General features: G+C 44.0%; 2 protein-coding genes across 2 annotated transcripts; one reads left to right on the top strand and one right to left on the bottom strand.

Moving 5' to 3' along the window:
• Nucleotides 1-1,572: 1,572 nt before the first annotated feature.
• TMEM269 (transmembrane protein 269) lies at nucleotides 1,573-7,871 on the top strand (the record flags this gene model as incomplete). The annotated part of the gene is made up of 4 exons (XM_075840934.1): nucleotides 1,573-1,670; nucleotides 3,184-3,327; nucleotides 4,824-5,024; nucleotides 7,349-7,871. Coding segments are annotated over 4 exons (553 nt in total), but the record flags the coding sequence as incomplete, so codon positions are not given.
• LOC142662356 (tyrosine-protein kinase STYK1-like) lies at nucleotides 7,858-68,189 on the bottom strand. The gene is made up of 10 exons (XM_075840581.1): nucleotides 68,105-68,189; nucleotides 43,450-43,532; nucleotides 42,893-43,030; nucleotides 41,461-41,673; nucleotides 41,158-41,339; nucleotides 15,452-15,535; nucleotides 11,385-11,602; nucleotides 11,068-11,108; nucleotides 9,224-9,320; nucleotides 7,858-8,173 (listed from the first exon to the last, which is right to left on the bottom strand). The coding sequence occupies exons 2-10, from the start codon at nucleotides 43,469-43,471 to the stop codon at nucleotides 7,999-8,001; spliced, it is 1,170 nt and encodes a 389-aa protein (XP_075696696.1). The 5' UTR covers nucleotides 43,472-43,532; nucleotides 68,105-68,189; the 3' UTR covers nucleotides 7,858-7,998.
• Between the last annotated feature and the right edge of the window lie 49,979 nt (nucleotides 68,190-118,168).

Here is a 118,168-nt window from a genome sequence, read left to right as displayed (position 1 = left end):
CTCTGTAGTATTATATTATCCTCCTCCTCCTCTGTAGTATTATATTCTTCTCCTCTTCTGTAGTATTATATTCTCCTCTGTAGTATTATATCCTCCTCCTCCTCTGTAGTATTATATTCTCCTCCTCCTCTGCAGTATTATATTCTCCTCCTCTGTAGTATTATATTCTCCTCCTCCTCCTCTGTAGTATTATATTCTCCTCCTCCTCTGTAGTATTATATTCTCCTCCTCCTCTGTAGTATTATATTCTCCTCCTCCTCTGTAGTATTATATTCTCCTTCTCCTCTGTAGTATTATATCCTCCTCCTCCTCTGTAGTATTATATTCTCCTCTGTAGTATTATATCCTCCTCCTCCTCTGTAGTATTATATTCTCCTCCTCCTCTGCAGTATTATATTCTCCTCCTCTATAGTATTATATTCTCCTCCTCCTCCTCTGTAGTATTATATTCTCCTCCTCCTCTGTAGTATTATATTCTCCTCCTCCTCTGTAGTATTATATTCTCCTTCTCCTCTGTAGTATTATATCCTCCTCCTCCTCTGTAGTATTATATTCTCCTCTGTAGTATTATATCCTCCTCCTCCTCTGTAGTATTATATTCTCCTCCTCCTCTGCAGTATTATATTCTCCTCCTCTATAGTATTATATTCTCCTCCTCCTCCTCTGTAGTATTATATTCTCCTCCTCCTCCTCTGTAGTATTATATCCTCCTACTCCTCTGTAGTATTATATTCTCCTCCTCCTCTGTAGTATTATATTCTCCTCCTCCTCTGTAGTATTATATTCTCCTCCTCCTCTGTAGTATTATATTCTCCTCCTCCTCTGTAGTATTATATTCTCCTTCTCCTCTGTAGTATTATATCCTCCTCCTCCTCTGTAGTATTATATTCTCCTCCTCCTCCTCCTCTGTAGTATTATATTCTCCTCCTCCTCTGTAGTATTATATTCTCCTCCTCCTCTGTAGTATTATATTCTCCTCCTCCTCCTCCTCTACATATACTGTGTCAGACAGCAGTCATGTGTTTTGTCTTCGAATCAGCAGTAAAACCCTCGATTACGGCGCCACCTGGAAATAAAACCCAATAAAAGTGACAAATTATAGAAACCATCAGCATGGGAAGCCGCATTACAGTGTTACATCTGACCGCTGCGTGCAAGAATACGCTTTCGTGTTGACGTTTCTGCTTGTGGTGGAAGGTTCGGTTCCGATCTTGTGGACCCATCTCGGGTTATCTTCTGATGTAATTCTGATGTTCCCCTTTAAATCTCACACCTGGGCTAATCGACAGCTCTGCATGAAAGCTAAATTCTAGATTCTGGATGACTGTAAGGGAATGTGCACACGACCTCTTTTCATAGACTCAAATTACGTCCGTAAAAGACGTCGCGAAAAACGCGAGTACTTGTAAAAACGTCTGAAATTCAGGAGCTGTTTTCTCCTGATTTCAGACGTATTTGGCGTTGTCGTGTGCACAGACCCTAATAAGTCATATGACACTGACTGTGCTGAGGTTTTGATTGTTTATACTTTGTCATGTCCTCGCACGTAGCTCCCATGTTTGTCTCCCGCAGGTCACGGCAGTGGTCCTGCTGGCTGCTTCTGATTGGCTTTATGCTGGATCTGGCTGACGGAGCTGTGGCCCGACAACTCAACACGTGCTCCGCTCTAGGTGAGTCCTGTCCATCTCCATATTTATGAGCTTGTCACATGGGGCAACCGGATAATCCTTAACAAAGTGCGTCGGTGCCTGAGGATAATTCCACTTTACTTCTATGAGAAAAATATCTGCTCAGGTTCTAGCTCGGGGTCAGTGATCTGTAACCAGCAAATTGTCCTCTGGTATAATCCTCATCATACAGCGCGTGTCCTCCGGTATAATCCTCATCCTGCATCGCGTGTCTTCCGTATAATCCTCATCATACAGCGCGTGTCCTCCGGTATAATCCTCATCATGCATCGCGTGTCTTCCGTATAATCCTCATCATACAGCGTGTGTCCTCCGTATAATCCTCCTCATACAGCGCGTGTCCTCTGGTATAATCCTCATCATACAGCGCGTGTCCTCCGTATAATCCTCCTCATACAGCGCGTGTCCTCTGGTATAATCCTCATCATACAGCGCGTGTCCTCCGGTATAATCCTCCTCATACAGCGCGTGTCCTCCGGTATAATCCTCCTCATACAGCGCGTGTCCTCCGGTATAATCCTCCTCCTACAGCGCATGTCCTCCGGTATAATCCTCCTCATACAGCGCGTGTCCTCCGGTATAATCCTCCTCATACAGCGCGTGTCCTCCGGTATAATCCTCCTCATACAGCGCGTCCTATGGTATAATTCTCATCATGCATCGCGTGTCCTTCGTATAATCCTCATCATACAGTGCGTGTCCTCCGGTATAATCCTCATCATACATCGCGTGTCTGCCGTATAATCCTCATCATGCGGCGCGTGGATATGCAGTGAGGGACGCTGTGGCAACCTATCCACAAGGTGCCACGTACAGTCATATTGTAATAGTGGAGGATGTACACAGACACTGGCGGCGGTTGGCATTACACTCATACTAGTCTATACGAGTTTGCTCCAGGAACCCTCCCCAACAGGCTCCTCCAAAGATCACATGCCCCTCTCCCAGGACCTTACCTCCCATAGATAAGACGCAGCATTGTTACGGGTGATAATCACAGGGATTATATTACATCATGGACTCATTTTAGCATATATATTCCGTGTTTTTCCCACAATCCTTTGCTCTGCACCTGGACAGGACTAGCGTTGGTTGAAACTGTGAAAATTTGCTTCTCTGGCGTTTCGCCATTAGCTAAATTTACGAAGATGGAGCCGAACTTTAACATTTATTGTCTAATAAGGAAATCCACCTCCGTCGGAATAAAATGCCAGAACTTTAGTGATAACTGACAGGAAGGGCAGCAAGACAAGAGTTAGGGATGATAACAATGACATATATTCGGAGGGTGTGAAATCTTGGTGACTACCCCTTTTGGTCAGTGTAATAGCGGCCATTGTGGTTGTCACCCAGCATTTGTCACTCTTATAGGAGAAACCTCGGACTTCACATAGAGACCAGACCATTACTGATTAGCTTCGTCATATATCGCTGCCCCAGTCTACACATTACGGTTTCTGCTCCGTTTTTTATAATTTATTTTCATGATTTCCAGGGGCCAAGCTGGACGACTTTGCAGACTTCACCTCGTTTGGTCTGGCGACGGCATTGCTGCTCCACACGAACGGCCTGCTGGATGCCCTGCTGGTCATGGTCTACGTCCTGGCTGTCTTCACTCGTCTTTGTTTTTACTCCAGCGGTAAGAACCCTCCAGAATGTCTCACCTGCCCTTGTGACCTCCAGAATGTCTCACCTGCCCGTTGTGACCTCCAGAATATCTCACCCGCCCGTTGTGTCCTCCAGAATGTCTCACCTGCCCGTTGTGTCCTCCAGAATATCTTACCCGCCCTTTGTGTCCTCCAGAATGTCCCACCTGCCCGTTGTGTCCTCCAGAATGTCCCACCTGCCCGTTGGGTCCTCCAGAATGTCTCACCTGTCCTTGTGTCGCCAGAATGTCCCACCTGCCCGTTGGGTCCTCCAGAATGTCCCACCTGCCCGTTGGGTCCTCCAGAATGTCTCACCTGTCCTTGTGTCGCCAGAATGTCCCACCTGCCCGTTGTGTCCTCCAGAATGTCTCATCTGCCCGTTCTGTCCATCAGAATGTCCCACCTGCCCGTTCTGTCCATCAGAATGTCCCACCTGCCCGTTGTGTCCTCCAGAATGTCCCACCTGCCCGTTGTGTCCTCCAGAATGTCCCACCTGCCCGTTGTGTCCTCCAGAATGTCCCACCTGCCCGTTGTGTCCTCCAGAATGTCCCACCTGCCCGTTGTGTCCTCCAGAATGTCCCACCTGCCCGTTGTGTCCTCCAGAATGTCCCACCTGCCCCTTTTGTCCTGCAGAATGTCCCACCTGCCCGTTGTGTCCTCCAGAATGTCCCACCTGCCCGTTGTGTCCTCCAGAATGTCCCACCTGCCCGTTGTGTCCTCCAGAATGTCCCACCTGCCCGTTGTGTCCTCCAGAATGTCCCACCTGCCCGTTGTGTCCTGCAGAATGTCCCACCTGCCCGTTGTGTCCTCCAGAATGTCCCACCTGCCCCTTTTGTCCTCCAGAATGTCCCACCTGCCCGTTGTGTCCTGCAGAATGTCCCACCTGCCCGTTGTGTCCTGCAGAATGTCCCACCTGCCCCTTTTGTCCTCCAGAATGTCCCACCTGCCCCTTTTGTCCTCCAGAATGTCCCACCTGCCCCTTTTGTCCTCCAGAATGTCCCACCTGCCCCTTTTGTCCTCCAGAATGTCCCACCTGCCCGTTGTGTCCTCCAGAATGTCCCACCTGCCTGTTGTGTTGCCAGAATACCTCACCGGCCCCTTTTGTCCTCCAGAATATCTCACCTGCCCGTTGTGTCCTCCAGAATGTCCCACCTGCCCGTTGTGTCCTCCAGAATGTCCCACCTGCCCGTTGTGTCCTCCAGAATGTCCCACCTGCCCGTTGTGTCCTCCAGAATGTCACACCTGCCCGTTGTGTCCTCCAGAATGTTCCACCTGCCCCTTCTGTCCTCCAGAATGTCCCACCTGCCCCTTCTGTCCTCCAGAATGTCTCACCTGCCCCTTGTTTCCTCCAGAATGTCTCACCTGCCCCTTGTTTCCTCCAGAATGTCCCACCTGCCCGTTGTGTCCTCCAGAATGTCTCACCTGCCCCTTATGTCCTCCAGAATGTCTCAATTGCAATAATGGGGTAACATTTCTTCTTCCAATGTAGGAGTTCCCTTCATGTATCGAGGACTCCCCTGTCCTTATGCAACTGCCATCTTGGCCTGTGCCTCATTATTGACAGGAAGCCACATAGTTGTCCTGCGAGCTATAGCCGTCATAATGATCCTCTTCATGATTGACCAAGGATTCTACCCACATGACAAGGTCCTAGAGTCCCAGCTGTGGAAGAAGGTGGTCTTCGCAGGGGGTGAGTTGTTCTTTACATGAAGCAGAGATGTCCGGAGGATCTGTAGGTTCATGTATTATACAAAATGGCTTATTAGGGGTGGATTGTCCCCTGGGCCCGCATGTTACCTCATTAGTAAGGCTCAGCCAGGAAATAGCAGGTCTGCCGGCTTCAGCTGAGCTCCACGTCATCTAGGTGGGACCCTCGGGCATTACCTCATTGCCTAATAGATGGGTCATTAACATCAGGGTTGATCTGTTATGGGGACTACGTTAAGGGTATTGGGGTTAGTAGCCGCCTCAGGAATGTTTGAAGCTGGGAATCTATCAGTTCTTTATAGTATTTAAGGAGGGTCCTTTGCTGCCCGGGTCATCAATTCTACACGGCTCACGAGGTCTGCGAGTCACAGGTTCTTATATTACTTGCTGTTTTCAAGACCAGAGGTTGTTTTCATTCTAGAGGGGTCATGCAGTATATGGGGGTACAGTGAGGTTCAGAATGATTTGGGCAGTGACACGATCTTCATGATTCGGGTTTTGCTGCCTCCACATTGGATTTGACATGAAACATCTGAGATACAATTGAAGTTTAGATTTTCAGGTTTAATTCTTGGGGTTGAAGAGAAATCTCCTGTGAAACGTTTAGGACTTGCCGCCATTTGTCTACACCGGCCGCCTCATCCCAGGGGCTCAAAAGTAATTGGAGAAATGAACATTCCCAGAAATAAAATGTGTTTAACACTTTGTGGAGAATCCTGTGCAGCAATGACGGCCGGAAGTCTGGACCCCGGGACATCACCACACGCCGGTTTCCTCCTTTGCTCGGCTGTTACTGCGGCGTCTTCACTTGGCGCCTGTTTGTGGCTCTTTCTGCCTTCAGTTTTTTCTTCAGCAGCTGAAATGCTGGATCGGGGTGAGATGCTGGATCGGGGTGAAATGCTGGACCGGGGTGAGATCTGGTGACTCGGCCATTGTAGAATATTCCACTTCTTTCCTTATAAATTCCTGGGTCACTTTCGCAGGATGTTTTGGGTCATTGTCATCTGTCCTGTGAAGCGACGACCAATCACCTGCTGCATGTGGTGGAATCTGAGCAGAAAGTAAATCCCTGAACACTTCACAATTCATCCGGTGCTTCTGTCTCCAGTCACATTATCAATAAACACTAGTGACCCAGTGCCAGGCAGCCATGCATGCCTGCGCCGCCCTCACCGTGCCATCACACTGCCTCCACCATGTTTTATAGAGGATGCGGTGGCTTCGGGTCATGAGCCTTCTCCGCACTTTCTCCTCCCATCATTCTGGTCCGGGTTGATCTTAGTTTCGCTTCTTTACATGTTGTTTGGTAAAGTCTGATCCGGTCTTTCTCTTTTTGCGGCTGATTATTGGTTGGCACCTTGTGGGGAACCCTCTGTATTTCTCTCATGAAGTCTTCTCTTTATGGGAGACTTAGATACTGATCCACCTACTTCCAGGAGAGTCTTCACTTGGGTAGATGTTGTGAAGGGTTTCTTCTTCACCATGGACAGGATTTTGCGATCATCCACCACTGTTGTCTTCCGTGGACGTCCAGGCCTTTTGGAGGTCACGTGATCACCAGTGCGCTCTTATTGTTACCAGAATATACCAGACTATTGATTTGGCCGCTCCTGATATTTGTGCTTCTCTCTCTGATGGATTTCTTCATGTTTTTCAGCCTAACAATGGTCGGTGTCACTTGCATTGGAAGCTCCTCTGACCTCATGTTGTGGGTTCACAGCAACAGCTTCCAAATGCTGCACCTCCAAATCAACTCCAGACCTTTTACTGCTTAATTGATGATGGATTAACGAGGGAACAGCCCGTGCAGCCCATTAATAGCTTGGGAGATAATTCTCCAATTTCCTTTTGGTCCCTTGAAAAAGAGGCAGCTCCATATTAAAGAGCTGTAATATTTTAGGGGTGGTACAGTATACAGGGGTATGTGATAGCTTGGGGTGGTAGATTATATAGGGGTATGATATCGTTAGGGTGGTGCAGTAAACAGGGTATCTGACTTGAGGGTGGCACAGTACATGGGAGGTATGTAATGTCTTATGGGGTGGCGCAATATACAGCAGTAAGTTGTGGCGCAGTACATGGAGTATGTGATATCTTGGGGAGGTGCAGTATACAGGAGTATGTAGTGGCACTGTATATGGGGTATGTTATGTCTTATGGGGGTCACGCTATATTATGCAGGTACGTTTCTCTTTGGGATGGCGCAGTATACAGGGGTATGTCATATCTTTGGGTGACGCAGTAGATGTGGGCCAGGGTTTTCGTGTGTTTTGGTTGTAAGCGTCTGATCATAGCTTTGTGTTGCAGGTGTTATGATGATGGTGTGCTCTTCCTCCCCCCTGGCATGTTTATACCACTTGGTATGGTCCATGTCGTACATTCTCTTCCCGGACGTGCTGTGGAGCTTTAAGGTGTGACCTCGGGGGCGTCCGCAGACTTGGCGTGTGGTGGTGTGATGTATATAATGGAGGACGACGAGTGGTCGATATTGTGTGATTTCAGGTCACTGCTCTCCGTCATTGTCAGTGGCCGGGGCTTGGATCAAAATACACCCCCCAGAACATGGAATGGCCCATACTGTGGTCGCCATCTGTCCGATAACGGCCGTCTGTGAGATGAGGCCTTCCTGAGTGTATAACGTATCCGGCGTGTGTGGCGGCACCAACGCTGCGCAGTGTGGGGGGGGGGGGTGACTGCTGTATAGAGATTGTACAGAACCTCAGGTTATTTCGATCCAATAAATAGCGCTTGGCCTGAATCACGCGGCGCGGCCGCTCGTCTCCACCTTCTTTGTGTCGCTGCATTCTGAAAACCTCCACATTGCAGCATCTTTATTCCACGTCATAAATAGATTTATTACAAGTAAGGGTTAATCCCGCACATTCTATATATACAGTCCACAGGAGAGCGGTCAGCGGGCACAGGTAAGAGGTGCCCACGTCCTCCCCGGGCACATGTCATGAAGGGATCCCGGCCACGCGCATGTACTCCCCCCAGCTGAGCGCGTCCGCCCCTGTCACAGGGCGCTGTCCATCGGCCTGGTCACTGGCGTTCTGCAGCTGCTTCACCACATCTGTAAAGCACGGTCTCAGTGGCGCCTCCCACTGCCAGCAGTTGGTCATTACCTCATACCTGCAAGATCACAAGACGCTGTCAGTAGTGGCCGGGCCATGGCGATAAATCCGCAGCGACGAGTCACGAGGGCAATGATGGAGGAACATCCTGCAGGTCCCCCCTGACCGAGGCCGAGAGACGCCAAACATCTGATATTTACCCACACAGTGCGCCAAAGTGTAAAATACAACAATCATGCTCTAAGTAACGGAGACTGGACAAGTCCTCTCAGCAGCCCACAGGCGGACAGGCCTTCCAGCAGCACTGACCGTCACTGACAGCCTCCCGCCCGCAGCAACCAATCAGATCTGCTCACCTTCACAAATAAAGCTGAGATCTGATTGGTTGCTGCAGGTTCTGGGATGCGCCGATGATCTCTAGCGGTGATTGGTCGGGGAGGAAGCTGCGGTAGATCCCACCGCTATACAGATGTTGAGGGTGCGGTCGACCTGATTACCGGCTGCTCAAGGGTAACAACAACTCCCATCATGTCATTGGCTGTCGCCACCTGTACACAAAGACCCTCTTATACTGATGAGGGGACCCCGTAAATCACTGTCCACATGACAGCCCACTGGGCAGATGTGCCTGTCTTATGGGGGAGGGGTAAAAGTGAGAAATATTTTGCCTTTCTATAGGACACACAGCAGCGGGCTCCTCAACCAGGGGCCACATCTGCTGGAGGTTCTCCCCCCCCCCATGTCAGACTGGTGGGATGATTGACCCTTACTTTATGGGCCCCAATGGAGCACAGACTCATGTGATTTAACTCTACAGTGGGGTGGAAACATATTAAGAAATCCTCTGCTGTCTGTCTACTACAACTCCCACCATGTTATGCTACCGCCACCGGATGGGGACTCCTGTATGTGACCTGCAGGATCCGATCCCCGCACTTCCAGGCTGAAATTCACAGGGAACCCGGAAAATCTGCTCCAGAGGCAGGCGGATGGACGGCAGCAAGAGAGGGAAATGTTACCCAGCGGTCATGACAGGTGGGAGGTAAGCGCAAACCCCCCCCACCCGCTGTCATGACAGGTGGGAGGTAAGTGCACCCCCAGCACTTACAGTCGGTGTCCGCACAGCGCAGGCCGCTCCATTCTGTATTTCCTCTTCAGTTTTGAGGGCACCTGGGAGGGCTCCAGATCTGGATAAGGCGGAGACCCTGTGGATGAAGGATGGCCGGTCAGAGGGGCTGCACACAGCGGGATCACCTGCAGAGCTGCTGCTACAACATAGGGGGATCCGTATAATCTACAGAGGGCTGATTACAGCTGGGGTGTACACGGGCGGCTGACACCCACATATTCAGTACTCAGCCGCACTGCGGAGAATGTCACACTACAACTCCCAGCATGCCCTGAGAGCTGCAGTAACAGACAAGGAAACAGGGGTAGAGGCTGCACCCCTTTAAAGAAATGTTGGGGTACACAGACCTGTGCAGGAGTTCGGAGACATCGATTATACTAAGAAGACCTTGTCCCCATCAGGGTAATCCACAGGACACGTCAGGGGTCACTCCACCCAGCGATTATAAGAGCGGGAGATATGGGGCAAAGTAGTGATCATGGGGGGGGGAGGGGAGGGTTCTGGTATTTCACCTAACGCACTGAACTCTACAGTTACACACACCCCCCCCCCCCAGCCTGACATGTCTGATAACAGAGAACAATAGATTGTATTCACCTGTCCTACAGTCATCCTCCCCCAGCCTGACATGTCTGATAACAGAGAACAATAGATTGTATTCACCTGTCCTACAGTCATCCTCCCCCCAGCCTAACATGTCTGATAACAGAGAACAATAGATTGTATTCACCTGTCCTACAGTCACCCTCCCCCAGCCTAACATGTCTGATAAGAGAGAACAATAGATTGTATTCACCTGTCCTACAGTCATCCTCTCCCAGCCTGACATGTCTGATAACAGAGAACAATAGATTATATTCACCTGTCCTACAGTCATCGTCTCCCAGCCTGACATGCCTGATAACAGAGAACAATAGATTGTAATCACCTGTCCTACAGTCATCCTCTCCCAGCCTGACATGTCTGATAACAGAGAACAATAGATTGTATTCACCTGTCCTACAGTCATCCTCCCCCCAGCCTGGCATGTCTCATAACAGAGAACAATAGATTGTATTCACCTGTCCTACAGTCATCCTCCCCCAGCCTGACATGTCTGATAACAGAGAACAATAGATTGTATTCACCTGTCCTACAGTCATCCTCCTCTAGCCTGACATGTCTGATAACAGAGAACAATAGATTGTATTCACCTGTCCTACAGTCATCCTCCTCTAGCCTGACATGTCTGATAACAGAGAACAATAGATTGTATTCACCTGTCCTACAGTCATCCTCCTCTAGCCTGACATGTCTGATAACAGAGAACAATAGATTGTATTCACCTGTCCTACAGTCATCCTCCCCTAGCCTGACATGTCTGATAACAGAGGACAATAGATTGTATTCACCTGTCCTACAGTCATCCTCCTCTAGCCTGACATGTCTGATAACAGAGAACAATAGATTGTATTCACCTGTCCTACAGTCATCCTCCCCTAGCCTGACATGTCTGATAACAGAGGACAATAGATTGTATTCACCTGTCCTACAGTCACCCTCCCCCAGCCTGACATGTCTGATTACAGAGAACAATAGATTGTATTCACCTGTCCTACAGTCATCCTCTCCCAGCCTGTTATGTCTGATAACAGAGAACAATAGATTGTATTCACCTGTCCTACAGTCATCCTCCCCCCAGCCTGACATGTCTGATAACAGAGGACAATAGATTGTAGTCACCTGTAGAGCAGGAGACCGGCTGTAGTGTTCCTTTAATAGCCGCTCCTCTGAGGTCTGCACATAGCAATAAAGGGGTCACAGACAGTTGTTCGGCCACTTACCCAGCGTCACCATCTCGTAAAGCAAGATCCCAAATGACCATCTGGATAAGAGACAAGACCATGAGATTGTGACATCATCGCAGCTGACCCCGCCCATTAATGGCCACACATGGGCAAGACTGACATCATCCCCGCTAACCCCGCCCATTAATTGTTTCACACGCAAGACTGGCATCATCCCGCTGACCCCGCCCATTATTAACGGTCACTCAGACACGAGACTGTGACATCATCGCCGTTAACCCCGCCCATTAATTGTTTCACACGAAAGACTGGCATAATCCCGCTGACCCCGCCCATTATCGACGGTCACTCACACGTCACTTTTCTCGGTGATGTCCGCTCCCTTTAGTCGTTCTGGTGACTGCCATTTCAGGGGGACCTGGGCAGCTTTTCGTGCAGGGAAGGATCCGGTCCTGTATTGTACGGCGGCCAGACCCAGACCGCACAGCTGAACGCTGAGATCATCATGGAGGAGGACGTTACACGCAGCCACGTAACCATGGAGAAGATCGTGAGTCCCCGACAAATATTCCTGGGGTGAAGATGCAGAAGAGATCTCTACTACCTGTATTATATGATGTACCCCGAGACCGCTACCCCCCGACCATATAAACATGGGGGGCAACATATAGCAGAAGAAAATAACCCCATCTCTTTCATCCAGACACCTCCGTCCTCCTCCTCCCTCCAGACACCTCCATCCAGACACATCCGTCCACCTCCCTCCAGACACATCCGTCCACCTCCCTCCAGACACATCCGTCCACCTCCCTCCAGACACCTCCGTCCTCCTCCATCCAGACACCTGCGTCCTCCTCCCACCTGCGTCCTCCTCCTCCCTCCAGACACCTCCGTCCTCCGTCCTCCCTCCAGACACCTCCGTCCTCCTCCCTCCAGACATCACCATCCTCCTCCTCCCTCCAGACACCTCCGTCCTCCTCCCTCCAGACACCTCCGTCCCCCTCCTCCTCCCTCCAGACACCTCCATCCAGACACCTCCATCCAGACACCTCCGCCCTCCTCCCTCCAGACACATCCGTCCTCCTCCTCCTCCTCCCACCAGACACCTCCGTCCTCCTCCCTCCAGACACATCCGTCCAGACACCTCCATCCTCCTCCCTCCAGACACCTCCATCCTCCTCCCTCCAGACACATCCGTCCAGACACCTCCATCCTCCTCCCTCCAGACACCACCGCCCTCCTCCATCCAGACACCTCCATCCAGACACCTTCATCCTCATCCTCCTCCAGACACCTCCGTCCTCCTCCCTCCAGACACCTCCGTCCTCCTCCCTCCAGACACCTCCACCCTCCTCCCTCCAGACAACTCCATCTCGACACCTCCGTCGTCGTCGTCCTCCACCTCCCTCCTCACACCTCCGTCCTCCTCCTCCCTCCAGACACCTCCATCGTCCTCCCTCCAGACACCACCATCCTCCTCCAGACACCTCCGTCGTCCTCCCTCCAGACACCACCATCCTTCTCCTCCCTCCAGACACCTACGTCCTCCAGACATCTCCGTCCTCCTCCTCCTCCCTCCAGACACCTCCTCCATCCAGACACCTCCTCCCTCCAGACACCCCCGTCCTCCTCCCTCCAGACACCCCCGTCCTCCTCCCTCCAGACACCCCCGTCCTCCTCCCTCCAGACACCTTCATCCTCCCACCTCCGTCCTCCTCCCTCCAGACACCTCCATCCTCCGTCTCCTCCATCCAGACACCTCCGCCGTCGTCGTCCTCCTCCTCCCACCTCCCTCCAGACACCTCCGTCGTCCTCCTCCCTCCAGACACCTCCGTCGTCCTCCTCCCTCCAGACACCTCCGTCGTCCTCCTCCCTCCAGACACCTCCGTCCTCCAGACACCTCCGTCCTCCAGACACCTCCGTCCTCGTCCTCCTCCCTCCATCCTCCAGACACCTCCGTCCTCCTCCTCCCTCCAGACACCTCCGTCATCCTCCTCCTCCCTCCAGACACCTCCACTCTCCTCCCTCCAGACTCCTCCGTCGTCCTCCTCCCTCCAGACACCTCCGTCATCATCCTCCTCCTCCCTCCAGACACCTCCGTCATCCTCCTCCTCCCTCCAGACACCTCTGTCCTCACACCTCCGTCCTCCTCCCTCCAGACACATCCGTCCAGACACCTCCGTCCTCCTCCTCCCTCCAGACACCTCCACCTCCTCCATCCAGACACCCCCGTCCTCCTCCCTCCAGACACCACCGCCCTCCTCCATCCAGACACCTCCATCCTCCTCCCTTCAGACACCTTCATCCTCATCCTCCTCCTCCCACCTCCGTCCTTCTCCCTCCAGACACCTCCATCCTCCGTCTCCTCCATCCAGACACCTCCGTCGTCGTCCTCCTCCCTCCAGACACCTCCGTCGTCCTCCCTCCAGACACCTCCGTCGTCCTCCTCCCTCCAGACACCTCCGTCGTCCTCCTCCTTCCAGACACCTCCGTCGTCCTCCTCCCTCCAGACACCTCCGTCGTCCTCCTCCCTCCAGACACCTCCGTCGTCCTCCTCCCTCCAGACACCTCCGTCGTCCTCCTCCCTCCAGACACCTCCGTCGTCCTCCTCCCTCCAGACACCTCCGTCGTCCTCCTCCCTCCAGACACCTCCGTCGTCCTCCTCCCTCCAGACACCTCCGTCGTCCTCCCTCCAGACACCACCATCCTCCTCCTCCTCCCTCCTGACACCTCCGTCCTCCAGACATCTCCGTCCTCGTCCTCACTCCATCCTCCAGACGCCTCCGTCCTCCTCCAGACACCTCCGTCCTCCTCCTCCTCCCTCCAGACACCTCCGTCCTCCTCCTCCTCCCTCCAGACACCTTCACCCTCTTCCCTCCAGACACCTCCATCCTCCTCCTCCTCCCTCCAGACACCTCCATCCTCCTCCTCCTCCATCCAGAAACCTCCGTCGTCCTCCTCCTCCTCCTCCCACCTCCCTCCAGACACCTCCGTCCTCCTCCTCCCTCCAGACACCTCCGTCGTCCTCCTCCCTCCAGACACCTCCGTCGTCCTCCTCCCTCCAGACACCTCCGTCGTCCTCCTCCTCCCTCCAGACACCTCCGTCGTCCTCCTCCTCCCTCCAGACACCTCCGTCCTCCTCCTCCCTCCAGACACCTCCGTCCTCCTCCTCCCTCCAGACACCTCCGTCGTCCTCCTCCCTCCAGACACCACCGTCGTCCTCCTCCCTCCAGACACCACCGTCGTCCTCCTCCCTCCAGACACCACCGTCGTCCTCCTCCCTCCAGACACCACCGTCGTCCTTCTCCCTCCAGACACCCCCGCCCTCCTCCATCCAGACACCTCCATCCTCCTCCCTTCAGACACCTTCATCCTCCCACCCTCCAGACACCTCCACCCTCCAGACACCTCCATCCTCCGTCTCCTCCATCCAGACACCTCCGTCGTCATCGTCCTCCTCCTCCCACCTCCCTGCAGACACCTCCGTCGTCCTCCTCCCTCCAGACACCTCCGTCATCCTCCTCCCTCCAGACACCTCCGTCGTCCTCCTCCCTCCAGACACCTCCGTCGTCCTCCCTCCAGACACCACCATCCTCCTCCTCCCTCCTGACACCTCCGTCCTCCAGACATCTCCGTCCTCGTCCTCCCTCCATCCTCCAGACACCTCCGTCCTCCTCCTCCCTTCAGACACCTCCATCCTCCGTCTCCTCCATCCAGACACCTCCGTCGTCGTCTTCCTCCTCCCACCTCCCTCCAGACACCTCCGTCCTCCTCCTCCCTCCAGACACCTCCGTGGTCCTCCTCCCTCCAGACACCTCCGTCGTCCAGACATCTCCGTCCTCGTCCTCCCTCCATCCTCCAGACACCTCCGTCCTCCTCCTCCTCCTCCTCCTCCAGACACCTCCGTCCTCCTCCTCCTCCAGACACCTCCGTCCTCCTCCTCCCTTCAGACACCTCCATCCTCCGTCTCCTCCATCCAGACACCTCCGTCGTCCTCCTCCCTCCAGACACCTCCGTCGTCCTCCTCCCTCCAGACACCTCCGTCGTCCTCCTCCCTCCAGACACCTCCGTCGTCCTCCTCCCTCCAGACACCTCCGTCGTCCTCCTCCCTCCAGACACCTCCGTCGTCCTCCTCCCTCCAGACACCTCCGTCGTCCTCCTCCCTCCAGACACCTCCGTCGTCCTCCTCCCTCCAGACACCTCCGTCGTCCTCCTCCCTCCAGACACCTCCGTCGTCCTCCCTCCAGACACCTCCGTCGTCCTCCTCCCTCCAGACACCTCCGTCGTCCTCCTCCCTCCAGACACCCCCGTCCTCCTCCCTCCAGACACCTCCGTCCTCCACCTCCTCCCTCTCCCACCTCCCTCCGTCCCCCTCCACCTCCGTCCCCTCCTGGGATGTCCGGTGTAATGTATCACCTACCAGACCACCAGCCACTTGTAAAGCCATTGAGTAGACATCCTTCTCCGTGATCCTGGGGACGGCCCCCTCCAAGGCTTGCACGCCCTAAATATAAGATCATAAACATTACTGGGGGGAGGATGACAAGTGAATATAATCTATTGTTCTCGGTTCTCTGTTCTCCGCCATTTCAAACGGATGTAAGCTATGAGTGCAGTGTTCTTCAATGGGATAAGCGACAGGAAGTGGAGAAACCTCCCCTCCCCCTGATCACTACTTTATATCACACATCTCCAAAGACATTACATCATATGTGTGACTGATATCAGCCGCTCCTCTTATATCACTCCAGTACTATTATATCCTCCAGAGACATTACATCATATGTGTGACTGATATCAGCCGCTCCTCTTATATCACTCCAGTACTATTATATCCTCCAGAGACATTACATCATATATGTGACTGATATCAGCCGCTCCTCTTATATCACTCCAGCACTATTATATCCTCCAGAGACATTACATCATATATGTGACTGATATCAGCCGCTCCTCTTATATTACTCCAGTACTATTATATCCTCCAGAGACATTACATCATATGTGTGACTGATATCAGCCGCTCCTCTTATATCACTCCAGTACTATTATATCCTCCAGAGACATTACATCATATATGTGACTGATATCAGCCGCTCCTCTTATATTACTCCAGCACTATTATATCCTCCAGAGACATTACATCATATATGTGACTGATATCAGCCGCTCCTCTTATATTACTCCAGTACTATTATATCCTCCAGAGACATTACATCATATGTGTGACTGATATCAGCCGCTCCTCTTATATCACTCCAGTACTATTATATCCTCCAGAGACATTACATCATATATGTGACTGATATCAGCCGCTCCTCTTATATTACTCCAGCACTATTATATCCTCCAGAGACATTACATCATATGTGACTGATATCAGCCGCTCCTCTTATATCACTCCAGTACTATTATATCCTCCAGAGACATTACATCATATGTGACTGATATCAGCCGCTCCTCTTATATCACTCCAGTACTATTATATCCTCCAGAGACATTACATCATATGTGTGACTGATATCAGCCGCTCCTCTTATATCACTCCAGTACTATTATATCCTCCAGAGACATTACATCATATGTGTGACTGATATCAGCCGCTCCTCTTATATCACTCCAGTACTATTATATCCTCCAGAGACATTACATCATATGTGACTGATATCAGCCGCTCCTCTTATATCACTCCAGCACTATTATATCCTCCAGAGACATTACATCATATGTGTGACTGATATCAGCCGCTCCTCTTATATCACTCCAGTACTATTATATCCCCCAGAGACATTACATCATATGTGACTGATATCAGCAGCTCCTCTTATATCACTCCAGTACTATTATATCCTCCAGAGACATTACATCATATATGTGACTGATATCAGCCGCTCCTCTTATATCACTCCAGTACTATTATATCCTCCAGACATTACATCATATGTGTGACTGATATCAGCCGCTCCTCTTATATCACTCCAGCACTATTATATCCTCCAGAGACATTACATCATATATGTGACTGATATCAGCCGCTGCTCTTATATCACTCCAGCACTATTATATCCTCCAGAGACATTACATCATATGTGTGACTGATATCAGCCGCTCCTCTTATATCACTCCAGTACTATTATATCCTCCAGAGACATTACATCATATGTGTGACTGATATCAGCCGCTCCTCTTATATCACTCCAGCACTATTATATCCTCCAGAGACATTACATCATATGTGTGACTGATATCAGCCGCTCCTCTTATATCACTCCAGTACTATTATATCCTCCAGAGACAAAACATCATATGTGTGACTGATATCAGCCGCTCCTCTTATATCACTCCAGCACTATTATATCCTCCAGAGACATTACATCATATATGTGACTGATATCAGCCGCTCCTCTTATATCACTCCAGTACTATTATATCCTCCAGAGACATTACATCATATGTGTGACTGATATCAGCCGCTCCTCTTATATCACTCCAGTACTATTATATCCTCCAGAGACATTACATCATATGTGACTGATATCAGCCGCTCCTCTTATATCACTCCAGCACTATTATATCCTCCAGACATTACATCATATATGTGACTGATATCAGCCGCTCCTCTTATATCACTCCAGTACTATTATATCCTCCAGAGACATTACATCATATGTGACTGATATCAGCCGCTCCTCTTATATCACTCCAGCACTATTATATCCTCCAGAGACATTACATCATATGTGACTGATATCAGCCGCTCCTCTTATATCACTCCAGTAGTATTATATCCTCCAGAGACATTACATCATATGTGTGACTGATATCAGCAGCTCCTCCTATAACACTCCAGTACTATTATATCCTCCAGAGACATTACATCATATGTGTGACTGATATCAGCCGCTCCTCTTATATCACTCCAGTACTATTATATCCTCCAGAGACATTACATCATATATGTGACTGATATCAGCCGCTCCTCTTATAACACTCCAGTACTATTATATCCCCCAGAGACATTACATCTATATATGTGACTGATATCAGCCGCTCCTCTTATATCACTCCAGTACTATTATATCCTCCAGAGACATTACATCATATGTGTGACTGATATCAGCCGCTCCTCTTATATCACTCCAGCACTATTATATCCTCCAGAGACATTACATTATATGTGTGACTGATATCAGCAGCTCCTCTTATATCACTCCAGCACTATTATATCCTCCAGAGACATTACATCATATATGTGACTGATATCAGCCGCTCCTCTTATATCACTCCAGTACTATTATATCCTCCAGAGACATTACATCATATATGTGACTGATATCAGCCGCTCCTCTTATATCACTCCAGCACTATTATATCCTCCAGAGACATTACATCATATGTGACTGATATCAGCCGCTCCTCTTATAACACTCCAGTACTATTATATCCTCCAGAGACATTACATCATATGTGACTGATATCAGCCGCTCCTCTTATATCACTCCAGCACTATTATATCCTCCAGAGACATTACATCATATGTGACTGATATCAGCCGCTCCTCTTATAACACTCCAGTACTATTATATCCTCCAGAGACATTACATCATATGTGTGACTGATATCAGCCGCTCCTCTTATATCACTTCAGCACTATTATATCCTCCAGAGACATTACATCATATGTGTGACTGATATCAGCCGCTCCTCTTATATCACTCCAGTACTATTATATCCTCCAGAGACATTACATCATATGTGACTGATATCAGCCGCTCCTCCTATATCACTCCAGCACTATTATATCCTCCAGAGACATTACATCATATGTGACTGATATCAGCCGCTCCTCTTATAACACTCCAGTACTATTATATCCTCCAGAGACATTACATATGTGACTGATATCAGCCGCTCCTCTTATAACACTCCAGTACTATTATATCCTCCAGAGACATTACATCATATGTGTGACTGATATCAGCCGCTCCTCTTATATCACTCCAGTACTATTATATCCTCCAGAGACATTACATCATATGTGACTGATATCAGCCGCTCCTCTTATATCACTCCAGTACTATTATATCCTCCAGAGACATTACATCATATGTGTGACTGATATCAGCCGCTCCTCTTATAACACTCCAGCACTATTATATCCTCCAGAGACATTACATCATATGTGTGACTGATATCAGCCGCTCCTCTTATATCACTCCAGTACTATTATATCCTCCAGAGACATTACATCATATATGTGACTGATATCAGCCGCTCTTCTTATATCACTCCAGCACTATTATATCCTCCAGAGACATTACATCATATGTGACTGATATCAGCCGCTCCTCTTATATCACTCCAGTACTATTATATCCTCCAGACATTACATCATATGTGTGACTGATATCAGCCGCTCCTCTTATATCACTCCAGCACTATTATATCCTCCAGAGACATTACATCATATGTGACTGATATCAGCCGCTCCTCTTATATCACTCCAGCACTATTATATCCTCCAGAGACACTACATCATATGTGTGACTGATATCAGCTGCTCCTCTTATATCACTCCAGTACTATTATATCCTCCAGAGACATTACATCATATGTGTGACTGATATCAGCCGCTCCTCTTATATCACTCCAGCACTATTATATCCTCCAGAGACATTACATCATATGTGTGACTGATATCAGCCGCTCCTCTTATATCACTCCAGTACTATTATATCCTCCAGAGACATTACATCATATGTGACTGATATCAGCCGCTCCTCTTATATCACTCCAGTACTATTATATCCTCCAGAGACATTACATCATATGTGACTGATATCAGCCGCTCCTCTTATATCACTCCAGTACTATTATATCCTCCAGAGACATTACATCATATGTGTGACTGATATCAGCCGCTCCTCTTATATCACTCCAGCACTATTATATCCTCCAGAGACATTACATCATATGTGACTGATATCAGCCGCTCCTCTTATATCACTCCAGTACTATTATATCCTCCAGAGACATTACATCATATGTGACTGATATCAGCCGCTCCTCTTATATCACTCCAGTACTATTATATCCTCCAGAGACATTACATCATATGTGTGACTGATATCAGCCGCTCCTCTTATATCACTCCAGCACTATTATATCCTCCAGAGACATTACATTATATGTGTGACTGATATCAGCCGCTCCTCTTATATCACTCCAGTACTATTATATACTGCAGAGACATTACATCATATGTGTGACTGATATCAGCCGCTCCTCTTATAACACTCCAGTACTATTATATCCTCCAGAGACATTACATCATATGTGTGACTGATATCAGCCGCTCCCCTGATATCACTCCAGTACTATTATATCCTCCAGAGACATTACATCATATATGTGACTGATATCAGCCGCTCCTCTTATATCACTCCAGTACTATTATATCCTCCAGAGACATTACATCATATGTGACTGATATCAGCCGCTCCTCTTATATCACTCCAGTACTATTATATCCCCCAGAGACATTACATCATATGTGTGACTGATATCAGCCGCTCCTCTTATAACACTCCAGCACTATTATATCCTCCAGATACATTACATCATATGTGTGACTGATATCAGCCGCTCCTCTTATAACACTCCAGCACTATTATATCCTCCAGACATTACATCATATATGTGACTGATATCAGCCGCTCCTCTTATATCACTCCAGTACTATTATATCCTCCAGAGACATTACATCATATGTAACTGATATCAGCTGCTCCTCTTATATCACTCCAGTACTATTATATCCTCCAGAGACATTACATCATATGTGTGACTGATATCAGCCGCTCCTCTTATATCACTCCAGTACTATTATATCCTCCAGAGACATTACATCATATATGTGACTGATATCAGCCGCTCCCCTGATATCACTCCAGTACTATTATATCCTCCAGAGACATTACATCATATGTGACTGATATCAGCCGCTCCTCTTATATCACTCCAGCACTATTATATCCTCCAGAGACATTACATCATATATGTGACTGATATCAGCCGCTCCTCTTATAACACTCCAGCACTATTATATCCTCCAGAGACATTACATCATATGTGACTGATATCAGCCGCTCCTCTTATATCACTCCAGTACTATTATATCCTCCAGACATTACATCATATATGTGACTGATATCAGCCGCTCCTCTTATAACACTCCAGTACTATTATATCCTCCAGAGACATTACATCATATGTGACTGATATCAGCCGCTCCTCTTATATCACTCCAGCACTATTATATCCTCCAGACATTACATCATATATGTGACTGATATCAGCCGCTCCTCTTATAACACTCCTGTACTATTATATCCTCCAGAGACATTACATCATATGTGTGACTGATATCAGCCGCTCCCCTGATATCACTCCAGTACTATTATATCCTCCAGACATTACATCATATATGTGACTGATATCAGTCGCTCCTCTTATATCACTCCAGCACTATTATATCCTCCAGACATTACATCATATGTGTGACTGATATCAGCCGCTCCTCTTATATCACTCCAGTACTATTATATCCTCCAGAGACATTACATCATATATGTGACTGATATCAGCCGCTCCTCTTATATCACTCCAGCACTATTATATCCTCCAGACATTACATCATATATGTGACTGATATCAGCCGCTCCTCTTATATCACTCCAGTACTATTATATCCTCCAGAGACATTACATCATATATGTGACTGATATCAGCTGCTCCTCTTATATCACTCCAGCACTATTATATCCTCCAGAGACATTACATCATATATGTGACTGATATCAGCCGCTCCTCTTATATCACTCCAGTACTATTATATCCTCCAGAGACATTACATCATATATGTGACTGATATCAGCCGCTCCTCTTATATCACTCCAGCACTATTATATCCTCCAGAGACATTACATCATATATGTGACTGATATCAGCCGCTCCTCTTATAACACTCCAGCACTATTATATCCTCCAGAGACATTACATCATATGTGACTGATATCAGCCGCTCCTCTTATATCACTCCAGTACTATTATATCCTCCAGAGACATTACATCATGTGTGACTGATATCAGCCGCTCCTCTTATAACACTCCAGTACTATTATATCCTCCAGAGACATTACATCATATGTGACTGATATCAGCCGCTCCTCTTATATCACTCCAGCACTATTATATCCTCCAGAGACATTACATCATATGTGTGACTGATATCAGCCGCTCCTCTTATAACACTCCAGCACTATTATATCCTCCAGAGATATTACATCATATGTGACTGATATCAGCCGCTCCTCTTATAACACTCCAGCACTATTATATCCTCCAGAGATATTACATCATATGTGACTGATATCAGCCGCTCCTCTTATAACACTCCAGCACTATTATATCCTCCAGACATTACATCATATGTGTGACTGATATCAGCCGCTCCTCTTATATCACTCCAGCACTATTATATCCTCCAGAGACATTACATCATATGTGACTGATATCAGCCGCTCCTCTTATATCACTCCAGCACTATTATATCCTCCAGAGACATTACATCATATATGTGACTGATATCAGCCGCTCCTCATATCACTCCAGTACTATTATATCCTCCAGAGACATTACATCATATGTGTGACTGATATCAGCCGCTCCTCTTATATCACTCCAGTACTATTATATCCTCCAGAGACATTACATCATATGTGTGACTGATATCAGCCGCTCCTCTTATATCACTCCAGCACTATTATATCCTCCAGAGACATTACATCATATATGTGACTGATATCAGCCGCTCCTCTTATATCACTCCAGCACTATTATATCCTCCAGAGACATTACATCATATGTGTGACTGATATCAGCCGCTCCTCTTATAACACTCCAGTACTATTATATCCTCCAGAGACATTACATCATATGTGACTGATATCAGCCGCTCCTCTTATAACACTCCAGTACTATTATATCCTCCAGAGACATTATATCATATGTGTGACTGATATCAGCCGCTCCTCTTATATCACACCAGCACTATTATATCCTCCAGAGACATTACATCATATATGTGACTGATATCAGCCGCTCCTCTTATATCACTCCAGTACTATTATATCCTCCAGACATTACATCATATATGTGACCGATATCAGCCGCTCCTCTTATATCACTCCAGTACTATTATATCCTCCAGGGACATTACATCATATATGTGACTGATATCAGCCGCTCCTCTTATATCACTCCAGCACTATTATATCCTCCAGACATTACATCATATGTGACTGATATCAGCTGCTCCTCTTATATCACTCCAGCACTATTATATCCTCCAGAGACATTACATCATGTGTGACTGATATCAGCCGCTCCTCTTATATCACTCCAGCACTATTATATCCTCCAGAGACATTACATCATATGTGTGACTGATATCAGCTGCTCCTCTTATAACACTCCAGTACTATTATATCCTCCAGAGACATTACATCATATGTGTGACTGATATCAGCCGCTCCTCTTATATCACTCCAGTACTATTATATCCTCCAGACATTACATCATATATGTGACCGATATCAGCCGCTCCTCTTATATCACTCCAGTACTATTATATCCTCCAGGGACATTACATCATATATGTGACTGATATCAGCCGCTCCTCTTATATCACTCCAGTACTATTATATCCTCCAGAGACATTACATCATATGTGTGACTGATATCAGCCGCTCTTATATCACTCCAGTACTATTATATCCTCCAGAGACATTACATCATATGTGTGACTGATATCAGCCGCTCCTCTTATAACACTCCAGTACTATTATATGCTCCAGAGACATTACATCATATGTGACTGATATCAGCCGCTCCTCTTATATCACTCCAGTACTATTATATCCTCCAGAGACATTACATCATATGTGACTGATATCAGCCGCTCCTCTTATATCACTCCAGTACTATTATATCCTCCAGAGACATTACATCATATATGTGACTGATATCAGCCGCTCCTCTTATATCACTCCAGTACTATTATATCCTCCAGAGACATTACATCATATGTGACTGATATCAGCCGCTCCTCTTATATCACTCCAGCACTATTATATCCTCCAGAGACATTACATCATATGTGACTGATATCAGCCGCTCCTCTTATATCACTCCAGTACTATTATATCCTCCAGAGACATTACATCATGTGACTGATATCAGCCGCTCCTCTTATATCACTCCAGCACTATTATATACTGCAGAGACATTACATCATGTGACTGATATCAGCCGCTCCTCTTATATCACTCCAGCACTATTATATCCTCCAGAGATATTACATCATATGTGACTGATATCAGCCGCTCCTCTTATATCACTCCAGTACTATTATATCCCCCAGAGACATTACATCATATGTGTGACTGATATCAGCCGCTCCTCTTATATCACTCCAGCACTATTATATCCTCCAGAGACATTACATCATATGTGTGACTGATATCAGCCGCTCCTCTTATAACACTCCAGCACTATTATATCCTCCAGAGACATTACATCATATGTGTGACTGATATCAGCCGCTCCTCTTATATCACTCCAGCACTATTATATCCTCCAGAGACATTACATCATATGTGTGACTGATATCAGCCGCTCCTCTTATATCACTCCAGTACTATTATATCCTCCAGACATTACATCATATATGTGACCGATATCAGCCGCTCCTCTTATATCACTCCAGTACTATTATATCCTCCAGAGACATTACATCATATGTGTGACTGATATCAGCCGCTCCTCTTATATCACTCCAGTACTATTATATCCTCCAGACATTACATCATATGTGTGACTGATATCAGCAGCTCCTCTTATATCACTCCAGTACTATTATATCCTCCAGAGACATTACATCATATATGTGACTGATATCAGCCGCTCCTCTTATATCACTCCAGCACTATTATATCCTCCAGAGACATTACATCATATGTGTGACTAATATCAGCCGCTCCTCTTATAACACTCCAGTACTATTATATCCTCCAGAGACATTACATCATATGTGTGACTGATATCAGCCGCTCCTCTTATATCACTCCAGTACTATTAGATCCTCCAGAGACATTACATCATATGTGTGACTGATATCAGCCGCTCCCCTGATATCACTCCAGTACTATTATATCCTCCAGAGACATTACATCATATGTGTGACTGATATCAGCCGCTCCTCTTATAACACTCCAGCACTATTATATCCTCCAGACATTACATCATATATGTGACTGATATCAGCCGCTCCTCTTATAACACTCCAGTACTATTATATCCTCCAGAGACATTACATCATATGTGTGACTGATATCAGCCGCTCCCCTGATATCACTCCAGTACTATTATATCCTCCAGACATTACATCATATATGTGACTGATATCAGCCGCTCCTCTTATATCACTCCAGCACTATTATATCCTCCAGACATTACATCATATGTGTGACTGATATCAGCCGCTCCCCTTATATCACTCCAGCACTATTATATCCTCCAGAGACATTACATCATATATGTGACTGATATCAGCCGCTCCTCTTATATCACTCCAGCACTATTATATCCTCCAGACATTACATCATATGTGTGACTGATATCAGCCGCTCCCCTTATATCACTCCAGCACTATTATATCCTCCAGAGACATTACATCATATATGTGACTGATATCAGCCGCTCCTCTTATATCACTCCAGTACTATTATATCCTCCAGAGACATTACATCATATGTGTGACTGATATCAGCCGCTCCTCTTATATCACTCCAGTACTATTATATCCTCCAGAGACATTACATCATATGTGTGACTGATATCAGCCGCTCCCCTGATATCACTCCAGTACTATTATATCCTCCAGAGACATTACATCATATGTGTGACTGATATCAGCCGCTCCTCTTATATCACTCCAGCACTATTATATCCTCCAGAGACATTACATCATATGTGTGACTGATATCAGCCGCTCCTCTTATAACACTCCAGTACTATTATATCCTCCAGAGACATTACATCATATGTGACTGATATCAGCCGCTCCTCTTATAACACTCCAGTACTATTATATCCTCCAGAGACATTACATCATATGTGTGACTGATATCAGCCGCTCCTCTTATATCACTCCAGCACTATTATATCCTCCAGAGACATTACATCATACGTGTGACTGATATCAGCCGCTCCTCTTATAACACTCCAGTACTATTATATCCTCCAGAGACATTACATCATATGTGTGACTGATATCAGCCGCTCCTCTTATATCACTCCAGCACTATTATATCCTCCAGAGACATTACATCATATGTGACTGATATCAGCCGCTCCTCTTATATCACTCCAGCACTATTATATCCTCCAGACATTACATCATATGTGTGACTGATATCAGCCGCTCCTCTTATAACACTCCAGCACTATTATATCCTCCAGAGACATTACATCATATGTGACTGATATCAGCCGCTCCTCTTATATCACTCCAGTACTATTATATCCTCCAGAGACATTACATCATATGTGTGACTGATATCAGCCGCTCCTCTTATATCACTCCAGTACTATTATATCCTCCAGAGACATTACATCATATATGTGACTGATATCAGCCGCTCCTCTTATATCACTCCAGTACTATTATATCCTCCAGAGACATTACATCATATGTGTGACTGATATCAGCCGCTCCTCTTATATCACTCCAGTACTATTATATCCCCCAGAGACATTACATCATATGTGACTGATATCAGCCGCTCCTCTTATATCACTCCAGCACTATTATATCCTCCAGAGACATTACATCATATATGTGACTGATATCAGCCGCTCCTCTTATATCACTCCAGCACTATTATATCCTCCAGAGACATTACATCATATGTGTGACTGATATCAGCCGCTCCTCTTATAACACTCCAGCACTATTATATCCTCCAGAGACATTACATCATATGTGACTGATATCAGCCGCTCCTCTTATAACACTCCAGTACTATTATATCCTCCAGAGACATTACATCATGTGTGACTGATATCAGCCGCTCCTCTTATATCACTCCAGCACTATTATATTCTCCAGAGACATTACATCATATATGTGACTGATATCAGCCGCTCCTCTTATAACACTCCAGTACTATTATATCCTCCAGACATTACATCATATGTGACTGATATCAGCCGCTCCTCTTATATCACTCCAGTACTATTATATCCTCCAGAGACATTACATCATATGTGACTGATATCAGCCGCTCCTCTTATAACACTCCAGTACTATTATATCCTCCAGAGACATTATATCATATGTGTGACTGATATCAGCCGCTCCTCTTATATCACTCCAGTACTATTATATCCTCCAGACATTACATCATATATGTGACCGATATCAGCCGCTCCTCTTATATCACTCCAGTACTATTATATCCTCCAGGGACATTACATCATATATGTGACTGATATCAGCCGCTCCTCTTATATCACTCCAGCACTATTATATCCTCCAGACATTACATCATATGTGACTGATATCAGCTGCTCCTCTTATATCACTCCAGCACTATTATATCCTCCAGAGACATTACATCATATGTGACTGATATCAGCCTCTCCTCTTATAACACTCCAGTACTATTATATCCTCCAGAGACATTACATCATATGTGTGACTGATATCAGCCGCTCCTCTTATAACACTCCAGTACTATTATATCCTCCAGAGACATTACATCATATGTGTGACTGATATCAGCCGCTCCTCTTATATCACCCCAGCACTATTATATCCTCCAGAGACATTACATCATATGTGTGACTGATATCAGCTGCTCCTCTTATAACACTCCAGTACTATTATATCCTCCAGAGACATTACATCATATGTGTGACTGATATCAGCCGCTCCTCTTATATCACTCCAGTACTATTATATCCTCCAGACATTACATCATATATGTGACCGATATCAGCCGCTCCTCTTATATCACTCCAGTACTATTATATCCTCCAGGGACATTACATCATATATGTGACTGATATCAGCCGCTCCTCTTATATCACTCCAGTACTATTATATCCTCCAGAGACATTACATCATATGTGTGACTGATATCAGCCGCTCTTATATCACTCCAGTACTATTATATCCTCCAGAGACATTACATCATATGTGACTGATATCAGCCGCTCCTCTTATATCACTCCAGTACTATTATATCCTCCAGAGACATTACATCATATGTGACTGATATCAGCCGCTCCTCTTATATCACTCCAGCACTATTATATCCTCCAGAGACATTACATCATATATGTGACTGATATCAGCCGCTCCTCTTATATCACTCCAGTACTATTATATCCTCCAGAGACATTACATCATATGTGACTGATATCAGCCGCTCCTCTTATATCACTCCAGCACTATTATATACTGCAGAGACATTACATCATGTGACTGATATCAGCCGCTCCTCTTATATCACTCCAGCACTATTATATCCTCCAGAGATATTACATCATATGTGACTGATATCAGCCGCTCCTCTTATATCACTCCAGTACTATTATATCCTCCAGAGACATTACATCATATGTGACTGATATCAGCCGCTCCTCTTATATCACTCCAGCACTATTATATCCCCCAGAGACATTACATCATATGTGTGACTGATATCAGCCGCTCCTCTTATATCACTCCAGCACTATTATATCCTCCAGAGACATTACATCATATGTGTGACTGATATCAGCCGCTCCTCTTATAACACTCCAGTACTATTATATCCTCCAGAGACATTACATCATATGTGACTGATATCAGCCGCTCCTCTTATATCACTCCAGCACTATTATATCCTCCAGAGACATTACATCATATGTGACTGATATCAGCCGCTCCTCTTATAACACTCCAGTACTATTATATCCTCCAGAGACATTACATCATATATGTGACTGATATCAGCCGCTCCTCTTATATCACCCCAGCACTATTATATCCTCCAGAGACATTACATCATATATGTGACTGATATCAGCCGCTCCTCTTATATCACTCCAGTACTATTATATCCTCCAGAGACATTACATCATATGTGTGACTGATATCAGCCGCTCCTCTTATATCACTCCAGTACTATTATATCCCCCAGAGACATTACATCATATGTGTGACTGATATCAGCCGCTCCTCTTATAACACTCCAGTACTATTATATCCTCCAGAGACATTACATCACATATGTGACTGATATCAGCCGCTCCTCTTATATCACTCCAGTACTATTATATCCTCCAGAGACATTACATCATATATGTAACTGATATCAGCCGCTCCTCTTATATCACTCCAGTACTATTATATCCTCCAGAGACATTACATCATATGTGTGATTGATATCAGCCGCTCCTCTTATATCACTCCAGTACTATTATATCCTCCAGAGACATTACATCATATGTGTGACTGATATCAGCCGCTCCTCTTATAATGCTCCGGCACTATTATATCCTCCAGAGACATTACATCATATGTGTGACTGATATCAGCCGCTCCTCTTATATCACTCCAGCACTATTATATCCTCCAGAGACATTACATCATATGTGTGACTGATATCAGCCGCTCCTCTTATAACACTCCAGCACTATTATATCCTCCAGAGACATTACATCATATGTGTGACTGATATCAGCCGCTCCTCTTATATCACTCCAGCACTATTATATCCTCCAGAGACATTACATCATATGTGTGACTAATATCAGCCGCTCCTCTTATAACACTCCAGTACTACTATATCCTCCAGAGACATTACATCATATGTGTGACTGATATCAGCCGCTCCTCTTATATCACTCCAGTACTATTATATCCTCCAGAGACATTACATCATATGTGTGACTGATATCAGCCGCTCCTCTTATATCACTCCAGTACTATTATATCCTCCAGAGACATTACATCATATGTGTGACTGATATCAGCCGCTCCTCTTATATCACTCCAGCACTATTATATCCTCCAGAGACATTACATCATATATGTGACTGATATCAGCCGCTCCTCTTATATCACTCCAGTACTATTATATCCTCCAGAGACATTACATCATGTGTGACTGATATCAGCCGCTCCTCTTATAACACTCCAGTACTATTATATCCTCCAGAGACATTACATCATATGTGACTGATATCAGCCGCTCCTCTTATAACACTCCAGCACTATTATATCCTCCAGACATTACATCATATGTGTGACTGATATCAGCCGCTCCTCTTATATCACTCCAGCACTATTATATCCTCCAGAGACATTACATCATATATGTGACTGATATCAGCCGCTCCTCTTATATCACTCCAGTACTATTATATCCTCCAGAGACATTACATCATATGTGACTGATATCAGCCGCTCCTCTTATATCACTCCAGCACTATTATATCCTCAAGAGACATTACATCATATGTGACTGATATCAGCCGCTCCTCTTATATCACTCCAGCACTATTATATCCTCCAGAGACATTACATCATATATGTGACTGATATCAACCGCTCCTCTTATAACACTCCAGTACTATTATATCCTCCAGAGACATTACATCATATGTGACTGATATCAGCCGCTCCTCTTATAACACTCCAGTACTATTATATCCTCCAGAGACATTACATCATATGTGTGACTGATATCAGCCGCTCCTCTTATATCACTCCAGTACTATTATATCCTCCAGAGACATTACATCATATGTGACTGATATCAGCCGCTCCTCTTATATCACTCCAGTACTATTATATCCTCCAGAGACATTACATCATATGTGTGACTGATATCAGCCGCTCCCCTGATATCACTCCAGTACTATTATATCCTCCAGAGACATTACATCATATGTGACTGATATCAGCCGCTCCTCTTATATCACTCCAGTACTATTATATCCTCCAGAGACATTACATCATATGTGTGACTGATATCAGCCGCTCCTCTTATATCACTCCAGCACTATTATATCCTCCAGAGACATTACATCATATGTGTGACTGATATCAGCCGCTCCTCTTATAACACTCCAGTACTATTATATCCTCCAGAGACATTACATCATATGTGACCGATATCAGCCGCTCCTCTTATAACACTCCAGTACTATTATATCCTCCAGAGACATTACATCATATGTGTGACTGATATCAGCCGCTCCTCTTATATCACTCCAGCACTATTATATCCTCCAGAGACATTACATCATACGTGTGACTGATATCAGCCGCTCCTCTTATAACACTCCAGTACTATTATATCCTCCAGAGACATTACATCATATGTGTGACTGATATCAGCCGCTCCTCTTATATCACTCCAGCACTATTATATCCTCCAGAGACATTACATCATATGTGACTGATATCAGCCGCTCCTCTTATATCACTCCAGTACTATTATATCCTCCAGAGACATTACATCATATGTGTGACTGATATCAGCCGCTCCTCTTATATCACTCCAGTACTATTATATCCTCCAGAGACATTACATCATATATGTGACTGATATCAGCCGCTCCTCTTATATCACTCCAGTACTATTATATCCTCCAGAGACATTACATCATATGTGTGACTGATATCAGCCGCTCCTCTTATATCACTCCAGTACTATTATATCCCCCAGAGACATTACATCATATGTGACTGATATCAGCCGCTCCTCTTATATCACTCCAGCACTATTATATCCTCCAGAGACATTACATCATATATGTGACTGATATCAGCCGCTCCTCTTATATCACTCCAGCACTATTATATCCTCCAGAGACATTACATCATATGTGTGACTGATATCAGCCGCTCCTCTTATAACACTCCAGTACTATTATATCCTCCAGAGACATTACATCATATGTGACCGATATCAGCCGCTCCTCTTATATCACTCCAGCACTATTATATCCTCCAGAGACATTACATCATATGTGACTGATATCAGCCGCTCCTCTTATATCACTCCAGTACTATTATATCCTCCAGAGACATTACATCATATGTGTGACTGATATCAGCCGCTCCTCTTATATCACTCCAGTACTATTATATCCTCCAGAGACATTACATCATATATGTGACTGATATCAGCCGCTCCTCTTATATCACTCCAGTACTATTATATCCTCCAGAGACATTACATCATATGTGTGACTGATATCAGCCGCTCCTCTTATATCACTCCAGTACTATTATATCCCCCAGAGACATTACATCATATGTGACTGATATCAGCCGCTCCTCTTATATCACTCCAGCACTATTATATCCTCCAGAGACATTACATCATATATGTGACTGATATCAGCCGCTCCTCTTATATCACTCCAGTACTATTATATCCTCCAGAGACATTACATCATATGTGACTGATATCAGCCGCTCCTCTTATATCACTCCAGCACTATTATATACTGCAGAGACATTACATCATGTGACTGATATCAGCCGCTCCTCTTATATCACTCCAGCACTATTATATCCTCCAGAGATATTACATCATATGTGACTGATATCAGCCGCTCCTCTTATATCACTCCAGTACTATTATATCCTCCAGAGACATTACATCATATGTGACTGATATCAGCCGCTCCTCTTATATCACTCCAGCACTATTATATCCCCCAGAGACATTACATCATATGTGTGACTGATATCAGCCGCTCCTCTTATATCACTCCAGCACTATTATATCCTCCAGAGACATTACATCATATGTGTGACTGATATCAGCCGCTCCTCTTATAACACTCCAGTACTATTATATCCTCCAGAGACATTACATCATATGTGACTGATATCAGCCGCTCCTCTTATATCACTCCAGCACTATTATATCCTCCAGAGACATTACATCATATGTGACTGATATCAGCCGCTCCTCTTATAACACTCCAGTACTATTATATCCTCCAGAGACATTACATCATATATGTGACTGATATCAGCCGCTCCTCTTATATCACCCCAGCACTATTATATCCTCCAGAGACATTACATCATATATGTGACTGATATCAGCCGCTCCTCTTATATCACTCCAGTACTATTATATCCTCCAGAGACATTACATCATATGTGTGACTGATATCAGCCGCTCCTCTTATATCACTCCAGTACTATTATATCCCCCAGAGACATTACATCATATGTGTGACTGATATCAGCCGCTCCTCTTATAACACTCCAGTACTATTATATCCTCCAGAGACATTACATCACATATGTGACTGATATCAGCCGCTCCTCTTATATCACTCCAGTACTATTATATCCTCCAGAGACATTACATCATATATGTAACTGATATCAGCCGCTCCTCTTATATCACTCCAGTACTATTATATCCTCCAGAGACATTACATCATATGTGTGATTGATATCAGCCGCTCCTCTTATATCACTCCAGTACTATTATATCCTCCAGAGACATTACATCATATGTGTGACTGATATCAGCCGCTCCTCTTATAATGCTCCGGCACTATTATATCCTCCAGAGACATTACATCATATGTGTGACTGATATCAGCCGCTCCTCTTATATCACTCCAGCACTATTATATCCTCCAGAGACATTACATCATATGTGTGACTGATATCAGCCGCTCCTCTTATAACACTCCAGCACTATTATATCCTCCAGAGACATTACATCATATGTGTGACTGATATCAGCCGCTCCTCTTATATCACTCCAGCACTATTATATCCTCCAGAGACATTACATCATATGTGTGACTAATATCAGCCGCTCCTCTTATAACACTCCAGTACTACTATATCCTCCAGAGACATTACATCATATGTGTGACTGATATCAGCCGCTCCTCTTATATCACTCCAGTACTATTATATCCTCCAGAGACATTACATCATATGTGTGACTGATATCAGCCGCTCCTCTTATATCACTCCAGTACTATTATATCCTCCAGAGACATTACATCATATGTGTGACTGATATCAGCCGCTCCTCTTATATCACTCCAGCACTATTATATCCTCCAGAGACATTACATCATATATGTGACTGATATCAGCCGCTCCTCTTATATCACTCCAGTACTATTATATCCTCCAGAGACATTACATCATGTGTGACTGATATCAGCCGCTCCTCTTATAACACTCCAGTACTATTATATCCTCCAGAGACATTACATCATATGTGACTGATATCAGCCGCTCCTCTTATAACACTCCAGCACTATTATATCCTCCAGACATTACATCATATGTGTGACTGATATCAGCCGCTCCTCTTATATCACTCCAGCACTATTATATCCTCCAGAGACATTACATCATATATGTGACTGATATCAGCCGCTCCTCTTATATCACTCCAGTACTATTATATCCTCCAGAGACATTACATCATATGTGACTGATATCAGCCGCTCCTCTTATATCACTCCAGCACTATTATATCCTCAAGAGACATTACATCATATGTGACTGATATCAGCCGCTCCTCTTATATCACTCCAGCACTATTATATCCTCCAGAGACATTACATCATATATGTGACTGATATCAACCGCTCCTCTTATAACACTCCAGTACTATTATATCCTCCAGAGACATTACATCATATGTGACTGATATCAGCCGCTCCTCTTATAACACTCCAGTACTATTATATCCTCCAGAGACATTACATCATATGTGTGACTGATATCAGCCGCTCCTCTTATATCACTCCAGTACTATTATATCCTCCAGAGACATTACATCATATGTGACTGATATCAGCCGCTCCTCTTATATCACTCCAGTACTATTATATCCTCCAGAGACATTACATCATATGTGTGACTGATATCAGCCGCTCCCCTGATATCACTCCAGTACTATTATATCCTCCAGAGACATTACATCATATGTGACTGATATCAGCCGCTCCTCTTATATCACTCCAGTACTATTATATCCTCCAGAGACATTACATCATATGTGTGACTGATATCAGCCGCTCCTCTTATATCACTCCAGCACTATTATATCCTCCAGAGACATTACATCATATGTGTGACTGATATCAGCCGCTCCTCTTATAACACTCCAGTACTATTATATCCTCCAGAGACATTACATCATATGTGACCGATATCAGCCGCTCCTCTTATAACACTCCAGTACTATTATATCCTCCAGAGACATTACATCATATGTGTGACTGATATCAGCCGCTCCTCTTATATCACTCCAGCACTATTATATCCTCCAGAGACATTACATCATACGTGTGACTGATATCAGCCGCTCCTCTTATAACACTCCAGTACTATTATATCCTCCAGAGACATTACATCATATGTGTGACTGATATCAGCCGCTCCTCTTATATCACTCCAGCACTATTATATCCTCCAGAGACATTACATCATATGTGACTGATATCAGCCGCTCCTCTTATATCACTCCAGTACTATTATATCCTCCAGAGACATTACATCATATGTGTGACTGATATCAGCCGCTCCTCTTATATCACTCCAGTACTATTATATCCTCCAGAGACATTACATCATATATGTGACTGATATCAGCCGCTCCTCTTATATCACTCCAGTACTATTATATCCTCCAGAGACATTACATCATATGTGTGACTGATATCAGCCGCTCCTCTTATATCACTCCAGTACTATTATATCCCCCAGAGACATTACATCATATGTGACTGATATCAGCCGCTCCTCTTATATCACTCCAGCACTATTATATCCTCCAGAGACATTACATCATATATGTGACTGATATCAGCCGCTCCTCTTATATCACTCCAGCACTATTATATCCTCCAGAGACATTACATCATATGTGTGACTGATATCAGCCGCTCCTCTTATAACACTCCAGTACTATTATATCCTCCAGAGACATTACATCATATGTGACCGATATCAGCCGCTCCTCTTATATCACTCCAGCACTATTATATCCTCCAGAGACATTACATCATATGTGACCGATATCAGCCGCTCCTCTTATAACACTCCAGCACTATTATATCCTCCAGAGACATTACATCATATGTGTGACTGATATCAGCCGCTCCTCTTATATCACTCCAGCACTATTATATCCTCCAGAGACATTACATCATATGTGTGACTGATATCAGCTGCTCCTCTTATATCACTCCAGCACTATTATATCCTCCAGAGACATTACATCATATATGTGACTGATATCAGCCGCTCCTCTTATATCACTCCAGCACTATTATATCCTCCAGACATTACATCATATGTGTGACTGATATCAGCCGCTCCTCTTATATCACTCCAGTACTATTATATCCTCCAGAGACATTACATCATATGTGACTGATATCAGCTGCTCCTCTTATATCACTCCAGCACTATTATATCCTCCAGAGACATTACATCATATGTGTGACTGATATCAGCCGCTCCTCTTATAACACTCCAGTACTATTATATCCTCCAGAGACATTACATCATATGTGTGACTGATATCAGCCGCTCCTCTTATATCACCCCAGCACTATTATATCCTCCAGAGACATTACATCATATGTGTGACTGATATCAGCCGCTCCTCTTATAACACTCCAGCACTATTATATCCTCCAGAGACATTACATCATATGTGACCGATATCAGCCGCTCCTCTTATATCACTCCAGCACTATTATATCCTCCAGAGACATTACATCATATGTGACCGATATCAGCCGCTCCTCTTATAACACTCCAGCACTATTATATCCTCCAGACATTACATCATATGTGACTGATATCAGCCGCTCCTCTTATATCACTCCAGTACTATTATATCCTCCAGAGACATTACATCATATGTGACTGATATCAGCCGCTCCTCTTATAACACTCCAGTACTATTATATCCTCCAGAGACATTATATCATATGTGTGACTGATATCAGCCGCTCCTCTTATATCACTCCAGTACTATTATATCCTCCAGACATTACATCATATATGTGACCGATATCAGCCGCTCCTCTTATATCACTCCAGTACTATTATATCCTCCAGGGACATTACATCATATATGTGACTGATATCAGCCGCTCCTCTTATATCACTCCAGTACTATTATATCCTCCAGAGACATTACATCATATGTGACTGATATCAGCCGCTCCTCTTATATCACTCCAGTACTATTATATCCTCCAGAGACATTACATCATATGTGACTGATATCAGCCTCTCCTCTTATAACACTCCAGTACTATTATATCCTCCAGAGACATTACATCATATGTGACTGATATCAGCCGCTCCTCTTATATCACTCCAGCACTATTATATCCTCCAGAGACATTACATCATATATGTGACTGATATCAGCCGCTTCTCTTATATCACTCCAGTACTATTATATCCTCCAGAGACATTACATCATATGTGTGACTGATATCAGCCGCTCCTCTTATATCACTCCAGTACTATTATATCCTCCAGAGACATTACATCATATGTGTGACTGATATCAGCTGCTCCTCTTATATCACTCCAGCACTATTATATCCTCCAGAGACATTACATCATATATGTGACTGATATCAGCCGCTCCTCTTATATCACTCCAGCACTATTATATCCTCCAGACATTACATCATATGTGACTGATATCAGCTGCTCCTCTTATATCACTCCAGCACTATTATATCCTCCAGAGACATTACATCATATGTGTGACTGATATCAGCCGCTCCTCTTATATCACTCCAGTACTATTATATCCTCCAGAGACATTACATCATATGTGTGACTGATATCAGCCGCTCCTCTTATATCACTCCAGCACTATTATATCCTCCAGAGACATTACATCATATGTGTGACTGATATCAGCTGCTCCTCTTATATCACTCCAGCACTATTATATCCTCCAGAGACATTACATCATATATGTGACTGATATCAGCCGCTCCTCTTATATCACTCCAGCACTATTATATCCTCCAGACATTACATCATATGTGTGACTGATATCAGCCGCTCCTCTTATATCACTCCAGTACTATTATATCCTCCAGAGATATTACATCATATGTGTGACTGATATCAGCCGCTCCTCTTATATCACTCCAGTACTATTATATCCTCCAGAGACATTACATCATATGTGTGACTGATATCAGCCGCTCCTCTTATATCACTCCAGTACTATTATATCCTCCAGAGACATTACATCATATATGTGACTGATATCAGCCGCTCCTCTTATATCACTCCAGCACTATTATATCCTCCAGAGACATTACATCATATATGTGACTGATATCAGCCGCTCCTCTTATATTACTCCAGTACTATTATATCCTCCAGAGACATTACATCATATGTGTGACTGATATCAGCCGCTCCTCTTATATCACTCCAGTACTATTATATCCTCCAGAGACATTACATCATATATGTGACTGATATCAGCCGCTCCTCTTATATTACTCCAGCACTATTATATCCTCCAGAGACATTACATCATATATGTGACTGATATCAGCCGCTCCTCTTATATTACTCCAGTACTATTATATCCTCCAGAGACATTACACCATATGTGTGACTGATATCAGCCGCTCCTCTTATATCACTCCAGCACTATTATATCCTCCAGAGACATTACATCATATGTGACTGATATCAGCTGCTCCTCTTATATCACTCCAGCACTATTATATCCTCCAGAGACATTACATCATATATGTGACTGATATCAGCCGCTCCTCTTATATCACTCCAGCACTATTATATCCTCCAGACATTACATCATATGTGTGACTGATATCAGCCGCTCCTCTTATATCACTCCAGTACTATTATATCCTCCAGAGACATTACATCATATGTGACTGATATCAGCCGCTCCTCTTATATCACTCCAGTACTATTATATCCTCCAGAGACATTACATCATATGTGTGACTGATATCAGCCGCTCCTCTTATATCACCCCAGCACTATTATATCCTCCAGAGACATTACATCATATGTGTGACTGATATCAGCCGCTCCTCTTATAACACTCCAGTACTATTATATCCTCCAGAGACATTACATCATATGTGTGACTGATATCAGCCGCTCCTCTTATAACACTCCAGCACTATTATATCCTCCAGAGACATTACATCACATATGTGACTGATATCAGCCGCTCCTCTTATATCACTCCAGTACTATTATATCCTCCAGAGACATTACATCATATATGTGACTGATATCAGCCGCTCCTCTTATATCACTCCAGTACTATTATATCCTCCAGAGACATTACATCATATGTGTGATTGATATCAGCCGCTCCTCTTATATCACTCCAGTACTATTATATCCTCCAGAGACATTACATCATATGTGTGACTGATATCAGCCGCTCCTCTTATAATGCTCCGGCACTATTATATCCTCCAGAGACATTACATCATATGTGTGACTGATATCAGCCGCTCCTCTTATATCACTCCAGTACTATTATATCCTCCAGAGACATTACATCATGTGTGACTGATATCAGCCGCTCCTCTTATATCACTCCAGTACTATTATACCCTCCAGAGACATTACATCATATGTGACTGATATCAGCAGCTCCTCTTATATCACTCCAGCACTATTATATCCTCCAGAGACATTACATCATATGTGACTGATATCAGCCGCTCCTCTTATATCACTCCAGCACTATTATATCCTCCAGAGATATTACATCATATGTGACTGATATCAGCCGCTCCTCTTATATCACTCCAGTACTATTATATCCCCCAGAGACATTACATCATATGTGTGACTGATATCAGCCGCTCCTCTTATATCACTCCAGCACTATTATATCCTCCAGAGACATTACATCATATGTGTGACTGATATCAGCCGCTCCTCTTATAACACTCCAGTACTATTATATCCTCCAGAGACATTACATCATATGTGTGACTGATATCAGCCGCTCCTCTTATATCACTCCAGCACTATTATATCCTCCAGAGACATTACATCATATATGTGACTGATATCAGCCGCTCCTCTTATATCACTCCAGCACTATTATATCCTCCAGAGACATTACATCATATGTGTGACTGATATCAGCCGCTCCTCTTATATCACTCCAGCACTATTATATCCTCCAGAGACATTACATCATATGTGTGACTGATATCAGCCGCTCCTCTTATAACACTCCAGTACTATTATATCCTCCAGAGACATTACATCATATGTGTGACTGATATCAGCCGCTCCTCTTATATCACTCCAGTACTATTATATCCTCCAGAGACATTACATCATATATGTGACTGATATCAGCCGCTCCTCTTATATCACTCCAGTACTATTATATCCTCCAGAGACATTACATCATATGTGACTGATATCAGCCGCTCCTCTTATATCACTCCAGTACTATTATATCCTCCAGAGACATTACATCATATGTGTGACTGATATCAGCCGCTCCTCTTATATCACTCCAGTACTATTATATCCTCCAGAGACATGACATCATATATGTGACTGATATCAGCCGCTCCTCTTATAACACTCCAGCACTATTATATCCTCCAGAGACATTACATCATATGTGTGACTGATATCAGCCGCTCCTCTTATATCACTCCAGTACTATTATATCCTCCAGAGACATTACATCATATATGTGACTGATATCAGCCGCTCCTCTTATATCACTCCAGTACTATTATATCCTCCAGAGACATTACATCATATGTGACTGATATCAGCCGCTCCTCTTATATCACTCCAGTACTATTATATCCTCCAGAGACATTACATCATATGTGTGACTGATATCAGCCGCTCCTCTTATAACGCTCCGGCACTATTATAAGCTCTGGATGGTGGGTTGGCGTTATTATATATAATACCTCACGTGAGCTCCGCAGGCAGGTGAGTAGATTTCCGCAGGACATGGCCTTCATGATGAGACTCGGGGGTCTCCTCGTAGTCTGACACCAGAGCATCTTTATCAGACTGTCGTGATTACAGACCTGCACATAAAACTTCATGATATCGATGAAGTCCTGCACCTCTCCGGGGCTGCAATGCTCTGCAGAAGACACAAGAGGGAGGTAACGTGTCAGTCTGCGCTCCCCTCCTGATTGGGGGTTACGTGTCAGTCTGCGCTCCCCTCCTGATTGGGGGTCATTCTCCAGACTTGCGCCACTTACCAGACAGCTCCTTCAGGACAACATGTCGTCCGTCCTCCGTCTCCCCCGGGCAGCACAGAACTCCGCGACTAATGGGACCAAAGTGGCCACTACACAAAACCACCTTGTGCTCCACTGTCCAGTGTCCGGGCAGCTGCTTCTTCTCCAGGACGGGATCTGAGGGGTCCAGTGAATTCTCATAGACCCCCCCGGCATTCACTGCACAATCTGCATCTACATAAACCAACGAGAATAGAAAAAATACTCAGACACCTGCACCACATAGTGAGGTATATATCCACGCCGGAGCGAGCGGCACCCAGCCACGCCGGAGCGAGCGGCACCCAGCCACGCCGGAGCGAGCGGCACCCAGCCACGCCGGAGCGAGCGGCACCCAGCCACGCCGGAGCGAGCGGCACCCAGCCACGCCGGAGCGAGCGGCACCCAGCCACGCCGGAGCGAGCGGCACCCAGCCACGCCGGAACGAGCGGCACCCAGCCACGCCGGAGCGAGCGGCACATAGACACGCCGGAGCGAGCGGCACATAGACACGCCGGAGCGAGCGGCACCCAGCCACGCCGGAGCGAGCGGCACATAGACACGCCGGAGCGAGCGGCACATAGACACGCCGGAGCGAGCGGCACATAGACACGCCGGAGCGAGCGGCACATAGACACGCCGGAGCGAGCGGCACACAGCCACGCCGGAGCGAGCGGCACACAGTGTATAGTAATATAAGAGCGCACCAAAAGAGTATATAGTAATATTAGAGCGCACCGAAGAGTATAGAGTAATATTAGAGCGCACCGAAGAGTATATAGTAATATTAGAGCGCACAGTATATTAGAGCGCACAGCATTAGAGCGCACAGCATTAGAGCGCGCAGTATATTAGAGCGCACAGTACATTATATAGTAATATTAAAGTGCACCGTAGAGTATATAGTAATATTAGAGCGCACAGTATATTAGAGAACGCAGTATATTATATAGTAATATTAGAGCGCACAGTACATTATATAGTAATATTAGAGCGCACAGTACATTAGAGCGCACAGTACATTAGAGCGCACCGTACATTAGAGCGCACAGTACAGTATATAGTAATATTAGAGCGCACCGTATATTAGAGCGCACCGTATATTAGAGCGCACCGTACATTAGAGCGCGCAGTACATTAGAGCGCGCAGTACATTAGAGCGCGCAGTACATTAGAGCGCGCAGTACATTAGAGCGCGCAGTACATTAGAGCGCGCAGTACATTAGAGCGCGCAGTACATTAGAGCGCGCAGTACATTAGAGCGCGCAGTACATTAGAGCGCGCAGTACATTAGAGCGCGCAGTACATTAGAGCGCGCAGTACATTAGAGCGCGCAGTACATTAGAGCGCACAGTACATTAGAGCGCGCAGTACATTAGAGCGCACAGTATTGATATTACACCGACGCTTTTACCTGTTTCGTCTCTTAACCTTTGTTTTTTGCTTTTCTTCTTACAAATCAACTTCCAGAAGATAATGGCGACCACTATGAGGGTGACACCGGAGAGCAGCGCCGGGATGATGATGACTGCGTTCTGCCAGCCGCTCTCATCTGGGAACAGATCACACAACGTGTTAATCACATGACATCAGGGGGGGCTGTTACTGGGGTACGAGCCCAGCAATGATTATGGGGGTCTCCTGACCAGTGCCCCCCCCGTGTGAGGGAACATACACCTGTATAATGAGGGGCCGGACAGGAGACTTACACGGCGGCGGCGGCACGAGTAACGCATCATTATAACTGCACTTCATGGCGGACCGTCAGATTCTGCAGCGCTCCCATGGGGGTGGTCACCCAGCTTTCCCAGATGGTGAATGCCAAACCTTCCCCCCTCTGCAGTGACACATTCCCGGCCACCATTGCGCGCACGACTGGGAAGATTTGGCTACGAGTGATGGGTGACGGAGGCCGCACTGACTGACACCCAGCTTTCCCAGATCCAGAATAGCTGTAAAGTGAGCACTTACTACGGTCCTCGGATAAATTCATGGTCAGCTGCCGGACCTCGTCCGTGTGTCAGTCCTGATGCTCCTCGGCGGCTCGTCAGTCACTATGGGGGAGGGGACACAGATTACTGGAAACTCCTTATAGTAAATGTATAGACGATATAAAATGTACCAGACGAGACCCCCCAGCCCTCCGTGCACCGGCAAAACTAAGTCACATGGCCCGCCATCTGCGGGCCGTAGTCATGTGACCTGCAGCAAATCACTGTTGTAGAGACGTGCGGAGCTCCGCCCCAGAGGAACAGCTCCACCCACAATCCAAAAACTTTTCTCCTAAAAATATTATCAACATTTACAGCGGTGAGATAGTCTACTGGATCCAGAGAAAGATCCCAGCTCTCCCAGACTTCTGAATGGCAAGTTATGCTGAAAGACGGAAGCAATTAATGGATCAGATCTACCAATCAGAACCGAAGGAAAGCTGGGTGATCGTGTACGTGAACCTCAGAGGACAGCACGGATCTTTGCCGTTTTAAAGGGCCAGTAACCCTTGTAACTAACATTGCATGATACATTGTATTCACCTGTCCTACAGTCATCCTCCCCCCCCCAGCCTGACATGTCTGATAACAGAGAACAATAGATTGTAATCACCTGTCCTACAGTCATCCTCCCCCCAGCCTGACATGTCTGATAACAGAGAACAACAGATTGTATTCACCTGTCCTACAGTCATCCTCCCCCAGCCTGACATGTCTGATAACAGAGAACAATAGATTGTATTCACCTGTCCTACAGTCATCCTCCCCCAGCCTGACATGTCTGATAACAGAGAACAATAGATTGTATTCACCTGTCCTACAGTCATCCTCCCCCAAGCCTGACATGTCTGATAACAGAGAACAATAGATTGTATTCACCTGTCCTACAGTCATCCTCCCCCAGCCTGACATGTCTGATAACAGAGAATAATAGATTGTATTCACCTGTCCTACAGTCATCCTCTCCCCAGCCTGACATGTCTGATAACAGAGAACAATAGATTGTATTCACCTGTCCTACAGTCATCCTCCCCCAGCCTGACATGTCTGATAACAGAGAACATTAGATTGTATTCACCTGCCCTACAGTCATCCTCCCCAGCCTGACATGTCTGATAACAGAGAACAATAGATTGTATTCTCCTGTCCTACAGTCATCCTCCTCCAGCCTGACATGTCTGATAACAGAGAACAATAGATTGTAATCACCTGTCCTACAGTCATCCTCCCCCCAGCCTGACATGTCTGATAACAGAGAACAATAGATTGTATTCACCTGTCCTACAGTCATCCTCCCCCAGCCTGACATGTCTGATAACAGAGAACAATAGATTGTATTCACCTGTCCTACAGTCATCCTCCCCCAGCCTGACATGTCTGATAACAGAGAACAATAGATTGTATTCACCTGTCCTACAGTCATCCTCCCCCAAGCCTGACATGTCTGATAACAGAGAACAATAGATTGTAATCACCTGTCCTACAGTCATCCTCCCCCCAGCCTGACATGTCTGATAACAGAGAACAATAGATTGTATTCACCTGTCCTACAGTCATCCTCCCCCAGCCTGACATGTCTGATAACAGAGAACAATAGATTGTATTCACCTGTCCTACAGTCATCCTCCCCCAGCCTGACATGTCTGATAACAGAGAACAATAGATTGTATTCACCTGTCCTACAGTCATCCTCCCCCAAGCCTGACATGTCTGATAAGAGAACAATAGATTGTATTCACCTGTCCTACAGTCATCCTCTCCCAGCCTGACATGTCTGATAACAGAGAACAATAGATTGTAATCACCTGTCCTACAGTCGTCCTACAGTCATCCTCCCCCAGCCTGACATGTCTGATAACAGAGAACAATAGATTGTAATCACCTGTCCTACAGTCATCCTCCCCCAGCCTGACATGTCTGATAACAGAGAACAATAGATTGTATTTACCTGTCCTACAGTCATCCTCTCCCAGCCTGACATGTCTGATAACAGAGAACAATAGATTGTATTCACCGGTCCTACAGTCATCCTCCCCAGCCTGACATGTCTGATAACAGAGAACAATAGATTGTATTCACCGGTCCTACAGTCATCCTCCCCAGCCTGACATGTCTGATAACAGAGAACAATAGATTGTATTCACCTGTCCTACAGTCATCCTCCCCCAGCCTGACATGTCTGATAACAGAGAACAATAGATTGTATTCACCTGTCCTACAGTCATCCTCCCCCAAGCCTGACATGTCTGATAAGAGAACAATAGATTGTATTCACCTGTCCTACAGTCATCCTCTCCCAGCCTGACATGTCTGATAACAGAGAACAATAGATTGTAATCACCTGTCCTACAGTCGTCCTACAGTCATCCTCCCCCAGCCTGACATGTCTGATAACAGAGAACAATAGATTGTAATCACCTGTCCTACAGTCATCCTCCCCCAGCCTGACATGTCTGATAACAGAGAACAATAGATTGTATTTACCTGTCCTACAGTCATCCTCTCCCAGCCTGACATGTCTGATAACAGAGAACAATAGATTGTATTCACCGGTCCTACAGTCATCCTCCCCAGCCTGACATGTCTGATAACAGAGAACAATAGATTGTATTCACCGGTCCTACAGTCATCCTCCCCAGCCTGACATGTCTGATAACAGAGAACAATAGATTGTATTCACCTGTCCTACAGTCATCCTCCTCTAGCCTTACATGTCTGATAACAGAGAACAATAGATTGTATTCACCTGTCCTAGTCATCCTCCTCTAGCCTTACATGTCTGATAACAGAGAACAATAGATTGTATTCACCTGTCCTACAGTCATCATCTCCCAGCCTGACATGTCTGATAACAGAGAACAATAGATTGTATTCACCTGTCCTAGTCATCCTCCTCTAGCCTTACATGTCTGATAACAGAGAACAATAGATTGTATTCACCTGTCCTACAGTCATCCTCCCCCAGCCTGACATGTCTGATAACAGAGAACAATAGATTGTATCCACCTGTCCTACAGTCATCCTCCCCAGCCTGACATGTCTGATAACAGAGAACAATAGATTGTATTCACCTGTCTGTCATCCTCCCTCCAGACTGACATGTCTGATAACCGAGAACAATAGATTGTATTCACCTGTCCTACAGTAATCCTCCCCCAGCCTGACAACAGAGAACAATAGATTGTATTCACCTGTCCTACAGTCATCCTCCCCCAGCCTGACATGTCTGATAACAGAGAACAATAGATTGTATTCACCTGTCCTACAGTCATCCTCCCCCAGCCTGACAAGTCTGATAAGAGAACAATAGATTGTATTCACCTGTCCTACAATCATCCTCTCCCAGCCTGACATGTCTGATAACAGAGAACAATAGATTGTATTCACCTGTCCTACAGTCATCCTCCCCCAGCCTGACATGTCTGATAACAGAGAACAATACATTGTATTCACCTGTCCTACAGTCATCCTCCCCCAGCCTGACATGTCTGATAACAGAGAACAATAGATTGTAATCACCTGTCCTACAGTCATCCTCCCCCAGCCTGACATGTCTGATAACAGAGAACAATAGATTGTATTCTCCTGTCCTACAGTCACCACCCACCCAGCCTGACATGTCTGATAACAGAGAACAATAGATTGTATTCACCTGTCCTACAGTCATCCTCCCCCCCCAGCCTGACATGTCTGATAACAGAGAACAATAGATTGTATTCACCTGTCCTACAGTCATCCTCCCCCAGCCTGACATGTCTGATAACAGAGAACAATAGATTGTATTCACCTGTCCTACAGTCATCCTCCCCCCCAGCCTGACATGTCTGAAAACAGAGAACAATAGATTGTATTCACCTGTCCTACAGTCATCCTCCCCCCAGCCTGACATGCCTGATAACAGAGAACAATAGATTGTATTCACCTGTCCTACAGTCATCCTCTCCCCAGCCTGACATGTCTGATAACAGAGAACAATAGATTGTATTCACGTGTCCTACAGTCATCCTCTCCCAGCCTGACATGTCTGATAACAGAGAACAATAGATTGTATTCACCTGTCCTACAGTCATCCTCTCCCAACCTGACATGCCTGATAACAGAGAACAATAGATTGTATTCACCTGTCCTACAGTCATCCTCCCCCAGCTTGACATGTCCGATAACAGAGAACAATAGATTGTAGTCACCTGTCCTACAGTCATCCTCCCCCAGCCTGACATGTCTGATAACAGAGAACAATAGATTGTAGTCACCTGTCCTACAGTCATCCTCCCCCAGCCTGACATGTCTGATAACAGAGAACAATAGATTGTATTCACCTGTCCTACAGTCATCCTCCCCCAGCCTGACATGTCTGATAAGAGAACAATAGATTGTAGTCACCTGTCCTACAGTCATCCTCTCCCAGCCTGATATGTCTAACAGAGAACAATAGATTGTATTCACCTGTCCTACAGTCATCCTCCCCCAGCCTGACGTGTCTGATAACAGAGAATAGATTGTATTCACCTGTCCTACAGTCATCCTCCCCCAGCCTGACATGTCTGATAACAGGAAACAATAGATTGTATTCACCTGTCCTACAGTCACCCCCCCAGCCTGACATGTCTGATAACAGAGAACAATAGATTGTATTCACCTGTCCTACAGTCATCCTCCCCCAGCCTGACATGTCTGATAACAGAGAACAATAGATTATATTCACCTGTCCTACAGTCATCCTCCCCCAGCCTGACGTGTCTGATAACAGGAAACAATAGATTGTATTCACCTGTCCTACAGTCATCCTCCCCCAGCCTGACATGTCTGATAACAGGGAACAATAGATTGTAATCACCTGTCCTACAGTCGTCCTACAGTCATCCTCCCCCAGCCTGACATGTCTGATAACAGAGAACAATAGATTGTAATCACCTGTCCTACAGTCATCCTCCCCCAGCCTGACATGTCTGATAACAGAGAACAATAGATTGTATTCACCTGTCCTACAGTCATCCTCCTCCCCCAGCCTGACATGTCTGATACCAGAGAACAATAGATTGTATCCACCTGTCCCACAGTCATCCTCCCCCAGCCTGACATGTCTGATAATAGAGAACAATAGATTGTATTCACCTGTCCTACAGTCATCCTCCCCCAGCCTGACATGTCTAATAACAGAGAACAATAGATTGTATTCACCTGTCCTACAGTCATCCTCCCCCAGCCTGACATGTCTGATAACAGAGAACAATAGATTGTATCCACCTGTCCTACAGTCATCCTCCCCCCAGCCTGACATGTCTGATAACAGAGAACAATAGATTATATTCCCCTGTCCTACAGTCATCCTCTCCCAGCCTGATATGTCTAACAGAGAACAATAGATTGTATTCACCTGTCCTACAGTCATCCTCCCCCCAGCCTGACATGTCTGATAACAGAGAACAACAGATTGTATTCACCTGTCCTACAGTCATCCTCCCCCCCCCAGCCTGACATGTCTGATAACAGAGAATAATAGATTGTATTCACCTGTCCTACAGTCATCCTCTCCCTGCCTGACATGTCTGATAACAGAGAACAATAGATTGTATTCACCTGTCCTACAGTCATCCTCCTCCAGCCTGACATGTCTGATAACAGAGAACAATAGATTGTATTCACCTGTCCTACAGTCACCACCCACCCAGCCTGACATGTCTGATAACAGAGAACAATAGATTGTATTCACCTGTCCTACAGTCATCCTCTCCTAGCCTGACATGTCTGATAACAGAGAACAATAGATTGTATTCTCCTGTCCTACAGTCATCCTCCCCCCAGCCTGGCATGTCTGATAACAGAGAACAATAGATTGTATTCTCCTGTCCTACAGTCATCCTCCCCCCAGCCTGGCATGTCTCATAACAGAGAACAAAAGATTGTATTCACCTGTCCTACAGTCATCCTCCCCCCAGCCTGACGTGTCTGATAACAGGAAACAATAGATTGTATTCACCTGTCCTACAGTCATCCTCCCCCCAGCCTGACGTGTCTGATAACAGGAAACAATAGATTGTATTCTCCTGTCCTACAGTCATCCTCCCCAGCCTGACATGTCTGATAACAGAGAACAATAGATTGTATTCACCTGTCCTACAGTCATCCCCCCTCAGCCTGACATGTCTGATAACAGAGAACAATAGATTGTATTCACCTGTCCTACAGTCATCCTCCCCCCAGCCTGACATGCCTGATAACAGAGAACAATAGATAGTATTCACCTGTCCTACAGTCATCCTCCCCCAGCCTGACATGCCTGATAACAGAGAACAATAGATTGTATTCACCTGTCCTACAGTCATCCTCCCCCAGCCTGACATGTCTGATAACAGAGAACAATAGATTGTATTCACCTGTCCTACAGTCATCCTCCCCCCAGCCTGACATGTCTGATAACAGAGAACAATAGATTGTATTCACCTGTCCTACAGTCATCCTCCCCCCAGCCTGACATGTCTGATAACAGAGAACAATAGATTGTATTCACCTGTCCTACAGTCATCCTCTCCCAGCCTGATATGTCTAACAGAGAACAATAGATTGTATTCACCTGTCCTACAGTCATCCTCCCCCAGCCTGACGTGTCTGATAACAGAGAATAGATTGTATTCACCTGTCCTACAGTCATCCTCCCCCAGCCTGACATTTCTGATAATAGGAAACAATAGATTGTATTCACCTGTCCTACAGTCATCCTCCCCCAGCCTGACATGTCTGATAACAGAGAACAATAGATTGTATTCACCTGTCCTACAGTCATCCTCTCCCCAGCCTGACATGTCTGATAAGAGAACAATAGATTATATTCACCTGTCCTACAGTCATCCTCCCCCAGCCTGACGTGTCTGATAACAGGAAACAATAGATTGTATTCACCTGTCCTACAGTCATCCTCCCCCAGCCTGACATGTCTGATAACAGAGAACAATAGATTGTATTCACCTGTCCTACAGTCATCCTCTCCCCAGCCTGACATGTCTGATAACAGAGAACAATAGATTATATTCACCTGTCCTACAGTCATCCTCCCCCAGCCTGACGTGTCTGATAACAGGAAACAATAGATTGTATTCACCTGTCCTACAGTCATCCTCCCCCAGCCTGACATGTCTGATAACAGAGAACAATAGATTGTATTCACCTGTCCTACAGTCATCCTCTCCCCAGCCTGACATGTCTGATAACAGAGAACAATAGATTGTATTCACCTGTCCTACAGTCATCCTCCCCCAGCCTGACGTGTCTGATAACAGGAAACAATAGATTGTATTCACCTGTCCTACAGTCATCCTCCCCCAGCCTGACATGTCTGATAACAGAGAACAATAGATTGTATTCACCTGTCCTACAGTCATCCTCTCCCCAGCCTGACATGTCTGATAACAGAGAACAATAGATTATATTCACCTGTCCTACAGTCATCCTCCCCCAGCCTGACGTGTCTGATAACAGGAAACAATAGATTGTATTCACCTGTCCTACAGTCATCCTCCCCCAGCCTGACATGTCTGATAACAGAGAACAATAGATTGTATTCACCTGTCCTACAGTCATCCTCCCCCAGCCTGACATGCCTGATAACAGAGAACAATAGATTGTATTCACCTGTCCTACAGTCATCCTCTCCCAGCCTGACATGTCTGATAACCGAGAACAATAGATTGTATTCACCTGTCCTACAGTCATCCTCCCCCAAGCCTGACATGTCTGATAACAGAGAACAATAGATTGTATTCACCTGTCCTACAGTCATCCTCCCCCAGCCTGACATGTCTGATAACAGAGAACAATAGATAGTATTCACCTGTCCTACAGTCATCCTCTCCCCAGCCTGACATGTCTGATAACAGAGAACAATAGATTATATTCACCTGTCCTACAGTCATCCTCCCCCAGCCTGACGTGTCTGATAACAGAGAACAATAGATTGTATTCTCCTGTCCTACAGTCATCCTCCCCCAGCCTGACATGTCTGATAACAGAGAACAATATATTGTATTCACCTGTCCTACAGTCATCCCCCCCCCAGCCTGACATGTCTGATAACAGAGAACAATAGATTGTATTCACCTGTCCTACAGTCATCCTCTCCCCAGCCTGCCATGTCTGATAACAGAGAACAATAGATTGTATTCACCTGTCCTAGTCATCCTCCCCCCAGCCTGACATGTCTGATAACAGAGAACAATAGATTGTATTCACCTGTCCTACAGTCAACCCCCCCCCCAGCCTGACATGTCTGATAACAGAGAACAATAGATAGTATTCACCTGTCCTACAGTCATCCTCTCCCCAGCCTGACATGTCTGATAACAGAGAACAATAGATTATATTCACCTGTCCTACAGTCATCCTCCCCCAGCCTGACATGTCTGATAACAGAGAACAATAGATTGTATTCTCCTGTCCTACAGTCATCCTCCCCCAGCCTGACATGTCTGATAACAGAGAACAATATATTGTATTCACCTGTCCTACAGTCATCCCCCCCCCAGCCTGACATGTCTGATAACAGAGAACAATAGATTGTATTCACCTGTCCTACAGTCATCCTCTCCCCAGCCTGCCATGTCTGATAACAGAGAACAATAGATTGTATTCACCTGTCCTAGTCATCCTCCCCCCAGCCTGACATGTCTGATAACAGAGAACAATAGATTGTATTCACCTGTCCTACAGTCAACCCCCCCCCAGCCTGACATGTCTGATAACAGAGAACAATAGGTTATATTCACCTGTCCTACAGTCATCCTCCCCCAGCCTGACATGTCTGATAACAGAGAACAATAGATTGTATTCTCCTGTCCTACAGTCATCCTCCCCCAGCCTGACATGTCTGATAACAGAGAACAATAGATTGTATTCACCAGTCCTACAGTCATCCTCTCCCAGCCTGACATGTCTGATAACAGAGAACAATAGATTGTATTCACCTGTCCTACAGTCATCCTCCCTCAGCCTGACATGTCTGATAACAGAGAACAATAGATTGTATTCACCTGTCCTACAGTCATCCTCTCCCAGCCTGACATGTCTGATAACAGGGAACAATAGATTGTATTCACCTGTCCTACAGTCATCCTCCCCCCAGCCTGACATGTCTGATAACAGAGAACAATAGATTGTATTCACCTGTCCTACAGTCATCCTCCCACAGCCTGACATGTCTGATAACAGAGAACAATAGATTGTATTCACCTGTCCTACAGTCATCCTCCCCCCAGCCTGACATGCCTGATAACAGAGAACAATAGATTGTAATCAGACATGTCAGGCTGGGAGAGGATGATGAGGATGATGAGGATGGTGGTGGTGTTGATGGCAGGTCAGGGTGGTGGTGGTGATGATGATGAGGAGGAGGATGGCGGTGGGGTTGATGGCAGGTCAGGGTGGTGATGATGATGAGGAGGGTGGTGGGGTTGATGGCAGGTCAGGGTGGTGGTGGTGATGATGATGAGGAGGATGGCGGTGGGGTTGATGGCAGGTCAGGGTGGTGATGATGATGAGGGTGGTGGGGTTGATGGCAGGTCAGGGTGGTGATGATGATGAGGAGGGTGGTGGGGTTGATGGCAGGTCAGCGTGGTGGTGGTGATGATGAGGAGGATGGCGGTGGGGTTGATGGCAGGTCAGGGTGGTGATGATGATGATGAGGAGGATGGCGGTGGGGTTGATGGCAGGTCAGGGTGGTGATGATGATGAGGAGGAGGGTGGTGGGGTTGATGGCAGGTCAGGGTGGTGGTGATGATGAGGAGGAGGGTGGTGGGGTTGATGACAGGACAGGGTGGTGGTGGGGATGATGAGGAGGATGGCGGTGGGGTTGATGGCAGGTCAGGGTGGTGGTGATGATGATGAGTAGGGTGGTGGGGTTGATGGCAGGTTAGGGTGGTGGTGGGGATGATGAGGAGGATGGCGGTGGGGTTGATGGCAGGACAGGGTGGTGGTGGGGATGATGAGGAGGATGGCGGTGGGGTTGATGGAAGGTCAGGGTGGTGGTGATGATGATGATGAGTATGGTGGTGGGGTTGATGGCAGGTCAGGGTGGTGGTGGGGATGATGAGGAGGATGGCGGTGGGGTTGATGGCAGGTCAGGGTGGTGGTGATGATGAGGATGGTGGTGGGGTTGATGGCAGGTCAGGGTGGTGATGATGATGAGGAGGGTGGTGGGGTTGATGGCAGGTCAGGGTGGTGGTGGTGATGATGATGAGGAGGATGGCAGTGGGGTTGATGGCAGGTCAGGGTGGTGATGATGATGAGGAGGATGGCGGTGGGGTTGATGGCAGGTCAGGGTGGTGATGATGATGAGGAGGATGGCGGTGGGGTTGATGGCAGGTCAGGGTGGTGGTGATGATGAGGAGGAGGGTGGTGGGGTTGATGACAGGACAGGGTGGTGGTGGGGATGATGAGGAGGATGGCGGTGGGGTTGATGGCAGGTCAGGGTGGTGGTGATGATGATGAGTAGGGTGGTGGGGTTGATGGCAGGTTAGGGTGGTGGTGGGGATGATGAGGAGGATGGCGGTGGGGTTGATGGCAGGACAGGGTGGTGGTGGGGATGATGAGGAGGATGGCGGTGGGGTTGATGGAAGGTCAGGGTGGTGGTGGGGATGAGGAGGATGGCGGTGGGGTTGATGGCAGGTCAGGGTGGTGGTGGTGATGATGATGATGATGAGTATGGTGGTGGGGTTGATGGCAGGTCAGGGTGGTGGTGGGGATGATGAGGAGGATGGCGGTGGGGTTGATGGCAGGTCAGGGTGGTGGTGATGATGAGGATGGTGGTGGGGTTGATGGCAGGTCAGGGTGGTGGTGATGATGAGGATGGTGGTGGGGTTGATGGCAGGTCAGGGTGGTGGTGATGATGAGGATGGCGGTGGGGTTGATGGCAGGTCAGGGTGGTGATGATGATGATGATGAGGATAGCGGTGGTGTTGATGGCAGGTCAGGGTGGTGGTGGTGGTGATGATGAGGAGGAGTTATATCCTGTATTATACTCCAGAGCTGCACTCCCTATTCTGCTGGTGGAGTCACTGTGTACATACATTACATTACTTATCCTGTACTGATCCTGAGTTACATCCTGTATTATACTCCAGAGCTGCACTCACTATTCTGCTGGTGGAGTCACTGTGTACATACATTACATTACTTATCCTGTACTGATCCTGAGTTACATCCTGTATTATACTCCAGAGCTGCACTCACTATTCTGCTGGTGGTGTCACTGTGTACATACAATACTTATCCTGTACTGATCCTGAGTTACATCCTGTATTATACTCCAGAGCTGCACTCACTATTCTGCTGGTGGAGTCACTGTGTACATACATTACATTACTGATCCTGAGTTATATCCTGTATTATACTCCAGAGCTGCACTCACTATTCTGCTGGTGGAGTCACTGTGTACATACATTACATTACTTATCCTGTACTGATCCTGAGTTATATCAAGTATTATACTCCAGAGCTGCACTCGCTATTCTGCTGGTGGAGTCACTGTGTACATACATTACATTACTTATCCTGAGTTACATCCTGTATTATGCTCCAGAGCTGCACTCACTATTCTGCTGGTGGAGTCACTGTGTACATACATTACATTACTTATCCTGTACTGATCCTGAGTTACATCCTGTATTATACCCCACAGCTGCACTCACTATTCTGCTGGTGGAGTCACTGTGTACATACATACATTACTTATCCTGTACTGATCCTGAGTTACATCCTGTATTATACTCCAGAGCTGCACTCACTATTCTGCTGGTGGAGTCACAGTGTACATACATTACATTACTTATCCTGTACTGATCCTGAGTTATATCCTGTATTATACTCCAGAGCTGCACTCACTATTCTGCTGGTGGTGTCACTGTGTACATACATTACTTATCCTGTACTGATCCTGAGTTACATCCTGTATTATACTCCAGAGCTGCACTCACTATTCTGCTGGTGGAGTCACTGTGTACATACATTACATTACTGATCCTGAGTTATATCCTGTATTATACTCCAGAGCTGCACTCACTATTCTGCTGGTGGTGTCACTGTGTACATACATTACTTATCCTGTACTGATCCTGAGTTACATCCTGTATTATACTCCAGAGCTGCACTCACTATTCTGCTGGTGGAGTCACTGTGTACATACATTACATTACTTATCCTGTACTGATCCTGAGTTACATCCTGTATTATACTCCAGAGCTGCACTCACTATTCTGCTGGTGGAGTCACTGTGTACATACATTACATTACTTATCCTGTACTGATCCTGAGTTATATCCTGTATTATACTCCAGAGCTGCACTCACTATTCTGCTGGTGGAGTCACTGTGTACATACATTACTTATCCTGTACTGATCCTGAGTTATATCCTGTATTATACTCCAGAGCTGTACTCACTATTCTGCTGGTGGAGTCACTGTGTACATACATTACATTACTTATCCTGTACTGATCCTGAGTTATATCAAGTATTATACTTCAGAGCTGCACTCGCTATTCTGCTGGTGGAGTCACTGTGTACATGCATTACATTACTTATCCTGTACTGATCCTGAGTTACATCCTGTATTATGCTCCAGAGCTGCACTCACTATTCTGCTGGTGGAGTCACTGTATACATACATTACATTACTTATCCTGTGCTGATCCTGAGTTACACCCTGTATTATACTCCAGAGCTGCACTCACTATTCTGCTGGTGGAGTCACTGTGTACATACATTACATTACTTATCCTGTACTGATCCTGAGTTACATCCTGTTTTATACCCCACAGCTGCACTCACTATTCTGCTGGTGGAGTCACTGTGTACATACATACATTACTTATCCTGTACTGATCCTGAGTTACATCCTGTATTATACTCCAGAGCTGCACTCACTATTCTGCTGGTGGAGTCACTGTGTACATACATTACATTACTTATCCTGTACTGATCCTGAGTTATATCCTGTATTATACTCCAGAGCTGCACTCACTATTCTGCTGGTGGAGTCACTGTGTACATACATTACATTACTTATCCTGTACTGATCCTGAGTTACATCCTGTATTATGCTCCAGAGCTGCACTCACTATTCTGCTGGTGGAGTCACTGTGTACATACATTACATTACTTATCCTGTACTGATCCGGAGTACATCCTGTATTATACTCCAGAGCTGCACTCACTATTCTGCTGGTGGAGTCACTGTGTACATACATTACATTACTTATCCTGTACTGATCCTGAGTTATATTCTGTATTATACTCCAGAGCTGCACTCACTATTCTGCTGGAGGAGTCACTGTGTACATACATTACATTACTTATCCTGTACTGATCCTGAGTTACATCCTGTATTATACTCCAGAGCTGCACTCACTATTCTGCTGGTGGAGTCACTGTGTACATACATTACATTACTTATCCTGTACTGATCCTGAGTTATATCCTGTATTATACTCCAGAGCTGCACTCACTATTCTGCTGGTGGTGTCACTGTGTACATACATTACTTATCCTGTACTGATCCTGAGTTACATCCTGTATTATACTCCAGAGCTGCACTCTCTATTCTGCTGGTGGAGTCACTGTGTACATACATTACATTACTTATCCTGTACTGATCCTGAATTACATCCTGTATTATACTCCAGAGCTGCACTCACTATTCTGCTGGTGGAGTCACTGTGTACATACATTACTTATCCCGTACTGATCCTGAGTTACATCCTGTATTATACTCCAGAGCTGCACTCACTATTCTGCTGGTGGAGTCACTGTGTACATACATTACTCATCCTGTACTGATCCTGAGTTACATCCTGTATTATACTCCAGAGCTGCACTCGCTATTCTGCTGGTGGAGTCACTGTGTACATACATTACATTAGTTATCCTGTACTGATCCTGACTTACATCCTGTATTATACTCCAGAGCTGCACTCACTATTCTGCTGGTGGAGTCACTGTGTACATACATTACATTACTTATCCTGTACTGATCCTGAGTTATATCCTGTATTATACTCCAGAGCTGCACTCACTATTCTGCTGGTGGAGTCACTGTGTATATACATTACTTATCCTGTACTGATCCTGAGTTACATCCTGTATTATACTCCAGAGCTGCACTCACTATTCTGCTGGTGGAGTCACTGTGTACATACATTACTCATCCTGTACTGATCCTGAGTTATATCCTGTATTATACTCCAGAGCTGCACTCACTATTCTGCTGGTGGAGTCACTGTGTACATACATTACATTACTTATCCTGTACTGATCCTGAGTTACATCCTGTATTATACTCCAGAGCTGCACTCACTATTCTGCTGGTGGAGTCACTGTGTACATACATTACATTACTTATCCTGTACGGACCCTGAGTTGCATCCTGTATTATACTCCAGAGCTGCACTCACTATTCTGCTGGTGGAGTCACTGTGTACATACATTACATTACTTATCCTGTACTGATCCTGAGTTACATCCTGTATTATACTCCAGAGCTGCACTCACTATTCTGCTGGTAGAGTCACTGTGTACATACATTACATTACTTATCCTGTACTGATCCTGACTTACATCCTGTATTATACTCCAGAGCTGCACTCACTATTCTGCTGGTGGAGTCACTGTGTACATACATTACATTACTTATCCTGTACTGATCCTGAGTTACATCCTGTATTATACTCCAGAGCTGCACTCACTATTCTGCTGGTGGAGTCACTGTGTACATACATTACTCATCCTGTACTGATCCTGAGTTATATCCAGTATTATACTCCAGAGCTGCACTCACTATTCTGCTGGTGGAGTCACTGTGTACATACATTACATTACTTATCCTGTACTGATCCTGAGTTACATCCTGTATTATACTCCAGAGCTGCACTCACTATTCTGCTGGTGGAGTCACTGTGTACATACATTACTCATCCTGTACTGATCCTGAGTTATATCCTGTATTATACTCCAGAGCTGCACTCACTATTCTGCTGGTGGAGTCACTGTGTACATACATTACTTATCCTGTACTGATGGTAGATATATACAGGGGTGTCGTATACATCACTCATCTCAGGCCCGTGGCTCTGCTGCCTCCATATAATCACACTATAGACTGTATCCCGTACACCCGTCCTGTATATAATCACACTATAGACTGTATCCCGTACACCCGTCCTGTATATAATCACACTATAGACTGTATCCCGTACACCAGTCCTGTATATAATCACACTATAGACTGTATCCTCTACACCTGTCCTGTATATAATAACACTATAGACTGTATCCCGTACACCCGTCCTGTATATAATCACACTATAGACTGTATCCCGTACACCCGTCCTGTATATAATCACACTATAGACTGTATCCCGTACACCCGTCCTGTATATAATCACACTATAGACTGTATCCTGTACACCTGTCCTGTATATAATCACACTATAGACTGTATCCCGTACACCCGTCCTGTATATAATCACACTATAGACTGTATCCCATACACCCGTCCTGTATATAATCACACTATAGACTGTATCCCGTACACCCGTCCTGTATATAATCACACTATAGACTGTATCCCGTACACCCGTCCTGTATATAATCGCACTATAGACTGTATCCCGTACACCCGTCCTGTATATAATCGCACTATAGACTTATCCCGTACACCCGTCCTGTATATAATCGCACTATAGACTGTATCCTGTACACCCGTCCTGTATATAATCACACTATAGACTGTATCCTGTACACCCGTCCTGTATATAATCACTCTATAGACTGTATCCCGTACACCCGTCCTGTATATAATCACACTATAGACTGTATCCTGTACACCCGTCCTGTATATAATCACACTATAGACTGTATCCTGTACACCTGTCCTGTATATAATCACACTATAGACTGTATCCTCTACACCCGTCCTGTATATAATCACACTATAGACTGTATCCTCTACACCCGTCCTGTATATAATCACACTATAGACTGTATCCTCTACATCCGTCCTGTATATAATCACACTATAGACTGTATCCCGTACACCCGTCCTGTATATAATCACACTATAGACTGTATCCCGTACACCCGTCCTGTATATAATCACACTATAGACTGTATCCTGTACACCCGTCCTGTATATAATCACACTATAGACTGTATCCTCTACACCCGTCCTGTATATAATCACACTATAGACTGTATCCCGTATACCCGTCCTGTATATAATCACACTATAGACTGTATCCCGTACACCCGTCCTGTATATAATCACACTATAGACTGTATCCCGTACACCTGTCCTGTATATAATCACACTATAGACTGTATCCTCTACACCCGTCCTGTATATAATCACACTATAGACTGTATCCCGTACACCCGTCCTGTATATAATCACACTATAGACTGTATCCCGTACACCAGTCCTGTATATAATCACACTATAGACTGTATCCCGTACACCCGTCCTGTATATAATCACACTATAGACTGTATCCCGTACACCCGTCCTGTATATAATCACACTATAGACTGTATCCCGTACACCCGTCCTGTATATAATCACACTATAGACTGTATCCCGTACACCCGTCCTGTATATAATCACACTATAGACTGTATCCCGTACACCTGTCCTGTATATAATCACACTATAGACTGTATCCTGTACACCAGTCCTGTATATAATCACACTATAGACTGTATCCTCTACACCCGTCCTGTATATAATCACTCTATAGACTGTATCCTGTACACCCGTCCTGTATATAATCACACTATAGACTGTATCCCGTACACCCGTCCTGTATATAATCACACTATAGACTGTATCCTGTACACCCGTCCTGTATATAATCACACTATAGACAGTATCCTCTACACCCGTCCTGTATATAATCACACTATAGACTGTATCCCGTAGACCTGTCCTGTATATAATCACACTATAGACTGTATCCCGTACACCTGTCTTGTATATAATCACACTAGACTGTATCCCGTACACCCGTCCTGTATATAATCACACTATAGACTGTATCCCGTACACCCGTCCTGTATATAATCACACTATAGACAGTATCCTCTACACCTGTCCTGTATATTATCACACTATAGACTGTATCCCGTACACCTGTCCTGTATATAATCACACTATAGACTGTATCCTGTACACCAGTCCTGTATATAATCACACTATAGACTGTATCCTCTACACCCGTCCTGTATATAATCACTCTATAGACTGTATCCTGTACACCCGTCCTGTATATAATCACACTATAGACTGTATCCCGTACACCCGTCCTGTATATAATCACACTATAGACTGTATCCTGTACACCCGTCCTGTATATAATCACACTATAGACAGTATCCTCTACACCCGTCCTGTATATAATCACACTATAGACTGTATCCCGTAGACCTGTCCTGTATATAATCACACTATAGACTGTATCCCGTACACCTGTCTTGTATATAATCACACTAGACTGTATCCCGTACACCCGTCCTGTATATAATCACACTATAGACTGTATCCCGTACACCCGTCCTGTATATAATCACACTATAGACAGTATCCTCTACACCTGTCCTGTATATTATCACACTATAGACAGTATCCTCTACACCTGTCCTGTATATAATCACACTATAGACTGTATCCTGTACACCCGTCCTGTATATAATCACACTATAGACTGTATCCTGTACACCCGTCCAGTATATAATCACACTATAGACTGTATCCTGTACACCCGTCCTGTATATAATCACACTATAGACTGTATCCTGTACACCCGTCCTGTATATAATCACACTATAGACTGTATCCCGTACACCTGTCCTGTATATAATCACACTATAGACTGTATCCCGTACACCCGTCCTGTATATAATCACACTATAGACTGTATCCTGTACACCTGTCCTGTATATAATCACACTATAGACTGTATCCTGTACACCCGTCCTGTATATAATCACACTATAGACAGTATCCTCTACACCTGTCCTGTATATAATCACACTATAGACAGTATCCTCTACACCTGTCCTGTATATAATCACACTATAGACTGTATCCTGTACACCCGTCCTGTATATAATCACACTATAGACTGTATCCTGTACACCCGTCCTGTATATAATCACACTATAGACTGTATCCTGTACACCCGTCCTGTATATAATCACACTATAGACTGTATCCTGTACACCCGTCCTGTATATAATCACACTATAGACTGTATCCTGTACACCCGTCCTGTATATAATCACACTATAGACTGTATCCCGTACACCTGTCCTGTATATAATCACACTATAGACTGTATCCCGTACACCCGTCCTGTATATAATCACACTATAGACTGTATCCTGTACACCTGTCCTGTATATAATCACACTATAGACTGTATCCTGTACACCCGTCCTGTATATAATCACACTATAGACTGTATCCCCTACACCTGTCCTGTATATAATCACACTATAGACTGTATCCTGTACACCCGTCCTGTATATAATCACACTATAGACTGTATCCTGTACACCAGTCCTGTATATAATCACACTATAGACTGTATCCTCTACACCCGTCCTGTATATAATCACTCTATAGACTGTATCCTGTACACCCGTCCTGTATATAATCACACTATAGACTGTATCCCGTACACCCGTCCTGTATATAATCACACTATAGACAGTATCCTCTACACCTGTCCTGTATATAATCACACTATAGACAGTATCCTCTACACCTGTCCTGTATATAATCACACTATAGACTGTATCCCGTACACCCGTCCTGTATATAATCACACTATAGACTGTATCCCGTACACCCGTCCTGTATATAATCACACTATAGACTGTATCCCGTACACCCGTCCTGTATATAATCACACTATAGACTGTATCCCGTAGACCTGTCCTGTATATAATCACACTATAGACTGTATCCCGTACACCTGTCTTGTATATAATCACACTAGACTGTATCCCGTACACCCGTCCTGTATATAATCACACTATAGACTGTATCCCGTACACCCGTCCTGTATATAATCACACTATAGACAGTATCCTCTACACCTGTCCTGTATATTATCACACTATAGACAGTATCCTCTACACCTGTCCTGTATATAATCACACTATAGACTGTATCCTGTACACCCGTCCTGTATATAATCACACTATAGACTGTATCCTGTACACCCGTGCTGTATATAATCACACTATAGACTGTATCCTGTACACCCGTCCTGTATATAATCACACTATAGACTGTATCCTGTACACCCGTCCTGTATATAATCACACTATAGACTGTATCCCCTACACCTGTCCTGTATATAATCACACTATAGACTGTATCCCGTACACCCGTCCTGTATATAATCACACTATAGACTGTATCCCGTACACCCGTCCTGTATATAATCACACTATAGACTGTATCCTCTACACCTGTCCTGTATATAATAACACTATAGACTGTATCCCGTACACCCGTCCTGTATATAAACACACTATAGACTGTATCCTCTACACCCGTCCTGTATATAATCACACTATAGACTGTATCCTGTACACCCGTCCTGTATATAATCACACTATAGACTGTATCCCGTACACCCGTCCTGTATATAATCACACTATAGACTGTATCCTGTACACCCGTCCTGTATATAATCACACTATAGACTGTATCCCGTACACCCGTCCTGTATATAATCACACTATAGACTGTATCCTCTACACCCGTCCTGTATATAATCACACTATAGACTGTATCCCGTACACCCGTCCTGTATATAATCACACTATAGACTGTATCCTGTACACCCGTCCTGTATATAATCACACTATAGACTGTATCCTCTACACCCGTCCTGTATATAATCACACTATAGACTGTATCCCGTACACCCGTCCTGTATATAATCACACTATAGACTGTATCCCGTACACCTGTCCTGTATATAATCACACTATAGACTGTATCCCGTACACCTGTCCTGTATATAATCACACTATAGACTGTATCCCGTACACCCGTCCTGTATATAATCACACTATAGACTGTATCCCGTACACCCGTCCTGTATATAATCACACTATAGACTGTATCCCGTACACCCGTCCTGTATATAATCACACTATAGACTGTATCCCGTACACCCGTCCTGTATATAATCACACTATAGACTGTATCCCGTACACCCGTCCTGTATATAATCACACTATAGACTGTATCCTGTACACCAGTCCTGTATATAATCACACTATAGACTGTATCCTCTACACCCGTCCTGTATATAATCACTCTATAGACTGTATCCTGTACACCCGTCCTGTATATAATCACACTATAGACTGTATCCCGTACACCCGTCCTGTATATAATCACACTATAGACTGTATCCTGTACACCCGTCCTGTATATAATCACACTATAGACTGTATCCCGTACACCCGTCCTGTATATAATCACACTATAGACTGTATCCCGTAGACCTGTCCTGTATATAATCACACTATAGACTGTATCCCGTACACCTGTCTTGTATATAATCACACTAGACTGTATCCCGTACACCCGTCCTGTATATAATCACACTATAGACTGTATCCCGTACACCCGTCCTGTATATAATCACACTATAGACAGTATCCCGTACACCTGTCCTGTATATAATCACACTATAGACAGTATCCTCTACACCTGTCCTGTATATAATCACACTATAGACTGTATCCTGTACACCCGTCCTGTATATAATCACACTATAGACTGTATCCTGTACACCCGTCCTGTATATAATCACACTATAGACTGTATCCTGTACACCCGTCCTGTATATAATCACACTATAGACTGTATCCTGTACACCCGTCCTGTATATAATCACACTATAGACTGTATCCCGTACACCTGTCCTGTATATAATCACACTATAGACTGTATCCCGTACACCCGTCCTGTATATAATCACACTATAGACTGTATCCTGTACACCCGTCCTGTATATAATCACACTATAGACTGTATCCTGTACACCCGTCCTGTATATAATCACACTATAGACTGTATCCTGTACACCCGTCCTGTATATAATCACACTATAGACAGTATCCTCTACACCTGTCCTGTATATAATCACACTATAGACTGTATCCCGTACACCCGTCCTGTATATAATCACACTATAGACTGTATCCTCTACACCTGTCCTGTATATAATCACACTATAGACAGTATCCTCTACACCTGTCCTGTATATAATCACACTATAGACTGTATCCTGTACACCCGTCCTGTATATAATCACACTATAGACTGTATCCTGTACACCCGTCCTGTATATAATCACACTATAGACTGTATCCTGTACACCCGTCCTGTATATAATCACACTATAGACTGTATCCTGTACACCCGTCCTGTATATAATCACACTATAGACTGTATCCTGTACACCCGTCCTGTATATAATCACACTATAGACTGTATCCCGTACACCTGTCCTGTATATAATCACACTATAGACTGTATCCCGTACACACGTCCTGTATATAATCACACTATAGACTGTATCCTGTACACCTGTCCTGTATATAATCACACTATAGACTGTATCCTGTACACCTGTCCTGTATATAATCACACTATAGACTGTATCCCCTACACCTGTCCTGTATATAATCACACTATAGACTGTATCCTGTACACCCGTCCTGTATATAATCACACTATAGACTGTATCCCGTACACCTGTCCTGTATATAATCACACTATAGACAGTATCCTCTACACCTGTCCTGTATATAATCACACTATAGACAGTATCCTCTACACCTGTCCTGTATATAATCACACTATAGACTGTATCCCGTACACCCGTCCTGTATATAAATCACACTATAGACTGTATCCCGTACACCTGTCCTGTATATAATCACACTATAGACAGTATCCTCTACACCCGTCCTGTATATAATCACACTATAGACTGTATCCCGTACACCCGTCCTGTATATAATCACACTATAGACTGTATCCCGTACACCCGTCCTGTATATAATCACACTATAGACTGTATCCCGTACACCTGTCCTGTATATAATCACACTATAGACTGTATCCCGTACACATGTCTTGTATATAATCACACTAGACTGTATCCCGTACACCCATCCTGTATATAATCACACTATAGACAGTATCCTCTACACCTGTCCTGTATATAATCACACTATAGACTGTATCCTGTACACCCGTCCTGTATATAATCACACTATAGACTGTATCCTGTACACCCGTCCTGTATATAATCACACTATAGACTGTATCCTGTACACCCGTCCTGTATATAATAACACTATAGACTGTATCCTGTACACCCGTCCTGTATATAATCACACTATAGACTGTATCCCCTACACCTGTCCTGTATATAATCACACTATAGACTGTATCCCGTACACCCGTCCTGTATATAATCACACTATAGACTGTATCCCGTACACCCGTCCTGTATATAATCACACTATACACTGTATCCTCTACACCTGTCCTGTATATAATAACACTATAGACTGTATCCTCTACACCCGTCCTGTATATAATCACACTATAGACTGTATCCCGTACACCCGTCCTGTATATAATCACACTATAGACTGTATCCCGTACACCTGTCCTGTATATAATCACACTATAGACTGTATCCTGTACACCCGTCCTGTATATAATCACACTATAGACTGTATCCCGTACACCCGTCCTGTATATAATCACACTATAGACTGTATCCCGTACACCCGTCCTGTATATAATCACACTATAGACTGTATCCTCTACACCTGTCCTGTATATAATAACACTATAGACTGTATCCCGTACACCCGTCCTGTATATAATCACACTATAGACAGTATCCTCTACACCTGTCCTGTATATAATCACACTATAGACTGTATCCCGTACACCCGTCCTGTATATAATCACACTATAGACAGTATCCTCTACACCCGTCCTGTATATAATCACACTATAGACTGTATCCCGTACACCCGTCCTGTATATAATCACACTATAGACTGTATCCCGTACACCCGTCCTGTATATAATCACACTATAGACTGTATCCCCTACACCTGTCCTGTATATAATCACACTATAGACTGTATCCTGTACACCCGTCCTGTATATAATCACACTATAGACTGTATCCTCTACACCCGTCCTGTATATAATCACACTATAGACTGTATCCCGTACACCCGTCCTGTATATAATCACACTATAGACTGTATCCTGTACACCTGTCCTGTATATAATCACACTATAGACTGTATCCTGTACACCTGTCCTGTATATAATCACACTATAGACTGTATCCCGTACACCCGTCCTGTATATAATCACACTATAGACTGTATCCTGTACACCCGTCCTGTATATAATCACACTATAGACAGTATCCTCTACACCTGTCCTGTATATAATCACACTATAGACTGTATCCTCTACACCTGTCCTGTATATAATCACACTATAGACTGTATCCCGTACACCCGTCCTGTATATAATCACACTATAGACTGTATCCTGTACACCCGTCCTGTATATAATCACACTATAGACAGTATCCTCTACACCTGTCCTGTATATAATCACACTATAGACTGTATCCTGTACACCCGTCCTGTATATAATCACACTATAGACTGTATCCTGTACACCCGTCCTGTATATAATCACACTATAGACTGTATCCTGTACACCCGTCCTGTATATAATCACACTATAGACTGTATCCCGTACACCCGTCCTGTATATAATCACACTATAGACTGTATCCTGTACACCCGTCCTGTATATAATCACACTATAGACTGTATCCCGTACACCCGTCCTGTATATAATCACACTATAGACTGTATCCCGTACACCCGTCCTGTATATAATCACACTATAGACTGTATCCTGTACACCCGTCCTGTATATAATCACACTATAGACTGTATCCCGTACACCCGTCCTGTATATAATCACACTATAGACTGTATCCTGTACACCCGTCCTGTATATAATCACACTATAGACTGTATCCTGTACACCCGTCCTGTATATAATCACACTATAGACTGTATCCTGTACACCCGTCCTGTATATAATCACACTATAGACTGTATCCTGTACACCCGTCCTGTATATAATCACACTATAGACTGTATCCTGTACACCCGTCCTGTATATAATCACACTATAGACTGTATCCCCTACACCTGTCCTGTATATAATCACACTATAGACTGTATCCTGTACACCCGTCCTGTATATAATCACACTATAGACTTATCCTGTACACCTGTCCTGTATATAATCACACTATAGACTGTATCCCGTACACCCGTCCTGTATATAATCACACTATAGACTGTATCCTGTACACCCGTCCTGTATATAATCACACTATAGACAGTATCCTCTACACCTGTCCTGTATATAATCACACTATAGACTGTATCCTGTTCTGACCCCTGTGGTTGATGTAGCAGTGTTGGTTCTGTCCTCACCTGTGGTGCCTCATCTTCGCCCGTCCGCCGGTAGCTCCGGTGTGCGTCGCCGGCTGCGTTGTGTTGACTTCGTCGTTGGTTGATCTTTAACCTGAGTGACTGGCAGGAACGGTGGAGACACGTGAGGCGCGCACATGACTCACCGCTGCCTCCTACAGGTCTGAGGGTCACAACCGCCGCCCCACCTGTATTTACCTGGGCCCCTCTGGCCATCACCTTAACAGTCACACGCCACGAGCAGGCGCCAATGATCCCCCCATAAGACCACGAGACACAGCGCAAATGTCACAAAACGCAAAGACAACACAGCGAGCATACGAAGGATTCACTCCGCCCGATACTAAAGCCGCATACGGACAATCCGGTAATTGAGGTACGAGGTGCAGCAAGAAAGAGGACACGAGACCCACAGGCATCTGAACAAGTGATGGGGAGGTACGAGGTGCACAGTGCCTCTCTCCGGCTGTAAGGAGGTCAGTGGTACCTCGCGGTGGGCTTCATACAGTAATATGAAATACCCCGTGCCTCCCACTAGCTGTGAAAAATGATGGAGGTATGAGGTACACGGTGCCTCTCTGCAGCATCTCATTATTATTATTATGGGGAAAGATCTGACAACAAAGAGGTATAATATATGTGGTGCCTCTATCTGGAAAAATGTATATATAAGCCATATGACAAGTTAAAGGTATGTGAGAGTATTACTTTATATGGTATGAGGTATGAGGTACGAGGTGTCTCAGTGATCACTATAGTATAATTACAGGGAGGTGTGAGGTACGAGGTGTCTCAGTGATCACTATAGTATAATTACAGGGAGGTATGAGGTACGAGGTGTCTCAGTGATCACTATAGTATAATTACAGGGAGGTGTGAGGTACGCGGTGTCTCAGTGATCACTATAGTATAATTACAGGGAGGTGTGAGGTACGAGGTGTCTCAGTGATCTCTATAGTATAATTACAGGGAGGTGTGAGGTACGAGGTGTCTCAGTGATCTCTATAGTATAATTACAGGGAGGTATGAGGTACGCGGTGTCTCAGTGATCACTATAGTATAATTACAGGGAGGTATGAGGTACGTGGTGTCTCAGTGATCACTATAGTATAATTACAGGGAGGTATGGGGTACGCGATGTCTCAGTGATCACTATAGTATAATAACAGGGAGGTGTGAGGTACAAGGTGTCTCAGTGATCACTATAGTATAATTACAGGGAGGTATGAGGTACGAGGTGTCTCAGTGATAACTATAGTATAATTACAGGGAGGTGTGAGGTACGAGGTGTCTCAGTGATCACTATAGTATAATTACAGGGAGGTACGCGGTGTCTCAGTGATCACTATAGTATAATTACAGGGAGGTATGAGTTATGCGGTGTCTCAGTGATCACTATAGTATAATTACAGGGAGGTATGAGGTACACGGTGTCTCAGTGATCACTATAGTATCATTATAGGGAGGTATGAGGTGTCTCAGTGATCACTATAGTATAATTACAGGGAGGTACGAGGTGTCTCAGTGATCACTATAATATAATTACAGGGAGGTATGAGGTACGTGGTGTCTCAGTGATCACTATAGTATAATTACAGGGAGGTGTGAGGTACGAGGTGTCTCAGTGATCACTATAGTATAATTACAGGGAGGTATGAGGTACGAGGTGTCTCAGTGATCACTATAGTATAATTACAGGGAGGTATGAGGTACGTGGTGTCTCAGTGATCACTATAGTATAATTACAGGGAGGTATGAGGTACACGGTGTCTCAGTGATCAGTATAATATAATTACAGGGAGGTATGAGGTACGTGGTGTCTCAGTGATCGCTATAGTATAATTACAGGGAGGTATGAGGTACGCGGTGTCTCAGTGATCACTATAGTATAATTACAGGGAGGTGTGAGGTACGTGGTGTCTCAGTGATCACTATAGTATAATTACAGGGAGGTGTGAGGTACACGGTGTCTCAGTGATAACTATAGTATAATTACAGGGAGGTATGAGGTACACGGTGTCTCAGTGATCACTATAGTATAATTACAGGGAGGTATGAGGTACACGGTGTCTCAGTGATCACTATAGTATAATTACAGGGAGGTGTGAGGTACGAGGTGTCTCAGTGATCACTATAATATAATTACAGGGAGGTATGAGGTACGCGATGTCTCAGTGATCACTATAGTATAATTACAGGGAGGTATGAGGTACGCGATGTCTCAGTGATCACTATAGTATAATTACAGGGAGGTGTGAGGTACACGGTGTCTCAGTGATCACTATAGTATCATTATAGGGAGGTATGAGGTGTCTCAGTGATCACTATAGTATAATTACAGGGAGGTGTGAGGTACACGGTGTCTCAGTGATCACTATAGTATAATTACAGGGAGGTGTGAGGTACACGGTGTCTCAGTGATCACTATAGTATAATTACAGGGAGGTATGAGGTACGCGGTGTCTCAGTGATCACTATAGTATAATTACAGGGAGGTGTGAGGTACACGGTGTCTCAGTGATCACTAGTATAATTACAGGGAGGTATGAGGTACGCGGTGTCTCAGTGATCACTCTAGTATAATTACAGGGAGGTATGAGGTACAAGGTGTCTCAGTGATCACTATAGTATAATTACAGGGAGGTATGCGGTACAAGGTGTCTCAGTGATCACTATAGTATAATTACAGGGAGGTATGAGGTACACGGTGTCTCAGTGATCACTATAGTATAATTATACGGAGGTATGAGGTACACGGTGTCTCAGTGATCACTATAGTATAATTACAGGTAGGTATGAGGTACGAGGTGTCTCAGTGATCACTATTGTATAATTACAGGGAGGTATGAGGTACGAGGTGTCTCAGTGATCACTATAGTATAATTACAGGGAGGTATGAGGTACGCGGTGTCTCAGTGATCACTATAGTATAATTACAGGGAGGTATGAGGTACGAGGTGTCTCAGTGATCACTATTGTATAATTACAGGGCGGTATGAGGTACGCGGTGTCTCAGTGATCTCTATAGTATAATTACAGGGAGGTATGAGGTACGAGGTGTCTCAGTGATCACTATTGTATAATTACAGGGAGGTACGAGGTGTCTCAGTGATCACTATAGTATAATTACAGGGAGGTATGAGGTACGCGGTGTCTCAGTGATCACTATAGTATAATTACATGGAGGTATGAGGTACACGGTGTCTCAGTGATCACTATATTATAATTACAGGGAGGTGTGAGGTACACGGTGTCTCAGTGATCACTATAGTATAATTACAGGGACGTATGAGGTACGCGAAGTCTCAGTGATCACTATAATATAATTACAGGGAGGTGTGAGGTACGAGGTGTCTCAGTGATCACTATAGTATAATTAGAGGGAGGTATGAGGTACACGGTGTCTCAGTGATCACTATAGTATAATTACAGGGAAGTATGAGGTACGAGGTGTCTCAGTGATCACTATAGTATAATTACAGGGAGGTATGAGGTACGAGGTGTCTCAGTGATCACTATAGTATAATTACAGGGAGGTATGAGGTACACGGTCTCAGTGATAACTATAGTATAATTACAGGGAGGTATGAGGTACACGGTGTCTCAGTGATCACTACAGTATAATTACAGGTAGGTGTGAGGTACACGGTGTCTCAGTGATCACTATATTATAATTACAGGGAGGTATGAGGTACAAGGTGTCTCAGTGATAACTATAGTATAATTACAGGGAGGTGTGAGGTACGCGGCGTCTCAGTGATCACTATAGTATAATTACAGGGAGGTATGAGGTGTCTCAGTGATCACTATAGTATAATTACAGGGAGGTGTGAGGTACGAGGTGTCTCAGTGATCACTATAGTATAATTACAGGGAGGTGTGAAGTACGTGGTGTCTCAGTGATCACTATAGTATAATTACAGGGAGGTATGAGGTACACAGTGCCTCAGTGATCACTATAGTATAATTACAGGGAGGTATGAGGTACGTGGTGTCTCAGTGATCACTATAGTATAATTACAGGGAGGTATGAGGTACACGGTGTCTCAGTGATCACTATAGTATAATTACAGGGAGGTGTGAGGTACGAGGTGTCTCAGTGATCACTATAGTATAATTACAGGGAGGTACGAGGTGTCTCAGTGATCACTATAGTATAATTACAGGGAGGTATGAGGTACACTGTCTCAGTGATCACTATAGTATAATTACAGGGAGGTATGAGGTACGAGGTGTCTCAGTGATCAGTATAGTATAATTATAGGGAGGTATAAGGTACGTGGTGTCTCAGTGATCACTATAGTATAATTACAGGGAGGTATGAGGTACACGGTGTCTCAGTGATCACTATAGTATAATTACAGGGAGGTATGAGGTACGAGGTGTCTCAGTGATCACTATAGAATAATTACAGGGAGGTATGAGGTACACGGTGTCTCAGTGATAACTATAGTATAATTACAGGGAGGTATGAGGTACACGGTGTCTCAGTGATAACTATAGTATAATTACAGGGACGTATGAGGTGTCTCAGTGATCACTATAGAATAATTACAGGGAGGTATGAGGTACGAGGTGTCTCACTGATTACTATAGTATAATTACAGGGAGGTGTGAGGTACGCGGTGTCTCAGTGATCACTATAGTATAATTACAGGGTGGTGTGAGGTACACGGTGTCTCAGTGATCACTATAGTATAATTACAGGGAGGTATGAGGTACGCGGTGTCTCAGTGATCACTATAGTATAATTACAGGGAGGTATGAGGTACGAGGTGTCTCAGTGATCACTATAGAATAATTACAGGGAGGTGAGGTATGAGGTGTCTCAGTGATCACTATAGTATAATTACAGGGAGGTATGAGGTACACGGTGTCTCAGTGATCACTATAGTATAATTACAGGGAGGTATGAGGTACGTGGTGTCTCAGTGATCGCTATAGTATAATTACAGGGAGGTATGAGGTACACGGTGTCTCAGTGATCACTATAGTATAATTACAGGGAGGTATGAGGTGTCTCAGTGATCACTATAGTATAATTACAGGGAGGTATGAGGTACACGGTGTCTCAGTGATCACTATAGTATAATTACAGGGAGGTATGAGGTACACGGTGTCTCAGTGATCACTATAGTATAATTACAGGGAGGTGTGAGGTGTCTCAGTGATCACTATAGTATAATTACAGGGAGGTATGAGGTACGCGGTGTCTCAGTGATCACTATAGAGTAATTACAGGGAGGTATGGGGTACACGGTGTCTCAGTGATCACTATAGTATAATTACAGGGAGGTATGAGGTACACGGTGTCTCAGTGATCACTATAGTATAATTACAGGGAGGTATGAGGTACGCGGTGTCTCAGTGATCACTATAGTATAATTACAGGGAGGTATGAGGTACACGGTGTCTCAGTGATCACTATAGTATAATTACAGGGAGGTATGAGGTACGCGGTGTCTCAGTGATCACTATAGTATAATTACAGGGAGGTATGAGGTACGCGGTGTCTCAGTGATCACTATAGTATAATTACAGGGAGGTGTGAGGTACGCGGTGTCTCAGTGATCACTATAGTATAATTACAGGGAGGTATGAGGTACGAGGTGTCTCAGTGATCACTATAGAATAATTACAGGGAGGTGAGGTATGAGGTGTCTCAGTGATCACTATAGTATAATTACAGGGAGGTATGAGGTACACGGTGTCTCAGTGATCACTATAGTATAATTACAGGGAGGTATGAGGTACGTGGTGTCTCAGTGATCGCTATAGTATAATTACAGGGAGGTATGAGGTACACGGTGTCTCAGTGATCTCTATAGTATAATTACAGGGAGGTATGAGGTGTCTCAGTGATCACTATAGTATAATTACAGGGAGGTATGAGGTACACGGTGTCTCAGTGATCACTATAGTATAATTACAGGGAGGTGTGAGGTGTCTCAGTGATCACTATAGTATAATTACAGGGAGGTATGAGGTACGCGGTGTCTCAGTGATCACTATAGAGTAATTACAGGGAGGTGTGAGGTACGTGGTGTCTCAGTGATCACTATAGTATAATTACAGGGAGGTATGAGGTACACGGTGTCTCAGTGATCACTATAGTATAATTACAGGGAGGTGTGAGGTACGTGGTGTCTCAGTGATCACTATAGTATAATTACAGGGAGGTGTGAGGTACGCGGTGTCTCAGTGATCACTATAGTATAATTACAGGGAGGTGTGAGGTACACGGTGTCTCAGTGATCACTATAGTATAATTACAGGGAGGTGTGAGGTACGAGGTGTCTCAGTGATCAGTATAGTATAATTACAGGGAGGTATGAGGTACACGGTGTTTCAGTGATCACTATAATATAATTACAGGGAGGTGTGAGGTACGAGGTGTCTCAGTGATCACTATAGTATAATTACAGGGAGGTGTGAGGTACACGGTGTCTCAGTGATGACTATAGTATAATTACAGGGAGGTATGAGGTACACGGTGTCTCAGTGATCACTATAGTATAATTACAGGGAGGTACGAGGTACACGGTGTCTCAGTGATAACTATAGTATAATTAGAGGGAGGTATGAGGTACACGGTGTCTCAGTAATCACTATAGTATAATTACAGGGAGGTATGAGGTATGAGTTGTCTCAGTGATCACTATAGTATAATTACAGGGAGGTATGAGGTACACGGTGTCTCAGTGATCACTATAGTATAATTACAGGGAGGTATGAGGTACACGGTGTCTCAGTGATCACTATAGTATAATTACAGGGAGGTATGAGGTGTCTCAGTGATTACTATAGTATAATTACAGGGAGGTGTGAGGTTTGAGGTGTCTCAGTGATCACTATAGTATAATTACAGGGAGGTATGAGGTACGCGGTGTCTCAGTGATCAGTATAGTATAATTACAGGGAGGTGTGAGGTATGAGGTGTCTCAGTGATCACTATAGTATAATTACAGGGAGGTGTGAGGTACACGGTGTCTCAGTGATCACTATAGTATAATTACAGGGAGGTATGAGGTACACGGTGTCTCAGTGATCACTATAGTATAATTACAGGGAGGTGTGAGGTTTGAGGTGTCTCAGTGATCACTATAGTATAATTACAGGGAGGTATGAGGTACGCGGTGTCTCAGAGATCACTATAGTATAATTACAGTGAGGTATGAGGTACACGGTGTCTCAGAGATCACTATAGTATAATTACAGGGAGGTATGAGGTACACGGTGTCTCAGTGATCACTATAGTATAATTACAGGGAGGTGTGAGGTACAAGGTGTCTCAGTGATCACTATAGTATAATTACAGGGAGGTACAAGGTGTCTCAGTGATCACTATAGTATAATTACAGGGAGGTATGAGGTACGAGGTGTCTCAGTGATCACTATAATATAATTACAGGGAGGTGTGAGGTACGAGGTGTCAGTGATCACTAAAATATAATTACAGGGAGGTATGAGGTACGCGGTGTCTCAGTGATGACTATAGTATAATTACAGGGAGGTATGAGGTACACGGTGTCTCAGTGATCACTATAGTATAATTACAGGGAGGTATGAGGTACACGGTGTCTCAGTGATCACTATAATATAATTACAGGGAGGTGTGAGGTACGAGGTGTCTCACTGATTACTATAGTATAATTACAGGGAGGTGTGAGGTACGAGGTGTCTCAGTGATCACTATAGTATAATTACAGGGAGGTATAAGGTACGCGGTGTCTCAGTGATCACTATAGTATAATTACAGGGAGGTGTGAGGTACGAGGCGTCTCAGTGATCACTATAGTATAATTACAGGGAGGTATGAGGTACACGGTGTCTCAGTGATAACTATAGTATAATTAGAGGGAGGTATGAGGTACACGGTGTCTCAGTGATCACTATAGTATAATTACAGGGAGGTGTGAGGTACGAGGTGTCTCAGTGATCACTATAGTATAATTACAGGGAGGTATAAGGTACGCAGTGTCTCAGTGATCACTATAGTATAATTACAGGGAGGTGTGAGGTACGAGGCGTCTCAGTGATCACTATAGTATAATTACAGGGAGGTATGAGGTACACGGTGTCTCAGTGATAACTATAGTATAATTAGAGGGAGCTATGAGGTACGAGGTGTCTCAGTGATCACTATAGTATAATTACAGGGAGGTATGAGGTACGAGGTGTCTGTGATCACTATAGTATAATTACAGGGAGGTGTGAGGTGTCTCAGTGATCACTATAGTATAATTACAGGGAGGTGTGAGGTACGAGGTGTCTGTGATCACTATAGTATAATTACAGGGAGGTACGAGGTGTCTCAGTGATCACTATAGTATAATTACAGGGAGGTGTGAGGTACGCGGTGTCTCAGTGATCACTATAGTATAATTACAGGGAGGTATGAGGTACGAGGTGTCTCAGTGATCACTATAGTATAATTACAGGGAGGTGTGAGGTACGAGGTGTCTCAGTGATCACTATAGTATAATTACAGGGAGGTATGAGGTACGAGGTGTCTCAGTGATCACTATAGTATAATTACAGGGAGGTGTGAGGTACGCGGTGTCTCAGTGATCACTATAGTATAATTACAGGGAGGTGTGAGGTACGAGGTGTCTCAGTGATCTCTATAGTATAATTACAGGGAGGTGTGAGGTACGAGGTGTCTCAGTGATCTCTATAGTATAATTACAGGGAGGTATGAGGTACGCGGTGTCTCAGTGATCACTATAGTATAATTACAGGGAGGTATGAGGTACGTGGTGTCTCAGTGATCACTATAGTATAATTACAGGGAGGTATGGGGTACGCGATGTCTCAGTGATCACTATAGTATAATAACAGGGAGGTGTGAGGTACAAGGTGTCTCAGTGATCACTATAGTATAATTACAGGGAGGTGTGAGGTACGCGGTGTCTCAGTGATCACTATAGTATAATTACAGGGAGGTACGCGGTGTCTCAGTGATCACTATAGTATAATTACAGGGAGGTACGAGGTGTCTCAGTGATCACTATAATATAATTACAGGGAGGTATGAGGTACGTGGTGTCTCAGTGATCACTATAGTATAATTACAGGGAGGTGTGAGGTACGAGGTGTCTCAGTGATCACTATAGTATAATTACAGGGAGGTATGAGGTACGAGGTGTCTCAGTGATCACTATAGTATAATTACAGGGAGGTATGAGGTACGTGGTGTCTCAGTGATCACTATAGTATAATTACAGGGAGGTATGAGGTACACGGTGTCTCAGTGATCAGTATAATATAATTACAGGGAGGTATGAGGTACGTGGTGTCTCAGTGATCGCTATAGTATAATTACAGGGAGGTATGAGGTACGCGGTGTCTCAGTGATCACTATAGTATAATTACAGGGAGGTGTGAGGTACGTGGTGTCTCAGTGATCACTATAGTATAATTACAGGGAGGTGTGAGGTACACGGTGTCTCAGTGATAACTATAGTATAATTACAGGGAGGTATGAGGTACACGGTGTCTCAGTGATCACTATAGTATAATTACAGGGAGGTATGAGGTACACGGTGTCTCAGTGATCACTATAGTATAATTACAGGTAGGTGTGAGGTACGAGGTGTCTCAGTGATCACTATAATATAATTACAGGGAGGTATGAGGTACGCGATGTCTCAGTGATCACTATAGTATAATTACAGGGAGGTATGAGGTACGCGATGTCTCAGTGATCACTATAGTATAATTACAGGGAGGTGTGAGGTACACGGTGTCTCAGTGATCACTATAGTATCATTATAGGGAGGTATGAGGTGTCTCAGTGATCACTATAGTATAATTACAGGGAGGTGTGAGGTACACGGTGTCTCTGTGATCACTATAGTATAATTACAGGGAGGTGTGAGGTACACGGTGTCTCAGTGATCACTAGTATAATTACAGGGAGGTATGAGGTACGCGGTGTCTCAGTGATCACTCTAGTATAATTACAGGGAGGTATGAGGTACAAGGTGTCTCAGTGATCACTATAGTATAATTACAGGGAGGTATGCGGTACAAGGTGTCTCAGTGATCACTATAGTATAATTACAGGGAGGTATGAGGTACACGGTGTCTCAGTGATCACTATAGTATAATTATACGGAGGTATGAGGTACACGGTGTCTCAGTGATCACTATAGTATAATTACAGGTAGGTATGAGGTACGAGGTGTCTCAGTGATCACTATTGTATAATTACAGGGAGGTATGAGGTACGAGGTGTCTCAGTGATCACTATAGTATAATTACAGGGAGGTATGAGGTACGCGGTGTCTCAGTGATCACTATTGTATAATCACAGGGAGGTATGAGGTACGCGGTGTCTCAGTGATCTCTATAGTATAATTACAGGGAGGTATGAGGTACGAGGTGTCTCAGTGATCACTATTGTATAATTACAGGGAGGTATGAGGTACGAGGTGTCTCAGTGATCACTATAGTATAATTACAGGGAGGTATGAGGTACGCGGTGTCTCAGTGATCACTATAGTATAATTACATGGAGGTATGAGGTACACGGTGTCTCAGTGATCACTATATTATAATTACAGGGAGGTGTGAGGTACACGGTGTCTCAGTGATCACTATAGTATAATTACAGGGACGTATGAGGTACGCGAAGTCTCAGTGATCACTATAATATAATTACAGGGAGGTGTGAGGTACGAGGTGTCTCAGTGATCACTATAGTATAATTAGAGGGAGGTATGAGGTACACGGTGTCTCAGTGATCACTATAGTATAATTACAGGGAAGTATGAGGTACGAGGTGTCTCAGTGATAACTATAGTATAATTACAGGGAGGTATGAGGTACACGGTGTCTCAGTGATCACTATATTATAATTACAGGGAGGTGTGAGGTACACGGTGTCTCAGTGATCACTACAGTATAATTACAGGTAGGTGTGAGGTACACGGTGTCTCAGTGATCACTATATTATAATTACAGGGAGGTATGAGGTACGAGGTGTCTCAGTGATAACTATAGTATAATTACAGGGAGGTGTGAGGTACGCGGCGTCTCAGTGATCACTATAGTATAATTACAGGGAGGTATGAGGTGTCTCAGTGATCACTATAGTATAATTACAGGGAGGTGTGAGGTACGTGGTGTCTCAGTGATCACTATAGTATAATTACAGGGAGGTATGAGGTACACAGTGCCTCAGTGATCACTATAGTATAATTACAGGGAGGTATGAGGTACGTGGTGTCTCAGTGATCACTATAGTATAATTACAGGGAGGTATGAGGTACGAGGTGTCTCAGTGATCACTATAGAATAATTACAGGGAGGTGTGAGGTACGAGGCGTCTCAGTGATCACTATAGTATAATTACAGGGAGGTATGAGGTGGCTCAGTGATCACTAAAATATAATTACAGGGAGGTGTGAGGTACGTGGTGTCTCAGTGATCACTATAGTATAATTACAGGGAGGTGTGAGGTACACGGTGTCTCAGTGATCACTATAGTATAATTAGAGGGAGGTATGAGGTACACGGTGTCTCAGTGATCACTATAGTATAATTACAGGGAGGTGTGAGGTGTCTCAGTGATCACTATAGTATAATTACAGGGAGGTATGAGGTACGAGGTGTCTCAGTGATAACTATAGTATAATTACAGGGAGGTATGAGGTACACGGTGTCTCAGTGATCACTATAGTATAATTACAGGGAGGTATGAGGTACGAGGTGTCTCAGTGATAACTATAGTATAATTACAGGGAGGTATGAGGTACGAGGTGTCTCAGTGATCACTATAGTATAATTACAGGGAGGTGTGAGGTACGCGGTGTCTCAGTGATCACTATAGTATAATTACAGGGAGGTGTGAGGTACGCGGTGTCTCAGTGATCACTATAGTATAATTACAGGGAGGTGTGAGGTACACGGTGTCTCAGTGATCACTAAAATATAATTACAGGGAGGTATGAGGTACGAGGTGTCTCAGTGATCACTATAGTATAATTACAGGGAGGTATGAGGTACGCGGTGTCTCAGTGATCACTATAGTATAATTACAGGGAGGTATGAGGTACACGGTGTCTCAGTGATCACTATAGTAAAATTACAGGGAAGTATGAGGTATGAGGTGTCTCAGTGATCACTATAGTATAATTACAGGGAGGTATGAGGTACGCGATGTCTCAGTGATCACTATAATTACAGGGAGGTATGAGGTACACGGTCAGTGATCACTATAGTATAATTACAGGGAGGTATGAGGTACGCGGTGTCTCAGTGATCACTATAGTATAATTACAGGGAGGTATGAGGTACGCGGTGTCTCAGTGATCACTATAGTATAATTACAGGGAGGTGTGAGGTACGCGGTGTCTCAGTGATCTCTATAGTATAATTACAGGGAGGTGTGAGGTACGAGGTGTCTCAGTGATCTCTATAGTATAATTACAGGGAGGTATGAGGTACGCGGTGTCTCAGTGATCTCTATAGTATAATTACAGGGAGGTATGAGGTACGCGGTGACTCAGTGATCACTATAGTATAATTACAGGGAGGTATGAGGTACGCGGTGTCTCAGTGATAACTATAATATAATTACAGGGAGGTATGAGGTACAAGGTGTCTCAGTGATCACTATGGTATAATTACAGGGAGGTATGAGGTACACGGTGTCTCAGTGATCACTATAGTATAATTACAGGGAGGTATGAGGTACGAGGTGTCTCAGTGATCACTATAGTATAATTACAGGGAGGTATGAGGTACGAGGTGTCTCAGTGATCTCTATAGTATAATTACAGGGAGGTATGAGGTACACGGTGTCTCAGTGATCACTATAGTATAATTACAGGGAGGTATGAGGTACGCGGTGTCTCAGTGATCACTATAGTATAATTACAGGGAGGTGTGAGGTACGAGGTGTCTGTGATCACTATAGTATAATTACAGGGAGGTACGTGGTGTCTCAGTGATCACTATAGTATAATTACAGGGAGGTATGAGGTACACGGTGTCTCAGTGATCACTATAGTATAATTACAGGGAGGTATGAGGTGGCTCAGTGATCACTAAAATATAATTACAGGGAGGTGTGAGGTACGTGGTGTCTCAGTGATCACTATAGTATAATTACAGGGAGGTATGAGGTACACGGTGTCTCAGTGATCACTAATATAATTACAGGGAGGAATGAGGTACACGGTGCCTCAGTGATCACTAAAATATAATTACAGGGAGGTGTGAGGTATGAGGTGTCTCAGTGATTACTATAGTATAATTACAGGGAGGTATGAGGTACGAGGTGTCTCAATGATCACTATAGTATAATTAAAGGGAGGTACGCGGTGGCTCAGTGATCACTATAGTATAATTACAGGGAGATATGAGGTACGCGGTGTCTCAGTGATCACTATAGTATAATTACAGGGAGGTATGAGGTACACGGTGTCTCAGTGCTCACTATAGTATAATTACAGGGAGGTCTGAGGTACACGGTATCTCAGTGATCACTATAGTATAATTACAGGGAGGTGTGAGGTAAGCGGTGTCTCAGTGATCACTATAGTATAATTACAGGGAGGTATGAGGTGTCTCAGTGATCACTATAGTATAATTACAGGGAGGTATGAGGTACGAGGTGTCTCAGTGATCACTATTATATAATTACAGGGAGGTATGAGGTACGAGGTGTCTCAGTGAGCACTATAGTATAATTACAGGGAGGTGTGAGGTACGAGGTGTCTCAGTGATCACTATAATATAATTACAGGGAGGTATGAGGTACACGGTGTCTCAGTGATCACTATAATATAATTACAGGGAGGTGTGAGGTACGAGGTGTCTCACTGATTACTATAGTATAATTACAGGGAGGTGTGAGGTACGAGGTGTCTCAGTGATCACTATAGTATAATTACAGGGAGGTATAAGGTACGCGGTGTCTCAGTGATCACTATAGTATAATTACAGGGAGGTGTGAGGTACGAGGCGTCTCAGTGATCACTATAGTATAATTACAGGGAGGTATGAGGTACACGGTGTCTCAGTGATAACTATAGTATAATTAGAGGGAGGTATGAGGTACACGGTGTCTCAGTGATCACTATAGTATAATTACAGGGAGGTATGAGGTACACGGTCTCAGTGATAACTATAGTATAATTAGAGGGAGGTATGAGGTACACGGTGTCTCAGTGATCACTATAGTATAATTAGAGGGAGGTGTGAGGTACACGGTGTCTCTGATCACTATAGTATAATTACAGGGAGGTACGAGGTACACGGTGTCTCAGTGATCACTATATAATTACAGGGAGGTATGAGGTACAAGGTGTCTCAGTGATCACTATAGTATAATTATAGGGAGCTATGAGGTACGAGGTGTCTCAGTGATCACTATAGTATAATTACAGGGAGGTGTGAGGTATGAGGTGTCTCAGTGATCACTATAGTATAATTACAGGGAGGTGTGAGGTATGAGGTGTCTCAGTGATCACTATAGTATAATTACAGGGAGGTACGAGGTGTCTCAGTGATCACTATAGTATAATTACAGGGAGGTGTGAGGTACACGGTGTCTCAGTGATCACTATAGTATAATTACAGGGAGGTATGAGGTACACGGTGTCTCAGTGATCACTATAGTATAATTACAGGGAGGTGTGAGGTACACGGTGTCTCAGTGATCACTATAGTATAATTACAGGGAGGTATGAGGTACACGGTGTCTCAGTGATCACTATAGTATAATTACAGGGAGGTGTGAGGTACACGGTGTCTCAGTGATCACTATATAATTACAGGGAGGTATGAGGTACAAGGTGTCTCAGTGATCACTATAGTATAATTACAGGGAGGTATGAGGTACGAGGTGGCTCAGTGATCACTAAAATTTAATTACAGGGAGGTGTGAGGTACGTGGTGTCTCAGTGATCACTATAGTATAATTACAGGGAGGTATGAGGTACACGGTGTCTCAGTCATCACTAATATAATTACAGGGAGGTGTGAGGTACGAGGTGTCTCAGAGATCACTAAAATATAATTACAGGGAGGTGTGAGGTATGAGGTGTCTCAGTGATTACTATAGTATAATTACAGGGAGGTATGAGGTACGAGGTGTCTCAATGATCACTATAGTATAATTACAGGGAGGTATGAGGTACACGGTGTCTCAGTGATCACTATAGTATAATTACAGGGAGGTATGAGGTACACTGTCTCAGTGATCACTATAGTATAATTACAGGGAGGTATGAGGTACGCGGTGGCTCAGTGATCACTATAGTATAATTACAGGGAGATATGAGGTACGCGGTGTCTCAGTGATCACTATAGTATAATTACAGGGAGGTATGAGGTACACGGTGTCTCAGTGATCACTATAATATAATTACAGGGAGGTATGAGGTACACGGTGTCTCAGTGATCACTATAATATAATTACAGGGAGGTATGAGGTACGCGGTGTCTCAGTGATCACTATAATATAATTACAGGGAGGTATGAGGTACACGGTGTCTCAGTGATCACTATAGTATAATTACAGGGAAGTATGAGGTACGAGGTGTCTCAGTGATCAATATAGTATAATTACTGGGAGGTATGAGGTACACGGTGTCTCAGTGATCACTATAGTATAATTACAGGGAGGTATGAGGTACACAGTGCCTCGGTGATCATTATAGTATAATTATAGGGAGGTGTGAGGTACGAGGTATCTCAGTGATCACTATAGTATAATTACAGGGAGGTATGAGGTACAAGGTGTCTCAGTGATCACTATATTATAATTACACGGAGGTATGAGGTACGTGGTGTCTCAGTGATCACTATAGTATAATTACAGGGAGGTAGGAGGTACGCGGTGTCTCAAAGATCAATATAGTATAATTACACGGAGGTATGAGGTACGTGGTGTCTCAGTGATCACTATAGTATAATTACAGGGAGGTATGAGGTACGAGGTGTCTCAGTGATCACTACAGTATAATTACAGGGAGGTATGAGGTACGCGGTGTCAGTGATCAGTATAGTATAATTACAGGGAGGTGTGAGGTACGTGGTGTTTCAGTGATCACTATAATATAATTACAGGGAGGTATGAGGTACACGGTGTCTCAGTGATCACTATAGTATAATTACAGGGAGGTATGAGGTACGAGGTGTCTCAGTGATCACTATAGTATAATTACAGGGAGGTGTGAGGTGTCTCAGTGATTACTATAGTATAATTACAGGGAGGTGTGAGGTACGAGGTGTCTCAGTGATCACTATAGTATAATTACAGGGAGGTACGAGGTGTCTCAGTGATCACTATAGTATAATTACAGGGAGGTGTGAGGTACACGGTGTCTCAGTGATCACTATAGTATAATTACAGGGAGGTATGAGGTACGCGGTGTCTCAGTGATCACTAATATATTTACAGGGAGGAATGAGGTACACGGTGCCTCAGTGATCACTAAAATATAATTACAGGGAGGTGTGAGGTATGAGGTGTCTCAGTGATTACTATAGTATAATTACAGGGAGGTATGAGGTACGAGGTGTCTCAATGATCACTATAGTATAATTACAGGGAGGTACGCGGTGGCTCAGTGATCACTATAGCATAATTACAGGGAGATATGAGGTACGCGGTGTCTCAGTGATCACTATAGTATAATTACAGGGAGGTATGAGGTACACGGTGTCTCAGTGATCACTATAGTATAATTACAGGGAGGTCTGAGGTACACGGTATCTCAGTGATCACTATAGTATAATTACAGGGAGGTGTGAGGTACGCGGTGTCTCAGTGATCACTATAGTATAATTACAGGGAGGTGTGAGGTACGCGGTGTCTCAGTGATCACTATAGTATAATTACAGGGAGGTATGAGGTGTCTCAGTGATCACTATAGTATAATTACAGGGAGGTATGAGGTACGAGGTGTCTCAGTGATCACTATAATATAATTACAGGGAGGTATGAGGTACACGGTGTCTCAGTGATCACTATAATATAATTACAGGGAGGTATGAGGTACGCGGTGTCTCAGTGATCACTATAATATAATTACAGGGAGGTATGCGGTGTCTCAGTGATCACTATAATATAATTACAGGGAGGTATGAGGTACACGGTGTCTCGGTGATCACTATAGTATAATTATAGGGAGGTGGGAGGTGTGAGGTACGAGGTGTCTCAGTGATCACTATAGTATAATTACAGGGAGGTATGAGGTACAAGGTGTCTCAGTGATCACTATATTATAATTACACGGAGGTATGAGGTACGTGGTGTCTCAGTGATCACTATAGTATAATTACAGGGAGGTAGGAGGTACGCGGTGTCTCAAAGATCAATATAGTATAATTACACGGAGGTATGAGGTACGTGGTGTCTCAGTGATCACTATAGTATAATTACAGGGAGGTATGAGGTACGAGGTGTCTCAGTGATCACTATAGTATAATTACAGGGAGGTATGAGGTACGCTGTGTCAGTGATCAGTATAGTATAATTACAGGGAGGTATGAGGTACACGGTGTTTCAGTGATCACTATAATATAATTACAGGGAGGTATGAGGTACACGGTGTCTCAGTGATTACAACAGTATAATTACAGGGAGGTATGAGGTACAAGGTGTCTCAGTGATCATTATAGTATAATTACAGGGAGGTATGAGGTACACGGTGTCTCAGTGATCACTATAGTATAATTACAGGGAGGTGTGAGGTACGAGGCGTCTCAGTGATCACTATAGTATAATTACAGGGAGGTATGAGGTACACGGTGTCTCAGTGATAACTATAGTATAATTAGAGGGAGGTATGAGGTACACGGTGTCTCAGTGATCACTATAGTATAATTACAGGGAGGTGTGAGGTACGAGGTGTCTCAGTGATCACTATAGTATAATTACAGGGAGGTATAAGGTACGCAGTGTCTCAGTGATCACTATAGTATAATTACAGGGAGGTGTGAGGTACGAGGCGTCTCAGTGATCACTATAGTATAATTACAGGGAGGTATGAGGTACACGGTGTCTCAGTGATAACTATAGTATAATTAGAGGGAGCTATGAGGTACGAGGTGTCTCAGTGATCACTATAGTATAATTACAGGGAGGTATGAGGTACGAGGTGTCTGTGATCACTATAGTATAATTACAGGGAGGTGTGAGGTGTCTCAGTGATCACTATAGTATAATTACAGGGAGGTGTGAGGTACGAGGTGTCTGTGATCACTATAGTATAATTACAGGGAGGTACGAGGTGTCTCAGTGATCACTATAGTATAATTACAGGGAGGTGTGAGGTACGCGGTGTCTCAGTGATCACTATAGTATAATTACAGGGAGGTATGAGGTACGAGGTGTCTCAGTGATCACTATAGTATAATTACAGGGAGGTGTGAGGTACGAGGTGTCTCAGTGATCACTATAGTATAATTACAGGGAGGTATGAGGTACGAGGTGTCTCAGTGATCACTATAGTATAATTACAGGGAGGTGTGAGGTACGCGGTGTCTCAGTGATCACTATAGTATAATTACAGGGAGGTGTGAGGTACGAGGTGTCTCAGTGATCTCTATAGTATAATTACAGGGAGGTGTGAGGTACGAGGTGTCTCAGTGATCTCTATAGTATAATTACAGGGAGGTATGAGGTACGCGGTGTCTCAGTGATCACTATAGTATAATTACAGGGAGGTATGAGGTACGTGGTGTCTCAGTGATCACTATAGTATAATTACAGGGAGGTATGGGGTACGCGATGTCTCAGTGATCACTATAGTATAATAACAGGGAGGTGTGAGGTACAAGGTGTCTCAGTGATCACTATAGTATAATTACAGGGAGGTGTGAGGTACGCGGTGTCTCAGTGATCACTATAGTATAATTACAGGGAGGTACGAGGTGTCTCAGTGATCACTATAATATAATTACAGGGAGGTATGAGGTACGTGGTGTCTCAGTGATCACTATAGTATAATTACAGGGAGGTGTGAGGTACGAGGTGTCTCAGTGATCACTATAGTATAATTACAGGGAGGTATGAGGTACGAGGTGTCTCAGTGATCACTATAGTATAATTACAGGGAGGTATGAGGTACGTGGTGTCTCAGTGATCACTATAGTATAATTACAGGGAGGTATGAGGTACACGGTGTCTCAGTGATCAGTATAATATAATTACAGGGAGGTATGAGGTACGTGGTGTCTCAGTGATCGCTATAGTATAATTACAGGGAGGTATGAGGTACGCGGTGTCTCAGTGATCACTATAGTATAATTACAGGGAGGTGTGAGGTACGTGGTGTCTCAGTGATCACTATAGTATAATTACAGGGAGGTGTGAGGTACACGGTGTCTCAGTGATAACTATAGTATAATTACAGGGAGGTATGAGGTACACGGTGTCTCAGTGATCACTATAGTATAATTACAGGGAGGTATGAGGTACACGGTGTCTCAGTGATCACTATAGTATAATTACAGGTAGGTGTGAGGTACGAGGTGTCTCAGTGATCACTATAATATAATTACAGGGAGGTATGAGGTACGCGATGTCTCAGTGATCACTATAGTATAATTACAGGGAGGTATGAGGTACGCGATGTCTCAGTGATCACTATAGTATAATTACAGGGAGGTGTGAGGTACACGGTGTCTCAGTGATCACTATAGTATCATTATAGGGAGGTATGAGGTGTCTCAGTGATCACTATAGTATAATTACAGGGAGGTGTGAGGTACACGGTGTCTCTGTGATCACTATAGTATAATTACAGGGAGGTGTGAGGTACACGGTGTCTCAGTGATCACTAGTATAATTACAGGGAGGTATGAGGTACGCGGTGTCTCAGTGATCACTCTAGTATAATTACAGGGAGGTATGAGGTACAAGGTGTCTCAGTGATCACTATAGTATAATTACAGGGAGGTATGCGGTACAAGGTGTCTCAGTGATCACTATAGTATAATTATACGGAGGTATGAGGTACACGGTGTCTCAGTGATCACTATAGTATAATTACAGGTAGGTATGAGGTACGAGGTGTCTCAGTGATCACTATTGTATAATTACAGGGAGGTATGAGGTACGAGGTGTCTCAGTGATCACTATTGTATAATTACAGGGAGGTATGAGGTACGCGGTGTCTCAGTGATCTCTATAGTATAATTACAGGGAGGTATGAGGTACGCGGTGTCTCAGTGATCTCTATAGTATAATTACAGGGAGGTATGAGGTACGCGGTGTCTCAGTGATCACTATAGTATAATTACATGGAGGTATGAGGTACACGGTGTCTCAGTGATCACTATATTATAATTACAGGGAGGTGTGAGGTACACGGTGTCTCAGTGATCACTATAGTATAATTACAGGGACGTATGAGGTACGCGAAGTCTCAGTGATCACTATAATATAATTACAGGGAGGTGTGAGGTACGAGGTGTCTCAGTGATCACTATAGTATAATTAGAGGGAGGTATGAGGTACACGGTGTCTCAGTGATCACTATAGTATAATTACAGGGAAGTATGAGGTACGAGGTGTCTCAGTGATAACTATAGTATAATTACAGGGAGGTATGAGGTACACGGTGTCTCAGTGATCACTATATTATAATTACAGGGAGGTGTGAGGTACACGGTGTCTCAGTGATCACTACAGTATAATTACAGGTAGGTGTGAGGTACACGGTGTCTCAGTGATCACTATATTATAATTACAGGGAGGTATGAGGTACGAGGTGTCTCAGTGATAACTATAGTATAATTACAGGGAGGTGTGAGGTACGCGGCGTCTCAGTGATCACTATAGTATAATTACAGGGAGGTATGAGGTGTCTCAGTGATCACTATAGTATAATTACAGGGAGGTGTGAGGTACGTGGTGTCTCAGTGATCACTATAGTATAATTACAGGGAGGTATGAGGTACACAGTGCCTCAGTGATCACTATAGTATAATTACAGGGAGGTATGAGGTACGTGGTGTCTCAGTGATCACTATAGTATAATTACAGGGAGGTATGAGGTACGAGGTGTCTCAGTGATCACTATAGAATAATTACAGGGAGGTGTGAGGTACGAGGCGTCTCAGTGATCACTATAGTATAATTACAGGGAGGTATGAGGTGGCTCAGTGATCACTAAAATATAATTACAGGGAGGTGTGAGGTACGTGGTGTCTCAGTGATCACTATAGTATAATTACAGGGAGGTGTGAGGTACGTGGTGTCTCAGTGATCACTATAGTATAATTACAGGGAGGTGTGAGGTACACGGTGTCTCAGTGATCACTATAGTATAATTAGAGGGAGGTATGAGGTACACGGTGTCTCAGTGATCACTATAGTATAATTACAGGGAGGTATGAGGTACGAGGTGTCTCAGTGATAACTATAGTATAATTACAGGGAGGTATGAGGTACGAGGTGTCTCAGTGATCACTATAGTATAATTACAGGGAGGTGTGAGGTACGCGGTGTCTCAGTGATCACTATAGTATAATTACAGGGAGGTGTGAGGTACGCGGTGTCTCAGTGATCACTATAGTATAATTACAGGGAGGTATGAGGTACACGGTGTCTCAGTGATCACTAAAATATAATTACAGGGAGGTATGAGGTACGAGGTGTCTCAGTGATCACTATAGTATAATTACAGGGAGGTATGAGGTACGCGGTGTCTCAGTGATCACTATAGTATAATTACAGGGAGGTATGAGGTACACGGTGTCTCAGTGATCACTAAAATATAATTACAGGGAGGTATGAGGTATGAGGTGTCTCAGTGATCACTATAGTATAATTACAGGGAGGTATGAGGTACGCGATGTCTCAGTGATCACTATAATTACAGGGAGGTATGAGGTACACGGTCTCAGTGATCACTATAGTATAATTACAGGGAGGGATGAGGTACGCGGTGTCTCAGTGATCACTATAGTATAATTACAGGGAGGTATGAGGTACGCGGTGTCTCAGTGATCACTATAGTATAATTACAGGGAGGTGTGAGGTACGCGGTGTCTCAGTGATCTCTATAGTATAATTACAGGGAGGTGTGAGGTACGAGGTGTCTCAGTGATCTCTATAGTATAATTACAGGGAGGTATGAGGTACGCGGTGTCTCAGTGATCTCTATAGTATAATTACAGGGAGGTATGAGGTACGCGGTGACTCAGTGATCACTATAGTATAATTACAGGGAGGTATGAGGTACGCGGTGTCTCAGTGATAACTATAATATAATTACAGGGAGGTATGAGGTACAAGGTGTCTCAGTGATCACTATAGTATAATTACAGGGAGGTATGAGGTACACGGTGTCTCAGTGATCACTATAGTATAATTACAGGGAGGTATGAGGTACGAGGTGTCTCAGTGATCACTATAGTATAATTACAGGGAGGTATGAGGTACGAGGTGTCTCAGTGATCTCTATAGTATAATTACAGGGAGGTATGAGGTACACGTTGTCTCAGTGATCACTATAGTATAATTACAGGGAGGTATGAGGTACGCGGTGTCTCAGTGATCACTATAGTATAATTACAGGGAGGTGTGAGGTACGAGGTGTCTGTGATCACTATAGTATAATTACAGGGAGGTACGAGGTGTCTCAGTGATCACTATAGTATAATTACAGGGAGGTGTGAGGTACACGGTGTCTCAGTGATCACTATAGTATAATTACAGGGAGGTATGAGGTGGCTCAGTGATCACTAAAATATAATTACAGGGAGGTGTGAGGTACGTGGTGTCTCAGTGATCACTATAGTATAATTACAGGGAGGTATGAGGTACACGGTGTCTCAGTGATCACTATAGTATAATTACAGGGAGGTATGAGGTGGCTCAGTGATCACTAAAATATAATTACAGGGAGGTGTGAGGTACGTGGTGTCTCAGTGATCACTATAGTATAATTACAGGGAGGTATGAGGTACACGGTGTCTCAGTGATCACTAATATAATTACAGGGAGGAATGAGGTACACGGTGCCTCAGTGATCACTAAAATATAATTACAGGGAGGTGTGAGGTATGAGGTGTCTCAGTGATTACTATAGTATAATTACAGGGAGGTATGAGGTACGAGGTGTCTCAATGATCACTATAGTATAATTAAAGGGAGGTACGCGGTGGCTCAGTGATCACTATAGTATAATTACAGGGAGATATGAGGTACGCGGTGTCTCAGTGATCACTATAGTATAATTACAGGGAGGTATGAGGTACACGGTGTCTCAGTGCTCACTATAGTATAATTACAGGGAGGTCTGAGGTACACGGTATCTCAGTGATCACTATAGTATAATTACAGGGAGGTGTGAGGTACGCGGTGTCTCAGTGATCACTATAGTATAATTACAGGGAGGTATGAGGTGTCTCAGTGATCACTATAGTATAATTACAGGGAGGTATGAGGTACGAGGTGTCTCAGTGATCACTATTATATAATTACAGGGAGGTATGAGGTACGAGGTGTCTCAGTGAGCACTATAGTATAATTACAGGGAGGTGTGAGGTACGAGGTGTCTCAGTGATCACTATAATATAATTACAGGGAGGTATGAGGTACACGGTGTCTCAGTGATCACTATAATATAATTACAGGGAGGTGTGAGGTACGAGGTGTCTCACTGATTACTATAGTATAATTACAGGGAGGTGTGAGGTACGAGGTGTCTCAGTGATCACTATAGTATAATTACAGGGAGGTATAAGGTACGCGGTGTCTCAGTGATCACTATAGTATAATTACAGGGAGGTGTGAGGTACGAGGCGTCTCAGTGATCACTATAGTATAATTACAGGGAGGTATGAGGTACACGGTGTCTCAGTGATAACTATAGTATAATTAGAGGGAGGTATGAGGTACACGGTGTCTCAGTGATCACTATAGTATAATTACAGGGAGGTATGAGGTACACGGTGTCTCAGTGATAACTATAGTATAATTAGAGGGAGGTATGAGGTACACGGTGTCTCAGTGATCACTATAGTATAATTAGAGGGAGGTGTGAGGTACACGGTGTCTCTGATCACTATAGTATAATTACAGGGAGGTACGAGGTACACGGTGTCTCAGTGATCACTATATAATTACAGGGAGGTATGAGGTACAAGGTGTCTCAGTGATCACTATAGTATAATTATAGGGAGCTATGAGGTACGAGGTGTCTCAGTGATCACTATAGTATAATTACAGGGAGGTGTGAGGTATGAGGTGTCTCAGTGATCACTATAGTATAATTACAGGGAGGTGTGAGGTATGAGGTGTCTCAGTGATCACTATAGTATAATTACAGGGAGGTACGAGGTGTCTCAGTGATCACTATAGTATAATTACAGGGAGGTGTGAGGTACACGGTGTCTCAGTGATCACTATAGTATAATTACAGGGAGGTATGAGGTACACGGTGTCTCAGTGATCACTATAGTATAATTACAGGGAGGTGTGAGGTACACGGTGTCTCAGTGATCACTATAGTATAATTAAAGGGAGGTATGAGGTACACGGTGTCTCAGTGATCACTATAGTATAATTACAGGGAGGTGTGAGGTACACGGTGTCTCAGTGATCACTATATAATTACAGGGAGGTATGAGGTACAAGGTGTCTCAGTGATCACTATAGTATAATTACAGGGAGGTATGAGGTACGAGGTGGCTCAGTGATCACTAAAATTTAATTACAGGGAGGTGTGAGGTACGTGGTGTCTCAGTGATCACTATAGTATAATTACAGGGAGGTATGAGGTACACGGTGTCTCAGTCATCACTAATATAATTACAGGGAGGTGTGAGGTACGAGGTGTCTCAGAGATCACTAAAATATAATTACAGGGAGGTGTGAGGTATGAGGTGTCTCAGTGATTACTATAGTATAATTACAGGGAGGTATGAGGTACGAGGTGTCTCAATGATCACTATAGTATAATTACAGGGAGGTATGAGGTACACGGTGTCTCAGTGATCACTATAGTATAATTACAGGGAGGTATGAGGTACACTGTCTCAGTGATCACTATAGTATAATTACAGGGAGGTATGAGGTACGCGGTGGCTCAGTGATCACTATAGTATAATTACAGGGAGATATGAGGTACGCGGTGTCTCAGTGATCACTATAGTATAATTACAGGGAGGTATGAGGTACACGGTGTCTCAGTGATCACTATAATATAATTACAGGGAGGTATGAGGTACACGGTGTCTCAGTGATCACTATAATATAATTACAGGGAGGTATGAGGTACGCGGTGTCTCAGTGATCACTATAATATAATTACAGGGAGGTATGAGGTACACGGTGTCTCAGTGATCACTATAGTATAATTACAGGGAAGTATGAGGTACGAGGTGTCTCAGTGATCACTATAGTATAATTACAGGGAGGTATGAGGTACGCGGTGTCTCAGTGATCTCTATAGTATAATTACAGGGAGGTATGAGGTACGCGGTGACTCAGTGATCACTATAGTATAATTACAGGGAGGTATGAGGTACGCGGTGTCTCAGTGATAACTATAATATAATTACAGGGAGGTATGAGGTACAAGGTGTCTCAGTGATCACTATAGTATAATTACAGGGAGGTATGAGGTACACGGTGTCTCAGTGATCACTATAGTATAATTACAGGGAGGTATGAGGTACGAGGTGTCTCAGTGATCACTATAGTATAATTACAGGGAGGTATGAGGTACGAGGTGTCTCAGTGATCTCTATAGTATAATTACAGGGAGGTATGAGGTACACGTTGTCTCAGTGATCACTATAGTATAATTACAGGGAGGTATGAGGTACGCGGTGTCTCAGTGATCACTATAGTATAATTACAGGGAGGTGTGAGGTACGAGGTGTCTGTGATCACTATAGTATAATTACAGGGAGGTACGAGGTGTCTCAGTGATCACTATAGTATAATTACAGGGAGGTGTGAGGTACACGGTGTCTCAGTGATCACTATAGTATAATTACAGGGAGGTATGAGGTGGCTCAGTGATCACTAAAATATAATTACAGGGAGGTGTGAGGTACGTGGTGTCTCAGTGATCACTATAGTATAATTACAGGGAGGTATGAGGTACACGGTGTCTCAGTGATCACTATAGTATAATTACAGGGAGGTATGAGGTGGCTCAGTGATCACTAAAATATAATTACAGGGAGGTGTGAGGTACGTGGTGTCTCAGTGATCACTATAGTATAATTACAGGGAGGTATGAGGTACACGGTGTCTCAGTGATCACTAATATAATTACAGGGAGGAATGAGGTACACGGTGCCTCAGTGATCACTAAAATATAATTACAGGGAGGTGTGAGGTATGAGGTGTCTCAGTGATTACTATAGTATAATTACAGGGAGGTATGAGGTACGAGGTGTCTCAATGATCACTATAGTATAATTAAAGGGAGGTACGCGGTGGCTCAGTGATCACTATAGTATAATTACAGGGAGATATGAGGTACGCGGTGTCTCAGTGATCACTATAGTATAATTACAGGGAGGTATGAGGTACACGGTGTCTCAGTGCTCACTATAGTATAATTACAGGGAGGTCTGAGGTACACGGTATCTCAGTGATCACTATAGTATAATTACAGGGAGGTGTGAGGTACGCGGTGTCTCAGTGATCACTATAGTATAATTACAGGGAGGTATGAGGTGTCTCAGTGATCACTATAGTATAATTACAGGGAGGTATGAGGTACGAGGTGTCTCAGTGATCACTATTATATAATTACAGGGAGGTATGAGGTACGAGGTGTCTCAGTGAGCACTATAGTATAATTACAGGGAGGTGTGAGGTACGAGGTGTCTCAGTGATCACTATAATATAATTACAGGGAGGTATGAGGTACACGGTGTCTCAGTGATCACTATAATATAATTACAGGGAGGTGTGAGGTACGAGGTGTCTCACTGATTACTATAGTATAATTACAGGGAGGTGTGAGGTACGAGGTGTCTCAGTGATCACTATAGTATAATTACAGGGAGGTATAAGGTACGCGGTGTCTCAGTGATCACTATAGTATAATTACAGGGAGGTGTGAGGTACGAGGCGTCTCAGTGATCACTATAGTATAATTACAGGGAGGTATGAGGTACACGGTGTCTCAGTGATCACTATAGTATAATTACAGGGAGGTATGAGGTACACTGTCTCAGTGATCACTATAGTATAATTACAGGGAGGTATGAGGTACGAGGTGTCTCAGAGATCACTAAAATATAATTACAGGGAGGTGTGAGGTACGAGGTGTCTCAGAGATCACTAAAATATAATTACAGGGAGGTGTGAGGTATGAGGTGTCTCAGTGATTACTATAGTATAATTACAGGGAGGTATGAGGTACGAGGTGTCTCAATGATCACTATAGTATAATTACAGGGAGGTATGAGGTACACGGTGTCTCAGTGATCACTATAGTATAATTACAGGGAGGTATGAGGTACACTGTCTCAGTGATCACTATAGTATAATTACAGGGAGGTATGAGGTACGCGGTGGCTCAGTGATCACTATAGTATAATTACAGGGAGATATGAGGTACGCGGTGTCTCAGTGATCACTATAGTATAATTACAGGGAGGTATGAGGTACACGGTGTCTCAGTGATCACTATAATATAATTACAGGGAGGTATGAGGTACACGGTGTCTCAGTGATCACTATAATATAATTACAGGGAGGTATGAGGTACGCGGTGTCTCAGTGATCACTATAATATAATTACAGGGAGGTATGAGGTACACGGTGTCTCAGTGATCACTATAGTATAATTACAGGGAAGTATGAGGTACGAGGTGTCTCAGTGATCAATATAGTATAATTACTGGGAGGTATGAGGTACACGGTGTCTCAGTGATCACTATAGTATAATTACAGGGAGGTATGAGGTACACAGTGCCTCGGTGATCATTATAGTATAATTATAGGGAGGTGTGAGGTACGAGGTATCTCAGTGATCACTATAGTATAATTACAGGGAGGTATGAGGTACGTGGTGTCTCAGTGATCACTATAGTATAATTACAGGGAGGTAGGAGGTACGCGGTGTCTCAAAGATCAATATAGTATAATTACACGGAGGTATGAGGTACGTGGTGTCTCAGTGATCACTATAGTATAATTACAGGGAGGTATGAGGTACGAGGTGTCTCAGTGATCACTACAGTATAATTACAGGGAGGTATGAGGTACGCGGTGTCAGTGATCAGTATAGTATAATTACAGGGAGGTGTGAGGTACGTGGTGTTTCAGTGATCACTATAATATAATTACAGGGAGGTATGAGGTACACGGTGTCTCAGTGATCACTATAGTATAATTACAGGGAGGTATGAGGTACGAGGTGTCTCAGTGATCACTATAGTATAATTACAGGGAGGTGTGAGGTGTCTCAGTGATTACTATAGTATAATTACAGGGAGGTGTGAGGTACGAGGTGTCTCAGTGATCACTATAGTATAATTACAGGGAGGTACGAGGTGTCTCAGTGATCACTATAGTATAATTACAGGGAGGTGTGAGGTACACGGTGTCTCAGTGATCACTATAGTATAATTACAGGGAGGTATGAGGTACGCGGTGTCTCAGTGATCACTAATATAATTACAGGGAGGAATGAGGTACACGGTGCCTCAGTGATCACTAAAATATAATTACAGGGAGGTGTGAGGTATGAGGTGTCTCAGTGATTACTATAGTATAATTACAGGGAGGTATGAGGTACGAGGTGTCTCAATGATCACTATAGTATAATTACAGGGAGGTACGCGGTGGCTCAGTGATCACTATAGTATAATTACAGGGAGATATGAGGTACGCGGTGTCTCAGTGATCACTATAGTATAATTACAGGGAGGTATGAGGTACACGGTGTCTCAGTGATCACTATAGTATAATTACAGGGAGGTCTGAGGTACACGGTATCTCAGTGATCACTATAGTATAATTACAGGGAGGTGTGAGGTACGCGGTGTCTCAGTGATCACTATAGTATAATTACAGGGAGGTGTGAGGTACGCGGTGTCTCAGTGATCACTATAGTATAATTACAGGGAGGTATGAGGTGTCTCAGTGATCACTATAGTATAATTACAGGGAGGTATGAGGTACGAGGTGTCTCAGTGATCACTATTATATAATTACAGGGAGGTATGAGGTACGAGGTGTCTCAGTGATCACTATAGTATAATTACAGGGAGGTGTGAGGTACGAGGTGTCTCAGTGATCACTATAATATAATTACAGGGAGGTATGAGGTACACGGTGTCTCAGTGATCACTATAATATAATTACAGGGAGGTATGAGGTACGCGGTGTCTCAGTGATCACTATAATATAATTACAGGGAGGTATGAGGTACACGGTGTCTCAGTGATCACTATAGTATAATTACAGGGAAGTATGAGGTACACGGTGTCTCAGTGATCACTATAGTATAATTACAGGGAGGTATGAGGTACGAGGTGTCTCAGTGATCACTATAATATAATTACAGGGAGGTATGAGGTACACGGTGTCTCAGTGATCACTATAATATAATTACAGGGAGGTATGAGGTACGAGCTAGTGATCACTATAATATAATTACAGGTATGAGGTACGCGGTGTCTCAGTGATCACTATAATATAATTACAGGGAGGTATGAGGTACGCGGTGTCTCAGTGATCACTATAATATAATTACAGGGAGGTATGAGGTACACGGTGTCTCGGTGATCACTATAGTATAATTATAGGGAGGTGGGAGGTGTGAGGTACGAGGTGTCTCAGTGATCACTATAGTATAATTACAGGGAGGTATGAGGTACAAGGTGTCTCAGTGATCACTATATTATAATTACACGGAGGTATGAGGTACGTGGTGTTTCAGTGATCACTATAATATAATTACAGGGAGGTATGAGGTACACGGTGTCTCAGTGATCACTATAGTATAATTACAGGGAGGTATGAGGTACGAGGTGTCTCAGTGATCACTATAGTATAATTACAGGGAGGTGTGAGGTGTCTCAGTGATTACTATAGTATAATTACAGGGAGGTGTGAGGTACGAGGTGTCTCAGTGATCACTATAGTATAATTACAGGGAGGTACGAGGTGTCTCAGTGATCACTATAGTATAATTACAGGGAGGTGTGAGGTACACGGTGTCTCAGTGATCACTATAGTATAATTACAGGGAGGTATGAGGTACGCGGTGTCTCAGTGATCACTAATATAATTACAGGGAGGAATGAGGTACACGGTGCCTCAGTGATCACTAAAATATAATTACAGGGAGGTGTGAGGTATGAGGTGTCTCAGTGATTACTATAGTATAATTACAGGGAGGTATGAGGTACGAGGTGTCTCAATGATCACTATAGTATAATTACAGGGAGGTACGCGGTGGCTCAGTGATCACTATAGTATAATTACAGGGAGATATGAGGTACGCGGTGTCTCAGTGATCACTATAGTATAATTACAGGGAGGTATGAGGTACACGGTGTCTCAGTGATCACTATAGTATAATTACAGGGAGGTCTGAGGTACACGGTATCTCAGTGATCACTATAGTATAATTACAGGGAGGTGTGAGGTACGCGGTGTCTCAGTGATCACTATAGTATAATTACAGGGAGGTGTGAGGTACGCGGTGTCTCAGTGATCACTATAGTATAATTACAGGGAGGTATGAGGTGTCTCAGTGATCACTATAGTATAATTACAGGGAGGTATGAGGTACGAGGTGTCTCAGTGATCACTATTATATAATTACAGGGAGGTATGAGGTACGAGGTGTCTCAGTGATCACTATAGTATAATTACAGGGAGGTGTGAGGTACGAGGTGTCTCAGTGATCACTATAATATAATTACAGGGAGGTATGAGGTACACGGTGTCTCAGTGATCACTATAATATAATTACAGGGAGGTATGAGGTACGCGGTGTCTCAGTGATCACTATAATATAATTACAGGGAGGTATGAGGTACGCGGTGTCTCAGTGATCACTATAATATAATTACAGGGAGGTATGAGGTACACGGTGTCTCGGTGATCACTATAGTATAATTATAGGGAGGTGGGAGGTGTGAGGTACGAGGTGTCTCAGTGATCACTATAGTATAATTACAGGGAGGTATGAGGTACAAGGTGTCTCAGTGATCACTATATTATAATTACACGGAGGTATGAGGTACGTGGTGTCTCAGTGATCACTATAGTATAATTACAGGGAGGAAGGAGGTACGCGGTGTCTCAAAGATCAATATAGTATAATTACACGGAGGTATGAGGTACGTGGTGTCTCAGTGATCACTATAGTATAATTACAGGGAGGTATGAGGTACGAGGTGTCTCAGTGATCACTATAGTATAATTACAGGGAGGTATGAGGTACGCTGTGTCAGTGATCAGTATAGTATAATTACAGGGAGGTATGAGGTACACGGTGTTTCAGTGATCACTATAATATAATTACAGGGAGGTATGAGGTACACGGTGTCTCAGTGATTACAACAGTATAATTACAGGGAGGTATGAGGTACAAGGTGTCTCAGTGATCATTATAGTATAATTACAGGGAGGTATGAGGTACACGGTGTCTCAGTGATCACTATAGTATAATTACAGGGAGGTATGAGGTACACGGTGTCTCGGTGATAACTATAGTATAATTAGAGGGAGGTATGAGGTACACGGTGTCTCAGTGATCACTATAGTATAATTACAGGGAGGTATGAGGTACACAGTGTCTCAGTGATCACTATAGTATAATTACAGGGAGGTATGAGGTACACAGTGTCTCAGTGATCACTATAATATAATTACAGGGAGGTACGAGGTACGCGGTGTCTCAGTGATCACTATAGTATAATTACAGGGAGGCATGAGGTACACGGTGTCAGTGATAACTATAGTATAATTACAGGGAGGTATGAGGTACACGGTGTCTCAGTGATCACTATAGTATAATTACAGGGAGGTATGAGGTACGAGGTGTCTCAGTGATCACTATAGTATAATTACAGGGAGGTGTGAGGTACGCGGTGTCTCAGTGATCACTATAGTATAATTACAGGGAGGTGTGAGGTACACGGTGTCTCAGTGATAACTATAGTATAATTAGAGGGAGGTATGAGGTACGAGGTGTCAGTGATCACTATAGTATAATTACAGGGAGGTATGAGGTACACGGTGTCTCAGTGATCACTATAGTATAATTACAGGGAGGTGTGAGGTACGAGGTGTCTCAGTGATCACTATAGTATAATTACAGGGAGGTGTGAGGTACACGGTGTCTCAGTGATCACTATAGTATAATTACAGGGAGGTGTGAGGTACGCGGTGTCTCAGTGATCACTATAGTATAATTACAGGGAGGTGTGAGGTACACGGTGTCTCAGTGATCACTATAGTATAATTAGAGGGAGGTATGAGGTACACGGTGTCTCAGTGATCACTATAGTATAATTACAGGGAGGTGTGAGGTGTCTCAGTGATCACTATAGTATAATTACAGGGAGGTATGAGGTACGAGGTGTCTCAGTGATAACTATAGTATAATTACAGGGAGGTATGAGGTACACGGTGTCTCAGTGATCACTATAGTATAATTACAGGGAGGTATGAGGTACGAGGTGTCTCAGTGATAACTATAGTATAATTACAGGGAGGTATGAGGTACGAGGTGTCTCAGTGATCACTATAGTATAATTACAGGGAGGTGTGAGGTACGCGGTGTCTCAGTGATCACTATAGTATAATTACAGGGAGGTGTGAGGTACGCGGTGTCTCAGTGATCACTATAGTATAATTACAGGGAGGTATAAGGTACACGGTGTCTCGGTGATCACTAAAATATAATTACAGGGAGGTATGAGGTACGAGGTGTCTCAGTGATCACTATAGTATAATTACAGGGAGGTATGAGGTACGCGGTGTCTCAGTGATCACTATAGTATAATTACAGGGAAGTATGAGGTACACGGTGTCTCAGTGATCACTATAGTATAATTACAGGGAAGTATGAGGTACGAGGTGTCTCAGTGATCACTATAGTATAATTACAGGGAGGTATGAGGTACGCGATGTCTCAGTGATCACTATAATTACAGGGAGGTATGAGGTACACGGTCTCAGTGATCACTATAGTATAATTACAGGGAGGTATGAGGTACACGGTCTCAGTGATCACTATAGTATAATTACAGGGAGGTATGAGGTACACGGTCTCAGTGATCACTATAGTATAATTACAGGGAGGTATGAGGTACGCGGTGTCTCAGTGATCACTATAGTATAATTACAGGGAGGTATGAGGTACGCGGTGTCTCAGTGATCTCTATAGTATAATTACAGGGAGGTGTGAGGTACGAGGTGTCTCAGTGATCTCTATAGTATAATTACAGGGAGGTATGAGGTACGCGGTGTCTCAGTGATCTCTATAGTATAATTACAGGGAGGTATGAGGTACGCGGTGTCTCAGTGATCACTATAGTATAATTACAGGGAGGTATGAGGTACGCGGTGTCTCAGTGATAACTATAATATAATTACAGGGAGGTATGAGGTACAAGGTGTCTCAGTGATCACTATAGTATAATTACAGGGAGGTATGAGGTACACGGTGTCTCAGTGATCACTATAGTATAATTACAGGGAGGTATGAGGTACAAGGTGTCTCAGTGATCACTATAGTATAATTACAGGGAGGTATGAGGTACGAGGTGTCTCAGTGATCACTATAGTATAATTACAGGGAGGTATGAGGTACGAGGTGTCTCAGTGATCTCTATAGTATAATTACAGGGAGGTATGAGGTACACAGTGTCTCAGTGATCACTATAGTATAATTACAGGGAGGTATGAGGTACGCAGTGTCTCAGTGATCACTATAGTATAATTACAGGGAGGTATGAGGTACGAGGTGTCTCAGTGATCACTATAATATAATTACAGGGATGTATGAGGTACGCGGTGTCTCAGTGATCACTATAATATAATTACAGGGAGGTATGAGGTACACGGTGTCTCAGTGATCACTATAGTATAATTACAGGGAAGTATGAGGTACGAGGTGTCTCAGTGATCAATATAGTATAATTACTGGGAGGTATGAGGTACACGGTGTCTCAGTGATCACTATAGTATAATTACTGGGAGGTATGAGGTACACAGTGCCTCGGTGATCACTATAGTATAATTATAGGGAGGTGTGAGGTACGAGGTGTCTCAGTGATCACTATAGTATAATTACAGGGAGGTATGAGGTACAAGGTGTCTCAGTGATCACTATATTATAATTACACGGAGGTATGAGGTACGTGGTGTCTCAGTGATCACTATAGTATAATTACAGGGAGGTAGGAGGTACGCGGTGTCTCAAAGATCAATATAGTATAATTACACGGAGGTATGAGGTACGTGGTGTCTCAGTGATCACTATAGTATAATTACAGGGAGGTATGAGGTACGAGGTGTCTCAGTGATCACTATAGTATAATTACAGGGAGGTATGAGGTACGCGGTGTCAGTGATCAGTATAGTATAATTACAGGGAGGTATGAGGTACACGGTGTCTCAGTGATCTCTATAGTATAATTACAGGGAGGTATGAGGTACGCGGTGTCTCAGTGATCTCTATAGTATAATTACAGGGAGGTATGAGGTACACGGTGTTTCAGTGATCACTATAATATAATTACAGGGAGGTATGAGGTACACGGTGTCTCAGTGATTACAACAGTATAATTACAGGGAGGTATGAGGTACGAGGTGTCTCAGTGAACATTATAGTATAATTACAGGGAGGTATGAGGTACACGGTGTCTCAGTGATCACTATAGTATAATTACAGGGAGGTATGAGGTACACGGTGTCTCGGTGATAACTATAGTATAATTAGAGGGAGGTATGAGGTACACGGTGTCTCAGTGATCACTATAGTATAATTACAGGGAGGTATGAGGTACACAGTGTCTCAGTGATCACTATAGTATAATTACAGGGAGGTATGAGGTGTCTCAGTGATCACTATAGTATAATTACAGGGAGGTGTGAGGTATGAGGTGTCTCAGTGATCACTATAGTATAATTACAGGGAGGTATGAGGTACACGGTGTCTCAGTGATCACTATAGTATAATTACAGGGAGGCATGAGGTACACGGTGTCTCAGTGATCACTATAGTATAATTACAGGGAGGTATGAGGTACACGGTGTCTCAGTGATCACTATAGTATAATTACAGGGAGGTATGAGGTACGAGGTTTCTCAGTGATCACTATAGTATAATTACAGGGAGGTGTGAGGTACGCGGTGTCTCAGTGATCACTATAGTATAATTACAGGGAGGTGTGAGGTACACGGTGTCTCAGTGATAACTATAGTATAATTAGAGGGAGGTATGAGGTACGAGGTGTCAGTGATCACTATAGTATAATTACAGGGAGGTATGAGGTACACGGTGTCTCAGTGATCACTATAGTATAATTACAGGGAGGTATGAGGTACGAGGTGTCTCAGTGATCACTATAGTATAATTACAGGGAGGTGTGAGGTACGCGGTGTCTCAGTGATCACTATAGTATAATTACAGGGAGGTGTGAGGTACACGGTGTCTCAGTGATCACTATAGTATAATTAGAGGGAGGTATGAGGTACACGGTGTCTCAGTGATCACTATAGTATAATTACAGGGAGGTGTGAGGTGTCTCAGTGATCACTATAGTATAATTACAGGGAGGTATGAGGTACACGGTGTCTCAGTGATCACTATAGTATAATTACAGGGAGGTATGAGGTACGAGGTGTCTCAGTGATAACTATAGTATAATTACAGGGAGGTATGAGGTACGAGGTGTCTCAGTGATCACTATAGTATAATTACAGGGAGGTGTGAGGTACGCGGTGTCTCAGTGATCACTATAGTATAATTACAGGGAGGTGTGAGGTACGCGGTGTCTCAGTGATCACTATAGTATAATTACAGGGAGGTATGAGGTACACGGTGTCTCAGTGATCACTAAAATATAATTACAGGGAGGTATGAGGTACGAGGTGTCTCAGTGATCACTATAGTATAATTACAGGGAGGTATGAGGTACGCGGTGTCTCAGTGATCACTATAGTATAATTACAGGGAGGTATGAGGTACACGGTGTCTCAGTGATCACTATAGTATAATTACAGGGAAGTATGAGGTATGAGGTGTCTCAGTGATCACTATAGTATAATTACAGGGAGGTATGAGGTACGCGATGTCTCAGTGATCACTATAATTACAGGGAGGTATGAGGTACACGGTCTCAGTGATCACTATAGTATAATTACAGGGAGGTATGAGGTACACGGTCTCAGTGATCACTATAGTATAATTACAGGGAGGTATGAGGTACACGGTCTCAGTGATCACTATAGTATAATTACAGGGAGGTATGAGGTACGCGGTGTCTCAGTGATCACTATAGTATAATTACAGGGAGGTATGAGGTACGCGGTGTCTCAGTGATCACTATAGTATAATTACAGGGAGGTGTGAGGTACGCGGTGTCTCAGTGATCTCTATAGTATAATTACAGGGAGGTGTGAGGTACGAGGTGTCTCAGTGATCTCTATAGTATAATTACAGGGAGGTATGAGGTACGCGGTGTCTCAGTGATCTCTATAGTATAATTACAGGGAGGTATGAGGTACGCGGTGTCTCAGTGATCACTATAGTATAATTACAGGGAGGTGTGAGGTACACGGTGTCTCAGTGATCTCTATAGTATAATTACAGGGAGGTATGAGGTGTCAGTTATCACTAAAATAAAATTACAGGGAGGTGTGAGGTACGAGGTGTCTCACTGATTACTATAGTATAATTACAGGGAGGTATGAGGTACACGGTGTCTCAGTGATCTCTATAGTATAATTACAGGGAGGTATGAGGTACACGGTGTCTCAGTGATCTCTATAGTATAATTACAGGGAGGTATGAGGTACGCGGTGTCTCAGTGATCACTATAATATAATTACAGGGAGGTATGAGGTATGCGGTGTCTCAGTGATAACTATAGTATAATTACAGGGAGGTATGAGGTACACGGTGTCTCAGTGATCTCTATAGTATAATTACAGGGAGGTATGAGGTACGAGGTGTCTCAGTGATCTCTATAGTATAATTACAGGGAGGTATGAGGTACGCGGTGTCTCAGTGATCACTATAGTATAATTACAGGGAGGTGTGAGGTACGAGGTGTCAGTGATCTCTATAGTATAATTACAGGGAGGTATGAGGTACGCGGTGTCTCAGTGATCACTATAGTATAATTACAGGGAGGTATGAGGTACAGTGTCTCAGTGATCACTATAATATAATTACAGGGAGGTACGAGGTGTCTCAGTGATCACTATAGTATAATTACAGGGAGGTAGGAGGTACAAGGTGTCTCAGTGATCACTATAGTATAATTACAGGGAGGTATGAGGTACGAGGTGTCTCAGTGATCACTATAGTATAATTACAGGGAGGTATGAGGTACGAGGTTTCTCAGTGATCTCTATAGTATAATTACAGGGAGGTATGAGGTACACGGTGTCTCAGTGATCACTATAGTATAATTACAGGGAGGTATGAGGTACGCGGTGTCTCAGTGATCACTATAGTATAATTACAGGGAGGTATGAGGTACGAGGTGTCTCAGTGATCACTATAGTATAATTACAGGGAGGTATGAGGTACACGGTGTCTCAGTGATCACTATAGTATAATTACAGGGAGGTATGAGGTACGCGGTGTCTCAGTGATCACTATAGTATAATTACAGGGAGGTGTGAGGTACACGGTGTCTCAGTGATCTCTATAGTATAATTACAGGGAGGTATGAGGTGTCAGTTATCACTAAAATATAATTACAGGGAGGTGTGAGGTACGCGGTGTCTCAGTGATAACTATAGTATAATTACAGGGAGGTATGAGGTACACGGTGTCTCAGTGATCTCTATAGTATAATTACAGGGAGGTATGAGGTACGAGGTGTCTCAGTGATCACTATAGTATAATTACAGGGAGGTATGAGGTACAAGGTGTCTCAGTGATCACTATAGTATAATTACAGGGACGTATGAGGTACACGGTGTCTCAGTGATCACTATAGTATAATTACAGGGAGGTATGAGGTACACGGTGTCTCAGTGATCACTATAGTATAATTACAGGGAGGTGTAAGGTACGAGGTGTCTCAGTGATCACTATAGTATAATTACAGGGAGGCATGAGGTACGAGGTGTCTCAGTGATCACTATAGTATAATTACAGGGAGGTATGAGGTACGCGGTGTCTCAGTGATCACTATAGTATAATTACAGGGAGGTGTGAGGTACGAGGTGTCTCAGTGATCACTATAGTATAATTACAGGGAGGTATGAGGTACACGGTGTCTCAGTGATCACTATAGTATAATTACAGGGAGGTATGAGGTACGCGGTGTCTCAGTGATGACTATAGTATAATTACAGGGAGGTATGAGGTACACGGTGTCTCAGTGATCACTATAGTATAATTACAGGGAGGTATGAGGTACAAGGTGTCTCAGTGATCACTATAGTATAATTACAGGGAGGTATGGGGTACGAGGTGTCTCAGTGATCACTATAGTATAATTACAGGGAGGTATGAGGTACGAGGTGTCTCAGTGATCACTATAGTATAATTACAGGGAGGTATGAGGTACACGGTGTCTCAGTGATCTCTATAGTATAATTACAGGGAGGTATGAGGTACACGGTGTCTCAGTGATCTCTATAGTATAATTACAGGGAGGTATGAGGTACGAGGTGTCTCAGTGATCACTATAGTATAATTACAGGGAGGTATGAGGTACAAGGTGTCTCAGTGATCACTATAGTATAATTACAGGGACGTATGAGGTACACGGTGTCTCAGTGATCACTATAGTATAATTACAGGGAGGTATGAGGTACACGGTGTCTCAGTGATCACTATAGTATAATTACAGGGAGGCGTAAGGTACGAGGTGTCTCAGTGATCACTATAGTATAATTACAGGGAGGCATGAGGTACGAGGTGTCTCAGTGATCACTATAGTATAATTACAGGGAGGTATGAGGTACGCGGTGTCTCAGTGATCACTATAGTATAATTACAGGGAGGTGTGAGGTACGAGGTGTCTCAGTGATCACTATAGTATAATTACAGGGAGGTATGAGGTACACGGTGTCTCAGTGATCACTATAGTATAATTACAGGGAGGTATGAGGTACGCGGTGTCTCAGTGATGACTATAGTATAATTACAGGGAGGTATGAGGTACACGGTGTCTCAGTGATCACTATAGTATAATTACAGGGAGGTATGAGGTACAAGGTGTCTCAGTGATCACTATAGTATAATTACAGGGAGGTATGAGGTACGAGGTGTCTCAGTGATCACTATAGTATAATTACAGGGAGGTATGAGGTACGAGGTGTCTCAGTGATCACTATAGTATAATTACAGGGAGGTATGAGGTACGCGGTGTCTCAGTGATCTCTATAGTATAATTACAGGGAGGTATGAGGTACGAGGTGTCTCAGTGATCACTATAGTATAATTACAGGGAGGTATGAGGTACACGGTGTCTCAGTGATCACTATAGTATAATTACAGGGAGGTATGAGGTACACGGTGTCTCAGTGATCACTATAGTATAATTACAGGGAGGCGTAAGGTACGAGGTGTCTCAGTGATCACTATAGTATAATTACAGGGAGGCATGAGGTACGAGGTGTCTCAGTGATCACTATAGTATAATTACAGGGAGGTATGAGGTACGCGGTGTCTCAGTGATCACTATAGTATAATTACAGGGAGGTGTGAGGTACGAGGTGTCTCAGTGATCACTATAGTATAATTACAGGGAGGTATGAGGTACACGGTGTCTCAGTGATCACTATAGTATAATTACAGGGAGGTATGAGGTACGCGGTGTCTCAGTGATGACTATAGTATAATTACAGGGAGGTATGAGGTACACGGTGTCTCAGTGATCACTATAGTATAATTACAGGGAGGTATGAGGTACAAGGTGTCTCAGTGATCACTATAGTATAATTACAGGGAGGTATGAGGTACGAGGTGTCTCAGTGATCACTATAGTATAATTACAGGGAGGTATGAGGTACGAGGTGTCTCAGTGATCACTATAGTATAATTACAGGGAGGTATGAGGTACGCGGTGTCTCAGTGATCTCTATAGTATAATTACAGGGAGGTATGAGGTACGAGGTGTCTCAGTGATCACTATAGTATAATTACAGGGAGGTATGAGGTACAGTGTCTCAGTGATCACTATAGTATAATTACAGGGAGGTATGAGGTACACGGTGTCTCAGTGATCTCTATAGTATAATTACAGGGAGGTATGAGGTACACGGTGTCTCAGTGATCTCTATAGTATAATTACAGGGAGGTATGAGGTACGCGGTGTCTCAGTGATCACTATAATATAATTACAGGGAGGTATGAGGTACGCGGTGTCTCAGTGATCTCTATAGTATAATTACAGGGAGGTATGCGGTGTCTCAGTGATCTCTATAGTATAATTACAGGGAGGTATGAGGTACGAGGTGTCTCAGTGATCACTATAGTATAATTACAGGGAGGTATGAGGTACACGGTGTCTCAGTGATCACTATAGTATAATTACAGGGACGTATGAGGTACACGGTGTCTCAGTGATCACTATAGTATAATTACAGGGAGGTATGAGGTACACGGTGTCTCAGTGATCACTATAGTATAATTACAGGGAGGTGTAAGGTACGAGGTGTCTCAGTGATCACTATAGTATAATTACAGGGAGGTGTAAGGTACGAGGTGTCTCAGTGATCACTATAGTATAATTACAGGGAGGTATGAGGTACGCGGTGTCTCAGTGATCACTATAGTATAATTACAGGGAGGTGTGAGGTACGAGGTGTCTCAGTGATCACTATAGTATAATTACAGGGAGGTATGAGGTACACGGTGTCTCAGTGATCACTATAGTATAATTACAGGGAGGTATGAGGTACGCGGTGTCTCAGTGATGACTATAGTATAATTACAGGGAGGTATGAGGTACACGGTGTCTCAGTGATCACTATAGTATAATTACAGGGAGGTATGAGGTACGAGGTGTCTCAGTGATCACTATAGTATAATTACAGGGAGGTATGAGGTACGAGGTGTCTCAGTGATCACTATAGTATAATTACAGGGAGGTATGAGGTACACGGTGTCTCAGTGATAACTATAGTATAATTACAGGGAGGTATGAGGTACACGGTGTCTCAGTGATCTCTATAGTATAATTACAGGGAGGTATGAGGTACGAGGTGTCTCAGTGATCACTATAGTATAATTACAGGGAGGTATGAGGTACGAGGTGTCTCAGTGATCACTATAGTATAATTACAGGGAGGTATGAGGTACGAGGTGTCTCAGTGATCACTATAGTATAATTACAGGGAGGTATGAGGTACACGGTGTCTCAGTGATAACTATAGTATAATTACAGGGAGGTATGAGGTACACGGTGTCTCAGTGATCACTATAGTATAATTACAGGGAGGTATGAGGTACGAGGTGTCTCAGTGATCACTATAGTATAATTACAGGGAGGTATGAGGTACACGGTGTCTCAGTGATCACTATAGTATAATTACAGGGAGGTATGAGGTACAAGGTGTCTCAGTGATCACTATAGTATAATTACAGGGACGTATGAGGTACACAGTGTCTCAGTGATCACTATAGTATAATTACAGGGAGGTATGAGGTACACGGTGTCTCAGTGATCACTATAGTATAATTACAGGGAGGTGTAAGGTACGAGGTGTCTCAGTGATCACTATAGTATAATTACAGGGAGGCATGAGGTACGAGGTGTCTCAGTGATCACTATAGTATAATTACAGGGAGGTGTGAGGTACGAGGTGTCTCAGTGATCACTATAGTATAATTACAGGGAGGTGTAAGGTACGAGGTGTCTCAGTGATCACTATAGTATAATTACAGGGAGGTGTAAGGTACGAGGTGTCTCAGTGATCACTATAGTATAATTACAGGGAGGCATGAGGTACGAGGTGTCTCAGTGATCACTATAGTATAATTACAGGGAGGTATGAGGTACGCGGTGTCTCAGTGATGACTATAGTATAATTACAGGGAGGTATGAGGTACACGGTGTCTCAGTGATCACTATAGTATAATTACAGGGAGGTATGAGGTACAAGGTGTCTCAGTGATCACTATAGTATAATTACAGGGAGGTATGAGGTACGAGGTGTCTCAGTGATCACTATAGTATAATTACAGGGAGGTATGAGGTACGAGGTGTCTCAGTGATCACTATAGTATAATTACAGGGAGGTATGAGGTACGCGGTGTCTCAGTGATCTCTATAGTATAATTACAGGGAGGTATGAGGTACACGGTGTCTCAGTGATCACTATAGTATAATTACAGGGAGGTATGAGGTACGCGGTGTCTCAGTGATCACTATAGTATAATTACAGGGAGGTATGAGGTACGAGGTGTCTCAGTGATCACTATAGTATAATTACAGGGAGGTATGAGGTACGCGGTGTCTCAGTGATCTCTATAGTATAATTACAGGGAGGTATGAGGTACACGGTGTCTCAGTGATCACTATAGTATAATTACAGGGAGGTGTGAGGTACACGGTGTCTCAGTGATCACTATAGTATAATTACAGGGAGGTATGAGGTACGCGGTGTCTCAGTGATCACTATAGTATAATTACAGGGAGGTATGAGGTACGCGGTGTCTCAGTGATCACTATAGTATAATTACAGGGAGGTATGAGGTACACGGTATCTCAGTGATCACTATAATATAATTACAGGGAGGTATGGGGTACGCGATGTCTCAGTGATAACTATAATATAATTACAGGGAGGTATGAGGTACACGGTGTCTCAGTGATCACTATAATATAATTACAGGGAGGTATGACGTACGCGGTGTCTCAGTGATCTCTATAGTATAATTACAGGGAGGTATGAGGTACGAGGTGTCTGTGATCACTATAGTATAATTACAGGGAGGTATGACGTACGTGGTGTCTCAGTGATCTCTATAGTATAATTACAGGGAGGTATGAGGTACGAGGTGTCTCAGTGATCACTATAGTATAATTACAGGGAGGTATGAGGTACACGGTATCTCAGTGATCACTATAATATAATTACAGGGAGGTATGGGGTACGCGATGTCTCAGTGATAACTATAATATAATTACAGGGAGGTATGAGGTACGCGATGTCTCAGTGATCACTATAATATAATTACAGGGAGGTATGACGTACGCGGTGTCTCAGTGATCTCTATAGTATAATTACAGGGAGGTATGAGGTACGAGGTGTCTCAGTGATCTCTATAGTATAATTACAGGGAGGTATGACGTACGTGGTGTCTCAGTGATCTCTATAGTATAATTACAGGGAGGTATGAGGTACGAGGTGTCTCAGTGATCACTATAGTATAATTACAGGGAGGTATGAGGTACACTGTCTCAGTGATCTCTATAGTATAATTACAGGGAGGTATGAGGTACACTGTCTCAGTGATCTCTATAGTATAATTACAGGGAGGTATGAGGTACGCGGTGTCTCCCTGTCTCCTCCCTGTCTCCTCCCTGTTATGCTCGCGCAGGCGCACTGGATGTTCTGGAGCCGCCGCCATGGATCCCGGGAGCCGCAGAGATAAAGCGAAACCGAGAGACGCAGCGACGAGGAGGGAGAGAGCGAAGCAGAAGAGCGCGCAGCACGAGCTGAAACAGCGGCAGAGAGCGGAGGTACCGGCCCCCCGACTACCGGCTCAACCCCGAGCACTGCTGGCCCAGCCCCCCGACTACCGACCCAACCACTACCGACCCGGGCTCCCGACACATCCCCGAGAGCTGCCGACCCAACCCCGAGCACTACCGGCCGGGGCTCCCGACGCATCCCCGAGCACTACCGGCCCGGGCTCCCGACGCATCCCCGAGCACTACCGGCCCGGGCTCCCGACGCATCCCCGAGCACTACCGGCCCGGGCTCCCGACGCATCCCCGAGCACTACCGGCCCGGGCTCCCGACGCATCCCCGAGCACTACCGGCCCGGGCTCCCGACGCATCCCCGAGCACTACCGGCCCGGGCTCCCGACGCATCCCCGCCGCCCATACATTGAGCACCCGCAGCCTCCATCTTTCTGCTTCCGCTCTCCCTGCTTCATTAGTGTTTATTGAGGGATCGACATCAGCAGTCACATGACCGAGAGGTGTGGCCTCATCTAATTAGTCATGCCCACATAACCACCCACATCAACGTAACAGCTCTTCACATACAAGAGTATACCTCCACCAGCAGGGGGAGCTCCGCACATATTCAGGAGTATAATACAGGATAAGTAATGTAATGTATGTACACAGTGACTCCACCAGCAGAATAGTGAGTGCAGCTCTGGAGTATAATACAGGATATAACTCAGGATCAGTACTGGATAAGTAATGTATGTACACAGTGACTCCACCAGCAGAATAGTGAGTGCAGCTCTGGAGTATAATACAGGATATAACTCCGGATCAGCACAGGATATATAATGTATGTACACAGTAACTCCACCAGCAGAATAGTGAGTGCAGCTCTGGAGTATAATACAGGATATAACTCAGGATCAGTACAGGATAAGTAATGTAATGTATGTACACAGTGACTACACCAGCAGAATAGTGAGTGCAGCTCTGGAGTATAATACAGGATATAACTCAGGATCAGTACAGGATAAGTAATGTAATGTATGTACACAGTGAATCCACCAGCAGAATAGTGAGTGCAGCTCTGGAGAATAATACAGGATGTAACTCAGGATCAGTACAGGATAAGTAATGTAATGTATGTACACAGTGACTCCACCAGCAGAATAGTGAGTGCAGCTCTGGAGTATAATACAGGATGTAACTCAGGATCAGTACAGGATAAGTAATGTATGTACACAGTGACTCCACCAGCAGAATAGTGAGTGCAGCTCTGGAGTATAATATAGGATGTAACTCAGGATCAGCACAGGATAAGTAATGTAATGTATGTCCACAGTGACTCCACCAGCAGAATAGTGAGTGCAGCTCTGGAGTATAATATAGGATGTAACTCAGGATCAGCACAGGATAAGTAATGTAATGTATGTCCACAGTGACTCCACCAGCAGAATAGTGAGTGCAGCTCTGGAGTATAATACAGGATGTAACTCAGGATCAGTACAGGATAAGTAATGTAATGTATGTACACAGTGACTCCACCAGCAGAATAGTGAGTGCAGCTCTGGAGTATAATACAGGATATAACTCAGGATCAGTACAGGATAAGTAATGTAATGTATGTACACAGTGACTCCACCAGCAGAATAGTGAGTGCAGCTCTGAAGTATAATACAGGATATAACTCAGGATCAGTACAGGATAAGTAATGTATGTACACAGTGACTCCACCAGCAGAATAGTGAGTGCAGCTCTGGAGTATAATACAGGATATAACTCAGGATCAGTACAGGATAAGTAATGTAATGTATGTACACAGTGACTCCACCAGCAGAATAGTGAGTGCAGCTCTGGAGTATAATACGGGATGTAACTCAGGATCAGTACAGGATAAGTAATGTAATGTATGTACACAGTGACTCCACCAGCAGAATAGTGAGTGCAGCTCTGGAGTATAATACAGGATGTAACTCAGGATCAGTACAGGATAAGTAATGTAATGTATGTACACAGTGATTCCACCAGCAGAATAGTGAGTGCAGCTCTGGAGTATAATACAGGATGTAACTCCGGATCAGTACAGGATAAGTAATGTAATGTATGTACACAGTGACTCCACCAGCAGAATAGTGAGTACAGCTCTGGAGTATAATACAGGATATAACTCAGGATCAGTACAGGATAAGTAATGTATGTACACAGTGACTCCACCAGCAGAATAGTGAGTGCAGCTCTGGAGTATAATACAGGATGTAACTCAGGATCAGTACAGGATAAGTAATGTAATGTATGTACACAGTGACTCCACCAGCAGAATAGTGACTGCAGCTCTGGAGTATAATACAGGATGTAACTCAGGATCAGTACAGGATAAGTAATGTAATGTATGTACACAGTGACTCCACCAGCAGAATAGTGAGTGCAGCTCTGGAGTATAATACAGGATGTAACTCAGGATCAGTACAGGATAAGTAATGTATGTACACAGTGACTCCACCAGCAGAATAGTGAGTGCAGCTCTGGAGTATAATACAGGATGTAACTCAGGATCAGTACAGGATAAGTAATGTAATGTATGTACACAGTGACTCCACCAGCAGAATAGTGACTGCAGCTCTGGAGTATAATACAGGATGTAACTCAGGATCAGTACAGGATAAGTAATGTAATGTATGTACACAGTGACTCCACCAGCAGAATAGTGAGTGCAGCTCTGGAGTATAATACAGGATGTAACTCAGGATCAGTACAGGATAAGTAATGTATGTACACAGTGACTCCACCAGCAGAATAGTGAGTGCAGCTCTGGAGTATAATACAGGATGTAACTCAGGATCAGTACGGGATAAGTAATGTAATGTATGTACACAGTGACTCCACCAGCAGAATAGTGAGTGCAGCTCTGGAGTATAATACAGGATATAACTCAGGATCAGTACAGGATCAGTAATGTAATGTATGTACACAGTGACTCCACCAGCAGAATAGTGAGTGCAGCTGTGGGGTATAATACAGGATGTAACTCAGGATCAGTACAGGATAAGTAATGTAATGTATGTACACAGTGACTCCACCAGCAGAATAGTGAGTACAGCTCTGGGGTATAATACAGGATATAACTCAGGACAGGATAAGTAATGTATATACACAGGGACTCCACCAGCAGAATAGTGAATGCAGCTCTGGAGTATAATACAGGATATAACTCAGGATCAGTACTGGATAAGTAATGTAATGTATGTACACAGTGACTCCACCAGCAGAATAGTGAGTGCAGCTCTGGAGTATAATACAGGATGTAACGCAGGATCAGTACAGGATAAGTAATGTATGTACACAGTGACTCCACCAGCAAAATAGTGAGTGCAGCTCTGGAGTATAATACAGGATATAACTACGGATCAGTACAGGATAAGTAATGTATGTACACAGTGACTCCACCAGCAGAATAGTGAGTGCAGCTCTGGAGTATAATACAGGATATAACTCAGGATAAGTAATGTAATGTATGTACACAGTGACTCCACCAGCAGAATAGTGAGTGCAGCTCTGGAGTATAATACAGGATGTAACTCAGGATCAGTACAGGATAAGTAATGTAATGTATGTACACAGTGACTCCACCAGCAGAATAGTGAGTGCAGCTCTGGAGTATAATACAGGATATAACTCAGGATCAGTACAGGATAAGTAATGTATGTATGTACACAGTGACTCCACCAACAGAATATTGAGTGCAGCTCTGGAGTATAATACAGGATATAACTCAGGATCAGTACAGGATAAGTAATGTAATGTACACAGTGACTCCACCAGCAGAATAGTGAGTGCAGCTCTGGAGTATAATATAGGATGTAACTCAGGATCAGTACAGGATTAGTAATGTAATGTATGTACACAGTGACTCCTCCAGCAGAATAGTGAGTGCAGCTCTGGAATATAATATAGGATGTAACTCAGGATCAGTACAGGATAAGTAATGTATGTACACAGTGACTCCACCAGCAGAATAGTGAGTGCAGCTCCGGGGTAGAATACAGGATGTTACTCAGGATCAGTACAAGATAAGTAATGTAATGTATGTACACAGTGACTCCACCAGCAGAATAGTGAGTGCAGCTCTGGGGTATAATACAGGATGTAACTCAGGATCAGTACAGGATAAGTAATGTATGTATGTACACAGTGACTCCACCAGCAGAATAGTGAGTACAGCTCTGGGGTATAATACAGGATATAACTCAGGACAGGATAAGTAATGTATATACACAGGGACTCCACCAGCAGAATAGTGAATGCAGCTCTGGAGTATAATACAGGATATAACTCAGGATCAGTACTGGATAAGTAATGTAATGTATGTACACAGTGACTCCACCAGCAGAATAGTGAGTGCAGCTCTGGAGTATAATACAGGATATAACTCAGGATCAGTACAGGATAAGTAATGTTATGTATGTACACAGTGACTCCACCAGCAGAATAGTGAGTGCAGCTCTGGAGTATAATACAGGGTGTAACTCAGGATCAGTACAGGATAAGTAATGTAATGTATGTACACAGTGACTCCTCCAGCAGAATAGTGAGCGCAGCTCTGGAGTATAATACAGGATATAACTCAGGATCAGTACAGGATAAGTAATGTAATGTATGTACACAGTGACTCCACCAGCAGAATAGTGAGTGCAGCTCTGGAGTATAATACAGCATGTAACTCAGGATCAGTACAGGATAAGTAATGTATGTACACAGTGACTCCACCAGCAGAATAGTGAGTGCAGCTCTGCAGTATAATACAGGATGTAACTCCGGATCAGTACAGGATAAGTAATGTAATGTATGTACACAGTGACTCCACCAGCAGAATAGTGAGTGCAGCTCTGGAGTATAATACAGGATGTAACTCAGGATCAGTACAGGATAAGTAATATAATGTATGTACACAGTGACTCCTCCAGCAGAATAGTGAGCGCAGCTCTGGAGTATAATACAGGATATAACTCAGGATCAGTACAGGATAAGTAATGTAATGTATGTACACAGTGACTCCACCAGCAGAATAGTGAGTGCAGCTCTGGAGTATAATACAGCATGTAACTCAGGATCAGTACAGGATAAGTAATGTATGTACACAGTGACTCCACCAGCAGAATAGTGAGTGCAGCTCTGCAGTATAATACAGGATGTAACTCCGGATCAGTACAGGATAAGTAATGTAATGTATGTACACAGTGACTCCACCAGCAGAATAGAGAGTGCAGCTCTGGAGTATAATACAGGATGTAACTCAGGATCAGTACGGGATAAGTAATGTATGTACACAGTGACTCCACCAGCAGAATAGTGAGTGCAGCTCTGGAGTATAATACAGGATGTAACTCAGGATCAGTACAGGATAAGTGATGTAATGTATGTACACAGTGACTCCACCAGCAGAATAGTGAGTGCAGCTCTGGAGTATAATACAGGATGTAACTCCGGATCAGTACAGGATAAGTAATGTATGTACACAGTGACTCCACCAGCAGAATAGTGAGTGCAGCTCTGGAGTATAATACAGGATGTAACTCAGGATCAGTACAGGATAAGTAATGTAATGTATGTACACAGTGACTCCACCAGCAGAATAGTGAGTGCAGCTCTGGAGTATAATACAGGATGTAACTCAGGATCAGTACAGGATAAGTAATGTAATGTATGTACACAGTGACTCCACCAGCAGAATAGTGAGTGCAGCTCTGGAGTATAATACAGGATGTAACGCAGGATCAGTACAGGATAAGTAATGTAATGTTTGTACACAGTGACTCCACCAGCAGAATAGTGAGTGCAGCTCTGGAGTATAATACAGGATGTAACTCAGGATCAGTACAGGATAAGTAATGTATGTATGTACACAGTGACTCCACCAGCAGAATAGTGAGTGCAGCTCTGGAGTATAATACAGGATATAACTCAGGATCAGTACAGGATAAGTAATGTATGTACACAGTGACTCCACCAGCAGAATAGAGAGTGCAGCTCTGGAGTATAATACAGGATGTAACTCAGGATCAGTACAGGATAAGTAATGTAATGTATGTACACAGTGACTACACCAGCAGAATAGTGAGTGCAGCTCTGGAGTATAATACAGGATGATAAATAATGTTTGTACACAGTGAGGGTTAACCTTGTGGTCTCATGACCCCCAACCCTTTCATGCTGTATCCACACGGAAGAAGCAGTTCGGGAAAGGACGGGATGCCGGGACCCCACACCTCCTCTACTCTGGAATC

The sequence above is a fragment of the Rhinoderma darwinii genome, chromosome 10 (genome assembly GCF_050947455.1).
Source record: "Rhinoderma darwinii isolate aRhiDar2 chromosome 10, aRhiDar2.hap1, whole genome shotgun sequence".
In the NCBI taxonomy this organism is placed as follows: domain Eukaryota; kingdom Metazoa; phylum Chordata; class Amphibia; order Anura; family Rhinodermatidae; genus Rhinoderma; species Rhinoderma darwinii.
The sequence above is the reverse complement of the archived record's forward strand: the minus strand, read 5'-3'. Positions and strand labels throughout refer to the sequence as shown.

Bases quoted from the DNA above. Each gene is read 5' to 3' on its own strand.
- LOC142662356 (XM_075840581.1), bottom strand. From the start codon at position 43,471: ATGAATTTATCCGAGGACCGTA. The intron at 11,109-11,384 runs GTGAGTGACCGT...TCTCTTATCCAG, and splicing joins ATCACCGAGAAAAGTGACGT to ATGGTCATTTGGGATCTTGC. The intron at 8,174-9,223 runs GTAAGTGCTGGG...GTGATCTTGCAG, and splicing joins GCGCTGTGCGGACACCGACT to GTATGAGGTAATGACCAACT.